This window comes from Choloepus didactylus, chromosome 11, assembly GCF_015220235.1.
Source record: "Choloepus didactylus isolate mChoDid1 chromosome 11, mChoDid1.pri, whole genome shotgun sequence".
NCBI lineage: Eukaryota > Metazoa > Chordata > Mammalia > Pilosa > Megalonychidae > Choloepus > Choloepus didactylus.
This window is the reverse complement of record NC_051317.1, coordinates 12,372,128-12,494,023: the sequence shown is the minus strand read 5'-3', so window position 1 is coordinate 12,494,023 and position 121,896 is coordinate 12,372,128. Positions and strand designations below refer to the sequence as shown.

The 121,896-nt window shown below is 42.9% G+C and overlaps 1 protein-coding gene across 3 annotated transcripts; it reads right to left on the bottom strand.

Moving 5' to 3' along the window:
* Positions 1–3,288: 3,288 nt before the first annotated feature.
* On the bottom strand, positions 3,289–76,266 carry CCNJL (cyclin J like). Of its 3 annotated transcripts, XM_037798903.1 has the most exons (6): positions 76,093–76,266; positions 75,622–75,735; positions 47,746–47,959; positions 16,417–16,719; positions 6,920–7,079; positions 3,289–5,459 (listed from the first exon to the last, which is right to left on the bottom strand). In XM_037798903.1, the coding sequence occupies exons 2-6, from the start codon at positions 75,682–75,684 to the stop codon at positions 5,042–5,044; spliced, it is 1,158 nt and encodes a 385-aa protein (XP_037654831.1). In that variant the 5' UTR covers positions 75,685–75,735; positions 76,093–76,266; the 3' UTR covers positions 3,289–5,041. The 3 variants fall into 3 exon arrangements, with proteins under 3 accessions (XP_037654831.1, XP_037654830.1, XP_037654833.1); XM_037798902.1 differs by lacking the exon at positions 76,093–76,266 and having other exon boundaries at positions 75,622–76,086; XM_037798905.1 differs by lacking the exons at positions 75,622–75,735; positions 76,093–76,266 and adding an exon at positions 64,487–66,686.
* Between the last annotated feature and the right edge of the window lie 45,630 nt (positions 76,267–121,896).

The window sequence follows — 121,896 nt, the reverse complement described above, 5'->3', positions numbered from 1 at the left end:
TCGGAGCCTCTACCTCAGGTCCGAGGTTCTTGTCTATGCACTAGAAACTGCAAGCTTCCAGCCCACTCTTCACCCACAGATGTGTTTTACAAGTTTTCTGTTGTATTGCATTTTTTAAGGTGATTTTTTAAATCACTAAAAATTAGTTGATTTTATAGAAAATGCAGACTGCCAGCTCCTCCTGGAAAAAACTGGAATGTCTGGCAACATGGAGCTTACATCTCTGCAAGGTAATAATTGACTGAAGCTGAACAGAAAGCGTGTCCTGTACAGGACATTGCTCTACAGTCCAACAGTCCCCACAGCTCACAGTCTTGCTGGATCCATCACTCATGTTACCTGCCTGGCCCTGGTGGGCCTTTGGGCTGGGGACTCCTGCCATGTGCTCTGCTGCCTTCCTGCTGAATCTCAAGTTACAGGTTCTTTCCTGAGGAACAGGCTCTGGTTAGTAAGGGCTGGCAAGATTCTTTTCTAGGCACTGGCCCAGAAACCGAAGGGTCCTGGTTACCATGAGGGAGGAAGGCAGTTTTCCAGGCTGTTAGACCAGAACCTGAACTCCCCAATGATCTGGGGAGGCTCCAGATATTCACCTTCGCAAATGGCGCTGGGGGCTCAGGGAACCCCTCCCAGATCAGGGTCCACTGGGGGCAGATGTGCAGGGCTGTGGGACCCTCAGATGGAGCAGTAAATCACATTAGTCCATGACGGATGAACAAGAAGCTTTGTATTTGTCTGCTGGTGAGCACGCTCTGAGCGAACCCACTGCCACGTGGTAGGTAAATCAGGAGTGTGAAAGCCAGGCAATTCTTTTCTTTTATGACCCCAGAGCCATTATTCTGTTATGGTGACATCTTCCCCACCCGGGTGAGTGAGGCAGCCAGCCTGGGCAGCCACAGAGCCGTTCATCCATTCATTCGAAAACCCCGATGCAGGCAGCAAAGGGAGGTGGTAAAAGTTCCGACTGCCTTCAATAGTTTTAACCATGGCGCCTTCGTTTACTCCTGTAGTACTTAGGCAGATAACCTCTCCACACCTCAGTCTTCTGATCTGTAAAACACAGCCACTAAAGTTCTACCTACCTTGTAAGGTTGTCGGGATGATGGCAAGTAGAAGTATAAGCCAAGTTCTTAGCAGATGCCTAATACCCAGTAAATGCTCAATAAATGCCAGAGGCTGTTATTACTGCTACCATCTCCAAGAGTTACACTTTAGTTGTGGGTAGTTTAGGGCACAGCCATTAAGCAAGCACAAGTAAACAAAGTAACAAGATCATTTCAGATGGTTTTAACACCTATGTAGAAAATAAAAGGGGGTAGAGAGAGTGCCTAGGGTTATCACAGAAGCCTCTTTGGGCGGTGACAAGCTGAGACAGAATGTTCTCAATGGCAACACTACTGACATTTGGGGGCAAATAATTCCTTGTTGTAGGGGACTGTCCTGTCTTGTAGGATGTTTAGCAGGATCCCTTGCCTTTTCCTGCTAGATGCCAGTGGCAACCCCTCACCATCAGTTTTGACAATGAATAATGTCTTCAGACAATCACCAAATGTTCCCTGGGGAGCAAAACTGACCTCGGTTGAGAATCACTGACTTACAGGATGAGGAGCAAGCCAGACAACGGTTCACGGAGAAGAGAATTCCAGAGAGGGAAGAAACAGCTGTGGGGAGGACTTTGAACCTGGGAGTGCATGAGGGACAAGGAACCCTGGCCCTGACTTCACAGTGTGAAGCGTGGAAGGCAAGTTCTCCGTGGGAAGTGGGTCTAAGTGTTCCAGCCCACCACACAGCTGGGAAAAGAAATACTATTAGAGCAAAGAAATTCTAAGTATAGAACCAATACTAAGACCTAGAACAAGGAGAGTTCAGAAATCAGATTGGGATGCTGTTTCCTTACTCTTTCCTTTGGAAACCAGGTACTGTACATTCAGTCTTTCACTGGATCTTCAAAGAAACTGGGCATCTGAATCACTGGGGAGCTGGTTAAAAATGTCAATTCTAGGGCCCCACCCCTCATATGGACGGCCCCGGGTCATTCAGAAACCTGTTAAGGTCTGAGAATCTCTGGGTTGTATCAGGGGATGCCAGCCTTGGAAGGGCCTTTAAGGCCATCTCTGTGCTTTTCCAAACTCTACTAATTCATCTGCCACTCTACCCCAACCTCAGGCATGGGAGCTAACAAAATCCTACATGGAACTCCCCCATGGGGAAGAAACCCAAGTGGATCCCTCTGGTTGAGGAAGGCAGGGCCCAAGGCTTCAATGGCTCAGCCTCCCCCTAGAGCTCAAAACCACCCATCAACTCAACTCTCTATGATAACAGATGGGGAAACTGAGGCCCAAAGATGGAGGGATCTACTCAATGGGAAGTGGGTGCTCTTGGCATATCCAAGACTTGCCTTGTCTTTGAATCGTCAAAACCTAAAGCCTCTGGCCAAGCTTGGTCTTACATGCAGGAAATGTCACATGCAGGAGGCAAATGCTCCTGGCTGCCAACCACTCACAGTTCCCAGACAGTCTTCTAGTTGTGGACTTCAGCTTCATGCCTTGGGCACATGTCCAGTCCTCCCCACCCTAATCGAAGGCACCCAAGCTTAGCAATGCCTCCCGGCTCCACAATGTCACCTGCTATCTGTGAGTGGTTCTGCTGCAGGAATCTGGGTAAGCAGAGGGCAGGGCTTCCCCAGGGAACCTCCCTTCAGGGGAGAGTAGGAATCTGGCACTTTTCATAATAGCTAATGCTATACTGTATCGATTCCAAGGCATGCATATTCCCACATTTGGCATTTCTGAAATAAGAATGTGATTTATAATCAATGGTATCTTAAGTACTGTGTCATGGATTAATTGACAGCTGTTTTTAAAATTGGTACATAAAATAAGACTGCATTTTAAAGCATACATAGTTTGAAAAATAATTATCTTTTTTTTTTTTCCTTTTGGAGGCACTAGCCTTAGTGTGCATTATGTTGCTTAGTCCTCATGAGAAACTTCTAAGGCAAATGCTATTATCACCCTCATTTTAACAGGTGGGAAGACGGAGGCTTAGAGAATTTGGATCAACTGCCTCCCCACAGGCAGCATACATGGTGGAGCTGGGAAGTCAACCTTTGCCCATTCCTGTTGCCCACCTTTGTCTCCAAGGAGGCCCAGCTCCAACTCAGAGGGCGGGACCCCGCTTTAAAAGGAGCCAGTCTTGCTGCTCCCCACTCTCCACCCCTCTCGGCAGATGTGAGAGAGGGAGTAAGGGGCAGGCCTGAAAGAAGCCTAGGAAGAGCTCAGAGACACAAAGAACAGGTGACGTGTTTATTGTGGATGCTGTTCTCTGGAGCCGGGCTGGCTGGAGGCTCTATTGGGGTCTGGGGAGTAGGGTTCTCCCCAGTCACCAGCCCCAGAGTAGACAGATACAGTAACTCAGAATCCAAACCAGTTGCACATAAATAGAAGGAGGTTGGCAAAAGAAACAAAACAAAACAAACGAACCGCAGTTTCCTATGCTAGTTCGACGGAGCCGCAGCACCTTATCCATGCACGGTCTCGTTTCTTATTCCGTTTGCATGTTCAGGCTTTCATCTGCTCTGAAAAACTTCATCAGGAGGCAGAGGGGACCCGCCCCACCTTTGGATCTGACTCAGCAGCACCTTACTGACAGTCCCCTTGCTATAGTCTCCTGAATAGCAAATGAGTCAAGAAAACCAAGGAAGGTTCTCCTTAAAAACAAAACAAAACAAAAAAACAACAAAAATGCTTTCACGGTCCTTTGCACCTCCCAGTTCTGACAAGTGAGCAATGTGTCCCCCAACGCCCAAGCAAACAAAAGAATATACAGAGCACAAGCCATGCATCAGAATAAAAACATATTGCACGTGATTACAAGAATCTTCCTGAGAGCCCTCGCACTGCAGACACCCAAATACTGGCTTTGATCCAACCAATCTCTTTCGTATCAAAGGTCGTTCACACACCCATGTACGCCCCCTCCCCCCAAATTCAGGTGGCATTAAGCAAATACTTCACATGATTATCCTTTGCTCTTAGTCAAACTCAAAACCGAAGCTGGGTTTTAATTTCACACACAATAAGCACATGGCAAAGGCAAGGTGAGGTTGTTTGCTTCAAACCTTTGTCTATCTTCTGACAACCTTCCTCTGGGTGGTTATCAAAATTCTACTGGTGAACACAGCATCTAAGACTTGGAATCATCTGGAACTGAGAGTCTGCAAGTGGTCCTCCCTGACCACATACTCTTGAACAGGAGCCGTTTTTAACCACAGATCAGCCACAAAGACAGTTTAAAACCTCTGACCCTTGCTTGGGACAGGCAGTGTGGCTATTGAAAAAAAATTTTTTTTTCCTAAGGAATTTTCAAGTATCATAAAAATCCCTGATACGGTATGTAAACAAGACATATTACAGAACAAAAAGGTCACTTCTGGAAGAAGCAGCATGTGAAATATCTAAAGAGCTGAGAAAGGTTTTAGGTTCAATAACAATAACAAAGGCAAGACCCTGTGCCTCGAAAGGCAAATGCGAGGGGATAAACACCCACCTACACACACACACACACACACACACACAGGAACCTCTGGAGGGAACCAAGGAAAGAAAAGCACCCAATACGGCATTTTCCAAGAATCCTGAAACCTCTTGGGCGGCTCCTGCTTTTTCAGTGGTGTAGCTGCCATCAGCAAAGAGTGATGAAGTCTTTGTTGCTAAAAACTAGACTTGCTTCTGGGCCAGGGTGCTATGTCCAGCTCCCAGTCTCCTGGCCTTGCACCAGGTCTTTCTTGATCAACTGGGCCCCCTGCTGGAGGGGATGGTCGCCAGCCATCCCCTGGCACCCCAGCTGCCCGCGGGCAGAAGCCATTTGTTTTAAGAGGAAGGCTCTCCGGTGAGGTGTGCCATCAAATGTTTTCGCTCTGGGTCAGTTTCACTTAAAAAGAGCACACACCCTCCCAGTGGCCTCGCTCTGATGAGCTCCCCTCCGCGGGATCTTCTTCCTCTGCCCGGGTCTTCAAGGACTCCTCCTGTGGCTGAAAGTTGCTCTATCTGTCGAAACAGCCAGCGGGGAACGCGTGGCTCCCGCCAAAGTAGCTGCTTCCGTAGTTGGCGGCCAGGCAGTGCCTGGGTTCGGCGGCGATGGCCATCTGCATGCTGAGGGAGGCGGGCAGGGGCACAGGACACACATCCAGGGGCTGGAGGGAGGGGTATGGGGCATGGAGGGCCGAGCCGGTGCTCCCTGAGAGCAGGGTCCCCGAGCGGTGGGCTTGCAGCGAGTCCCGGTAGGCCAAGCACAGGTCCTGCACGGGGCTCTGGAACTGCGCCAGGGCCAGCGGCTGGCTGAGGGTGGGGTAGGCGGGCATCTGGAACAGCACCTGGGTGGGGGCCGGGGGCGTGCCGGGCACCACGGCCAAGGCCTGGCTCTTGACTGCAACGGCATCCTTGAGAATGTTGTCGTAAGCTCTGAAAGGAAAGGGCTGGGGTGAGAGGTGGGGGAGTGAGCCCCCCGGGTGCCTCGCTGGGTGGGGTATGAGGAGGAGGTGCGTGTGCCTCTGTCACCTGGGACCTTGCCGGGCCTGTGCTCGCTGCCTGCAGTCTCTTCCCAGCCCTGTACCAGTTGCACTCACGCCACAGGTCTCAGTTTGAACTCTGCTTCCAACCTCCAAGTCTCTCCTGACCCCTCGTGACCAAGTGAAGTGTCCCCCCAGCTCCTGCACTTCCCATTTCAGCATTCAACACCCCAGGTGAGAACGTCCTGGTCACCACCTGAGCCCCTGGTGCCAGCTCCGCGAGGGAAGGAGCCCGGGTGCTTTTGCTCCCCGGCACAACGCCTGACACAGAGTGGGCGCTGGAGGGCTGGAACGAGCACAAACCCTGTCTTCAAGGCACTTCCAGCCAGGTTCCATCCCTCGCAGGGCCACTCCTTAGCTGTCAGAGCCCAAGCAAGCTGCCCCCGAGGCCTAGGTTTCTCACAAGTTTTTTTGTTTTCTTTTTTTCCCTCTCAGAAAAGAGGCTTGTGTAAGAAAGAAGGAAATGGTGGGCTGCAGCAGACCTGCAAAGGGGCTATCAGAGAGCTTGACCACTGTGAGGAGCCCTGCCATGGGGAAGAGGCCAGGCTGCTGGCTAGGTCTCCTGGGCACCAGGCACCTGACTTTGGGAATCTTCTAAAAAACACAAACTGAAAAAAAAAAAGGCCTAACTTGCAGGACTGACATTTCAGAGGAATGAGGCAAAGGCAGCCACTAGCAAAGGTTCCCACCTAAGGAAGCAGAGGGGGGCTCTTTGGGGCCTATGGGCCTTTGCTTCAACCAGCCTGAGCCACTGGCCACTCCGTCCAGCAGCCAGGATATGCCATGACCTGCCGGGTGGGAGTGTGGCCACCCAGGAGCTGATCTGGTCTCCCTGCTCACCTCTCTGCAGTCACTACCGAGCTCTGTGGCACCCAATATCACTCACGGTGTGAGGTCCACGATGCCTTAAAGTATCTTTCTGATGTACTTAATGTTCCCTCTCCAAGATTCCCAGAGTCCCATGCAAGGAGGCCATGGCTTCTTAGGTTAAGCCACTCTGGGCTTACCTGTCTAAAACGTTGGCTAAGCGGCCACGTCTGAGAAAAGAGATTTAGAGTGAGAGTCCTTTGACGTGATTTTAAGATTATACTGGGACTCATAACAAACCACTCAGACATTTAGAAGGATGAGTGCACAGATCTCTTCTCCCTCGCTCTTTGACCTTGAAAATGCAAACCCAACGCCATCCAAAATAGGAAGGATCCAACTCCCTATACCCAATTAGGTCAGGAGTCACCCTGCTTCATTTTACATGAGACACTTTGGCTGGGGAACCACCATAAGCCCCAGATCTCAGGAAATCACCTGTGGTCTGAGAACAAGTGGGACCTCGATGTCAGGAGAGGAACTTACGCCAGCAGGATTTCAATGCACGTGCTCAGGTGTTCCAGTGAGTAGTTTGAGATCCTCTGTAGGTCTCTGGTCCAGTAGGGAGAAAGCTGCAGGCAAATCCTAGAGGCCCCAATGCATGCTGCGGCAACCATGGAAGGCTGGAATTTGTAGAAAACATGATCTGAAAGAGAATCACAGAGGGAAGTCAGCACCAAAAAGCCTCCCTTGGTGTTCCAGGGCCTCTCCTGCCTCGCGCCCCTCTGAGAACCGGTGGACAAAAGTTAGGTTCAAGGCTGTTCATTGCTGCGCTATACATAGGATGAAATATTAGAAACAGCGTGAAGTTCCCCCCTTGAATATTAAACACTCTGACTGTTAATCTGGGATTTCTGACGTTGGCCAAGAGCAGCGGTTTTCAAAATATTGTTCAAGGCTTCCAGGGGGCTGCAAGGGGCCTGGGGATGGGCAGGAAAACATTTGTCCTTTCTTTGGTTAGGGGTGGATGACATGCCATTTCAAAGGCTCCCATTTTAGGTGTGACTATGGGCCACTTATTACTAGTAACAATGCTTGGCCCACTACCTACCAAAAAAAAAAAAAAAAAATCTGTTGAATGAATGAATGAACAGCTGTAAGAGTGTGATATTCCTAAACCAAAATTGGCAGTTTGCTGAGGTTTACTGGGGATGCTTAACATTCCACTAAGATGTCTGGCAACACAGCAATGCTGGAACTACAAATGGGCAAAGGCAAACACCTGAAATACCCACAATTTTCATGAACAGTGCTTGGTTATCAGAACATTATGTTGATTTACACTGTTGATTTTCAATTTCTTGAAGTTATGTCTCTTAAAATATCAACTGGGCAGTGTGGCATAATGGTTACCGTCACAGCCCAGGTCATAGACTCCCCAGGTTCAAGCCCTTGCAATGACCCTGCCTAAGGCACTTCACCTCTTGCACATCAACTTCCTCATCTGTGAAATGGGAATAAAAGAATTAACTTTTTCTGTAGGGTTGTCCTGAGGTTTAAATGAGATAATGTATGCAATGCATTGAAGCAAGGTGCCAGCACACAGTAAGTGCTCAATTAATGCTCAGCTTCACTATCATTGCTATTGTTATTCATGACTATTTTGGCTGATGGTGGGGTGTTGGCTGATTGTATCCACAGCATTTCTGGTCCAGTATTTCACCTAGTAACTAAATAACTAAAGTTTTAAAACACTGAGAGGAGTACGCTTCAGAGCAGAGCCCCTGAACAGGGTAACCTTCATTGCTAAAGCAAACATAAACACAATCCACCCCCTCCCCATCTTATGTGTAGGCTGACAGCTCTGTAGGACTCACCTGCCTGTGAATCTGTGCTATTTAAATCATCTGCAATGTTCCCAGTCACCGTAAGAAAAATTACCAGGTTACCTATAAGTGTGTAGGGTACTGGTTCTCTTTTTTTTTTTTTTTTTAATCATCATTTTATTGAGATATATTCACATACCACGCAGTCATACAAAACAAATTGTACTTTCGATTGTTTACGGTACCATTACATAGTTGTACATTCATCACCTAAATCAATCCCTGACACCTTCATTAGCACACACACAAAAATAACAAGAATAATAATTAGAGTGAAAAAGAGCAATTGAAGTAAAAAAGAACACTAGGTACCTTTGTCTGTTTGTTTGCTTCCCCTACTTTTCTACACATCCATCCATAAACTAGACAAAGTGGAGTTTGGTCCTTATGGCATTCCCAATCCCACTGTCACCCCTCATAAGCTACATTTTTATACAACTGTCTTCGAGATTCATGGGTTCTGGGTTGTAGTTTAATAGTTTCAGGTATCCACCACCAGCTACCCCAATTCTTTAGAACCTAAAAAAGGTTGTCTAAAGTGTGCGTAAGAGTGCCCACCAGAGTGACCTCTCGGCTCGTTTTGGAATCTCTCTGCCACTGAAGCTTATTTTATTTCCTTTCACATCCCCCTTTTGGTCAAGAAGATGTTCTCCATCCCACGATGCCGGGTCTACATTCCTCCCCGGGAGTCATATTCCACGTTGCCAGGGAGATTCACTTCCCTGGGTGTCTGATCCCACGTAGGGGGGAGGGCAGTGATTTCACCTTTCAAGTTGGCTTAGCCAGAGAGAGAGGGCCACATCTAAGCAACAAAGAGGCATTCAGGAGGAGACTCTTAGGCACAAATACAGGGAGGCCTAGCCTCTCCTTTGCAGCAACCGTCTTCCCAAGGGTAAAACTTATGGTAGAGGGCTCAACCCATCAAACCACCAGTCCCCTATGTCTGTGGTCATGTTAGCAACCATGGAGGTGGGGTAGGCGAATACCCCTGCATTCTCCACAGGCTCCTCAAGGGGGCACTACATCTTTTTTTTTTTTTTTTCCTTGTTTGTCTTTTTTCTTTTTCTTTTTTTTTTTTTTAACTTTCCCTTCTTTTTTCAAATCAACTGTATGAAAAAAAAAGTTAAAAAGAAAACAAACATACAATAAAAGAACATTTCAAAGAGACCATAGCAAGGGAGTAAGAAAAAGACAACTAACCTAAGATAACTGCTTAACTTCCAACATGTTCCTACTTTACCCCAAGAAAGTTACATAATATAGCAACATTTCAGTGAACTTGTTCCTACTACATCCATCAGAAATTAACAGACCATAGTCATTTCTGGGCATCCCCAGAACGTTAAATAGCTTATCTGTTCTTCTTGGATTATTGTTCCCCCTTCCTTAATTGCTCTCTACTGCTAGTTCCCCTACATTCTACATTATAAACCATTTGTTTTACATTTTTCAAAGTTCACATTAGTGGTAGCATATAATATTTCTCTTTTTGTGCCTGGCTTATTTCGCTCAGCATTATGTCTTCAAGGTTCATCCATGTTGTCATATGTTTCACCAGATCGTTCCTTCTTACTGCCGCGTAGTATTCCATCGTGTGTATATACCACATTTTATTTATCCACTCATCTGTTGAAGGACATTTGGGTTGTTTCCATCTCTTGGCAATTGTGAATAATGCTGCTATGAACATTGGCGTGCAGATATCTGTTCGTGTCACTGCTTTCCGATCTTCCGGGTATATACCGAGAAGTGCAATCGCTGGATCGAATGGTAGCTCTATATCTAGTTTTCTAAGGAACTGCCAGACTGACTTCCAGAGTGGCTGAACCATTATACAGTCCCACCAACAGTGAATAAGAGTTCCAATTTCTCCACATCCCCTCCAGCATTAGTAGTTTCCTGTTTGTTTAATGGCAGCCATTCTAACCGGTGTTAGATGGTATCTCATTGTGGTCTTAATTTGCATCTCTCTAATAGCTAGTGAAGCTGAACATTTTTTCATGTGTTTCTTGGCCATTTGTATTTCCTCTTCAGAGAACTGTCTTTTCATATCTTTTGCCCATTTTATAATTGGGCTGTCTGTACTATTGTCATTGAGTTGTAGGATTTCTTTGTATATGCAAGATATCAGTCTTTTGTCAGATACATGGTTTCCAAAAATTTTTTCCCATTGAGTTGGCTGCCTCTTTACCTTTTTGAGAAATTCCTTTGAGGTGCAGAAACTTCTAAGCTTGAGGAGTTCCCATTTATCTATTTCCTCTTTTGTTGCTTGTGCTTTGGGTGTAAAGTCTAGGAAGTGGCCTCCTAATACAAGGTCTTGAAGATGTTTTCCTACATTATCTTCTAGGAGTTTTATGGTACTTTCTTTTATATTGAGATCTTTGGTCCATTTTGAGTTAATTTTTGTGTAGGGGGTGAGGTAGGGGTCCTCTTTCATTCTTTTGGATATGGATATCCAACTCTCCCAGCCCCATTTGTTGAAAAGACCATTATGGCTCAGTTCGGTGACTTTGGGGGCCTTATCAAAGATCAGTCGGCCATAGATCTGAGGGTCTATCTCTGAATTCTCAATTCAATTCCATTGATCTGTATGTCTATCTTTGTGCCAGTACCATGCTGTTTTGGCAACTGTGGCTTTATAATAAGCTTCAAAGTCAGGGAGTGTAAGTCCTCCCACTTCGTTTTTCTTTTTTAGAGTGTCTTTAGCAATTCGAGGCATCTTCCCTTTCCAAATAAATTTGATAACTAGCTTTTCCAAGTCTGCAAAGTAGGTTGTTGGAATTTTGATTGGGATTGCATTGAATCTGTAGATGAGTTTGGGTAGAATTGACATCTTAATGACATTTAGCCTTCCTATCCATGAACATGGAATATTTTTCCATCTTTTAAGGTCCCCTTCTATTTCTTTTAGTAGAGTTATGTAGTTTTCTTTGTATAGGTCTTTTACATCTTTGGTTAAGTTTATTCCTAGGTACTTGATTTTTTTAGTTGCTATTGAAAATGGTATCTTTTTCTTGAGTGTCTCTTCAGTTTGTTCATTTCTAGCATATAGAAACATTACTGACTTATGTGCATTAATCTTGTATCCCGCTACTTTGCTAAATTTGTTTATTAGCTCTAGTAGCTGTATCGTTGATTTCTCAGGGTTTTCTAGATATAAGATCATATCATCTGCAAACAATGACAGTTTTACTTCTTCTTTTCCAATTTGGATGCCTTTTATTTTTTTGTCTTGCCGGATTGCCCTGGCTAGCACTTCCAGCACAATGTTGAATAACAGTGGTGACAGCGGGCATCCTTGTCTTGTTCCTGATCTTAGAGGGAAGGCTTTCAGTCTCTCACCATTGAGTACTATGCTGGCTGTGGGTTTTTCATATATGCTCTTTATCATGTTGAGGAAGTTTCCTTCAATTCCTACCTTTTGAAGTGTTTTTATCAAAAAGGGATGTTGGATTTTGTCAAATGCTTTTTCAGCATCTATTGAGATGATCAATTGATTTTTCCCTTTCGAGTTTTTAATGTGTTGTAATACATTGATTGTTTTTCTTATGTTGAACCATCCTTGCATGCCTGGAATGAACCCCACTTGGTCATGGTGTATGATTTTTTTAATGTGTCTTTGGATTCGATTTGCAAGTATTTTGTTGAGGATTTTTGCATCTATATTCATTAGGGAGATTGGCCGGTAGTTTTCCTTTTTTGTAGCATCTTTGCCTGGTTTTGGTATTAGATTGATGTTAGCTTCATAAAATGAGTTAGGTAGTGTTCCATTTTTTTCAATGTTTTGAAAGAGTTTGAGTAAGATTGGTGTCAGTTCTTTCTGGAAAGTTTGGTAGAATTCCCCTGTGAAGGCATCTGGCCCTGGGCATTTATTTGTGGGAAGATTTTTGATGACTGATTGGATCTCTTTGCTTGTGATGGGTTGGTTGAGGTCTTCTATTTCTTCTCTGGTCAGTCTAGGTTGTTCATATGTTTCCAGGAAATTGTCCATTTCTTCTACATTATCCAGTTTGTTGCCATACAGTTGTTCATAATATCCTCTTATAATTTTTTTAATTTCTTCAGGATCTGCAGTTATGTCACCTTTTTCATTCATTATTTTGTTTATATGGGTCTTCTCTCTTTTTGATTTTGTCAGTCTAGCTAGGGGCTTGTCAATCTTGTTGATCTTCTCAAAGAACCAACTTTTGGTGATATTTATCCTTTCTATTGTTTTTTTGTTCTCTATGTCATTTATTTCTGCTTTAATCCTTGTTATTTCTTTTCTTGTACTTGGTTTAGGATTGGTTTGCTGTTCATTTTCTAGCTTCTTCAGTTGATCCATTAGTTCTTTGATTTTGGCTCTTTCTTCCTTTTTAATATATGCGTTTAGTGCTATAAATTTCCCCCTTAGCACTGCTTTTGCTGCATCCCATAGGTTTTGGTATGTTGTGTTCTCATTTTCATTCGTCTCTATATATTTAGCAATTTCTCTTGCTATTTCTTCTTTAACCCACTGATTGTTTAGGAGTGTGTTGTTTAACCTCCAGGTATTTGTGAATTTTCTAAGTCTCTGATGGTTATTGACTTCTAATTGTATTCCATTGTGGTCAGAGAATGTGCTTTGAATAATTTCAATCTTTTTAAATTTATTGAGGCTTGTTTTATGTCCCAGCATATGATCTATTCTGGAGAAAGTTCCATGAGCACTAGAAAAGTATGTGTATCCTGGTGATTTGGGATGTAATGTCCTGTAGATGTCTGTTAAATCTAATTCATTTATCAGATTGTTTAGGTTTTCAATTTCCTTATTGGTCTTCTGTCTGGTTGATCTATCTATAGGAGAGAGTGATGTGTTGAAGTCTCCCACAATTATTTGGAAACATCAATTGCTTCCTTTAGTTTTGCCAGTGTTTCTCTCATGTATTTTGTGGCACCTTGATTGGGTGCATAGACATTTACGATTGTTATTTCTTCTTGCTGAATTGCCCCTTTTATTAGTATGTAGTGGCCTTCTTTGTCTCTCAAAACATCCCTGCATTTGAAGTCTATTTTATCTGAGATTAATATTGCTACACCTGCTTTCTTTTGGCTGTAGCTTGCATGAAATATTTTTTTCCATCCTTTCACTTTCAGTTTCTTTGTGTCCCTGTGTCTAAGATGAGTCTCTTGTATGCAACATATTGATGGTTCATTTTTTTTGATCCATTCTGCGAATCTATATCTTTATTTGGGGAGTTTAATCCATTTACATTCAACGTTAAAACCGTGAAGGCATTTCTTGAATCGGCCATCTTATCCTTTGGATTATGTTTGCCATATTTTTCCCTCTCTCTATTAATATCCTTTATTGTACCCATACCGAATCTCTTTAGTACTGAACCTTTCTCCAAGTCTCTCTGTCCTGTCTTTGTTTCTCTGTCTGTAGGGCTCCCTTTAGTATCTCCAGTAGGGCAGGTCTCTTGTTAGCAAATTCTCTCAGCATTTCTTTGTCTGTGAAAAATTTAAGCTCTCCCTCAAATTTGAAGGAGAGCTTTGCTGGATAAAGTATTCTTGGCTGGAAATTCCTCTCACTCAGAATTTTAAATATATCGTGCCACTGCCTTCTCGCCTCCATGGTGGCTGCTGAGTAGTCACTACTTAGTCTTATGCTGTTTCCTTTGTATGTGGTGAATTGCTTTTCTCTTGCTGCTTTCAGAACTTGCTCCTTCTCTTCTATGTTTGACAGTGTGATCAGTATATGTCTCGGAGTGGGTTTTTTTGGATTTATTCTATTTGGAGTTCGCTGAGCATTTATGATTTGTGTATTTATGTTGTTTAGAAGATTTGGGAAGTTTTCCCCAACAATTTCTTTGAATACTCTTCCTAGACCTTTACCCTTTTCTTCCCCTTCTGGGACACCAATGAGTCTTATATTCGGACGTTTCATATTATCTATCATATCCCTGAGGTCCATTTCGAGTTTTTCAATTTTTTTCCCCATTCTTTCTTTTATGCTTTCATTTTCCATTCTGTCATCTTCCAGGTCACTGATTCGTTGTTCAACTTCCTCTAGTCTTGTACTATGAGTGTCCAGAATCTTTTTAATTTGGTCAACAGTTTCTTTAATTTCCATAAGATCATCCATTTTTTTATTTAGTCTTGCAATGTCTTCTTTATGCTCTTCTAGGGTCTTCTTGATTTCCTTCATATCCCGTACTATGGTCTCATTGTTCATCTTTAGTTCTTTGAGTAGCTGCTCTAGGTGTGTCTCTTCTGGTCTTTTGATTTGGGTGCTTGGGCTTGGGTTATCCATATCGTCTGGTTTTTTCATATGCTTTATAATTTTCTGTTGTTTTTGGCCTCGTGGCATTTGCTGACCTTGATACGGTTCTTTTAGGGTTTGTAGACCAGTTGAAGTCCTTATCTCTAACTTATCAGATCTACAGCTTCGTGGAGTACACTTTCTCTAACTAACCAGCAGGTGGCGTCCACGAGCCACTTGTTCTCCACAAGCCAGATCTCCCCTGCTTAGCCTTTTTGGTGAGTGGGGGAGTGAGTCTTGTGGGGCCCAATTGGTGTACCAAGCTTGCGTGTGTAGTTGGTGTTGCCTGCACTGTATGTGGGGCGTGTTTCTGGGCAGTCGGGGAGGGGGGGTGGCCCTAACAATCAAATCTCCCTGATGATCCTAGAGTTTTAAAGCTACTGCAATAGTCTAATCCTTCAGTTCAGTCCTGCCACAGTTTGTCTCTGCCACTGACCCACAAGTCTTTGGTATTGGCGTATGGCTCCTGAGACTTGCAAGTGGGCCCCTCTTCCAGGCTGTGCACCCCGGGTCCTCTGTTGAGGGATGACTGTGCTATGTCACAGGTGAGTGCCGTCCCCCCAGGGCAGTTCTGGGCTGCTGGGCTGTGTTGGGAGGCTCCCAGTCTGCTCAAATGATGGCTGAATGGGGCTCTGTTAATTCACACTGCTCCCCCTTCCCAGCTCTGGGACATTCAGCTGAGGTTGCAGGGAAGGCTAATGTCCACGCCCAGTTTTGTGGTGTGTGCCTGTTATTTGAAGCACTTCCGTCACACTGGGTTGTCTGGGGCAGCTCTGGGCTATGGGGCTGGCGATGGGCAGGAGTGTTTCCTGTCCACCAGGATGGTGGCTGTGAGCGGACACCCCCCTTTTCTTGGGAAGTTGTGTTGTTTAGTGAATTTTCTCAGCCACTGGATTATTGCCTTTTGTCTCAGAGCTCTCTTAGTTCTGCTCTTGACTTGACGTGCCCAAATTTCAATTCTTTGAAGCTTTCTGTATTGAGCTTCTTAGAGTAATTGTTTTAGAAAAAGCAAAAAGGATTTAAAAAAAAAAAAAAAAAACGGCCCTCCTCAGAGATCTAATGGGTTATTGAAATGCTAATAGACAAAGCAACCAGGGCCATTAAGGAAAGGTGCACAGGGCAGAGAGATCAGCCTTGCTTCGGGATTTGCATATGCGCCTCAAGGCCTGATCTCTGCCCTTCCTCTTTCTGTGTTCACCAGAACTCCAAAAATCCTCTGCTTTTATTTTGGAGTTTTTCGTGTTGTTTTTTTTCTATGCCTGTCTCCTCTCTGCTGGGCTGGCTGCTCTCAGAGTCTCTGGTGTCTGGTCTCAGTCTATCTATGGTTGGAGTTTGAATCAGTAGAATGAGTTTCCGATAAGAGCAGCCACTGCAATTCTCCCTTCTCCTTCCTGGAGCTGACAGCCCCTCCTCCCCCGGGACTGAGCCTGGCAGGGAGGGGCGCGGGTCCCCTGGCCGCAAAAACTTACAGATTTCGCTGATCTCAGCAGTTCCACGTTTTCATGAGTGTTGTATGAAGTATGCCCAAAGACAGATTGCTCTGTGGTGTCCAGTCCACGCAGTTCCTGGCTTTTTATCTACTTTCCTGGAGGAGTAACTAAAACATACAGCTCACCAGTCTGCCATCTTGCCCCGCCTCTGGTTCTCTTTTAATGTTATTAGTAACACACTTGGCAATTCCTCATCACTTCTTTGCTCATCTCCTCATTCTTTATCTACTGCGAGCAAGGGACTGGGTGCACAGACCCTGGACAGTAGTGCAGCCCGTCCCTGGTCGGATGCGCCTCTGGGTGCCACCTGACCCCCGCCCCTGTGTGGGTGAGGAAGGGGTGGGTGGTTGTGACCTGGACCCCTGCCCTCCCCGCTGCCCTTACCTTGGAGGGTGACCTCTAGGAAGTAATGAGCGTATTCTTTGAGGCACTCTTTGGTTTTGTGGGGGAAGCTGGTGGGCCAGCTATGGCAGTGGTGGTCCTTCTGGCTGACGGAGGCCAAGAGGTAGTAGTCTAGGAAGTGGGCGGGCGTGGGGAGGCAGAGGTTCCAGCCGAAGGCCTCCAGCAGCAGCAGCTCTGTGCTCAGCAGCTCCTTCTTGGTGAGGGTGAAGTTCTGGCTGCTCAGGATCCTCGTGCTGTTTATCTGCTCCAACTTGGGTACATGGTCTTCCCTATCCTCGAACTTACCTGGGGGAGAGCAGAAGTTACTAGAAGAGAGCGCTTGCCTGCACCCAGGAAGCTAAAGACCCACTATGCGTGGATGGGCACTGGCAGAGGGGACTGAAAGCAGAAGGGCCAGATGGCTAAGGGTTTCAGAACAGACACTGTATGTCTGTCACACCTGGGCTTGAAGCCCCATGCCACCACTTCCAGCTGTGTGGTCAGGGACAGGTGGCGCACCCTCTCTGTGCCTCAGTTCCCTTAACTGTAAATGGATCATAATAAGCCTATATCTCATTAAGCTTTTGTTAGAGTCAAAGAGAAAATGCACACCAAATGCTCAGGCCAGCATCCAAAACACAGAAGGCACTCAATAACAGCATCAGCAGTGAGGGCTTGGGGAGTTAGGGGGGGCCCTGTCTGGACTTTACCAATCCAACCGCCAGGCCAGACTCAGAATGACCTAGCAAATCTGAGCCTGTCTCATCAGATGTGTAAAAGCCCTTCAATGGTTACTTCAGCCATCAGTACTGAGTTCAAATTCTACAAACAGAGTCTTAGTTTGGGTTCTTCCAGGAAAGGTGAGCCCAATAAACACCAGCAGGTTGGAGAAGGAGACAGGAAAAGGAAGGAGAACAATAAAAGGGCCTTATCAAGCATGTCACCAATATGGGCAACTGAAGCTTAATTTTACTGTACAAACCAGAGATCGAGGGAACAGATGTATTTATATACCAACCCCTGGCAGTCACCAGCTGTGGATTGCTCCTGGGGGCAATACTTACCTGGCACTTCTGGCCCTCCCTACACAGGCAGAAGGGGCTCCGGGGGCCAGAGAAAAGCCCTTGGGTCAAAGAGATGCAGCTGCTGGAAGTCATGCCTGCGTGCACCAAGGGTCAAGATCTGGGGACTGAGGGGGGTTGCTGGGGGCTCCTCACCCTCTGAGAGCTGACCTGCATCTGGCTGTGGACCGAGGAGCTGCAGTTCTCTAAAGGCACCTGCTCTCCTCGACCCAAGCCTTCATCCAGGAGGGCTGCCCGGGGATCCCTTCCACAGCCACGCTTCACTCAGCCCACCCAGCCTTTCAAAGTCACTGCCTTGGGAAGGCCTCCCCTGACCACAGTCCCTACAGCCTGTCTGACGCCCGTTTCCAAAGCTGAGCCCCTCAAGGGCCTGGTCTTGGTTTGGTCACCTCTGTCCTCCAAGCCTGACCTTGCTGGCGGCAGAGCAGGGGCTCAGCTGAGCTCAGAGTACACGACTGCCACAGCCAAGGAACAACAAACAAAGCTTCACACACCTGCTCGCAACTGCTGGTACCTCCTGACCCAGTTCTCATTAGACCCTGTGCTTTGTAGGACAGATAAGGAAGTAACCTCTGCAGGCTGCCCCTACAGTAGATAGACCAGAGCAAGGCCTCAGAATGTGTCACTGTGTCATGAAACACGACTGTGTGACAGCCAGGGCCACCATCTTCTCAGGCAGTCTGGCAGCAGTCCACTGAGTCAGTAAAGGCAAGGTGAAGCAAAGCACCAGTTTCTGATGGGTGGGCATTGAGTGAGGGGACGTGAACAAGATAACAGACAGTGGAACTTACAGCACCCCAACCTCACCTCCTTCTGAGCCCCATCCTGCAGGAACTCAGCTTGGGGGTGTGGTGTCGTCTCCCGAGCACACACCCTCTCTTTTCTTGCACACACCCATGTGGAACTTGGCAGGTGAACACAGGGTCCAAGCAGCCCAAGGGGGAAGAGCCTCTTCATGGCAGGAAATGCTGGGGGAGGCCTGGCTGACCCGGCCCCTGCAGCCTCAGGCCCCCCACTGTCCCCAGGATCCAGCTGCATGGGACTCTCGCCCTCTCCCCTTCCTCTCACCCACCTTATCTTCTGTCCTCCTCAGCTCAGTTCAGAGACCACCATGTGACCCTTTCATCAGGGCACTTTGCACACTTGGATTACTTGTTTAATATCTGTGGCCGGCACCTGACTCATAAGCCCCATCCGGATGGGAACTGTGTCCAACCCATTCACTGCTGTGCCCCCAACTCCTAGCGCAGTGCTTGGCACATGGTAGGTGCCTGAGAAATATTCATTGGATGAACGAATGATTCTCTTAGGATAGTGGGATTTTAGGCCATTTGAATGTTTCCTTGATGATCTCTGATTATCTGTATCTCCTACTTTTCCTCCAATTATCGTGTATTCTTTGTGCAATTTTAAAATGAAGAAGAGAAATATATATATATATTTTTTGCAAAATGGCCTATCGGGAGGATTTCCCTGAACCTGTGTGTTCCCAGGCACAACACAGATACGAGCTCTCTTTTCTTCCCCAGAGCAGAAGGCAGCACGGGGAAGGTCACAGCCCCAGCCGAGACGTGCCTTCCTTGGCACTGCTGGCAGTCAGCAATCCATTAGACCGGCAGATGTGCTAAATCAGATTAGCTTCCACCCTCCACTGGGTGCTTTTCAAACCTTTCAGAGTCCTGCCTTTTCCCCGGCTACAGGCCCAAGAGGATTACCCTCCCATGGAAGGGGCCAAGGATTACTGAGGATTCTGAATTCACCTGCTCTCTCTACTCCCCACGCTGGGGAGGCCGGGTCTCCCGGGACCCACCACACTGCAGGCCGGAGCCCAGCGGCGCTGGGTCTGAATTCTTAATGCGCTTGCTCTGGACCTAACAGCACGTCACCAAGCTGCAGAGGCTGTGCATTTGTTTACTCTTTAGAAACAAGCCCCATCTGGAGGATTAAATGATTACGCAGAATGGAAAATGTTTAGCAGGCGCCCAGCTCCTTATGCACTGAACTCTGTGCTGGACACGCACGGGGTCCTCAGGACCCCTTCCGGGGAGGTCCCGTTAGGAACCCCAGAGGCTCAGGACGAAAGCTGATGAGAGAACTCAGCTTCTGCACCCAAGAGCTGACTCTGGAGCTCTTACTTGTAACCACGGGCCAGGCCCACCTTGGCTTAGCAGCTGGAAAAGTCTTATGAGCTTTGGGTTGCCCGTGCTCGGTAGACATTTCCTCCCCACTCCTCGCATGACTGAGTGCAGGCTGGCTCTTTGTCCCCAGCACCGCTGCCACCACCACCGAACCAGTACTCGGCTGCTTCCTCCATATCGCCAAACTGCACAGACATCAGAGGCTGGGAAGTCTTTGGGCAGGTCCCCAGGAAGGGGCCAGCAACAGAACAGGGTCCTCCAAGTCAGACAAGAGCCAGGCTCTCCTTGACGACTTTGAAACACTTTTTTTTTCCCTCCCAAATTTTATTTTGAAAATTTTCAAATCCACAGAAAAGATGAAAGAACAGAACAAATGAACACATATGACCCTTCACCCAGATTCACCAAACTGTCAGCACGTAGACACCTCTGCACTGCGTGGGTGTGTATGCGTGTTCATAAATGTTGTTTCTGTCGAACCATTTTAAATTAAGTTGCGGATGTGACACATAGCCCTTAAATACGTCAGCACCCACCTCCTAAGAATAAGGTCATTTTCCTACACAATCATAATACTATTGGCAATCCTAGAACGTTAACGTAAATTCAAGAATATTTTCTAATGCAGTCCATACTTGACTTTCCCCAATGGTCCTGAAAATGCCTTTTGCAACCTTGGTTATTTTTTGTTTTTTTGTGTTTTGGATCCAAGATTCAAACAAGATTCGCACACTCTGTTTATGTCTCATTAGTCTCATTTTTTTCCCCCCGTGACACTGACTCTTTGGAAGAATCCAGGCCAGCTGTCTTCTACAATGCCCCACCTTCTGGACTTGCCTGATTATTTCCTCATGATTAGATACAGGTTGAATAGTTTGGGTAAGAAAACTAGAGGTAACAGTCTGCACTTCTTATCACGTCACCCCAGAGTGGATATGTGTACGTTCCAATAACAGTGCTGATGCCAAGTGTGATCCCTGGGTGAAGGAGGTGATCTCCACTTTTAAGGTACCACTTTCCTTTTGAAATGCATTAAGTCACCTGTGCCATAACACCTTGATACTGTGACTTTCGTTTCCCAACAACCTTTAACTCAGTGCTGATTCTCTCCTGAATAAACTATTATACTGGGGGTTGAAAAAGGATTTTTAAAAACCCTATCATTCCATCTATGTTTTTCTGTTTTGATGTTCACATCATCCCAAATTTGAACAGCAGGAGCCCCATCAGCATACCTTTAAGATTAAAGAACAATCCTAAACCAAACTGAGCACTCACCCTGAAGCCAGGTACATGCAAGGAGGGCCTTAGTGCAGATGGTGGTGATGGAATGGCTCCAGCCACTTCCTCCCACCCCCAGAGGCTGGCACACAGAGAAGCTGGGTGATCTGTCCCCGGTTGCACGGAGAGTGGGGCTGATGACTTTGAGTCCAGCCAAGTGGCCGAAACTCTTAACCACCAACCAAGCCTCGGTGGCAGGACACTGTTAACTCAGCGTGCCTCATGCCTCGGGAGGGCCACTGGCGGATGGGCTTGCTGTCTGCCAATGTGGACACTTCCAGACCACCCACCATTCTAGCGATCAAGCCTTGAGGCAGCCCCACATGATTCCTCACTTTTCTGAATTAGGGTCAAGGGATCTAATACTTTTAATTGCTTAAAAAGAAACAAAAAACAACTTTTTATCTTAGAAATTTTTAAACATACACAAAAAAATCAGAGAAAATAGTATAATGAAGCACCATGGATGCATTACCCAGCTCCAACAACCATTCACATTTATGCTGCCTTTAGAAACATTCTTAAGCAAGAAGGTAAATGCACAGAACTGTATTCTGTAAAAAGTAAGTGCTGTCCGCCCCTGCCCCCCTCAGACCCCACTGCCTCTGCCCAGGTCCCTGCAGCTGCCCGCTCTCAGCTAGACAGGCTGCTTGGTGCCATCTCCCAGTTAATCCCCCAATAGTCAGACGCACAAGGTCCATTTTATAGACTCTTAGGGTTTCCTGCTGCCTATTAAGGTGCTAAACCGAGGCTCACAGGTAAGCCAAATGACTGCCCAAAGCCTCCCAGCTAAAGAGAACCAGGTTTTAAAGCCACAGCTCGCTACTTTTCTTTCCTAAAGACATGTAATGCTTTTAAAAACAGGCAAAGCTATTTTCCCCTCACAAATAGCTCTCAGATCCTATTTTTTTTTTCTTTTAATCTGGGAAATCCAATCAGGAATTGAGACCCCTTGGAGTCCTCTGCACCTCCTCTGCACCACGCCAGCAGCCCCCTGCCCTCCCTTGTATGGTGATGGAGAGGCGGGTCAGAGGAATAAAGAGGAGCCACTCAGATGTGTCCTGGCCTGGCCTTGCCCTCCAGGTGGGGCCTGACACCTTCCCAGGCAACAGAGGTGGCAGGGACCCAAGACGAGAGAGCTCTGGTGGAAAGGGCTTTTTTCCCAGTGCTGCAGCCCTGGCTCAAGAGACGGAGATAGCACCCCAGGAGTGGACGCCCAGGCCAGGTTTCACCGGAGACTTTCAGACGCTAATTCCTTTTTCCTCAGAGTCTTCCTTCCTGGGGCGGGGGGGGGGTCACCAGAAGGGGCAGGCTGGGACCAGCTTTATTTCCAGCCTTGTCCTGAGGATAATAAATGAGAGCCCTGGAGCTCTGAAGGGGAGAGCCAGTACTCCTGGGAGGTCCTGACCGGAAACAGGAAAGAATGCCCTCCCTGAGGGCCCCAAGTTCAGGCTCAGGTGCCAGCTTCTCATCCTCTCTCCCGTTACAACTTGCACGACCTTGGGAAATCACTTGCTAGGCTGGTATCGAGGGCTGAAAGATATTTCAGAGAACGTGCAAAGTGCCAACTAAATATCAAAGCTTCTGCTTTGATATTTATTATAAATATTTAACATTTATTAAACACAGTATTCTTTGCATCCCTGACGTGGGACCTTTTTATAAAAGTCCTGCTCGTTGGGCGTCGATGAACTGTTGAGTTGGTGGGTGATGCCAGAAGACATTTTCTCACAGGTTCTGAAAAACAGGTAGACATAACCCCAACAAAAGACTCTCCCATCTCCACCCAATCCCACCAGCTGGGCACAGAGAGGATGTGCTGAACATTCAAAGTAGATGTTAAAAAATCTTTCCAGTCTCCTTCCTCAACTGTGACCCTGAACTCTGCCCTCCCACTGGTAGGATCGAGGCTCAGCCAGGGAGGGAGGCACTCTTGGCCTTTCCTAGATCATGTGGCTGGGTGGGTAGAAGCAGAGAATTCCTGCACCAGGGTGTGAGCTCCAGGAGAGGTTTCCACATTTTGTTCTCAGCTGTACCCCTTACCCACCCCCAGCATAATCTACAGGAAGCTCAAGAAATGCAGCTGCCTCCTGCTGTACTGCCCATGGAGGGGAGACATCCACCAACAAACACTCTCCCAGTTAGGTCTGGTAACAACTTTGTGAGGCCAGGGGTGTTTCACAACATACCGACCAAACTCAGAAAGGTTAAGTGATTTGTCCCAATCACTTGGGGCAAGGGATGAAGAAAGGTTAAAGCACAGCTGTCTGCTCCTTGAGGGTAGGGATCACAACTGCCTAGTAGAACATGGTAGATTCCTTTCCCCTAGCACATCTGGCATCACATTAATACTGAATAGGTTTGTTTTGTTTTAATGAATGAATAAATGCCTCCAAAGTTCAGAGCTTTTCATATCACAAGCAGGAAACCTCAGATATAGTCACAAAGACCCCGGCAGCCCCACAAAGTCTTCATAATGAGTATATGTGTCTGGGTGCAGGAATCCCCATGGATGTGGGGGTGTGAGCCACTTACAGCCCTTCCCCATCTGGCTACACTTTTCTCCACATCTGTACGTAGCACAATACCCTCGTTTTTTCCCCTCCCACCTGCTTATGCTGTATAGTAATTTAACTCCATAGCCTTTCTACCAAAGATCTGCATGATCAACAGAACTTAGCTTTTTCTTCCTATGACAGGATTCAAGTCAAAGGGTTAAATTTCTAACAGGATACTTTCCATAAGAGGAGGATGTCCCACTTAAAACACACACACACACACACACACCAAAACAAAAAAACTCTAGCTTTCTGTACTTACTGGAGGCAAGACGGGTGCCTCCTATTTTCCCCCAAAGTGGGCTCTGCTCATGCTCCAGCAGGAGGCAAGTGTTGCAAGTAATCGGGAGACATTTTTTTTTAATTAAATTCAGTTTTATTGAAATATATTCACATACCATACAATCATCCATGGTGTACAATCAGCTGTTCACAGTACCATCATATAGCTGTGCATTCATCACCCCAATCTATTTGTGAACATTTTCCTTACACCAGAAAGAATCAGAAAAAAGAATAAAAAATAAAAGTGAAAAAGAACACCCAAATCACCCCCTCATCCCACCCTATTTTTCATTTAGGTTTTGTCCCCATTTTTCTACTCATCCATCCATACACTGGATAAAGGGAGTGATCCACAGGGTTTTTACAATCACACTGTCACCCCTTGTAATCTACATTATCATATAATCATCTTCAGGAGTCCAGACTACTGGGTTGGAGTTTGGTAGTTTCAGGTATTTACTTCTAGCTATTCCAGTGCATTAAAACCTAGAAAGTGTTATCTATATAGTGCATAAGAATGTCCACCAGAGTGACCTCTCAACTCCATTTGAAATCTCTCAGCCACTGAAGCTTTATTTTGTTTCATTTTGCATCCCCCCTTTGGTCAAGAAGATGTTCGCAATCCCACGATGCCGGGTCCAGATTCAGGGGAGCCAGATTTCGAGCAATCTGGGCAGGGGTTGAGGGGATGTACCTGGAAAACTACCCTGAGGACAGCACCCTCTGAACAGGCTGTTTTACTTGGTGCTGCGGGAGGGTGGGGAAGAACGCAGGCCTGGACACGGACCACCCCAGGTCCAGCAGAGGCTGAACCACTAACTGGCTGTGTGGTCTGCACCAAGTCTCAACCCCTCCGGCCTGTGCCTCCCCGTCTTGGAAATGGGATTAACAGAAGTAGAATTGTGGTGTAGATGACATGAGGGTTTAATGCGTGTAAAACCAGAGCCCATCAAGCATCAAGACTTGCTCTTCTTTATAAACCCATGTATGATTCAGGATCGAGCCTGTGTCAGAGTCACAGAAGCAACGACAGTTTAGTTTTTGGATGGGACACATAGGGGGAGAGAGGCCTGGCGTGACTGAGGACGTGGGACCCTTCCCGCGTTGAGCCCTACTCCTCCCGGCTTCAGCTGGACAGGGCTCCTGTAACAACGGACCACAGGCCACGTGCCTCAGACAACCGTTCCAGAGGATAGGAGTCCGAATCAAGGTGCCAGCAGGGCCGGGCTTCCTCTTAAAGGGGAGACTCTGTTCCGTGCTCTCCCCTGGCATCTGGAGGTGGCCGGCGATCCACGGAGCACCTTGGCTGGGGCAGCCTAACTCAATGTCTGCCTCTGCCACATGGCCCTCTCTCTTGCTGTGTCCAAATTTACTCTGCTTATAAGGACACCAGTCACAATGGATTAAGGACCCACCCTGTTCTAGTTTGCCAATGCTGCCAGAATGCAAAACACCAGAAATTGATTGGCTTTTATAAAAGGGGTTTATTTGGTTACACAGTTACAGTCTTAAGGCTATAAAGTGTCCAAGGTAACACATCAACAACTGGGTACCTTCACTGAAGGATGGCCAATGGTTCCGGAAAACCTATGGTAGCTGGGAAGGCACGTGGCTGGCGTCTGCTCCCGAGTTCTGGTTTCAAAATGGCTTTCTCCCAGGACATTCCTCTCTAGGCCACAGCTCCTCTTCAAAATGTCACTCTCCGTTGCTCTTGGGGAGTCTGTCGTCTCTTAGCCACTCTGGAGCAAGGGTCTGCTTTCAACGGTTGTCTTCAAAATGTCTCTGTAAACTGCAGTTCCTCTCTCAGCTCCTGTGCATGATTGAAAGTGTCCCTCTTGGTTGTGGCAAGCTTGCTCCTTCTGTCTGAGCTTATATAGTGCTCTAGTAAACTAACCAATGCCCATGCTGAATGGGCGGGGCCACATCTCCATGGAAACCTTGCAATCAGAGGCATCACCCACAGTTGGGTGGGGAGCATTTCCATGGAAACAACCTAATCCAAACGTTCCAACTTAATCTCCATTAATTTGTCTGCCCCCACAAGATTGCATCAAAGATAATGGCGTTTTGGGGGACATAATACATTCAAACCGGCACACACCTTAATCCAACTTGGCCGCATCTTGACTAATAAGCTTCATGGGTCTGGGGTTTAGGACTTGAATATGTCTTTTTTGGGGAAACAATTCAATGTATAACACTCCCTTAGGAAACAAAAGGGAAATAAAGCTCATTTGACAGTGCCTCACTTCTTCTCTTGAAAGCGAGGCTGTTCTATTCACAGCTGCATCTCCAGCTGCTAGCATAGAGAAGCCCTCAGTAAATATTGAATGAAAGAATGAAAGCCAGCGCATTTCTGACAGGTTGAATCAATGCCTGAGTCCAGCTCTGGCAGCCGATATTAAGAGTGAGGTTGGGGTGGCTGTTTTCTTTGAGAGGAAATTGTAAAAATGCCTCCTGGGTCGGTGGTGGCATTCGGCCAGCTGGGTCGCACGCAGCTTCCCTTCTGGCTGCAAGGACTTCCCCATCTTAGGGGGAAGCAACCGAGGCAATGACTTCACATGGTGGCAAATCCCTGGTTCCTCTGTGTTCCACTTTACAAGAGACCCAGATAATTCCACTGCCTGTGAAAGCAAGGGCTGTGGGGTGGGGCTATTTGTCACGCACATGGCCGGCACCTGGACCAGGGCCGAGACCCACAAAAGTGCTTTCTGTGGAGGAAGGGGGTTCTCTCCTGAAATGAAAGCTCTGGCATGTCACTGCTTTGCAGAAGGCTTGTTACTACCTTGAAGAAGTTGCTGGCTGCTGGAAGAGCAGCGTGAGTCCTGGGCTGTGTTACCCAAGGAGGGCAGGGAGGAGGAGGAGTGGCCCACAGGGCCCCTCCTCAGGGTCAGGAGGAGCCCCCCCCCCCGACACTGGACCCAGCCCCGAGGCCTGAGGTTTCCATCTGGCACAAAAGGCAGAGGACACCAGGGTCTCTCAGCACCGTCTCCCCTCACTGACCAGAGTCTTCCTGGTACAACCAAGGAAGGAGGTGATCTGGCTGCAGGACAAGGCCACTGTAGTGTAGTGGCTGAGAGCCAGAGCTGGGATCCCAACCCAGCCACACTGCTAGGTAAGTTACCTAACTCACCAGGCCTCAGTTTCCTCCTCTGTCAACGGGGGATATAGTACTGCCTACCTCACACTGTCATTCTGAGGGGTAAACGAGTAAATCTGAGTAAAGGACTTAGAACATTGCCTGGCATATAAACACACAATAAACATTAGCTCTTTCATTATCACTGAGGTTAGGATGTGTCCTCCCCAAGTGTTACAGTTTGAATTGTGTCTCCTGAAAAGATACGGTGAAGTCCTAAACCTGTGAATGTGACCCTATTTGGAAGTAGAGTCTTTGTGAATGTAATAACGTTAAGATGAGGCCAAAAGGTAGAAGTAAATACCTGAAGCTGTCAAACTGCAACCCAGTGACCTTGATTCTTGAAGATGATTGTTTAACTATATAGATTGCATAGTGTGACTGTGTGACTGTGCAAATCTTGTGGTTCACACTCCCTTTATCCAGTATATGGACATATGAGTGGAAAAATGGGGACAAAAATTAGATGAAGAATAGGGTGGGATGGAGGGGATGGAAAGACTTAGGTGTTCTTTGTTGCTTTTATTTTTATTCTGGAGTAAGGAAAAAGTTCAAAAATTGATTCTGGTGATAACATACAACTGTATGATGGTGCTGTGAATGATTGTACACTGTCGATGACTGTAGGGTGTGTGAATATATCTCAATTCAACTATATTAAAAAAAGTAAATGAACAATGGCGGGAGGAGGTGAATGGGCTGTTTTGGATGTTCTTTATTATTTCAATTTTATTTTTTGGAGTAATGAAAATGTTCAGAGTTTGATGATACTGTGAGCAACTGATTGTACACTGTGAATGATTGTATGTTATGTGATTATAGCTCAATAAAATTGCATTAAAAAAAAGAATCAATGCAAGAAAAAAAAAAAGATGAGGCCAAAATGGATTCATTTGGGCCTTAATCCAGTAACAGGTGGCCTCATGGAAGGACATCTGCACAGAGAGATACAGACACATGCAGGGGAGAAGGAGATTGGAGCAGCACATCCACAAGCCACGGGATGCCAAAGATTGCCTGCTGTCACCAGAAGCTAGAACAGAAGCATAGGATGGCCCCTTCCCTAGAGCCTGCTGGCACCCTGACTTGAGACTCCCAGCCTCCAGAATTGTGAGAGAATACGCTTCTGTGGTTTTAAGCCGTCCAACCTGTAGCACTGTACTATGGCAGCCCTGGAAAACAAGCACAAAACACCTCTCATTACAGAAAAGAAACTTGGGGAGATAACATGTGATTTTTATTTTATTCTTTATATATTTTTTTTATTGTCTAGTTTCCTACAAGGAACAGCCATGCCTCTTATGCTGAGGAAAAAGGTTTCAAATTCCTCCAGAAGGAAAAAATGCCACTGTGGGAACCGAGAAGCAGAAATGGCAGAGAAACCGGCAGAGAAGATTTCGGGCTGTGGGTCTGCCATGAGTCCAAGAATATCCCGGCGTGAACCTGTGCCAAGAGTGGCCACAAGTCAGAAGGTGTCTGACTTTCCTAGGGGCTCCAGGAACCCCCACCCGTCAGTGACAAGGAACAGACTTTTCTTCTTTGTCAACAACAAGCTTGTAACTAAAACTAAGACCTGGGAGGTGGGGAAGGCAACACACGGCCCTTGAAGACAATCTTGAAAACACAAGCACACACACCAAAAAAAAAAAAAAAATCTCTAATCTTAACACCTGGGGTGTGACATGTTATCATATTTCCTTCACATTTGAAACCAACCGAAGCTGCCCTTCAACACTGAGGAAGCAACGAGAACCCACAGAAGGGCCAGGTGGCTGTGAGGTGAGCCCAAGGTGGCCTGGAATCTCCACCATGCAAGCCGGAGCCTCCAGCGTGAGGCAAGGAAAAGGCCTCCAGGTTTTCTGGGGAAATCAGGGGTCTAATGAATAAGGAGGGTGGCCCTCTTCCGTCAGGGACCTCAACATTGAAGAATGAGCAGATCGTGCTCCTGGCCCAAACAGGGGCAAATAAGGTGAGACAAGATGCAGAATTCACTACAGGGATGTTCAAGATTTAAGTAGATAAAACAAAAATAAAAGCGCAGGCCTCTCTCCCACTAGGCAGACTTCCGGTAGCATGATGAGCCGAAGATGTCCTGGTAATCTTCCCACCGTGCTGTTCTCCTCATGGAAGGGCATTATCATTTTCTAGAAGGGCAACTGGCTAGTTCTTGGCACATGCCCAGAGATGGTCAGCTCGCAGGCTGCTCCTTGAGGAGATGCCTCCAGAAGGTAAGCTCCTGGGGGTGGGGTGGGGGGTGTCGTCTGCTTTAGGACCCACATCTCCAGCCCTCAGCACAGGCCTGGTGCACAGTAGATATGCATGGTGGAATGAATCATTCCTTCCGTTCACCCCTGCCTCCCCAGGGCCAAGCATACAGCAGAGGTCATGTGAAGGTATTTTGAATGATTTAGCTGTGTGCAATCAGGGACGCCTGAACACTGCGCGTTAAATTAACTCATGCAGTTTAAGCATCTGCCCCCACCAAAAAATAAAATAATAAAAAACCACCACCTAGAGCCAAGAACTCCAGGCTCTGTGGCAGCAGGACCCGGCACGAGGATCGCTAAGCCAAACTGTAGGATTTAGGAGTTTCCGGTACAGCCAGATGCCTGACAGGCAGGCAGTTCACACAGAATCTCTTCCCTAAAACAGCTCCAAGTCTGCCCATCTGTTGAGATCGGAACAGGAAATGGAAAGTATCCATGTCCTCAGCTTACTCAGCTGTAACATCGGGATGTGCTCCCTATGGCACCCACGTGACAGACAACCTTTTCAACCCACCCTGGCTGTAGGACCACCACCTAGATACCTTATCTTCTTGTTCCTAAAATGCCACTGTCTGGAGGAAACAATAAAAATTGTCACGTTACATGCATGCTTCAAATGCAAGACCTACCCGAGTGCTGAAACGTTAAAACATCTTTAAAAGCTGGCCACAGAAGGGAGGAAATGTCTATCTCCTGCCCACTCTTGCACGAGGTGCAAGGAATTGTTAAATTATCTTCTGCACAGGGGCAGCCACATTTCCTTGCAGATTTGGGTTTAATCCTATAAATAAATCTCTCGCTTTGTCTGAAATATACCCTGGAAGAAGGCCACCTGGAAAAATCTCCCCTTTTGTATTCACCGCCTGCAATTACAGCCCTGCAGGCAGCTCACAAGGTTTCCAGCTTTGGGGAGAGCTGGTGGTGTGCATGACTTCCTCAGGCAGGAAGAAGGCAGCTCATTAGTTCATCCTTGTCTACAAGAAGGGATTAAGAATGCTTTTAAGTTTCTGAAACGTTCAACAGGGGCCAACCCCATCCCGCCCCCTACCCCGCTGTCAAAGAAGCTGCTTCTGAGAAGCAACAGTTGCCAAGTAATTTGAGCATGGGTGTGTGTGCTGTGGGGGTGGTTTGAGAGGGGGTTTATTGGGAGAGAGACAGGTTTGTCCTAGAATCCCTTGAGGCAGTGAGTGCAAGTGCGAGGCAGGCAAATAGCTTTTATTGGAATCTGCCTAAGAAATGAGGCTATTGATTTCAGGATTAAGGAGACCTAAAAGCAGTTGGTCTGGGAACTCTTTCCTTGTTTGTGCATCCTGGACAGAGCCAGATGCAAACGCGGAATGCAAACGCACTTGCTGCTGGCGACAGAAGAAAAGTCTCAAGTTGACGATGAGGGGTTAGGATAGAGTAGAGATGTGACTTCTCTTTTGATAGGTTGTTGTTTAGGGAAAGAAGAATAGTTCAAAAAAGTCCCTGCAAATTAAGTTCAATTTAAGAAAAAAAGGGATCTCCTTAGCTATCATTCAGTCAAACTACTACAATACCTATCAAAATCTCAAATATGACGATGGAGTGAGATGCTTCAGGGCTCTGCTCCCCCACAGAAGCTTTGAATAACCAGCGAGAACTGGCAGAAACATCTTTCTCAATGCTTTAGAAAACAGTTAAAGGACTGCAGTAACAGGGTGAGTGCCAGATCAAGATAAAAGGCTTCTTAAAAGCAGCAGGATCTCATGGCACCCTGATGGCCCCTCCCCCACTCCTCACTAGCTGGGTGCAGAGCTGGCCCATGTCCCCAGTGCAGATTCCTGGTCCTGGTTCTGGAGGGAGCAGAGTAACCCTCATGCATTTACTGGGAGCATAAATGTCTGGTCCAATTTTTTGGTACCTTGAGGAAATCACTGTCCCAGAACTTGCCGTGCATGTAGAAGGCAATGCTGTGGGAGAACAGTCAAACAGTGCTGGCTGAAGGACATACAGCGCAGTGCCCAGGACCATAAGGTCACTGTTTCCTAGGGAAATGGGAATATTCAGAACTCTGTGTCCCAGAATCCCTAGGGCCATCCCTAGGTCATACACAGCATGCTGGAGGGATAAGAGGTAAGCCGGAAAGGACAAGGAAGGCCCCCCTGCTTTGGCCTGGAGCTATTCTCTAACCTCATTGTATGGATAAGCCCTGAAAGACAGCACTTGCACAAGTCAATGTGCAATGATTTTTTATCCTCCTCTTCCTCCTAGCAATCAAGGAACGCTCTGTCATAATACCAGCTGTATGCAAGCTTAAGGGACAGACGCCTCAAAGTCTAAATTCCAGCAATAACCCATTAAAATACCAAAATGTCCAAGTTTTGACTAAATGTCACAAAACCTACAAAGAAACTGAACGTGATGAACCAGGCAAAGGAGAATATTAAAGCATTAGAAGCCATCAATGAGGAGGACCAGACTTGGAACATACCTGATAATGACTTTTTAAAAAATGGCCCTAAATATGCTCAGAGAGCTAAAGGAAAACGTTAATGAAGGACTAAAGGACATCAGGAAAACAACAGATGAACACAAAGAAAATATCAACAGAGAGATGGAAATTATGAAAAGGAACCAAACAGAGCAGAAGGTAACAGATATTAAAAATTCCCTAGAGGGGTTTAACAGCAATTGGAGCTGGCAGAAGAAAGAATCAGTGAACCTGAAGATAAGACAACAGAAAACATTCAGTCTGAGTGTAACAGTGACTTTTAAAATATAACCTTAAAACTGTAAGCAAGCAGGAAATTGTAAATTAACCTTGAAATGTAACCTAAAGCAGCTCGTAAATGTAATTTTAAAACAGGAAGTAGGCAGGAAGTGAAAACCTTTAGTCTCACAAACGAGGAAGATGTAAAGGTAAAGTCTGCAACAATATGTAAATGTGAAGTTTGCAGCTTTCACAGGTGTCACCTAGTTCCTAAAGGAAATAGGAAATAACTAAATTACTGAAATTCTCCAAACCTCTGTTACATGTTAACTGAGATGATTAATTCTCTTTGTCTCTAATGGGTATAAAAACCAACTGAAGAAACACTCCAAGGAGGCTGATTTGAGAAAGCATTCCCTGTCCTCCCACCAGTGTAAATAAACCCTCTTTTCCTCTTCAGTCTAGTTGGTGTGACTTCTATTGGCTGTGCTGAGCAACAAACCCAGATGTAGGAAGTGCCCCTTCTATATGAGAAGCAGACAGAAAGAGGAATGAAGAAAAGTGAACAGAGCCTGAGGAACCTGTGGGACACCATCAAGAATACCAATATATGCATTGTGGGAGTCCCAGAAGGAGAAGACAGAGAGAAAGGGGCAGAGAGAATATTCAAAGAAATAATGGCTGAAAACTTCCCATATTTAATGAAAGACACAAATATACAGATCCAAGACGCTCAACAAATTCCAAGCAGGATAAACCCAAAGAGACCCAAGCCAAAGCACATTATAATCAAACTGTCAGATGCTAAAGATAAACAGAGAATGCTGAAAGCCACAAGAGAAGCAACATGTCATGTACAAGGGAGTCTCAATAAGATTATATGCCAATTTCTTATTGGAAACTATGGAGGGAAGAAGGCAGTGGCATGACATATTTAAGTGCTCTAAGCAAAAAAATTGCCAACCAAAGGTTCTATATCTGGCAAAACTGTCTTTTGAAAATGAGGGAAAGATTAAGACACTCCCAGAAAAGCAAAAGCTGAAAGTGTTTGTCACCATTAGACCAGCATTACAAGAGATGTAAAGAGAGTTCTGCAGGTTGAAAGGAAACGTCAACAGACAATAGAGGGGAGCAGCCTCATGAAGAAATAAAGGTCTCTGGTACCTGGCAGTATTAAGTGTTCAAGGAGCATGATGTATATAACCAATATTTAAGCATTCAGAAAATGGAATGAGAGATAGAGAGAATGATAAGGCAAATGTGGCAAAACGTTAAAATTGGTGGATATGTGTATCTGGGGGGGAGGTGGAAGGGGTATGCTGAGGTGCTCTGTATGAGGTTTGTGTTATTTTTGTAACTGTCCTGTAAATTTGAAAGTATTTCAAAATTAAAAAAAAAATTGCACACATCACTTGATCAAAACAATTTCATTTCTGGGAATTTATCTTTCCTAGACATATGCAAAGATACAGAGATCATACTGTTTACAGCAATGACAAAAACTGATCATCTAAATGTCCATCAATAGAGGAATCACTGAATAAATGACAGTGTGTCTCTAAAATGGAGGGCTATGCAGTCAATAAAAAGAATAGAGTAAATGCACATGGGGTGAGGTAGAAAGATGTTGCCTAATGTACTAGGAAGACAGAAAGCTTAGCATTAACCCACTGTGTAAACAAATATGTTTATGTACACATGGAACATTTCTAGAAAATGCACTAGATCCATGTTAGAAGACACAAAAATCTGTTCTCAGAGGTTACCTCTAGAGGGTGGGATGGAAAGGGCATTTTTATTTTATATTCTTTGAATTATTCTTGGAATTCTTGGAATTCTTTTACAAGTACATTTTGGAAAAAAAAAAGACAAAAAAAAGCAAATAAAAAAAACTGTAATAAGGAGAAGGGCCTCTCTCCAGGGAAGTGCAGCACAGCATGACAAACTCACCTGGGCTAAGGGACCCTGCCCTGCGGGAGGACCAGCACCCAGGGAGGGTGCCTCTCCTTTGCATGTGACCTCCTGCTTGCTGGGTGCTTCCTTCTGCTGCAGATGGAGGCTGAGAGGAAGGCCGGCTGAGGACTTGTCCTCACCTACAAAATCCTGAAGTCAGAAAGTTTACCCCCCAAAACAGACAGACTTGTTGCCCCCTGGCTGCATTTGAGGAATCTGGTACACTGCTTTTCTTTCTTTCAAAGGTTTTTGTTTTTTTTTTATTTTTATTGTGGTAACATATATACAACCTAAAATCTCCCATTGTAATCACTTTCCAACACACAATTCAGTGGTGTTAATTACATTCCCAATGTTGTGCTACCATCACATTCATCCATTACCGAAACTTTTCCATTACTCCAAATAGAAACTGAACCAACTAATGAGCTTTAAGGCCCCATTCCCCACCCCCACCCTGGTAAACTGCATTCTAATTCCTGACTCTATAAATTTGCATATTCTAGTTATTTCATATAAGTGAGAGCATACATTATTTGTCCTTTTGCGTCTGGTTTATTTCATTCAATATGTCTTCAGGGTTCATCGATATTGTAGCATTTATCAGAACTTCATTCCTTGTTAAGGCTGAAGAGCATTCCATCGTATGAATATACCACATTTGTTCAACCAATCATCCCCAATAGGTTCATTGCTTTCACAAACCAGAAAGTCAGCTGGACAGGAAGGTGCTCATAGTCCAGAAGAAAACAACTCAGCAGTAAGAAACCTTGTTTTCCCAGGGAGGGGGTGGGGTATGGAAGTGGCAATTAATGTAAACAGAAGTTTGCAAAGAAAATGTATAATGGAACTGGGATTAGAAAAAAAGGAGGGAAAAGGGAGGGAATCTGGCAATTTTGATTACCTGGCAATTTAAATGAATCTATGATTCATTCCCTCCCTACCCCCTGGTATTGAAAATAGGTTTACTTTCCCAGTTATGAAAACACCTAAGTACATCTGGTTCTGGAAGGGTGCACTCCACACTGTGGGAATGAGACTGAGCGTTCTGGGGAGAAACTTTAAAACTTACACTGGGTACTTCTGTATCTTTCGGTTTTTTTAAAATGAAAAGGTACCTCATCCTTCTTGTATATAATAACTAAATGTACATATCCCTTGTAAAAAAATCCAAATAATGTCCCCCCAAAAAGGGAAAAAGCACTTGAAATTCCCTGACCCCTAAGTAACCATTATTAAACTTGGCTAAATGCTGCCCTGTGTGGATGGATGAGGGGAAAGAAGGGACCGGCAAAACCTCAAGTCTCCTCTGCCCCATAGTGTCAATGCCCCTTTTCAGCACAAAGAAGTTAGAATGGTCACAGCCCAGATATCCCTGAAAACTGAGAAAATGATCAAATGAGAGTGTTCCACTTTGCGAAAGCTGCTGTTATGCAAAATACCAGAAATGGACTGGCTTTTATAAAGGGGATTTATTAGGTTACAAATGTACAGTTCTAAGACTATGGAAGTGTCCAGACTAAGGTACCAACAAGAGGATACCTTCACTGAAGAAAGGCTGATGGCATCCGGAACACCGCTGTCAGTTGGGAAGGCACATGGCTGGCATCTGCTGGTCCTCTGCTCCCAGGTTCTGGTTTCAAAACGGCTTTCTCCAAAATGTCTCTGGGCTTCTGTCTCTCTCAGCTTCTCTCTCAGCTCCAGTACATCCTTGCTTGTTCTCCTAGGGTGTTTCTCTCTAAGTGTCTGGGTATGCTCTTGGTTTCTCCGGAGCAAACTCTGGGCTTCCTCTCTTAGCTTAGCATCTCCAAACATCCTTCTGTTGGCATCTCCAAGTATCTGCGTGTGTGTCAGCTCTTAGCTTCTCCTGGGGGCACACTCTGAATTACACATCTTAGCTTCTCTCCAAAATGTCTCTCTCAGCTTCTCTGAGCTCCTTCTCTCTCTTAAATGACTCCTTTGATCTAATTAAGACCACTCTGACCAGGTGGGGTCATATATCCATGGAAATATTCAATCAAAAGGTCCCACCACACGAGATTGGGTTAAAAGATCATGGCTCTTCTGGGGTCCATAACAGCTTCAAACTGGCACAGACAGGGAGGAGTTATAACTGAGAAGTTAAGATTTAACAAATGACTATGACTACTGATTCATTATAAAGATATTTCTTTTTAGTTTCTAGTGCATTAGAATAGCCAGAAGGAGATACCTAAATTGTTGAACTGTAACCCAGTAACTTTGATCTTTGACAATGATTGTTTAACTATATAGCCTTCATCTTCTGACCATGTGATTGTAAAAACCTTGTGACTGATACCTCCTCTGTCCAGTTTATGGGTAAATAAATAATAAAATAAAGGTATGCATGAAAACACACACACACACACACAATGAGATTCCACTTCACACCCAGAGGAATGGCTATAATAAAATGATAGATAATAACAAGTGTTAGTGAGGATGTGGAAAAAACTGGAACCCAAACATTGCTGACAGGAATGCAAAATGGTGTAGACACTTTGGGGAATAGTTTGGCAGCTCTTGAAATGGTTAAACACAGAGTTACCATATTACCTACTAATACCCCTCCGAGGTATTTACCCAAGAGGAATAAAAACATACACCCACACAAAAACTTGTACCCAGATATTCATAGAACATTATTCCTAAAAGCCAAAAAGTGGAAACAATCCAAATGCCCATGAACTGATGAATGTATAAAACGTGATATATCCATACAATGGAATATTATTTAGCGATAAAAAGGAATGAAGTACCGAAAAAACAAAGAAACAAAAACTTCAAGTCCCAGTCTTTTATGCAGTCCCGAACTTCAACTGTCCTTCACTAGGTCTTACATTTACACCATGCCACCCTAGCAAAAAGGCCCAGGGCTGCGGGTCACTCCCTGTTGTTTTTCTGGCTTTCTGTCCCACCGTTCCTCTTTCATCAGGCTGGTTCATGCCCTGGGGCTAAAAACTCAACATCCCAGTCATCTCTGAGTAGCAACAACTAGGCAAAAGCAAAAAAGTTAACCATAGAACTACCATATGACCCAAAATATCCACTCCTAAGTACATACCCCAAAGAACTGAGAGCAGGGAGTAAAGCATACACCTGCATACCGATATTCAAAGTAACATATTCAAAAAAGGTGGATGCAAAACAAGTGCCCACCAACAGGGGAATGGATAAACAAAATGTGCTATATCCATGCAATGGAATATTATTCAGCCAAAAAAAAAGAGTTAAGTACTGATACATGGAGGAATATAGAAACATTATGCTAAGTGAAAGAAGGCAGGCACAAAATGTCACATACTGTGTGACTTTATTTATATGGATTATCTGGAACAGGCAAATCTATACAGAAGAAGGCAGATTAGTGATTGCCAGGGGTTGGGGGAAGGGGGAATGGAGAGTGGCTGCTTCATGGATATGGGGTTTTCTTTTGGGGTGATGAAAATGTTCTGGAACTAAATCGAGGTGATGGTTGCACAATATTGTGACTATACTAAATGTCACTGAATTGTATGTTATACAATTGAGATAACTGAATTTCATCTCAATTAATAATAACAATTAAAAAAAAAGCAAAACTCCAAGCTGTGTGAGCAGCTTGGGGAAGTTACTTAGCTTCTCTGAACCTATGTATAAAATGGGAGGATCATAGTACAACCAAAGAGGATGGTCACAGAATTTGGTGTGATGTGTGCAAAGTGCTTGGCACAGGGCTGGTCAGGCAGAAAGGGTCAGAAAGTAATGAGGCTGCTGCCCCTGAGATGACAATTATTACAGCTCATGATAAAAAGGACTCACCTGGAAGTCTTGGATGGGGCTTCCATATTGTCAAATTATCCTTTTAATACAATAACAAGAGAGTTGTGTAAGAGGAGAGTTTAAAGAAGTGGTGGCTTTACTATAAATTTATTTTATGATTCTATTCTGTAAGGCAAGAAACACAAATAAATTGACTCGGTAATAGAGAGGCAAAGGGGTGGCTTCGCCACACATCACTGTGGCATGATGTAAAAGCTTTCGCTTTTTCTGCTTCCTTCTGTAGGTCTGCAGACATGGGCCCTTGACTACCCCCTTTTTTATGGGGGTTAAGAGAGGACTATAGGTAAGTGAAAAGATGTCATCTGTGCCTTTTCTGAAAGCAGTTCTAAAATCCTGAGAACTGACAAGTGGGGGCAAGAAGAACTTGGAGCTCTTCTTAATCTAGGAATAATTTGGTATTGAATAAGAAGAACTCAAAGCTTCCCAAGGAGGCATGGTGACCCCCTTGAGGCTGACAGTTAGTCTGGGGAATAGGGAGGGAAGGATGAATAGGATTTCAGGCTGTCATGGAAACTTTTCTTTCCTTGGGTCTCTGGAGCATATGGCAGGTGTTCTGAAAAGTCCACTCCCGCAGCCCCAGGCAGGCTGCTGCCCTCACACATGTGGGAGGGGGTGTCTGCCTCTCCGGCTGAACGGCCCCCTCCTTCCACCAAGGCGGCAGCAGCACAAAGGAGTCTGCAGTGTGTGCCTCACGTCCTACCTCCCCAGACAGATGCTTGGGGAGAGCCCCCGTGGCCCCATGGAAATATAACTCCCCTGCCCCAGCAGGCCTTGATGCAGCCCAGAGATCACAGAAAGCAGGAGGCCAAAGGCCACAGTGTGGGTTTCTCCTGGGCCGCCTGAAACGCGATGCCCATTTTGCCCTCAGATGGTGGGGATGTCTTGCAAGCCCTGCGTCTCTTCCCAAGAGGACAGGCTGCTGGGTGTGGATTTGGGACTTTGAAGTAGCAAGCAGTCTGGGCTGCCAGCAAGACTGGCTCCTCTGTGCAACACATGGAACCCAGCTGGCCCACGGTATAGAAAAATCACAAATTGGGAGGCTGTAAACTTCCCAGCCAAAGGGACTGTAAACAATAGCAGGTGGAAGGGGCTGAAAACAAGACAGAATTTTGCAAACACTACAGCCATGTTTTTTCGAGCTAGGTAATCACAACCCTGGGGATTCATGGCAGAGGGCCAGGAAGAGACAAAGCTGCAGGAAAAGGTGGGCACCATCTTCCCACAGCATGAGGGGGTCTCAAGGACCAGAGGGACATGTATAATGAACCACGACAAGGATGTGCTGTGGAGGAGAAGATAAAATTTTTTCAAAGAGTTTTATAGTTTCAGCTTTTATATTTAGGTCACTGATCCATTTTGAATTAATTTTTGTATATGGTGTGAGGTAGGGATCCAATTTTACTCCCTTGCTTGTGGATCCCCAGTTTTCCCAGCACCATTTGTTGAAGGAGAATGTAACATTTGATTATATTTGAAGGATAAAATGCTAGATGTCAAAGAAACATCATGATAGCAGCTGGAGCACACTGTGAATGTAATTAATACCACTGAAAACAAGACAGAATTTTGCAAACACTACAGCTGTGGTTTTCGAGCTGTTTTGAAAATGGATAAAATGGGAAATTTTAGGTGGTATATATATGTTACCAGATTAAAAATAAATAAACCCATAGAACTGTACCACCAGAGTGAAACCTAATATAATACAATATAATATAATGTAATGTAAAGCAATGTAATGTAATGTAATATAGACTACAGTTATCAATAAAATTATAATAATATTGTTTCATCAATTATAACAAAGGTACCACACTAATGCAAACTGTTAATAATAGGGAAAATTGAGTGTGGGAGGGGTATATGAGAACTTTGTACTATCTGCATGATTTTTCTGTCAACCTACAACTGCTGTTAAAAAAAAAAAATTCCCCCTAAGATCAAGAACTAGGAAAGGATGCTCACTTTTACCACTGCTATTCAATATTGTACTAGAAGTTCCTGCCAAAGCAATTAGGCAAGAAAAAGAAATAAAAGATATCTAACTTGGGAAAGAAGAAGTAACACTATCTCTAACATGATCTTATTTATACGAAATCCAAAGGAATTCACAAGAAAATTTTAGAGCTAATAAATGAATTCAGCAAAGTGGCAGGGTGTAAGAAATATCACAAAAAATCAACTGTGTTCCTATTCATTAGCAATGAATAATCCAAAGAGAAAATTAAGAAAACAGTCCCATTTACAATAGCACCTAAAAGAATAAAATATCCAGGAATAGACAACCCTTTTTAGGTTCTAAAGAATTGGGGTAGCTGGTGGTGGATACCTGAAAGTATCAAACTACAACCCAGAACCCATGAATCTCGAAGACAGTTGTATAAAAATGTAGCTTATGAGGGGTGACAAGGGGATTGGGAAAGCCATAAGGACCACACTCCACTTTGTCTAGTTTATGGATGGATGAGTAGAAAAATAGGGGAAGGAAACAAACAGACAAAGGTACCCAGTGTTCTTTTTTACTTCAATTGCTCTTTTTCACTATAATTATTATTCTTGTTATTCTTGTGTGTGTGCTAATGAAGGTGTCAGGGATTGATTTGGGTGATGAATGTACAACTATGTAATGGTACTGTGAACAATCGAAAGTACGATTTGTTTTGTATGACTGCGTGGTATATGAATATATCTCAATAAAATGAAGATTAAAAAAAAAAATATCCAGGAATAAATTTAACCAAGGATACAAAAGGCTTGTATACTGAAAACTACAAAACACTGATGAAAGAAGAAAGACTTTAATAAATGGAAAGACATCCTGTGTTCAAGGATTGCAAGAGTTTACACTTCATATGTCAATATTATCCAAAGCAATATACAAATTCAATGCAACCCCTATCAAAATTCCAGCAGGCTTTTTTTGTTGTTGTTGTTGTTAAAGAAATGGAAAAACTGATCCTCAAATTCATATGGATCTGCAAGGGGCTCTGAATAGCCAAGACAATCCTGAATAAGAAGAAAAGAGTTGGAGAACTCACCCTTCCCAATTTCAAATTGCACTACAAAGCAATAGTAATCAAAACAGTGTGGTACTGGCACAAAGACAGACAAATAGATCAGAGAAACAAAACTGAAAGTCCAGAAATAGACTCACACCTTGTTTTGATTTGGTAAAACTGACAAAATGCAATATACCAGAAATGGGTTGGCTTTTACAATGGGGATTTATTAACTTACAATTTAAAGTTCTTAAGCCATGAAACTGTCCAACTCAAGGTATCAAAAGGATGATACCCAAACCCTGAAGACAGGCTGCTGGCATTCGAGACACCTCTGTGTTATGGGAAGGCACAGGGTGATGTCTGCTGATCTCTCTCTTCTCTCCCGGGTTTTGTTGCTTTCAGCTTCTGGCTTCAGCATCTTCCTCTCTGCTTTCTGTGGGTCCTATCTTATCTCCGGAGGGCTTTTTCTGTGAGCTTCTCTTAATTTCATCCCTATGTGTTTTATCCTCTTATAGAGGACCCTAGTAAGAGGAATAAGACCCACCTTGAATGGGCTGGATCACTTCTCAATTGAAATAACCTAATCAAAAGGTCAAACCCACAATAGGTCTGCACCCACAGGAATGGATTAAAAAACATGATCCTTTCTGGGGTACATAAAGCCTACAATCTACCACACACCTCTATGGCCAACTGCTTTTTACAAAGTTAATAAGTACATGCATTGGGGTAAGCATAGTCTCTTCAACAAATGGTGTTGGGAAAACTGGATATCCACAAGCAGAAGAATGAAGTTAGATCTCTACCTCACACCAAATACAAAAATTGACTAAAAAATGGATCAAGGACCTAAACATAAGAGCTAAAACTATAAAATTCTCAGAAGATAGCAAGGGGCAAATCTTCATGACCTGGGTTTCAGCAACAAATTCTCAAATATGACATCAAAAGCATGAGCAACAAAACAAATAGATAAAATTTATTTCATCAAATTTAAAACTTTTGTGCATCTAAGGAAATTATCAAGAAAGTGAAAACACAATCTATAGAATGGGAGAAAACAGTTTCAAACTGTATACAGGATAAGAGTTTAATATCCAGAATTTATAAAGAACTTTTACAGTACAATAAAAAGATAAGAAACCTAACAATAAAAAGATAAGAAATCCAATTAAAACACTGACAAAAGACTTAAATAGACATTTTCCCCAAGAGGATATTCAAATGGCCAATAAACACATGAAAAGATGCTCAACATCATTAGCTTCTAGGGAAATGCAAATAAAAACCACACTGAGATACCATTTCATGCTCACAAGAATGGTTATTATTTAAAAACAAACAAACAAAAACAGAAAATAAGTTTTGAAAGGATGCACAGAAATCAGAACTCTAGTACATTATTTGTATAGCCAACTGTGGAAATCAGTATGGCAGTTCCTCAAAAAGTTAAATATAGCCTTACCTTATGACCCAGCAATCCCACGTCTAGGAATATACCCAAAGAGAGTGAAAACAGGGTTGCAAACAGATACTTGTACACCAATGTTTATAGCTGCATTATTCACAACAGCCAAAAGCTGGAAGCAACCCAAGTGCCCATCAACAAATTAATGAATAAACAAAATGTGGCACATAAACACTATGGAGTATTATTTGGTCACAAGAAAAAATAAAGTTACAAGACATGCTGCAGCATGGAAGACACTTGAAAACATCATGCTGAGTGAAACTAGTAAGGCATATAAGGACAAAAATTGTATGATACCGCTTATCAGAGATGACCGGAAATAGTGAATTCACAGATAAAAAAGTTATTGGGGGACAGGAGGATGGGAGGATGAGAGAGTGTTTGTAAAAATTTTAAAAAGAGAGAGAGAGATGGGACACAAGGCAGGCAACTTGATTTATCCTGTTCTAGATATTTGATGACATAGGATGGTTTCTTCAGGGCCATTTTACTCATCCAGAATCAAACCTAAAGTCACATTCTTCCTATTTGGCATACATTACGGCATAAGATAATAAGACTGATTTACTTTTTGACCAACAGGGGGATGTGAAAGGAGATGAAATAAGTTTCAGTGGCTAAGAGATTCCAAAAGGAGCCGAGAGGTCACTGGTGGGCATTCTTAACACACCATATACATAACCCTTTTTAGGTTCTAATGAATTGGAATAGCTAGCAGAAAATACCTGAAACTATCAAACTACAACCCAGAACCCATGAATCTTGAAGACGATTGTATAAAAATGTAGCTTATGAGGGGTGACAATGTGATTGAGAAAGCCATGTGGCTCACACTCCCCTTTGTCCAGTTTATGGATGGATGAGCAGAAAAATGGGGGAAGGAAAAAAAAAAATTAAAAAAACAAAAAGGCAGCCAGTGTTCTCCTTTACTTTAATTGTTCTTTTTCACTTTAATTTTTATTCTTTTGTGTGTGTGGTAATGAAAATGTCAAAAATTAATTTTGGTGATGCACAACTATATAATGGTACTATGAACAAATGAATGTACGCTTTGTATGACTGCATGGTATGTGAATATATCTCAATAGAATTGAATTAAAAAAAAATAAGATTGATTTAAAAAAATGTTCGAAGAATTTTTGCTCATATCAGTGTGTTTCTTTTAAGTGGTGGGGAGGAACGGAGGCATGATAAAGACATTAGTTCAACTTATTTTTCTAACTTTTTTGGAAATAACTTCAAACTTACAGAAAAGTTGCAAAAAATAATACAAAAACAATACACAGAACTCCAATACAACCCCTCACCCAGATAAGAAGACTTACCAACTTTTAGCATTTTGTGACATTTATTATATCATTCTTTTTTTCTCTCTCCATTATCTAAACATTTGAGAATAGGTGACTCTTCTAACACAATTTCCAGGCACATTTCCTGAGAACAAGGACATTCACTACGTAATCACTTCAAGCACAGCTATCAAGTCCAAAAAATTTAACATTGATATAAAGCATTCAGTCCATATTCCAATATTTTCAGTTGTCTCAATAATGTCCTTTTTTTCTGGTTTGGAATATTCATTTTTATTTTTAATAACATATATACAAACTACAACTTCCTGCTTTAACCACATTCAGATACATAATTCAGTGCTGTTAATCACATTCACAATGTGCTACCATCATTACCACCTGTTACCAAAACTTTTCCATCACCCTGAACAGACATTTTGTATCAACTAAGCTTTAAATCCCCATTCCCTATCCCCTCCCTGGCACCTGGTAACCCATATTCGAGTTCTCAACTCTATTTTTTGCTTATTCTACTTATTTCTTATCAGTGAGATCATACGATATGTGTCCTTTTGTGTCTGGCTTATTTCACTCAACACCATGTCTTCAAGGTTCTTCCGTGTTGTTGCATGTACCAGAACTTTGTTCCTTTTCACAGCTGAATAATATTGCATTATATGTGTACACCACATTCTGTTTATCCATTCATTGATTGATGGACACTTGCACCGCTTCCATCTTTTGGCAGCTGTGAATAATGCGGCTATGAACATCAGTGTGCAAATATCTGTTTGAGTCCCTGCTTTCAATTCTTTTGAATATATACCCAGAAGTGGGACGACCAGGTCACACAGGAACGCTATATTTAATTCTGAGGAATCGCAAAACTGTCTCCCACAGCGGCTGTGCCAATTTACATTCCCGCCAACAATGAACAGGTGGAAAGAGTGTTCCTGTTTCTCCACATCCTCTCCCACACTATAATTTTCCATTTTTTAAACAGCAGCCATTCTAAGTGGGTGTGAAATGGTATCTTGGTGGTTTTGATTTGCATTTCCCTAATGACTAATGATGCTGAGCATCTTTTCATGTGCTCTTTTGGCCACTTGTAAATTTTTTTTAGAGAAATGTCTGTCAAGTCTTTTGCTCATTTTTTAACTGAGCTGTCTTTTTATTGTAGAGTCATAGGAGTTATTTATAAATTCTGGATATTGAACCCATATCAGATTTGCGGTTTCCAAATATTTTCTCCTATTTTACTGTTATGGTAAAGTCCTTTGATGTAGAAAAGTTTCCAATTTTGATGAAGTCCCATTTATATACTTTTTCTTCTGTTGCTTGTGCATTTGGCATATAGTCTAAGAAACCACTGCCTAAAAACAAGGCTTTGAAGAAGCTTCCTTACATTTTCTTCTAGGATTTTTATAGTCCTGGTTCTTAGGACTCTGACCCATTTAGAGCTAACTTTTGTGTATAGTGTGAGATAGGGGTCCTCTTTCATTCTTTTGCATTTGAATATCCAGTTCTCCCAGCCCAATTTGTTGAAGAGACATTTTTTCCCAGTTGAGTGAACTTGGCAGCCTTGTCAAAAGTCAATTGGCCATAGATGTGAGGGTCTACTTCTGAACTCTCAGTTTGATTTCTTTGGTCTTTATAGCTGTCCTTTTGCCAGTACCATTTGTTTAAGCTTTTAAAACCATAGGCAGGTTGGTGATGCAAAATACACTATTTAAAAATGTTTCCTCCCCAGTGGTGTGTGTCTCTTATGATTCCCAATCACACTTTTGGGAATTTCCTCACTAGGGTAAATAAAAAAAGAACTACTGGTTTTGTAAAAGGCACACATAACATCAAGACTGAAAACTTAGCACAGCAATATCCCAAACGGCTACACTATGCCAAGCTCTTACCAAGAGTAGCCTGGAAATATCTAGGTCCCAACCTGCGATTCTGTAAAAGATTCACTCACTAAGTTTTATCTCTCAGGAACTTAAATCCACCTGAATGTTCCTATACCAGACAAGTCCCAAAGCCCAAAGGCAACAGCCTCTTTAAGAACAACAATCAGATGCAGCCCCCTTCCCCATATTGTTGACACCACCTTCAATATGAACAAGTTAGGGTGGTCACTGCCTAGATACACCAGTGAAGATCAAAAAAGTGATTAAATGAGAGGAAAGGGTAGCAAAGACAAGACAAGATTTAACAGAGGATTACGAATACTGAAACTTTATATAAATATATACATATAAATATTTATATATAAATATATATATTTTAGCTGCTAGGGTATTAGAATAGCTAGAAGGAAATAACTGAAATGGTGGCACTGTAACTTATGACATTCTTTGAAATTTGCTCTATAGCTACTTGCTGAATTGTGCTTTGAAAGATATCACCTTTCAGTATATATCCTATATTTCACAATAAGGAAAGAACTGAAACTGTGGAAGTGTAACCCATAACATTTTTGGAAATTACCTATATAACTGCTTGTTGAGCTGTACTCAGAAAGTTAACACCTTTCTGTATATATGTTATATTTTACAATGGAAATAACTGAAATTGTGGAACTGTAACCCATAACATTCTTTGAAATCCGCTAACTACTTGTTAAATTGTACTTTGAAAGTTATCACTGTTATGTATATATGTAAAAGTTCACAATTTAAAAGAAAGCATTAAAAAAAAAAACAACACAGTACAGCAAGAACACAACATTAAACGTGAAATTTGAAAACAACAGCCTGGAATTCTCTCTCTGGGGTCAAAAAGAATACAGTTTTTAATAGTGAATTGTCTAGGTATTTGTTAGGGGCAATTTATCAAAAAAATTTTTTTGAAAAGTTTCTGATGAATTATCTTATGAAAGTGTTTCAAGAAGTCACCAATTTGAACATATTTCTGAATTCTAACAAAAAAGTTTTTCTGTTTGTTATTGTCTGCTTTTAAGTATTTTTATATACCTATCTGGAGGTCAGAAATTCTGTTACTAGAAACAGCAACTGAACCCTGAATAGAAAGTCAAGGTGGCTTTTTGAAAAGACCTGGAATTGCAGGGCCTAGAGAGTAAGTAAACAAGACAGACCAACGCCAATACCTTGGGAGTAACTCTAGTCTTGAATACTCGTTTGTCCTTTTTTTTTTAAACTTTATAAAAATTATTTATTGGAGTTCAGTTATTTCTGAAATATAAAAATTGGCTGTTTTTTAAAATACTGCTTTAACTATTATCATTCTAATATCAACTTAAACAGAAGGAAGAATAATCCTGATAGAAGTAATAATACTTAATGCTCACATGACAATACTTACCACCTACAGCACTGATCTAAGTGTTTACTTACTTTAACTTATTTAGTTGTCACAACAGACCTGTGAGATAGATATCGATTTACAGATGAGAAAACTGAGGCACAGAGCTGTTATGACTCTGAGACACAGAGCAGTTAAGTAACTTTCTGCTTTTAAACATATGTGAGCTTACTCACCCGCAGCCACCCTCTTACATGCTTCAGCCCAGAGAGGCGGGAACCTGCATTTCAGTGCCCTGTTGAGACGAGGCCACGGCAGGTGACACTTACTGATTATCTTTCCAGAAATTGTTTTAAACCTTGCTCCTGTCCAGTGATCTCTACCCTCAATTAAAAAAAGAAAAGAAAACAAATAGGTTCAGTCTTTGTCCTAAGACCAATGGTAAACCATGTAGGCGATTTTAAGCAGCAGGGTGGCATGGCAGCCTGTGTTTTAAGCAGCTCACTTGAGCGGCCGTATATCGATCAATATGGTCATCTGTACCGAGGCAGACAGACGACCACAGCTGTGCTGTGTTTTCAGTGAGGTTTCTTTGGAAGATGCAAACCCCGAGAGGCCTGTGCCCAGGCCTGGTGACAACTAATGGATCTGCAGTCACATTTCTAAATGCATCCGACAAAAGCGGTTGCTAGCTTCCCCTCTCAGTACATGTGGAGCCCCCACACCTGGCAGCAAGGTGGCCTGGGGTTGAGAACAGGCAGTCCTGGATCAAATCTTGTCTGCTGTACATTAGCTGACCCCAGGCAGGTTTCTCAACCTCTCTGTGCCTTGGTAAAATGGGGATACTAAGAGTACCTGTCTCCCAGGGTCACTGTGTGGATTAATTAAGGTTAAGATGCCAAAAACCTTAGCACTTAGCTTGGTACATTGCAGACGCTAAAAAGAAAAAAATTAGTTATTAATGGTAGTTCACACTCAGCTAAGAATGAGCACAGAAGTTGTGCAAGCACTGGAATGTAAAATGATGTGAGAGAACAAAGGCTCGCTGCGGGTCGGGAGACAGCACAGAGAAGGAACTGGGCTTCCGCTTACTTGCAAGCAGGAGGCAGGAGACCGCCACAGTGTACAGCTGCTTGGAGGTGGTGACGTTATAGCGATCCATGAAGTGGTCCAGCAGGTAGACAGCCAGGTGCCGGGCTGCGGGGCAGAGCTGGCAGTGGCTGCTCAGCAGGGTCAAGATGTCGACAAAGAACCTGCGGCACTTGAGGAGCGGGGAGTGGGCTCGGAAGGTGGGCAGCTTCAGTTCCTGGAGGACAGACAGGGCAGAAGGGGAGTCAGGGCTGCCACCCAAAGCCTCAGATGCCCCAGGGTGGCAAATCATCAGGGCCTGCCAGCTGACTGGCTGGTGGGCAGCGAATCCCTCCATACCCTTGTCGGCTTCCCTGTCAGTCCCTGGATGGCAGTGCCTTCTATTCTAGAAACTTCTGGACCATCTCCTAAGCACAGGCTCATAAAATGGTCAGGAACCAACATGATTACAGAGACAGGTGAAGAAGAAAAGAGGCTTCAAAGGAGCCGGGCACCCAGGAGTGAGAGGCTTGCTATTTGAGATACACACGGCCCTGAAGTCGGAGACTTGTATGCAAATTCTGGTTCCATTACTCAACCAACCTGTGTTTCCTCCTCAGTAGGTGAGGATTAAATAAAAAAACGCATGCAAAGCACCCAGCACACCTTTCTCTCAGGGTCACAGCTTAATTCTCTCTGGGGGTGGGACTGGGAGAGACAGATATTTGAAGAAATTCAACCAAAGAGAATTGAAATAATAGTTCAAGGAACTCCCCAATACCCTTCACCTGGATCCCCCAGTGTTGACATCTGCCCTCTCTACAGGTACACACTTTCTTTTGAAAGTAGGTTGCAGACATCATGATACCCCTTAGTAGGAGAGGACTTTCATTTATAATTTATACACAGTCATAACATCCGAATTTATTTGTCTAACATGAGAAAAACCACACCAAGAAAATCAAACTAACAAAGATTTTTTTGATGAGAAAAATTTTCTTAAATATCTATCATATTTGACAACTTAATTAAAGTAGACTGGACACCATTTGTTTAGGAAATGACTCAGACACATTTTGCCAAGTAGGGAAACTAAAGAGAAACAAAAATGAGTGAAAATGGGAAAGCAGAAGCTGGCAGAAAAGACATGGTGAGGGCTCAATAATATAGCAGATTCCTTGGGAGGTGAGATTAAAACAAATTGGAGCCCTTTCTCTTTATAACGCCTCTCCTTTAACCCTGGACTTTACCTACCTAGCAACAGATCTGGGGCTAGACAAAGGTATCTGTTCACTCATTCATTCATTCATTGAAGAGAGAGTAATCCATGCAATTCACCCAATAAATACCAAGTATCTTCTATATGCTAGGCAAATTGTAGACACTAGGAATACATTGAATAAGAGAGGCACTCCTAAATGACCTTGGATGAGGCAACAATTTCTTAAATATGACACCAAAAGTAGATGTGACAAAAGAAAAAACTGACTTCATCAACATTTAAAACTTTTCTGCCTCAAAGGACACCATAAAGTCAAACAACAACCCACAGAATGGAAGTAAATATTTAGAAATCACATGTCTGATAAAAAAAACTTGCATCCAGAATAAACTCAATATTCTTACAACTCAACAATAGAGAAAACAACCAAATTAAAAACCGGGCAAAGGATTGAACAGACATTTCTCCGAAGATAAATAAATATATAAATGGCCAGCAGGCACATGAAAAGATGCTCAGATTCATTAGCCATTAGAGAACTGCAAATCCAAACCACCATGAGATACCACTTCACACCCACTACAATGGCCAGAATAAAAGAAAAATCAGATCTTAATCTTTAGTGTGGATGTGATGCTGGTGGGGATGTAAAAAGGCACAGCTACTATGGAAAACAGCCTGGTAGTTCCTCAAGAAGTTACAGAGTTACCAGATGACCCAGCAGTTCCACGCCTAGGTATACACCCAAGAGAAATGAAAACATTTCCACACAAAACTTGTCCACACAAAAGCCTGTACATGAATGTTTACAGCAGCCTTATTCATGAAAGACAAAAGGTGGAAACAACCCAAATGTCCCATCAACTGATGAATGGATAAACAAAACGTAGTATATCCACACATGAGAATATTATTCAGCCATAAAAAGGAATGAACTACTGATGCATGCTACAACATGGATAAACCTTGAAACCATAATGCTAAGTATAAGAAACCAGACACAAAAGGTCACATATTTCATGATTCCATTTCCATAAAATGTTCAGAACAGGCAAATCTATAGAAACAGAAAACCGACTCATGGTAACCAGGCGCTGGCAGTGGGGAGGATCAGAGAGGGCCTGCCAATGCCAACGGGTATGGGGTTCCTTTTGGGGTGATGGAAGTGTTCTGAAATTAAATAGTGGTGATGGTTGCACAACTCTTTTTGAATAAATGAAAAAATACTGAATTGTAGAATGTAAAAGGATGATTTTTACGGTATATGAATTATAGTTCAATAAAACCGTTACTAAAAAAATTAGACATATCACCTACCCTCATGGAATTAATAGTCCAGGTAGAGAAAGATGGCAATCAAATAAAAAACTGACAAACGCGACAAGGGAAAGCTTGAGCGCTGTGAAAGACCCCCACTCTCACTGAGGGAGGGGAGCCTCTCCTGTGGAAGAGAAGCTTGAGCGGGAGATTCCACTTGCGTGATCTTTTTCTCCTGGTCTGTTTCCCCAGAGAGGCCCGCGGCCAGGACGCAGTGATCGTAGTAGTCCCAGAGCCTTGCTCACAGCAGGTGCTCAAAGGATGAATAAATCATTTCATCTCCCTTATGTTTACATACGAAGAGTACAAGTTTGAACAAGTCACTTAACCCCGGGGAATTTCCTAACTAGCATCAGATCTGGGCCTAGAAGTGTTTTTAAAAAAATGATTAACACATATTTATTCAGAGTTTCCAATGTTCCAAAACCTGGATACAAAGTTGAGTGGGTCACGAGCGTCATATGGGTTGTATAAAGAGCAGGGGGCAAAATGAACAGACCCGGGGAGCAGCCTCACCAAGAAGGTAGAGTGAGATGATCCAAAGTTCCGTACACCCATAAAATCTTGAAACAACTAGCAAAAAGTGGCAGAAACATCTTTCTCAGAGCTCTTGGAAGATAAAGGGTTGCAGTAACTGTGCAAATGACCAATCAAGAAAAAAAGAAACTTAAAAATTATAGGCAACTCCCCCCTACGTGGGACTTGACTCCCAGGGGTGTAAATCTCCCTGGCAATGCAGGATATGACTCCCGGGGATGAATCTGGACCCGGCATCGTGGAATTGAGAACATCTTCTTGACCAAAAGAGGGACGTGAAATGAAATGAAATAAAGCTTCAGTGGCTGAGAGATTTCAAATGGAGTCAAGAGGTCACTTTGGTGGACATTCTTATGCACTATACAGATAACACTTTGTAGGTTTTAATGCATTGGAATAGCTAGAAGTAAATACCTGAAACTATCAAACTCCAACCCAGTAGCCTTGACTCTTGAAGATGACTGTATAAAAATGTAGTTTACAAGGGGTGACAGCATGATTCTGAAAACCCTGTGGATGGATAGTACTCCCTTTATCCAGCGTATGGATGGATGAGTAGAAAAATGGGGACAAAAACTGAATAAAAAATAGGTTGGGATGGGGGGGACGGTTTGAGTGTTCTTTTCTACTTTTATTTTTTATTCTTATTCTGATTCTTTCTGGTGTAAGGAAAATGTTCAAAAATAGATTGGGGTGATGAATGCACGACTGTATGATGGTACTGTGAACAGCTGATTGTACAACATGGATGATTGAATGGTATATGAATATATCTCAATAAAACTGAATTTAATTAAAAACAAACAAACAAAAAATTATAGGCAAATCTCTTGGTACCACCGTTGGCCCTTCCCCAAACCCCTCCCTGGCTCGATGCAGGTCCGTGGTCCTGGTTCTGGCAGGCACAGAGAAAGCCCCAGGCACATACTGGGTGCATGTACATCTGTATCAGTCTATCCAGTTGCAGTGTGAAGGACTGAACTATGACATTCATCTCTGGCTCCCCATTCCTGAACCTGCCCTGCAGAGAAATGTTTTAAAGTATCCCTTTTGTCCATTTTTTTTTTTTCAAATCATAGAGATCTTTATCTCCAGCTTAAATTCTTTAAAGAAACGTCCAACTTCTTTTCCTATTCTTCCTTTTCATTATTTGATGAATTTATGTGGTTACCACCGGATCTTAAACGCCTTGAGGATAGACTCAGGATCTGCTTCTGCTCATCACTCTTTCCCTTGCACCTGGTATGACTAGAACTTACTTAGGAGTCCAATAACCAGTTGTTGAAGGAATGAAGAAAGGAGGGAGGGAAGAAGGAATGAATTGCAGGGGTGGGTCCAGAATGCCCTAGACCAGTGGAAGGTAGTATGGCCGACTCTATACAGTAGCAGGTCAGTGGGGACTTCAAATAGGGAAAGCGGACCAAGTTTCAAAAAGACATCTAGGAACTGACCTGTTGGAAGATGCAGCAGGGGGAGGATACTCAGCAGGAGAACCAGCAAATCACACAGGTGTCTCTTCTGGGGAATCTGGAGCACTTGGGTCAGGCAGGGTGGACATAACAGGCTGGAAAAGTGGGCAGGGTCCCAGCTTTACACCCTGCTAAGATATCTGGCTTTCTCTGAGGGCAATGGGGAGCCACGGAAGGGTTTAGAGCAAGGCTTTGACCTGGTCAGGGCAGCTGTCTATGAAGATCTCCAGGCCAGCCCCCTCCTGGTCTATGGGCAGACAGTGAACAGCAGCAGCCAACATCACACTGCAGCTCCCCCAGCAGTGTCCCCTCTCTCCTGAGAGCCCCACAAGCTTGCACACTGCTTAGGTATTTCCTCTAAGCACAGAGCTCTAAGTTCAGCCTCCTAACAATAGGCCGACCACAATCACCGATCCTTGGTGTTCCGCAGCCAGCAGCCACTGGAAATTATTCAAGTGCCCTTTGGCCTGGACCACGTTGCCCTCATCAATGCAGTGCAACGTCCCAAAATACAAAGTCAGATACGCAAAGTCCTGACTTCCCTCCCTGCACAACTCAGCCAAGCTCAACTCCTGGCTTTTCCCTTGTGCCAAGTGGGAGAAGACAGCTCAAAACACCACACCAAGTGTCAGTCCTCTGCATTTTCCTGAGAAAAGACTCCATAGACTTGAACAGAGTCTCAAAGGAAGCCACAATGCATAAAAGAAAAAGCTAAGGGCTGTTGGAATGGGCAGCGATACACGTCAAGGAATAAGGCTTCCCTTCCTGCAGAAGGCTTGTCTCAAGGGCAGGCAGGATTTTGAAGGCTAGAACTGTTGCCTGGATGTTCTTCATCCCTATTTGTGTTCGTCCCCTTCTACTGGCTTCAATGTCACTTCCTAAGGGAGGCCTTCCCCAACTCCATCATTCCAAATTAGGTTCCCCTTATCCTCTCTCCTAGCACGCTATTTTCATGGCAAAATATTTACTTATTTAGGCATCTCTTCCTGCTAAACTCTAAGCTCCAGAGAGCAGCAGCCGTGGTTATTCTGTCCACACCATTTGTCCAGTGTTCATTATCATGCTTGGCACAGAGGCAGGTGCTCAAAAAACATCTGTATGAGTAAGAAAGAATCAATCCAAGGATGTCCCTTCCTAACCAACATACCCTCTACCCCCATATGGGAGAGCAGCTTGGCACTGGTGGGTGAAGCTGGCAGTTCTGGGCTAGAATCTCACCTCCACTATTTATTAACGTCAATTATTAATGCTAATTCTGAAACTCAGTGCCCTCACCTGAAAAAATGGGTGTCAAGCTGCATAAATGTAAAGTATCTGGCATGTCACAGGAGTGCAACAAGCATGAGTGTCCTTTTCTTCTAGCCGGGTAAGCAAACCTCAGAGCTACGTTGGGTTTATGTGATTCTAAGGCTCTGGGTTCCCTGGGACCCGCTTCGAACATCATGGGATAAAGCTGTCTACCTGAGGGTGTACGGCTGGGGCCGGGGCTCCTTGGCAGAAAAGGAAACCTGCCTTTCAGTGCCCTCCACAGGACCCCCCAAACCCAATGAAATGAGTAGCCCTGAGCCTCAGCCTCTTCCCGCCACCCACAGACTGGCAATTCTTTGGCAAATGAACAGCAAAGTGGGGTTTCTGCACGCCTGTCCTGATTAGTTTGAGAGCCCAATTAGGGGAGGAACTGGATTCATTACAGGGACTTTGCTCTAAGGAGCCACACTCTTTCCCAAGTGCTCTTTGCTCTAAGGAGCCACACTCTTTCCCAAGTGCTCTTTACCTAAGTCTACTTGAAGGCCACAGTGGCCCAGGAGCTTGAAGCCAGAATTCCAGAAACAAAAGAGCAGCCCATGCAGGCTGGCTTAGAAAGCTCTCCCAGATTGGGCAGGCACTCGGCAGGCCCTGGGCAGCCAGCACGGGTGGGCAGAAGGCTGGGTTGTCCTTCCCCTCATCAGGCCTGAGCGCTGGGCAGCATCAGTGGGGCAGTGGAAAGGCTGGGAGGGGGCGGGTGGTGGGTTAAGGCTTCCTGACAACCCTTCCCCCTGCCTCCCCGGCTCACCAGCTCCTGGCCCTTTCTCACCTGAGCCAGACAGGAAAGCACCTCTACCACAGGCACATCTAGAAATGAGAAGATGAGCAGCAAGGGCATGGAGACAGACGGCCACTGGAGTTCAGAAAAAATCCACCTCACGAAAACCTGCTTTTGTTATCACAGTTAATTTTATTTTTAAAAACAATAACTGTGGGCTAGAAAAAACTAGAAGATACACACCAAAATGTTATCAGTGGTTAATTCAGATGGCTGGGACATGTGATTTTTAGTTTCACACTTTCTACAGTCTGGATTTTGTTTAAACATTCAATGTAACTGCTTTAATATTTCAATTACTGTATTCCCATTTCAAAAATAAAAAAAATGGAGAAGGGCTAGATACCCATCAGTATTAAGGCCCAGATCAAAATTTTTCTGAGGGTTCCCCAACCATCCCATTTCCTCCCTTTAATGAAATTAGTCCATTAATAATAACACTAAGCTCGTCATTGCAATGAATACTCCACTTTATCCTCACAAGCCTGTAAGGCACTCCCCCCAAGATACAAGCCCCCAAGGCCCTACCTGAAAGCCATTTTTCTTTTCCTTTTTTTATTGACTGTAAATTATGTGTTAACTGACAAATTTTTTAAAGTAGAAAAGAATAACAAGTATCACTTATAATCCCTCATTCAGAGATAAGTACTATTAACCTTTAGATGGATTCTTTAGATGTGTTTCCGTGCAAATGCAAATGTTCGTAAAATGAGATCATCATCTAAAACTGCTTCCCCCTCCTCAGGGAGGCCTTCCCTGACCCTCACCCTAGAGCACCCTATGCACATCCCTTACTGGGCTTAGCACAATCCCAATTGCTGCTTATCGATGTGAACATTTGTTAATATATTAACTGTCCCCTCTCCCCCCACAGGGGAGAAGGAGCCTCATCTGCACAAGGGAAGGAGCCCCATCTGTCTCCTGGTCTTAGCTGTACCCCAGTGCCTGGAACACGGTAAGGGTTGATGAACACCTGCTGAATGAATGAATGAATGTATGAATGAATGCATGCAGTGTTTTATAATGAACACAGGTGCAATCAGAGCAAACACCAACTGGAGGACACTCCTCCACTTTTGGTATTCTATGCCCTTCTTTCCCCCATGTCTCCTCACCTTCCCCTCATCCTTCCCTGGGGTAACCAACCAGGTAACTGCCCTCCTGAGCAGGAAATCCCACTGTGATGCCCCCGGGGGAGATAGGCTGGAATCTTTGGGAAACAAACTGCTCTACTTGCTGCCCAACAGCTCTGGCTAGGGCTTCCCAAGCAGGAAGCAGATTATCTGAAAGGGAGCACACACCGAGGAAGGTCAAAGACCAGTGAATCACAAGCCACACAACACCCCTAACCCGGAGGCAGCCCTGTGGTTGTGACAGGTTTCCCAAGACTCCAGGTGGAGGGCAGGAGGAAGCCATGTCTCCCCTGCACCTAACACACAGAGGCGCTGACCCTGGAGGAGGTGGCGAGCGCTCTCCACGCCTGTGCCGGGGAGCAGGGGTGAGGCGAGCCCACAGGGCAGCCTGACAGAGCCCGAGCCCACAGAGCACAGCCAGAAGTGCTGGGCAGAGACGGCCGGAGGGACCCAGCCTACTGCTGCTGTAGGACAGGCGGGGAGAAAATTTGGCATGTTACATGCTCTGACGGTGTGTTGAGGCTAACCTCAGAGGTGTCTGAAGGTCACGTGCTCTGCAAAAGTTCTAGCTTTCAGCATGTCCTGAACTTGCTGCCAACACTGCTTTCTCACTTTAGGGCAGGAAGAAGAGTCCTCATTTTTAACTCCTGATGTCCTGCCCTGCCTTATTTTCTAATTGTCTTGCTGTTTTGCTTCTGTTGTTAACTCACTCTTCCTTCAGATCTCAGCTTAATTCCCTGGTCATGCCCCTGTCAAATATTCCAGGACTTTTCATTCATTCGTTCATTCATTCATTCACTTTTACTGTTCTTCTCCCCCACTAGGCTGTAAACGTTCATGAGGCCAGGAACTGGATTTGTTTTTGTTCAGTTCTGTGGCCCCCATCCCTGACACAAAAAGAAATTACCCGAACCTCCAAACTGGGGAGTAGCAAATATTTGAATTTAAAAGGTGAGAAAAAAATGGTTTGATCCTGATCTAAGGTTGTACAAAACTACTCAACAGAACAGGCAATTCCAAATTTACATAAAGACTGAAATTCAGTGTGGGCAGCTAATGCCAGGGCAAAGAGGAAACTCACTTCTTCCCCCAGGGTGGCAAGGGCCTCCTCAATCTACCCGATAATAAGAGGGTTTCTAAGTAGGAGCCAGGTCAGTGTTCACGGAGCACTGGGAGCTGCAAGAAGAATGATAAATTATGCAACTGTCAGTCATTTCAAGGGCAATGTTTCCCAAGGTGTGCTCCATGGCACACCAGTCCCAAGACATGATCCCTGAGGAAAAGGGTTCTGTGGGCCATTAGTTTGGGAAACACTGCATACCACACTGCCCCTTCCTAAAAGGAATTATATATTAGCCTGTTAGAGGCCCTGAAACATTTCTTCCGCAAAAACTGTATTGAGTTTGGGCAATTCCAGGTTAACTGTATTTATCCACAGAGCAGACCCCCCCTTTTGGGGGAGGGAGGCAGAATAACAACACACCACCCAGCTTGCTCTGTGAAATGCTCTGCGAAACTGTGCTTTAGGGTTGCTGGTGGTTGGACAGCACATCTGCAAGGCAAGACCCTGGGGAAAAGCCCTGGCTCAACGCCAAATAATTTGATGATTCTAAGCCTAGAGATTTACTGAAAAGCTTGCTGAGATTAAGCACCACAGCTTCCACCTGCAGATCTGTCCCGGTAAGAATTTCCACACAGCCATGGCATTAGTTGGTTAGGAGAAGCTGCCCGATGCCTGGCTCACAGAAGCTCCAGGGAGCCACGTGCTGGTGCTTGCCTTGGGAGGTCCAGGGGGACCAAGGGTAAATCCCTAACCCCTGACCCAAGCTGTAAAAAAACAAAAACAAAAACATCTTTCCCTTCCCATATGTATATGTAAGAAATACTCTGAAAGCTTATCATTTGCCAGACAGTATTTTGTCCTCTAATCCCCCTAACAGGCCCATGAGGCAAGGTTTGATTATCAGCATCCCAGTATTCTGGACAAAGATGGCTCAGAGAAGCTAAGCAACATGCTTAAGGTCACACAGTCAATAAGTGATAGATTTGTAGATTTGAAGCTGGGTTTTCTGACTCTAAATGTACGATAAGAACATGAAGCCGTCATGGGATAGCTTAGGTTTGGTTATTTTCCTTCCAAAATAATTTTATTTAGCTGGTTATAAAATCCCTTATCACTATAGAAATCTTAGAAGCTACAAACGCATATAAAGAAAATTTAAATCCCCTGCAATCCCACCCCCAGATCACTGTGGTTCTGTCAGCATGCCGGTACGTTTCCAGCCTTGCTTCTCTGCACACACCCACGCCCCCACTTCTCCCCACAATGGGGCTACCCCTTAGAACTGTGACACAATTCAGGTTCAGCACGTGCATGAGCTCCATCCCAACACCCACCCTCTTGAGGTGGGCCCAAGCCGTGGTACAACAGCACCCAGGAAACAGGCCCACATGTGCACCTGCCCAAGGCCACACATCGCAGGTAGTGGCAAACCCTGGACTCGGGCATCGGAGGAACTGGCTGGGGCCTGGGGTATGACACAATTCTCAGTGTGACAACCACTTCATCAACAGCCTGGGTGCAGTTCAGGGGCAGAGAGGCTCTCTGAACCCCAGCCACTGGGAGAAAACCACTCTGGGTCCCCCTCAGAGCTTCCCACCATGCTCATCCTCACTGCTGCCAACTGCCGCCTCCCCACAGGGGCCGAGCCAGCTGTTTGCGAAACAGCTAGAGAGGTCATGTCAGCCTGAGAACAAAGACCAGCAAGAGGTGAAGAAATACCATGTGCAACCGAGGTGACCAACAGGAAGTGGGAACTTGCAACTTGAAAGGGAAAGAGAAAGGGGTGGGGTGGGGTGCAGTTTGGTTCTTGGGAGGCCCAGCAAGGCCAAGGGGTCACCCTCCTTCCCCCCGCCACCTTGATTGCTTCATAAAGCCCAAGGAGGCATTTTCGGTAAAGAATCAACATCTCTGTGGGGATTTCAACACTACTGAGCGGGTGGCCCGCGGCACTGGAAGTCCCACTCCCACTCCTTAAGGCCAGGCCCGACTGGAGCTTCCTCCCAGCAGGGGAAAGATCACGCTGGATCTTTCCAGCAAGATCAGCAAGGGGCAGGTGGGGCAGCTCTGCACACATCAGGGCATCCAACAGTGACCACGGACAACGCATGCCACTGTGACCTCCAAGTACCCTCAAACATCAGGCACAGCCTTTTTGTAAAATGCCCCCCAAATTCTTCACTTTAGCTACTAGCTGTCTGATAGCACCTCATCCCTTATACCATTTCAATTAGGGGGTTGCCCTGCATTCTCCCATGCCCTCCATTATCTAGGGCAAGCCCCCCACTCCTTAGCAGGGGTCATGATGTGCCCCCTTTAAGTGCAGATTTTTTCACAAGCACCAGGTTGTTCTGGTTTGCTAATGCTGCCAGAATGCAAAACACCAGAAATGGAGTGGCTTTTATAAAAGAGGGTTTATTTGGTTACACAGTTACAGTCTTAAGGCCACAAAGTGTCCAAGGTAATGCATCAACAATTGGGTACCTTCACTGGAGGATGGCCAATGGTGTCTGGAAAGCCTGTTAGCTGGGAAGGCAGGTAGCTGGTGTCTGCTTGCTCCCAGGTTGCATTTCAAAATGGCATTCTCCAAAATGCCTGTATCAGCTTCCAACAGCTGTCTTCAAAGTGTCTCTCTTGGCTGTAGTAAGCTTGCTCCTCTGTCTGAGCTTATATAGTGCTCTAGTAAACTAATCAAGGCCCATGCTGAATGGGCGGGGCCACAACTCCATGGAAATTATCTAATCAGACTTATCACTCACAGTTGGATGGGATGCATCTCCAAATGTTCCAACTTAATCAACACTAATATGTCTGCCCCCACAAGACTGCATCAAAGAACATGGCTTTTTCTGGGAGACATAATATATACAAACCGGTACACAGGTCCACACTTGGATCTCCCCTCCCTTTCCCCCTGGGCTCCCACTCTATGCTGTGGCCTCCAAAGCTTTTCACTGCACACTTCCAGATACCATCCCAGATTTCCACGTCCCTTTGGTCGAGCTCCTGGGTACCTGGACCCTCATGTGCAGCCCAAAGCAGGCTGGCAGGGAAACCACCCTCCTGCCCAATCACACCCAGTGGGGACCCCCCCACACCCCTGTGGATCTATAGATGAGGGTTTCTCAAAACTGTGGTCAGCTGCCCACATGCATCAGAATTTCCTGGAGACCTGTTCTAAAAATGGATGTTTCTCGCCCTTTTAAACCTGATTACTGAATCAGAATCCCTGGGGATGGAGCCTGGACATCTACCTACGTTTAACAAGTACTTCATTTGAATCCAACGATGAACTATAAGCTCTCTCATGGTACAGAACTTTGTTTTATCTACCAGTTATATTCCACTAGGCAGCACTGTGTGTGGCACACAGTTGGTTGCCAAAAAATGTCATGAAAGAATGAATGCCCCTTGTGGTAGGGGGCAGTCCTAGTGCAGCCTAGTTCTGCCTTTCCCTGGGACCCCCAAACACATTCTGTGCTCAGGCACAGGTGTGTCCACAGGATATGAGAGGAGGATATAGGGGAGTAATATGGGATTCTTGGTAGTGGTGTTATTTGCTGTCCTTAGTAGTATATTGTATTGTATGACATGTTATTTTTCTTTTTATCATTTTTTCTTATTGCTAAAAAAAAAAAAAATTTTTTTTCTTGTAGTAATCAGTATGTTCAAGTGCTGATTGTGGTGATAAATGTACAACTTTATGATGATACCATGAACAACTGATTGTACACTGTGGATAAATGTATGGTATGTGAACATAACTCTATAAAATTGTAGGAAAATAAATATATAGGAGTAAAAGTGTTGGAGAAAACATGGTGCGAGGGATGATGCCTCACCAATATGGACTAACTACAATGTGTAAACTCAGAATTGAATCTTAGAACATAGCCTAACGTGGACACAATAACTGTAATAGTCCCTAGATTGTAAGCTCTTACAGCAGTTAACTCTATCCCTGAACTGTAAGGCCTGTCTCTAAACTTTGAGATGCTGATCCCCTAGTGTATAACCTGATTGGTCTCTGAACAATGCATATCTCTGAGACACCTGAAACTCAGAGCTAGAGCTCGGCAGATATGAATGTCAGTATTAGTGCATACAGCCACTGTCAAAAAAAAAAAAAAAAAAAAAAAGCTGAAAAAGAGCCCAGACTTCAATTAGTGATATGAATGAAGCAGGTCTGGTTAAGACCAGGGCAAGCCAGGCCAAAGGGTAAAGGTTGAAACTGATTGTGTTTTAAAACTTCAACTTTCATATGAGACCAAGGGAATAGATATCTATTTGGTACAGGATCTAAATTTTCTAAACGGTACAACTCTACAGTTGATTTGTTCAAACACAATTGCATGGAACTTTGAATAGGAAGTGAGATACGGTAGGTTAGTATAGGCTAGAGTGAAATAGTGACACATCCTAGAGTAATTTGGGCAGATAATAAAAAATATATTTACAGCCTCCCCCTCCCCAGCCCCGAGGATCTGGGGGGAAGGTGCGGATGTGTTGGACATCCTCACCTGGACTGGTGTTGATGTTGTCACAAACATTAGGACTGGCGGTTTGATGTGCTGAGCCCTCGAGCATGGGACTTGCCCTTATGAAGCTCATTACCACAAAGGAGAGTCTAACCTTGTATGTAATGGTGCCTAAGAGTCTCCCCGAGTACCTCTTTGTTGCTCAGATGTGGCCCTCTCTCTCTCTAACTGAGTCATCTCAACAGGTGAACTCGCTGCCCTCCCCATGTGGGACCCGACTCCCAGGGGTGTAAATCTCCCTGGCAACGCAGAGTATGACTTCCGGGGATGAATGTGGACCTGGCATCGTGGGACAGAGAGTATCTTCTTGATCAAAAGGGGGATGCAAAATGAGACGAAATAGTTTCAGTGGCTGAGATTCCAAATGGAGTCGAGAGGTCACTCTGGTGGACATTCTTATGCACTATATAGATAACACCTCTTAGGCTTTAATGTATTGGAATAGCTAGAAGTAAATACCTGAAACTACCAAACTCCAACCCAGCAGTCTGGACTCCTGAAGACAATTATATAATAATGTAGATTACAAGGGGTTACAGTGTGATTGTGAAGACCTTGTGGATCACACCCCCTTTATCTAGTGTATGGATGAGTGGAGGAATGGGGATAAAAACTAAAGGACAAATGGGGTGGGATGGGGGGATGATTTGGGTGTTCTTTTTTCACTTTTATTTTTTATTCTTGTTCTGGTTCTTTCTGATGTAAGGAAAATGTTCAGAGAGAGATTGTGGTGATGAACGCATAACTATGTTATCATACTGTGGACAGTGGATTGTATATCATGGATGATTGTATGGTGTGTGAATGTATTTCAATAAAACTGAATTTAATAAAAATAAAAAAAAAAACACTATCTCCTAGCAGATGAGGGGACTGTGGTGCATTCCTTCCTCTACTGTCCCAAGCATATGTAAATAGTCACTGGAGACAGTCTGATTCTGGTGGGCACGTTTCAGGACACACGGCTCACACCTCAGTGGCACATCTGTCTCTGGCAGGGAGGGAGTGGGGTTCCTCTCCTATGGCAAACACACACAAGACAGAGGTGCTGCACAGGATATCTCCGTGCGTTGGCCATGGATTGAGACCTGATGGCTATGGGGAGCCGATGCCCACTAGCCAAGGTGTCTTTCTACCAGAGCCCGTGTAAGTCATGCTTTTGCTGGTGACCCCAACACCTGTATTGGAGTGGGGTGCCATCTCTTTAGGTGTCTCTCCTGCCTGACACCCAGTGATGTTCAAGAACCATTGCCTTTGTGAGAACATTTAACTGGTCGTTTTTTAAAAAAGCAACTTTAATAATCAAATGAGACAGACAGAGTCTGAAAATTGTAGGTGCCCAACAAACACCAACTCCCTTAATTTAGTGGGCAGTGGGGAGCCCTTAAAGATTACATAGACACTAACCATCAGCAGAAGGAGCTCTTCAAGAAGAATGTTCACTGTGAAAAAGGCAGATCAGGCTCAGCAATGGAAAGTTATTTTGTTCCAACAAGCAAGAAGCTTGAAATCCTTTGCTCCTTTTTTACCTTATCTCCTTTCTGTCCTGGTTCACGTGCCATCTGCCTGGGTCACTCTTAACACCCACAAGAAGTCTCCATGGCCAGGATCCATTTCCTACCATGATCCCTCACTACCCTCAGGATGAAGCGCAAACATCTAGGGAGACCCCTGTGCTGGTTTGAAACTGTGAGGAACCCCAAAGAGCCATGATCTTTTAACCCAATCTTGCTGGGTGGAACATTTTGATTGAGTGTTCCCATGGAGATGTGACTCACCCAACTGTGGATGAGACCTTTGATTGGGTTATTTTCATGGAGGTGCGGACCCCGCCCATTCAGGATGGGTCTTGAGTAGTTCTCTGGAGTATTTAAGAGAGCTCAAGAGCCAACACTGATGCTGACACTTGGAGATTCTTGGAGATGCAGACAGAAAGACGTCTGGAGATGGTAAGCTAATAGATGGAGCCCAGAGTTTGTCCCAGAGAAGCTGAGAGAGGACTCCCAGATTCTCAGAGAGAAACACCCTGGGAGAAAGAAGCAAGGACACTCACGAGCTGGGAGAAAGAAGTGAAGACAGAAGCCCAGAGACATTTTGGAGAAAGCCATTTGAAATACAACTCGGGAGCAAAGGACCAGCAAACGCCAGCCACGTGCCTTCCCAGCTCACAAGGAGTTCCGGACACCATCAGCTGCTCTTCGGTGAAGGTATCAACTTGTTGATGCCTTAGTCTGGACACTTCTAAGGCCTTAGAACTGTAACTTTGTAACCCAATATAAATTCCCTTTATAAAAGCCAATCCATTTCTGGTATTTCGCGTAAGGGCAGCTTTAGCAAACCCGAACAACCCCCATCCCCACTGTTGACATTCCTCTCTCATCTCCCTGTTCCCCTGCTCACCAGGTCACAATGCCTGCATGACAACCACACGCAGCCCTGGGCCCTGGGAGGTCAGCTTCCTCTGCACCTTTCTCTGCCTGGCAAGCTTCTACTTATCCTTGGAACACAGCTCAAACAGCACTTCCTCTTGGAAGCTTTTCACGACTTCCCTTGGCAATGGGACCTGGCCCGTTGGTACCCTGGGTGCGAGTGTGAGCCTGGCAGCCAGGTTTCACTCCTGCCACCTACTAGCCATGTGGTCTTGGATAACCTGCTTAACATCTCTAAGTCTAGTGCAGCCCATCTGTAAAATGGGGATAATTATAGTACACAGGGGTTGCTGTGAGGACTTACATAATGCAAAGTAATGTCTGTAAAGCTCTTAGCACATATAAGCACCCCTTAAATGTGGGCTACTTTACTAACAAACCTGCTATTACGGTCACTAACATATGGCTGTAATGGATTTTATAGGACTAGGTCCTCCAAGGCTAAGAGCCCCACGGCAGGGGCTGGGTGGTGGTTGTGCTCCACACAGAGCCTTCTAAGGGACCCCATAAATGCCCCCAGAGGCTCCTGACACCTGGGGAAGTGCCCCTAGTGGTTTGAAAAAATTCCCCTAGAAACCTCTTCATGGCCAATCTTAAAAGTAACATGAGATAGAATACATAATTTTTGAAAAGCTACACAAAGAAAAACAAACAAACAAACAGAAGTAACCATGAGAAATAAATCCTGAAGTATTAGGGGACAGTGGAACAGTATGTCTGCAACTTGGTTCAGAAAAAATAAAAAATAAAAAAGTATAGAAATACAGAAAAAGAGAACGATAAGGCGCAAGTGGTAAAATGTTAACTGCGTACTATACTTGCAACTTCTCTAAATTTGAAATAATTTCAGAACTGAAAGTTAGCACAAAAGGAGAGACTAAAGAGAGATTTCAACTCAAAGCTGTCCTGGCACCGCTCTGCACCGCTCGCCCCCGCGCTCTCCTGTCGCCTGGTGCTAATCGCCGCCCTCCTCTTACCTCACTCGGTGACTGCCCGGGGTGTCTGCTCTGCTTGGGGGGAAGTTCACGTTACACCATCGCTGACTTCAAGGCTACCTGGCAATTTCTCTGCTTTGTGTATGTGTCTTGTCTTAGGTAAGACTCTGGATAGCAGATCGCGTGGTTTTAAGAACCCAACTGTCCCACTTATTGGCGGATCCTGGCCAAGTCACTAAAGCCCTAGAAGGCCACGTCTCTACCCGCATGATGGAATTATTGGTAGCTGTGCTCCCTACCCCACAAGAGTGTTTCAACAGTCAAGTCCAGGAAGGTAATTTCTGGGCTATAGCGCACAAGCCTCAGATAAGATGCCAGCGTCGTAGGCTTCTTAGGCAACAGCTACTCTGCTTACAACTGGGGAAACACAGCCCCTGTCCTCATGGGGCTACCATCCAGGGAGGGAGGCAGCCCTAAATCAAATAGTTACATAATTAAATGAATAATTGCAAACTGTGCTAAGTGCTATGAAGGGACAGCTGAGGGTGGTCTGAAAACATAAAAGGGACCCAGACCTCACCTTGCCTAGGAATAAAAGAAGACTTCTCTGAGGAAGCAACGTTTGAGCTGAAAGCCAGAGAACAAGTAGGCTGCAGTATATTTTAATCCCACAACAGAAGGGAAGTATATGAACCAAATTGTTAATAGTGTTAACTCAAGTTAAATGGCACCACAAGGAAGTAATTGGCCAAATCAAGAATATGGAATGTTAATCAGGACAAACGACCTGGTTTTCCAATAAATCAATGGCATTAAAAAAAAAATTAATGGGGACAGGGGAGGGGAGAGTATTAGAATATAAAAGACTTGAAACTTTCATTAAACATAAAGTAATGCCTAGACCTTCTCTGGATTATGATTGGAACAAACCCATTATAAAAAGCCATTTTTGAGACAAATGGGGAAAACTGAATATGGACTGGGCAAAGGAACATACTGGTGAATTACTGTTAATTTTGTTACGTGTGATAATGGTATAGTCGTTTGTTTTTTTTTAAAGCCATTATCTGTTAATGGATATTTATGGGTGAAATGACACAATGCTGGAACCAGATGAAACATGCACTGAAGCTGAGTGATGGATACATGGGACTCATTCTACTCTTCTCTCTGTGTATCTTTAAACATTTCTATAATAAAAAGTTAAGAAAAACACAGGGGTTAGCTCAAAAGACAGAAGTTCTCAAAATTGTTAGTATTTTTTTTTTCTACAATGATCAGAAACATCAATTGTCATTAGTCAACTGCCACCTATCGTGTCACATCTAACAACTCCGGGTATCGTAGAGTAAAGCTCAACCACAGTGTGGCTGGCTCCCTACTGAAGGGCATGTAGGCACGTAGATTCTTTCCAACTTTTTCTTACAGAAATTGAATCTATCAAATTCCCGACACTTCCGATTTGCATTACCTTCTCCTTCTCTCCTCATCTCCCCGTAACCCACCAGCCCGTCATAGGATAACTGCTTCAGGTCTAAAGAGCTGGAGACGTGGGTGGACGCCCCAACAGCCAAGAATGTCCGGGCTCTGGCACCATGTGCTCCAGCGACCTGCAAGAGACCCTGGGCCTCAGGGCAATTCACATTTGGCCTCGGAAGGATTTAGCTACCAAGTAACTGCAGGGATGGGCTAAGAGGGATCATGGAGAGCTTTCTAACAGGGGGCTGAGAGTCACCTTAGCCTACCCATAGCCTTGACATGGTCTCAGCCTGGCTCTGCTTGCAGATGGGCTCCACCTATCCTGGAAACTGCTGAGAGCATTCCCGACTCCTTCCACCCCTTAGTAGTTTTCCTTTCTGGTTCCTGCCCCTTTGAAACACAGCAACATTTAAAATGAGACATCATTTTGACCTATCCAAGTGGCTCTGCTTTTTTTCTGAAGGATAATAGCCAGGGTTAGAAAAACTGCTGGGAATCAGGCACTCTCCCTCACCATGGGGGAAGTGTAAATTGGTGTGACCTTTTGGGAATTTATTAACTGGCGATACACAAAGTTCATAAAATCATATCCTTTGACCAGTGATTCTATTTTAGGAGTTTATTCTTATGAACATAAACACAGATACTAGATAAGGATCATGAGCCCGGAGCTATATAAAGCAAATAGACCACTAGAAACAATCCTAAAGACCATCAACAAGGGAGGGATGAACAAATTGTGTCACACACATACAATGGAACACTACTGTTGGGGACTGAATTTTGCCCCCCACAAAAGGCACATTCAGGTCCCAACCCCTGGTCCTGTGGGTGTGAACCCATTTGGAAATAGGACCTTTGAAGATGTTACTAGCTAAGGTAAAGCCAAACTGAAGAACGGGCCTTGGTCCAATATGGCTGAAGTTCTTACAAGCAAAGGAAATTAGACACGAAAGAGAAGCCACAGGGAGCAGCCAGAAGTTGGAAGTTAATGAAACCAGGAAGAGAAAGAAGATGCCATCATTTGCATTGATATGTGACGGAAAAGCTAAGGAATCTGAAAGATTGCTGGCAAGCCAGAAGACATCACTCCAGAGGAACCAAGCCTTCTAGCCTCAAAACTGTGAGCCAATAAATTCCCAGTGTTAAGCTAACCCATGGTATGGAATTTGTTTTAGTAGCAGGGAAACAAAAACAGCTAAAGTAATAAAAAGGAAAAAACTCCCCCAAAATGCAATAATGTGGATAAATCTCAAAAGTGTTATGTTATATTTAAAAAGGCAGACACAAAAGAATACATACAACTTAATTCCATTTCTATAAAACTCCAGAAAAGAAAAATCTAATCTACAACTACAAAAAGCAGATCAGTGACTGCCTGGGGCTGAAGGTAGGGGATAGAAGTAGGTTAACTGAAACTATATCTTGATTATGGTGCTAGTTATGAATGAAGACGTTTGTCAAAACTCACTGAACTGTATGTACACTTAAGATCTGTACACTGTAATGTAAGTAAATTATACTTAAATTTAAAAATGAATACTGAATAACCAGCACCACCTAAAGATCCAACAATGGGATGAGTTAGTCAAATCAGGGCCTTATCTATATGATAAAACATTATGTATGATATTATAGAAGACTGGTGAATGACACAGAAAGTCATACGGTATATACAGTTAAGAAAAAAAATCTATGGAACTGTAATAAACTGTGATCACATTTTTGTAAAATAAAATGTAAATATTTGGATAGAAAATAACCAAAAGGTAACATTCCATTCATTTCTTTAACACCTGTATATTGAGAACTTATTATGTACCATTATTGTTGCAATGAGCAGAAAAGACAAAAACCCCTTCTATTTAAATTATTAAAAAATAAACATTAAAAAACCAAATGGTACACGTGGTGGGTAAATTATACTACCACTTGCATTAAAACACACTCACATGCATATTTATGCTTGTTTTTGCACAGAATAACTCTAGAAAGAGTATGAGAAATTGGGGTCACTGGCACTTTTTGGGGAGGGGATCTAGGAGCCTAAGGGACATGGTGGAAGGAAGCCTTCTCACTGTCTACCCTTTTATATTGCTTGACTTTCTTTTTCTTAACCATGTTCCTGTATTACCTATTCTAAATAAATTCAGTAGACTGCTTCTAATTTTTGGCCAGTATCTAATAACCAGGAATTAGGTGGAGAAGAAGGATATGGAAAGATGCACTGGTAAACTACAAAATGAACAAAGTGTTTTGAGATATTTCCTGTTTTTACTAAAATTTCAAAATAAAAAATTTATTGCGATAACAAGCATACAAAAGCACAAAAGAATGCACACTAAAATGTCAACAGAGATTATTTCCAAGTGGTGGGATCATGGTGAGGGAATTTTCTGTTTGCTCTGTTTGCTTGTATTTATTTTTGCGGTTTCCTAAACAAAAGAATAGAACTGCATGTGTGTATGTGGTAGCATTTAAAAAGAAAGAAAACAGCAGACCCACATGTCACCTCTTTCTGTCAGGGGCTCAGACACACTAGAGAACTGTTGGCTGCTCTCCCTTTACCCAAGAGGCTGTGTGATTTAGGAAGACAAAGAACAAGTCAAGGGCAAGGGCACGGGGCCAGCTCAAAGCCTTAGACATCGCTGTCTCACTTAGAGAGCCCAGCTTCCGCAGCCAACCAGGGGGCCAGCCAAGCCCCCTTTTCACCCCACGATCCAGAGGCCCCGAGGCTAACAGAGCATTCTCATACCCCTTTTCTCCCTGTGACACCTGGGAGACAGGCGGGACAGGGATCGCTGTCCCAATTTGCTTCTTCCACAAATGAGGCACCCCAAGACCATGACAGGACTGGTGTTGTGGACACACTGAGCACTTTGCTATTCTCAGACTTGAAGGACTCAAGGGAAAATGCCAAGTTCTGATTCAGTTTTGTCACCTTTCTAGAGAATACAAGTGAGGCTCCAGAGACAGGGACTCTTGAAACTAGCAGCCATCTTGAACATCATCTCCTCCAGCCCCCAGCCCCATTTACTCTTTTCAATCCTTCTCAGCCCATCTTCCACCTTCTGTCTGCACATACCTCTTGGGACAGCCCAAGCCGTCTTTGCAGAAAACTCTTCCTTGTACTAGGAGCCTCTGTACCCTCACCTCCAGGAAGGGACCATGAGGGCCATCTGCTTACGGTCTCACTTGAAGACCACAACTATAAAGCAGCCCTGTCAGTAGGTAAGTGCTTATCAAAGCCAGCATTTGGGTTTGAAAGGCCCGAATCACACATTTCTGGAACTAAGATAGGCAGACATGGCCCACTGCCAGGGTCTGGAACACTTGATTATTGGTAAATCTGGGTGAATCTTGTGATTTGGGAGAGTACCATCCCCTGGTGGTGCAGAAATCTGAAAAGTAGGGGAAGGGGGTGGAAAAACCAATTGGGAGATGGCTTTGCCAAACTGTTGAGCCATTCGTTGAGCACAGGCCTGGGTAATCATTTTCTATAAGGAGACAGAGTTTCAGTCTTGCAGCAGGGAAATTTAAGGAATTTAGGGGGAGGGGTGAGAAGTAAAAATATTGATATTGGAAGACAGAAATAACAGACATACAAGCAGTCACTAGAAATAACAGACATACAAGCGGTCACTAGAAAGTGATACAGTTTTAACACAGGGCGCCAGGATGGAACTGGGATGAGATTCTACCACCATCCAGCTATCAAAATTCAGGCACAACCTCTTTGTTGCTCAGATGTGGCCCTCTCTCTCTAACTAAGCCACCTTGGCGGGTGATTTCACTGCCCTTCCCCCCTACGTGGGACCTGACACCCAGGGATGTAAATCTCCCTGGCAACGCAGGATATGACTCCTGGGGATGAATCTGGATCCGGCATCGTGGGATTGAGAACATCTTCGTGACCAAAAGGGGGATGCGAAATGAAACGAAATAAAGCTTCAGTGGCTGAGAGATTTCAAATGGAGTCGAGAGGTCACTCTGGTGGACATTCTTATGCACTATGTAGATAACCTTTTTAAGGTTTTAATGCATTGGAATAGCTAGAAGTAAATACATGAAACCACCAAACACCAACCCAGTAGCCTTGACTCTTAAAGACGATTGTAAAACAATGTAGCTTACAAGGGGTGACAGCGTGATTGTGAAAACCTTGTGGATCACACTCCCTTTATCCAGTGTATGGATGGATGAGTAGAAAAATGGGGACAAAACCTAAACGAAAAATAGGGTGGAATGGGGGGGGGGGGTGATTTGCGTGTTCTTTTTTTATTTTTATTTTTTATTCTTATTCTGATTCTTTGTGGTATAAGGAAAATGTTCAAAAATAGATTGGGGTGATGAATGCACAACTGTATGATGGTACTGTGAACAGTTGATTGTACACCGTGGATGACTGTATGGTATGCAAATGTATCTCAATAAAACTGAATTTAAAAAATTCTTCCTTTCCCAGTCAAGTCTGAGCAGCCCACTGCATCTACCCAGGGACAGGCAACGGCAGAGGCCAAATCAATTCAAAGCACGAAGAGCCCACAGTGTTACGTATAACAGAGCCTCTAGGTTTCCCTGTCTGGTCCTTCCATTCTTTGTTAAACTGGATGTTTCTTCAAATACACAGAAGTAGGTATATAATAGTGGCTAGACTGCATGGTCTTTGAAATCTAACAGTCTGAATTTACATTCAAGCTCTGATAAATCAGCTGCTTGATCTCAAGACAGTTACTCACACTCCCTGAGCCCTGCAGGCCCCCCATCTGTAAAATCGGGTTAATCCCAGCACCAGGGCTGATGTGAGGATTAAATGAGAGAATACATAGGACGTACTTGGCACAGTGCCTGAGACACAGTAAGTGCTTGATTAATGGCAGCCACTGACATTATGGTAACTAAACAAATTTGTTGCTGCTTTTGTTGTTTTGGAAGATCTCCATATAAACACAGTCACAAATCAGTACAAACGTCCTTTATTATTAGTCCAGTGGTTCAAGAAATATGGCTGGTTGCTTGTGGATCTCAAATCTGGGGCAAATACCCCCTAGGTAGCATGTAACTCTGACCTAGGAGGAGGAGGAGGGAGCCTTTGGCACATAGGCTCCCCAGAGCCCAGGAAGATAAAACTACCAGGTAGTGTCAAGTAGGCCTTGTCAACATGGGGTTGGGAGGGAGGGACGCTGTACTTAGAAAGTCTTCCACTCAACAAGTCTTAAATCACAGCAGTGGGGGCTTCTTACATTTTCTTTGACTACTAATATAATCATTTCCTCCTAACTGAAGAGTGAAAATGATGTGTACAACAGTCATAAGTCAAAAGGAGACAAGGCTGAGTTCAATCAATTTTGCTGCTCATTAGGAGATAAAACTCAGGAAGAAAAATGGAACCTCCTAACAGAAGGATCTGTTATCTGGGCTCACCCTGTAGCTATTGCCCTAAAATCCTTAGGCTGTGCTTTGGCTCAGGCCAGTTGAATCTGCTCTTCTGGCCAATGCTCGTTTTTCGTATCCTACCCACCTGCCCAGAGCACTGTCAGAGAGAATGTGCAAGTCTTAGGCAGCGGGGGAAGCATTCTCCACGTGGTCCTGTGCCTGGCCCAGCAGTCGGCTTTGTGCCCTGCCCTGGTGGGCCAGGGGGCACCTCCTGGCAGATGCCAAAGACCCAACCTAGGTAAAAGCAACGAGGATCCCTGAGAAACATTCCTGTGTAACCATCCGAGGCATCCCGGACCATCTGTCTGCATCGGGGCCTCCTTTCCTGTGCTCTCACACCACCTGTGCCACACCATGGGGTGGGGTCGCCATGAAGCCCCTTGCCGCACCAGATGCAGGTCTAGGATGCCGAGACACAAGGCACATCTTGTGTAAGCGAGCAGCTCACATAACGGGAGGACAAGGACAACAAGAGTCACTACGCAGGGTGACAAGGGCCACAAGAGGAGTAAGCAAGAGGCTGGACCCACAACTTGTGTCACAGGTCAGAGAGGCTCAAAAAGGACTAGGAAAGCAGGCCTCAAGCTGAGTCCCATCGCATGCCCTGATTCTATCAGGTGCACCCCCAACCTGCCAAAACCCATGCGTTGTTGGATTTAAGACCTGATTAATTTCAAACTTAGGTGAACACATCTGGCAGTTAAAAAATAAATAAATAAATAAAGGACTTTCAGTTTTAATCTGAATACACGTGGTGGCACAGAACCGTTCACTAGAAAAATATCCCTCTCAGCCTCACTGTCCCCACCAGCCTGTGAGGCTGTCTCCCCCATCAAGCAGGGTGAAGAGGTCTGAGAACACAAGTGTATTAGTAAAAACCGGGTTCTTTGTGCTGACTGGCACCCTCTTGCCCCAACAGAAAGGTCAGAAGGTGGGTTCCAGCTCTGCTTGAGCAGAAGCAAGAGGCCCAGGAGGGATTTTGATCAAAGGAGGAATTTAAGGGCTGAGCACAGGATAAAGGTGTCCAGCAGACTGGAGAGGGATGAGAGGGGGAGATTTCTCCAGGGCCATTTGCACAGGGGTGGCAGCTGGCTTTATCCTGACTGGTTAGAAGGTCCTGCTAATGGGCCTTGCTCCTGGATCCCAGCCTCAGCTGGGATTTTGGCAAACTGCTGCCTCTCTCAGCCTCAACCCCATCACCCATCCAAAGGGGGTAATGATGCCTTTCTTGCAAGGATGACTTATCATATTTGTGAACCTCTTGTTTGTGTGGTCACAAACCCCAAGCCTTAACCTGAGCAGGGGCTGCCAGTCTCACATGCAGCAATCGTCAGCAGAAAGAAGTGACCCTCTCAGATACCTACCACGGGTCTCACAGTCTCTCACTTAATCCTAACATTCATATAAAACATCTCCCCCCAGTTTACAGAAGAGGAAGCTACCAGAGACTGATTTCTTCTTTCTTCTCCTTAATCCACACTTAGCAGGGAAGCTCTGTTCTAGACATGGAGACCTCAGTATCAAACAAGACAAAACACAGTTCTATTCTGGGGGAGCATTTATTCTAGTGTGGGGAGAAGGATCATAAATAAACCCACAACAATCTCAGATACCAATAGGTTCCAAAAAGAAAACAAAGCACAGTGATTTAATAGAGAGGCAACCAAGGAGAGGCAACCATGCAACAAACTGTGAAATGTAGGCTCCAGATAGAGGGGACAGCCAGTGCGAAGGCCCTGAGAGATGAACGAGCTTGACACGCTCCGGAAAAGAAAGGGAGTCAGTGTGGCTCGAGAGGTATGAGGGTCGGGGGAGGGCATAGAAATCAAGGTTGGAGAGCAGGCCAGGGCCAGATCCTGTCGGGTATTACAGACAGAGGTAAGGAACAGGATATTACTGTAAGTGCAAAGGGAAAAGATTGGAGGGTTTTAAGCAGGGAAGTGACGATCTAATTTCAGGCTGGGAAGAATGGACAAGGGGGGCCAGGTTCAGAACAGTTAAATAAGCAGCTCGAGGTTTCACCACTGCCCATAGTTTGCATCCAACACCCAAACTCCTTCTTTCCACCAAGTCACATTTTACACACTATAGTAGGATGCTATACTGGAATCTCAAATCTCACAAAATGGGGCTCTCACTATCCCCACAATCTCAGCCTAATCTCAACTTCTCAGGACCTCGCCTCCTGCATGGGTCAAATGAGGATAACTAGTTCAGGAATCTATAATGATAAATAATAGCACACATATAAACATGCCTCGTATTCTTCTGGCAACCTTCAGTGAATAGTCCATGTCTGCTGTGTGCCTGGCGCTCGTAAAGTTGTTCTATGGCGTTAGGAATTTATTATTAGAGTAGACGTTTAATTAAAATTTACTCTGTCTGACAAAAACTAAGGGCCAGCCGTCATTCCTCAAGAAAGGAGGCTAGAGTGGATTCTGGGTTCCTAGCCTTCACCTTCACTTTTCCCTGAAAACTCTCCATTAGGCCAAATATTCTGGAGAAGTATCTTCTTTGAAGAGTTGGAGGACATAAAGTGAAGGAGAAAAGAGTTAACATATATTGGGGAGGTGTGACATCGTAACCAAAGGAAGCTGGGATCTGCCCAAACCAGACAGCTTCAAGTCTCGGTTGACCCTGGGCACATCAGCACATCAGCACATCAGCACATCACCCCTGAGTGCTGTAAAACCAGGAAAAAACCCGTGTTCCCTCAGAGACGGCAGCCCAATAGTCAACTAATACGGTACAATGGCAAGGGGAAAGCTCAATTACTGGGAAACCGCCTTCCCTGTTTGTTTCAGTGTCTGTTGGAAATTTAGAGCTTCTTGCTGATATATAAAGGGTTGGAGATTCTCAGATAACTGAACTGGTTGAGTTTACACTGCTCCCAGAAATCCGTCCCACTAGAAAGGGGCAAATCAGGACAAAGTCATTCCTCCCAAGCTCTAAGCAGACATGACAACCGCTAGGGCCTACGATAAACAAGGAAGCCCAATTTCCAGTTTCCACGACAGCGCTCACTAACTCCATTCAGCCACCACTCCCAGAAATGGACCAAGAGCTCACTGCCAGGTCTATCACCCCCACCACCCCACTGCCCCTGCTTTTTAACGGAACTAAGACCTGGATTTCTTTTCCAGATACCTGGAATGGGTGTGCTGCACCTGGGCCATTTTGCTCCGGGAGAAGAAAAAGGGAAGCAGAGAAAAACTACAGCCTGGACAAGCAGAACGAGACAGAGGTAGACAGGGAAGTACAGGAAAAGAGGAAAAAAGCATTGATTTGGTTGAAAGACAGTCATTCTCGTATGAGGGAAAAATCCCCAGAAGCTGTCTACTTTTTCAGCAGAGCTCCCACAGACAACTGGTGGAAATGGGCTAGATGTGGAACCTATGTAGGGACCAACGTATCCCCATCCCTTACGTCACATCTGGTCCCCCAAGTACCCTTTTCAGCCTCAGCCCAGGGGCAGGAGGGGTGACACACAGGCGTGGCTTCCAGCCCACCTGTACTTTTCCATCTTTCCAATGCCCGTCAGCACTTTTCTCTCTTTGAGAGGAGGGGGATGCAGGGATCACATTTCAGAGGCCCCCACTTTCTGCCACAGGAGGCAAACTGGCAGGGGAGTTTTTGTTTTCTCCACTCAGCCTCCCAGTTTCGTAGCCTCTCTTTCAATTAGGCTGGTGTATATTAAATTTCAATCATTCTGTCTTACGTTGGAGAGATACATGTTTTTTAATCACAACTGTATTTCCTGTGCTATCATATACCTAATATTTCTTTATATCAAGTCATTACTTTTACTTAAATTTATTTTAAAGGGAAACACTATAGCATTAGAGTAAATGGAAAATCTGCATCATACTATGCAGGACTTGCTTGATATACTTTAATTGCACATTAAAATACATATGTATTTTTTTAAGTCCATTCATGTGCCATTTAAAATAATCTCGGGTGGCAATACTATGGGAAATACTGCCTTAGCGGTGCAGTGGCTATCTCCTTATAGCTGTCCAGGAGCTCTGGGCTCCTAAAGAGAAAAACCAACTTCAAATTCTCCGATCTCCAGTTTCTCCCCCAGCCTGGCAGCGTTCAAATTCTCTCCTACAAATACTTCGAGAGAAGCAACGGCAGGAGAAAAGAAAGCCGCCGGAGTTCCGAGTTCCCATGCCGGGCGACATGAGGATACAGAGCCGAGAGCGAACGGGACTTTAAATACCCAGTCTTGTTAATAAAATGGGCGGGGAGGCACTGACCTTCTCGCGTAGGGTGCAGTGGACGTCCGAGGCGACGCGTCCTTCCCACCACGGTTCATCCATCGCGTGGATGCAGCGCCTCGATCCGGGGCTACCGGGTACTCAGAGCGCATCCTGCGTAGACACGGGTAACTTCAGCGGCCGGAGCGCGCCCCCGGCTGGGACCCCCGAGGTCCCTATCTTCGTTCGCCCGGTGCCCGGGACCCGGACGGGCGCCCCCTCCTGCTCCGCTCGGCGGAGCTGGCAGTAGCCTCTCGTTCCGAGAACGCTGAGATGCCCCTTCCCCTCTCTCGCTGGACCCAGGGCGATCTGGAGTTGTGCAACAACTTGCAGAATTTTTATTTTCCTTTTGCAAAAGTTGCAGGGAAAGTTGCCGACTTCGCCAGCTCGCCCTAGGCTAGGGCTCCTCCCCCGCCGCCTAGCCTTTGTCCTGCTCCCACATCCTGCCCTCGAGCGGGGGACGAAACTCACACATCCCTCTCCGGGCGTGGCGGGCTGCGGGAGCCGGGCCCCTCCTAGAACTGAGCCTGCAATGCTCCCGGGTGCCAGCACGCGGCTGGGCCCCCGCCCGGGGCGCTCCACACTCTCGGCCGCCGCCTTCGCAGTACGCCTCGCCCCAGCCGCCTCCGCGCCCCTGCGTGCGCTCGAGTCCCGCCGCGGCTCGCTGCCTCCTGGCCGCCGGGGGCCTCCCTCCCTCGCCCGGGGAATTGGGGGCCGGGCTTCGCGCATGCGTCGCCGACGCCCCGCGCCCCGAGAGGCGGGGGGCTGGGAATTGGAGTCAGCCTTTCGCCTGCGCTGGCTCCGCTTCCTGTCAGTCTTCTTCCCTCGCCTCGGTGAAAAGCGTCTTCTCACCTTTGCGGAAACTCCCGGTGGCCTCCTGGGCACCCCCCGCCGGCCTCCGCGAGGGGAGCGTGGGGACCGCGGCCTCACCTGCGCGCACCACGCGAGAAACGCGCGGGCAAGATCCATCCAGAAAGTCCTGCCTCCGCGTGCAGCGCTCTAGCCAACCTTCCGTCGGTTCCACCTGTTTTTTCTTTCCTTCTTTTTTAAAAACGTACCCTTGAAAGAGAGATAGATTAACAGACGGACCATTCCCGAGAAAGCCCCAGAAAATTCACTCTTGATTATCCACAAGTCTGTGAGGGATACCCATTACTAGTTAACTGGTATTTATTGTGCTCCTGCTACACGCTGAAATTGGAGGAAAACCAGTCTTTTTGGAGGACCCAGCGGATGGAAAGCATTGTCTTTTTTTTATTCAGTTGATTGATTTCGGAAAGGCCCTCACTTCAGTCAGTCCATGTGATGGCACCGCATTGGCGGTCCTTTTGGCTGTGTGTGTGTGTGTGTGTGTGGTACTTTTGGAAATTCACAGACTTGGGATCAAATCCTATTTCTTCAGCCTACCAGTTGAGTAATTTTTGGCAAGTTCCTCAAACTCTGAGTCTGGGATTGCTCATTTGTAAAATGAGCATACAAATTGCACCAAACTGCTGGAGATATGGTAGCTTTGAGATAATATGCCTAAAGGGATAATCACCATGCCAGGTATATAGTGAGCATTCAGTAAAAGAGCTGCCAGTAGAGAGCCTTTAGTTTCTGACTGATTTCTGCAAGTAAAGACCCAACTGCAGGAAAAAAAAATCAAGTTAGCTTTGTTGAATTGAAGCTTGAAAACAAGTTGATGTAAAAAAGTTATGAACATTTGTAAAAGTGTAAAATACCTAGAAATAAACTTAATGTAGTGCGGGCTCTCAATGAAGAAATTATCAAGGTTGAATCATAATAGACTTGAAGGCCTGAAGAAGTAGAGCAGGATAAACATGACAACTTTACCCAAGTTATTCTATTTAATAAAGTTTTGTTGGTAAATGGGGTAAGGAACAGTTGACAATTATTTCTAACATTCATATGGAATAATAACTGTGAGAGACTAAGAAATTTATATTTTAAAAATGTGATAGCCCTATATTACCGAATCTTAAAACACATTGCAAAGCTGTAATAGTTAATACAGTGTGGTGTTGACACAAGAATGATGGATAAGCATCAGTGGGAGGGATTGTTGAAAGTCTAGAAACATATACAATATATTTAGAAATTGATCATATAATAAAGATGGCATTTCATTTTAGTGGAGAGAAGGATAAATTCTCCAATAAATTAGACTTGGAAATCAGCTAATTTGGGGGAAAAAGTAAAACTAGGGATTTATTTACAATTACAAAATTTATTTACAATCACAAAAAAATCTAAGTACCCAAAGAGCTACAAAAAAGATCAGAAGAGAACTATAGGAAAATATAGGTGAAATGTTTCAGAGGGAAGGCCCAAGTATTAAGGTGTAGGTAGAAACCAAAGGCAAATACTGATAGATATATTTTTGTAAGTATACAAGACTCTGATACATCAAAAGTCATCCCCCAAAAAGGTAAATGACAAATTGAAGAAAACATTTTCAACAAATGTGACAGAAGATTGCTCTTACTATGTAGACCTCTTGTATGTCAATAAGTAAAACACTAACACCCTAAATGCGGAAAAGGATAGAGAACAGGAATAGGCATGGTATGAAAGAAGAAATTCAAATGGATAAATACAAATTTTAAAATGCTCATAGTCATTTTTAATGCAAAGGCAAAAAAGTTAAAAAACTGGAATACATCTTTGTCAAAGATTTTTAAAAACATAATGTGCAGGGTTGGCAAATAGGGTGTTGGGAATGTAATTTAATGCCATTTTTCTAAAAGGCAATGTGAATCCAAAAGTTTAAAATGTATTGCTTGACCCAACTATTCCACCTCTGGAAATTTATTCTAAAGAACAAAGCAGATGATAGAGATTTATTTACAGAAGGTTTCATCACAGTGCTTCCTTATTATACAGAGCTATGAGAACAGGGGCCTGACTCCCAGGGGTGTAAGTCTCCCTGGCAACACAGGATATGACCCCTGGGGATGAATCTGGACCCGGCGTCATGGGATTGAGAACATCTTGACCAAAAGGGGGCGACGAAATGAAATGAAATAAAGCTTCAGTGGCTGAGAGACTCCAAATGGAGTCAAGAGGTCACTCTGGTGGACATTGTTAAGCACTATGTAGGTAACACTTTTTACGTCTTAATGTATTGGAATAGCTAGAAGTAAATACCTGAAACTACCAAACTCCAACCCAGTAGCCTTGACTCTTGAAGACGATTGTATAACAATGTGGCTTACAAGGGTGACAGTGTGACTGTGAAAACCTTGTGGATCACACTCCCTTTACCCAGTGTATGGATGGATGAGTAGAAAAATGGGGACAAAAACTAAATGAAAAATAGGGTGGGATGCGGGGGCGGGGGTGAGTTGGGTGTTCTTTTTTCATTTTTTTTTTTTATTCTTAGTCTGATTCTTTCTGGTGTAAGGAAAATGTTCAAAAATAGATTGTGGTGATGAATGCATAACTATATGATGGTACTATGAACAGTTGATTGTACACCATGAATGACTGTATGGTATGTGAATATGTCTCAATAAAACTGAATTTAAAAAACAAAAACAAACCAAAAAAACCTGCCTTGTTTTCATCTTGATGATGTCACTCCTCATGCATTTACTTTTATAACCAGAAAAAAAAAAGAGTGTTATTTTTAAATAATCACATGATATATTACTGATGTGGTCTTCCGCTGAACCACTCACAATGTCAGCGTAGGCAGGGCACACTGAAAGAAGAAAGGGCTGCATTATTCTCTAATTTGGAGTCCCCTTTACCTAAACTTCAGCTATCAGATATCAGGAGAAAGGTAAGCTGAACTTTGGACTTTTCTCCGGGGGGCTACTTTAAGAGCAGTCTAAACCTATGCTATTATAAATATGCATTCCTTTACATATCATTCTCAAGAGCCTGTCATATTCCCAGTATTTCTGAAGAATAAGAACATATTTCACCAATAAATTAATGGTTGTGGTTGTGAGTCTCTGTCTACAGGTAGAAATGGTGTCGGCTCCCTTAGGAGAGGGAGGCTTCCATGCTGGAGACCAGGGGGACATTGCAACTGAAGATACTATTCCCACCCACTGCATCTTCAAGAAGCGGAGGAGCCAGACAGCCTTCCTTCCTCCCTCCTGCCCTCCCTGCCTCCTTCCCTTCCTTCCTCTTTATCAAGTGCTCACTGTGAGCCAATTAACCCTTCACCCCAGCCCCACAACCTCTGAAGCTCCTAGGCTGGAAACCACAGATTGAAGCAAAATCAAGCACATTCTACTGTCTTCAGTGCTCCCTGTGTAAAATGAGGAAAAGAAATTCTCTGCCCTTTCTAATTTTCCTGAGGGCAAATCAGTCAAATATTTCCAACATTGTATTATTTCATTGACTTCTCACTTTGCGCTTAAGTTTCCTTTCTCTCTTTTTCTCTTCATATGACACAGCCTGTCACATTTCACACACAAGTCCATGTGCTCACCCCAGTTCCAGGCCTCATTCTTCCCGGAGATGGCCAACACCTCATGTTTCCTTCCAGAGGTGATCTGTGCATTTACAAATACAGACATTCATGCCTTCTCCCCTTTTACACAAATGGTAGCATACTAGGTCCATCCTTCCGCACCTTGTTTTTCCACCTGGGAGATCCCAGAGATTGTTTAATGTCAGGGCACCCAGGACTGCACAGAATCCTCTAATCTTGTGGTGTGGATCCATCAGGATATATTAAAAGAACATTTAGGTGGTTTCCAGCCTTTTGCTGCCATAACCATGCTGCAGTGAATATCCTGTAGTTGTATCAGTGTTATAAATTTCTTGATCACTCAGCATTCCAGGGGAAGTAAAGGCATCTACTTTGAGTAGTGTTTCCTTTGGGTCGTGATGGTTTACATTACGTCATTTAGGACCAAAAGCATGAAGATTGTCTAAGTTTATAGGGACAGAAGGGAGGCATCTGGGCTGTGAACTTTGAGACATAAGACTTGTCACTACTTTGGTCTTTTAATCAAAAACCACACCAATCCCTTTAAACTATCGCTAGCACTATACTCTTCATAGTCCTGAGATTCATCAAACCCTTTTTGATCCTTGACTAGAAATTCTTGTGATACAATTCTACAGATTAGGTCTGAGATCAGGCAGGAAGAATAAAAGAGCAGCATTCCATACAGAACGCAAAACCTGGACATTTGTAAAACTGGTCCATATTATTTTTTTAATTAAAAAAGGTATGAAATTAAAAAGATACAAAAGGAATAAGTGAGAAATAAATTTTCCTCCCACCCAAGGCTGGCTTCATAGGTACGTGCGTGACCTGTGAAATCACACAGGTCCCTGTGCTCAGGAGAGCTCTGTGCTTGGCTTAATGCTCTGCTGTTGCCATCCTGAAATTCTTAATCCTTTTATCTTTGAATCTGTGTTTTGTAAATGAAGTCTGATGGGACAGTGGAACATGCATGTGCATGTGAACAAAGGAGAAATGCTCGATATGTGTCCATGGTTCCTTGTTGCCCCATTTGCATATGTCTTCCATGCCACAATAGCACAGAATTCTGGTGGACCGTCTATGCATGGGGGAGTTCAGCAAGATTCAAAGAAAGCATAAGGTAAGCGTGTTACGTCAACAACTTGGGGTTGTCGACCCCAATGCTTTCCATTTGAACCAGAACTCGCTTTGAGTGCAGAAAGAAAGGCCATAGGATTTTAAGAAACACAACAACAGCCAAGGAACCCTGATCATACCCTTTCTTACTGGTGTTGTTTCCCTATATTAGGCAATCACATATTATGGCACAGAAGGAAAAGGGAAGATGGGGCAATCCATAGTTTCTTTTCCTGTCAGGCCTTCTTTACTAGCCAGTGAACCAAATGGAGAGAGTGTGGATAGAAAGTGCATGTATTAAGAAGTGAAATTTAAAAAAATAGAGTCTGTTTTGTGCATTTCCACAGTTATGGTAAGATCTAAATGTAATAGATTCTTATTTGCAGTAATGTTCTATAAAGTCATTGCAAACACTGAATTAGTAAATACTGAACCACTGCTCCAAGGGGAAATTACAGGGTTAGGTCCCTGCGAGCCTTTGGTCATAACATTTTTGTCAACTGATCAATACATACCTTTTGTAATGTGAGTTTCTGTTGAAAGTCACCTTACTTAATATGTATTGTTGATTCATTGACTCATGCCTGAGTAGAGCTTATCTAACACATGTATTTTCTCCCTTTCTCCCTAAAGCATGTCATAGCTTGGGGGCCATTTTAAATAGTGAGATAGCCAACAAAAAGCACAAAAATATGAAAAGTATACTACTGAATATACTATGAAAAGGGCACCTGTTTACAGTACAAGAGCTGAAACAAGAAGGCAGAGAGTTGCCTCAATAGACTTCAGCTGGTAACATGTGTGTTGCACAACTCAAATTTTTGCCACTCTGTGCATGTCCATGAATGACTGCCAAAGTGTCCACAAGTATTGATTTTCTTTTTGAATATTTAATCCATGTATGGGAATAGAAGGAATGCAACAATGATTAGAATTTTCTGATATACATTAGACATTTATGTAAAAGCTGGTTTATTTTTTAAAGAAGTTTCTCTTATTTTCCCCATCTTTTCTATCTTCCTCAGAGCAAGAAATAGTAATTACTACTCTCAAAGATAAGCTACTCCATTGTGTTGGAAAGTAATTATATCTTTGTGTTTCAAATCATTATCATCTCCAGAAACTCCACCCTTCATTGCACGGCACAGTTATCACTGCACTGTTTCACGGTAAAATTGTATCCATTCAAATTAGAAGAGCCCAGAGGAATTACAGCAAACAGCAGTCATATCCCTGTGAATGAATGTTAGAGGCCCAAGGATTTCTAAGTACTGATTTAGTAACAGAGATATCTACTGGCAGAAACCTATTTACTAATATTACTCAAGCTGCAATAAAAGAAGTGAAAGAGAAAAAGAAAGTCAGGGATGAGGTCATTAAATAGCACTAAATACATTTTAAATATAAATACTACGTAGTTCTTGATTAGTATCAGGTAAATATCTAAACTATCTGTCTCAAATTCTGGCCTCAGAAAAAGGTCAGAGACAATTACCAAGCAGGCACTTCATTTTATCAGGTCCGTTTTTAAAACTATGAGATCATTTGGGATAATCACTTTAGGTTTTCTTTTTATCGGAGATATCCCCTGGTCATTTTGTTGGTAATCCATTTATGTCTGTACCCTTGTGGTCTACTTTGCTTTTATTTTTATCATTGGATTCTTGTATAGCTTTTCTAGGCCATATATGACTAATAAAAGGGGAAATGAGAGGGTACATGGATGGCTCCAAGAATATTTTTAGATCCAGAGCAGAACTGGAATGATGACACAAGAATGTACAATGTTGTCCCAGGCTTGAGCTCCTAAATGTGAGGTGCAGAAGAGGACACAAATGAGGACAGAGCACTGGGAGCTAGAGGCACACCCGGAAAGTGCTGGAAAGAGCACCTGTCAGAGCCCATCCCCCACCCCAGAATCTTGTTTGCAAAATGGGGAGTGTTGGTTTTGAGGTTACAAATGAATTTTAGCAAGAGGGTGAATTTACAAATATGGAATTTGTGAATAATGAGACCAACTGTGAATGAGCTACAAAATATGAATTGTGTAATTTCAGTGATTCTGCATTTAAGTGCTCTTATTTATGCCTTTTAAACTGGTATTGCACAATATAAAGATGAATGGTTAAACTTGTGCTAGTACTTTAAAATTTTAATTTCTTTACTTAGAATATCATTGAATAGCAAATTAAAAACACCAAGACAAGTTGAAAGAGAGAAAACAGAAGAAAAGAAAAAGCTATATATTTTGGTATCTTTAATGATACTTCTCCCTGCTTGTCTGAACTAGGGGTCCTACATTTTCATTTTGCACAGGGCCTGCAAATTGTATAGCCAGCCCTGCTCCCACCCCTGTCCCCTGTGAGGAAACCCACTTATGTTTCCTTCAAAAATATTCTATGCCATGTCTCTTCTAACCTGAACTCCCAAACCCCCTCCATGGGCAATCCTTGAGGCAAAATTTTCTCCATTGCTGATGATGTATTTTTATTAATAAATATGAGAAAATTACCATTTGTTGAGTACTTCGCAAATGCCAGGCACTGTGCCAGCTGCCCAGGCAGTCACTGAGAAGAGGCTTCCCTAACCCCCAAATTGTAACCCATCCTCTCTCTTCCAGTGCCCTCCACCCAGTGTCTAATTACACATAGTTTAGGCTTTTGAAACAAGCTCTGTATCTTCATATCTTAGCACAGTGTCTGAGATATAAGAGGTGGTCAATACACATTTATTGAGCTCACAGATAATGTGGCTGATTGGATTATGTTCCCCAATTTAGATGTGTTCTTCATCTTAATCTGCATTCCCATGGGTGTGAGCCCATTGTTAATAGGATCACTTGAAGATGTTATTTTTAATTAAGGCCGGGCCCAACTGAATCACCGTGAGCCTTAATCTGGATTGCTGGAGCCCTTTAGAAGCAGAAGAAATTCATACATAATCAGAGACAAAGCTACGGGGAGAAGCCAGAAGCTGAAGTCAATGGAAACCAGAAGAGAAAGTAGATGACATCACCATGTTACGTGAGGCAGGGATATAAGCCCAGGAACCCCAAGGATCACCAGCAGCCAACACCAGAATGTTACAGACCTTGGGGAAAAATCATCACATTGCAGTCACCTCAATATTATACTTCTCCTAGCCTCAAGACTGTGAGCCAATAAATTCCAGTTGTTTAAGCCAACTCATGTGGTATTTGTCATAGCAGCCTGGGAAACTGAGACAAATAAATAAATGATGGACATATGGATAGTGGGACTAATGGAGCCAAAGGAATCACCTGACCCAGACAGACATCAGGCTGGTAAGGAGTTATTGTCCTCATTTTTCAAATGGGTCCTAGAAAGTTGTGTGACTCTGAGTAAGCTATTTATGCTCTCTGGGCCTCCTTGTCTATATTGATAAAATAGAGGAACTACTCTTTCTTTAAAGAGCTCTTGGGACTATGAAAAGAAGAAACATAAGTAGAAATATAAGCTACTCTCTAATGTTTGTCATTCATAAGAATAAAAAGCAGGCTAGAGAGGTCCTATGACATCATTATTTAGAACCCTGAAGCAGGGATCGAGCTCTGTGCAGACTCACCGTGGGGAACTGGGCAAGCAGCCTCCTTTCTGTGGGCCTCAGTTGCTCCCTCCATGAAAGGATAGAGTGGGATCAGATCCCAGGGGACACGAGCCCAGAGGCTAAGGGGATCAGGAAGAGAACTAATTGAGAGGAGCTTGCTGGGTGTAAGAGAAATCTAACCACCCTCCCAGTTCTACTCTCTCTCCCTTTTTGAAAGAGACACAGGGCTAGAGAAGGAGTTCTCTTTGTGAAAAAACAATGTGAATCTGATGATAAACAGCAACACTAGCCTCAGTGCTGGGTAAACAATACGGAGTAGTGAGGTCTGTGGGTGGACCAGAAAGCTCTTGTTGCATCCACAGTGGTGAGCCCTTTCTGCACCCTCCTGATGGTTCTGGCTGGGGAATCTGGACCCATTGTCGCCAGATTGTTAGATTTTTTCAAATGAAGGGAGAAATCAAGGTATCTCCTAATTTTAGAATACTGGCTTTTTTCTTTTCTTCTTTTTTTTTTTTTTTTTTAATTTTGTGTGGGCCAACCACAGTGCCAGCCCAGGTTTGTGTACTCTGGAATAGGTGTGCAATAGGGAGCCTCTGCCTACTGACGTTTACGTGGGAGCCATGCAGCAAGAGGCTAAGGACTCCCCAGGCTCCAGGAGGAGGACATAAACCAAGCCATTAACTTCAAAGTTGCACAGTCTGCCAGACCCCCTCCTCTGACAAACAATGAACAGAAAGGAGATTGGAGATCTGGAGACCGGATGGTAAAAAGTACCATACAACCCTGGGGGACTGCCTGCCGAACCCTCAAGCCCGAGGAGGTCCTAACAGCCAGCAGCAAGGTGCTGCTTTCCTGGGACCACCACAAGCTCACCTCCCACGAGGGGCTTCCAGAGATTGAAGATTAGGACAGCAGCCAATCAGCTAAGGGGACCAAGACTGGGGGAGGGTGGGGAGGAGGTTGCTGCAGGATCTTTCATTTTTAAATTTCTTACTTGCACAAGTATCACTCTCCTTGTATCATTGTTGAAGCGTGATTAGAATCCTATGAAGCTCTTGAACTACCCCACCTTCCTATCGTCACTAGGTAACCAATGTCATATCAATTTAATGGTGTCGTTGACTGGGCACATAGACTGAGGAGGGCAGGGGAGATAAGGAAAGAGGCTATGGAAATAATCCAGGCAAGCAAGGACAGTGCGGGGACCAGGGTGAAGGCAGTGGAGGTGGTGAGAAGGGGCCCGATGCTTGCTGTAATTTGAAGTTAGAGCTGATAGGATCTGTTGACAGACCAGACGTGAGATGTGACGGACAGAGGGGAGGGTTTAGTTTAAGCACCTAGAAGGATGGAGTTCCATGTACTGAGATGGGGCACTAAATCCTATCACCCAGGACATTTTTTTTTCAGTGTTAAATGCTTTATGTCTAACATAGGTCATTTTCATAGAACAACACAATTTTCAGATTTAAAAAAATTAACAATAAGGCCCTATCATCTAGTCCATATTCAGATTTCTTCAGATATCCCAGAAATGTCTTTTATAACTGGTTTGTTTCAACCAGGATACAATTAAAAAAAAACACCAAATGAATTTTGTTGTTCCACCTCCTAAATCTCTCTCTCTTTTTAAATGTAATTTTATTGAGATATATTCACACACCATACAACCCATCCAAAGTATACAGTTGATGGTTCACAGTATCATCACGTAGTTGCACATTCACCACCATGATCAACTTTAGAATATTTGCATTACTCCAGAAAAAGAAAGAAAAAGAAAAAGAAAAAGAAAATCCCAAACAGCTCATACCCCTTATCCACTCCCTGACCCCTTATTGACCCCTTGTATTGCACTCTACCCAATTTTAAGACTTACAATAAAGGTTAATTAAGATGGTGTAGTATTGTCAGAGATAGATATACAGATCAGTGGAACAGAATAAAACAACCAGAAGTAGATCCATACAAACACAGGCAATCGATTTTATTTTTATTATTTTATTTTTTCATTTTTTGCTATATAGCTATACAGTCATTATCAAAGATCAGGGCTACGATTACAGTGCCACAAATTCTGGTATTTCCTTCTAGCTATCCTAATACATTAGAAACTAAAAAGAAATATCTATATAATGAGTCAGTAGTCATAATCATTTGTTAAATCCTAATTTCTCAGTTACCCTCCTCTCTCTAATTTAATCATTCTCTCAATCTTCAGGGATATCTGGGCAATGACCATTTTAACTTCTTCATGCTGGAAAGGGGTGTTGACCTTTTAGGGTAGGGGAATGCAACTGGTTGATGTTCTCGGAGAGACTAGTACCTCTGGGATTCAGGGCTTATCTGGCATAGAAACAATGTGGAGTCCTTAAGTTTCTGTAAAAATAAAATTGCTAGGTAAAACATTTAGAGAGTCTTAGATAGACCCCAGGGTATTCTTCAGGGTTTTCAGGAATACTGTTGGTTGGGGCTTGGCATACTGTGACAATTTGCAGTATTTAGCTGAAGCTTGCATAAGAGTAACTTCTAGAATGACCTCGTAAGTCTATTTGAAATCTCTTAGCCACTGAAACTTAATTCTGTTCCATTTCTATCTCTTTCTTTTTTCCATTTCCTTTCCCCCTTTTGGTCAAGAAGGTATTCTCAACCCCACAATGCCAGGGCCCTAAATCTCTTTTAATCTAGGATGGTCCTCACTGTTTTTTCCCACAGCATTGACTTGTGAAGCAACTGGGCCAGCCTTATACAATGTTCTGCTCTGGGATTTGTATCCAGGATGTTTCTGATGCATTGCCCACACTCCCCCTGCCGCCCTGGCCCGCTGCACCCTGTCCACCTTTCCTCCTGCCCCCTAAGGGGCTAAAGCCAGGGCTCTGGCATGAGATACCTCAGATTTCATTCTTGGCCTTGCTTCTTTCTAGTTGACGATCTCAGCAAGTTATGTAACCCCAGATTCCTCATCTGCAAAATGTACTTTCTTTATGAGGTTGTATGAGGGTCAAGTAATATAATACCCGGTACGTACAGGGCTCTGAATAAATGTGAGCCAAAATAACTATATAATTATTAAGTTATCATTTGTATACACAGTTTTGTATTCTGGTGCTTCCAAGCCTAAGCCTAAAATTGTCTCATGAGCATTTTCCCTGGACCTGAAATATCCTTCCAAAATATTTTTAATGTCTGCATAATATTCTATCACAGAGATAAATAAATCACCATTTGGCAGACTTTTAATGTTTATATTTGTGTTACTTATATTTATATTAACCAGCTTTTATGACTAAGTTCTATTGGTAGCTGTTAGTTGCTCTAGTTTTCCCTGTGCATTATAAACAACACTGGGATGAAAATCCTTGAAACCTACTTTTGCTTCTCCAGTTATATCCTGAGAAGACACTCCTAGAAGGAAAATTGCTGGGATAAAGGGTATGAATAGTTTCAAGGCTTCTGAAACATATTATAAATTGACCTCTTGGAAGGCTATGCCTTTCATTGCACCCCCACTGACAACAAAGTTAGAAAGCACTTGCTTCTCTCCACCCTCACCATGAATAAGTTGCCACGAAAATAAATGTGTGTGTGTATGTAATATGTGTGTATACATATCCATTTTCCCCCAAATTGCTTATGAAATTGAATACATTGTTTTAGTGCACATTTCCTTGCAAGACTAGAGTTTTAAAAATGTCATTATCTGTTGTTTGTGCTTCTTCCACGAACTGTTCTTTACCCATATCTTTCGTTAGTGTATTGTTTTGCTAAAGGAACAGCTGATTATGTATTAACACTAAGAAGCCCTGGTTTGTTGAATTTGTTGCAAATGTTCTTCCTGCTATGCCTTTAAAATTTATGTTGGGTTTTTATGACCTACAGGACATACGCAGACAGATCTCTTTTTTCCTTTGGTGGAGTATATGCTTCCAAGCACTTTGCCATGCACGCCCAGGGAAACTCACATTCCAGGCCTGCTGTGTGGCCCTAGGCACGTGAAGTCAACGCTCAGGCCACAGCTCCACTCAGGCCACAGCTCCTCTTCATCAAAGCAGGGTGAAGTCAGATCTCTGAGCTTCTTCTCAGCTCTGGCATTCTAGGATTCTAGTTCTAGAGCTAGAAATCCAGCATCTTGGCTCTAAGCTCAGAGCTTGTTTCAAAACACTGTTTCTGCCTCTTTGACAGTCTGGTAACTTATCTCCCAGTTCTGGGTCACTCCACACATGCTCCAGTCCTTAACGGGCGGTGTTGGCATCAGCTGGGACCATTAAGTCTGCTCACAGCCACAGACCAGAGTCCAGTCTCCTCAGCCACCCCATCTCCCTCCCTGCTGGTCCAGCCTTATCGCCTGCTGCTCCTTGTCAAAATAAACACCTTGTGATTCCCCAAATATTTTCACACATACCACTGCCTTTGCTGGAAAAGCCCCCACACCCTAAATTTTACATGGAAAAACTTTACTCAACTTTTAAATCTCAGCTAAGCACCATTTCCTTCATAAAGCCTTTAGTAATTATTTATCAATCCAGAGGAATTTCTCTCTCTTCTGGACTGCAGTCTTCATCATGTCATGTGTATTATGGTTATTGAAGTTTGTGTTTTATTTCATGAACAGAAGTATATAAACCTTTGGGGAGATACGGCAAGCCACTTAATTAGGGAGTGCAAATTGGCAGCCTATGGACCAGATATACTGTATTTTTAGAATTGGGAAATTTCACATTAAAATCTGGATTTTCATCTTCTTTTGAAGAATTGGATGATCTGGCCCAAGGAACCCAGAAGAGAAAAGAGAAGATGCCGCCACATGCATTGCCACGCGACAGAAATCAAGCACCCAAGGATGGCTGGCAGCCAGCCCCAGAACGTCACAGTCTTCGGGGAGAAAACACTTCTTGCTGACGCCTCGATTTTGGACTTCTTCTAACGTGAAAACCATCAGCCAATAAATTCCTGTTGTTTAAACTAACTCATTGTACAGGATTTGCTTTAGGAGCCAGGAAACTAAGGCAGGAAATATGGAAGTCCTGGGGGTTTAGGTCTGGGGGAATGAGGGGAAGCCTGGGAGGCTTGAGCTTCTTAGGGTTACAAACACGAAGAAGGTTTGAGTGCCTAACAGTGGTCTTACCAACTCTCTTCTCACCTCATCCACGTTAAATCCAAAGTCGATGAATTGAATCACTCCATTGGCTCTACCCTTAACCCTCTTGTCTTTCTAATTTTTGCAATATTCACTTGGACAAACTTCAACCCAGATTAAACCCACCTGCCTGCTTTGCACAGCTCCTGGTCAGCTGAGTGTGACTCCACACAAACCCAGCCCTGCTGAGGGCCCTCCAGGAAATTCACCCTCAGTGAAGCGTGAGTGGGTTTTCAATTTCACCTGGCAAGCAATAGTATTTCCCTTTTCTGGTGGTCCTCAAAGGTGGGCCCTGGACCAGCAGTGTCAGTATCACCAAAGAACACTTTGAAAATGCACATTTTCAGGCCTTGCCGCAGACCTACTGAATCAGAAACTCTGGGTGGAGCTCAGCAGTCTGTGCTTTAACAAGTCCTTGATTGATTTGCATATATTGAACCACTCTTGCACTCTTGGGATGAATCCTATTTGGTCATGATGTGTATAATCTTTTCAATCTTTTCTTCTTTTTAATATGCCATTTGTGTGGGAGTCTGATTGCTCTTAAGTTTGAGAACCATTGCCTTAAAACGTTTACTCCCCCACCCTCCTAGATGACGATTTCAGAGTTTCTCCTCTCCGTGCAAATGTCCACTTCCTCTCCCCACCTCACATTCAGCTTGCTTCCTTCTTCACTAAGAAAAGAGAAGAAATCAGAGGAACTTACACAAGTTCCAGCACCACATTGATTCACCCCTCTTTACTGCACTTGAGCCCATGCATTTGCCCTGCACCCTGCTCTCGTGTTCTTAAGGACGCACCTAAAGTCAAGCCCTCCACTACCGCCTGGCCCAAGCTTCCACCACCTCTTGGCTGCCTTGTGGCAAAAGCTTCGGAACAAGTCTCCCTAGGTCTGTTCTCCACCCAGCAGCCAGAATGACCCTACTGAGATGCAATTAACATCCCTTCACTGCTCAGAATGCCCCAATGGCTCCCCCATCTCTCTAAGAGGAAAAGCCATGTCCTTCCCACGACCTACTTGGCCTTATGTGGTCACGCACCCCACCCTGCCCTCATTCCTTTTCTGACCTCTTCTCCTCTCATGCTCCACCGCTGTCTACCTGCTCTTGCCACAGAGGCCTCCTTGCTTTCCCGCAGATATTCTGGCACTCTCCCACCCCAGAGCCTTTGAACCTGTTATTTCCTCTCTCTCTCTCTCTCTCTCTCTCTCTCACACACACACACACACACACACACACACCCGAGAGCTGCACGGCCAGCTCTCCAGCATCCTCCAGGTCTTTACTCAATTGCCACCTTCTCAGGGACACCTCCCCAGCCACCTAGTACAATATCAACCTCCAACTACTGATGCTTCAATCTCTCTTCACTGCTTTATGTTTTCTTTTAGTACTTAGCAGTATCTAATAGACTATATATTTGATTTTTTTCATCTTTCTTTATTGCTGCCCCAACTGGAACATAAGGTCTACGAGGGCAGGAATATTTTGTTTGACTGTCTCAGTGCCCTGCTGAGTGCAAAGCATAGAATTAGATGAGTAAATTAATACTGTCAACCTCTTTGAATTTTCCCTTCCTAGTCTCCCTTTAACTGAAACGTGGCTCTTCCCTGAGAATGTTCTTCCACTGTAACCCCTTTAGTTTGGGTTGTTTTCTGTCCCACTCCCTGTTCCAATGGGAGGTGGGTGACCACCTTGCTCCTCATCACCACACCCAGACATTCTCCCACCCTCCTCCATCACTGACCACCACCACCCCCAGCCCACCCCAGTTCAGAAATTCACGTCATCAGACTAGACTTTCTCGTCAGAAGTCTCCTGTGAACCCTGAGGTCATGCTCCCTCATTCCTTTGAAGGTTTGAGCCTGTGACTCACTGTTACTATCTCCAGCACTACCTCATTAAAATTCTTGGTGACTTCACCATCTTGGTAGATGATCCATCCAAGACCTAAGTCTTTCAGTTCTTTGGTTGAAGTCGTCTCCAGCAAGCTTCCTTAGCCATTCAATCCGTGACCAAAACCCAGACTCTCTTATTAATAACGTCTGCAAGCCATTCATTTTGAGCATCACATGCTAGGACCACCACCCTTGTCTTTCCAGCTCAGTCCTTTTAGCCCCCCTAACTCTAACATCCATCCTACCTCACTGGGTCCCCAGTTCTTTGATCCTTCTACATTTTCACTGTTCCCCCTACCCACCGCCATGCCCATACTTGCTTCTTTACATAGCTCAGATTCCATGGTTTATCATTATAATCCTTTCCCTGAATATACCTTCAACTCCGTTGCCCTCTCACTTTATGACTTTCCCCTGGCAAAATCCCAACCCTTGCTAAATGCAATTCTCCATCTATATCACCCCTGCACCTGTGCAACTACATATGGCAATAAAAAATAACACAACCATCCTGATGGTCTTGCTTTAAATTTATAATAACAGTCACACACAGTCCCCTCGGTGGGCAAAGGTAGTATTATAAGTGCTTTCCAGAGAATAAGTCATTTCATCCTCACAACAACCCATGAGATACTATTGCTGTCATCTTCATTTTTAAGATGAGAAAAGTGAGACACAGAAAGATTAAGGGTCTTGCCCAAAATTGTATAACTGGTGAGTGTAGGAACTAAACAGAACTTGAAAGCTCTGCTCCAGAGTCCATATTCGGAACCACCATGCCAGCCTCTCAGGTTCTACTAAAAGGCCACTAATGCTGCCCAGCAATTAAACTGCATTCCCCTAGGCTGGCGGTTCTCAGAGGGGGCATCAGAGCCACCTGGAGACTTGTTAAACACAGATTGCTGGGCCCCACTCCCTGTGTTTCTGAATCAGTGGGTCTGGGGTGGGGCCTGGTAATTTGCATTTCTAACAAGTGCCCAGGTGCTGGTCTGGGGAATCTCACCTTAAGAACCATGGTCGGAGGCGGGGCAAGATGGCAGACTGGTGAGCTGTAAGTTTTAGTTACTCCTCCAGGAAAGTAGGTAAAAAGCCAGGAACTGCGTGGACTGGACACCACAGAGCAATCTGTCTTTGGGCATACTTCATACAACACTCATGAAAATGTCGAACTGCTGAGATCAGCGAAATCTGTAAGTTTTTTGCGGCCAGGGGACCCGCGCCCCTCCCTGCCAGGCTCAGTCCCGTGGGAGGAGGGGCTGTCAGCTCCGGGAAGGAGAAGGGAGAACTGCAGTGGTTGCTCTTCTCGGAAACTCATTCTACTGATCCATACTCCATACCATAGATAGACTGAGACCAGACACCAGAGAATCTGACAGCTGCCAGCCCAGCAGAGAGGAGACAGGCATAGAAAAAAAAAAATAACACGAAAAACTCCAAAATAAAAGCAGAGGATTTTTGGAGTTCTGGTGAACACAGAAAGGGGAAGGGCGGAGCTCAGGCCTTGAGGCGCATATGCAAATCCCGAAGAAAAGCTGATCTCTCTGCCCTGTGGACCTTTCCTTAATGGCCCTGGTTGCTTTGTCTATTAGCATTTCAATAACCCATTAGATCTCTGAGGAGGGCCCTTTTTTTTTTTTTTTTTTTTTAATCCTTTTTTTCCTTTTCTAAAACAATTACTGTAAGAAGCCCAATACAGAAAGCTTCAAAGACTTGCAATTTGGGCACGTCAAGTCAAGAGCAGAACTAAGAGAGCTCTGAGACAAAAGGCAATAATCCAGTGGCTGAGAAAATTCACTAAACACCACAACTTCCCGAGAAAAGGGGGGTGTCCGCTCACAGCCATCATCCTGGTGGACAGGAAACACTCCTGCCCATTGCCAGCCCCCATAGCCCAGAGCTGCCCCAGACAACCCAGTGTGATGGAAGTGCTTCAAATAACAGGCACACACCACAAAACTGGGTGTGGACATTAGCCTTCCCTGCAACCTCAGCTGATTGTCCCAGAGCTGGGAAGGTGGAGCAGTGTGAATTAACAAAGCCCCATTCAGCCATCATTTGAGCAGACTGGGAGCCTCCCTACACAGCCCAGCAGCCCAGAACTGCCCTGGGGGGACGGCACTCACCTGTGACATAGCACAGTCATCCCTCAACAGAGGACCCGGGGTGCACAGCCTGGAAGAGGGGCCCACTTGCAAGTCTCAGGAGCCATACGCCAATACCAAAGACTTGTGGGGTCAGTGGCAGAGACAAACTGTGGCAGGACTGAACTGAAGGATTAGACTATTGCAGCAGCTTTAAAACTCTAGGATCATCAGGGAGATTTGATTGTTAGGGCCACCCCCCCCTCCCCGACTGCCCAGAAACACGCCCCACATACAGGGCAGGCAACACCAACTACACACGCAAGCTTGGTACAACCAATTGGGCCCCACAAGACTCACTCCCCCACTCACCAAAAAGGCTAAGCAGGGGAGAACTGGCTTGTGGAGAACAGGTGGCTCGTGGACGCCACCTGCTGGTTAGTTAGAGAAAGTGTACTCCACGAAGCTGTAGATCTGATAAATTAGAGATAAGGACTTCAATAGGTCTACAAACCCTAAAAGAACCCTATCAAGTTCAGCAAATGCCACGAGGCCAAAAACAACAGAAAATTATAAAGCATATGAAAAAACCAGACGATATGGATAACCCAAGCCCAAGCACCCAAATCAAAAGACCAGAAGAGACACAGCACCTAGAGCAGCTACTCAAAGAGCTAAAGATGAACAATGAGACCCATAGTACGGGATATGAAGGAAATCAAGAAGACTCTAGAAGAGCATAAAGAAGACATTGCAAGACTAAATAAAAAAATGGATGATCTTATGGAAATTAAAGAAACTGTTGACCAAATTAAAAAGATTCTGGACACTCATAGTACAAGACTAGAGGAAGTTGAACAACGAATCAGTGACCTGGAAGATGACAGAATGGAAAATGAAAGCATAAAAGAAAGAATGGGGAAAAAAATTGAAAAAATCGAAATGGACCTCAGGGATATGATAGATAGTATGAAACGTCCAAATATAAGACTCATTGGTGTCCCAGAAGGGGAAGAAAAGGGTAAAGGTCTAGGAAGAGTATTCAAAGAAATTGTTGGGGAAAACTTCCCAAATCTTCTAAACAACATAAATACACAAATCATAAATGCTCAGCGAACTCCAAATAGAATAAATCCAAATAAACCCACTCCGAGACATATACTGATCACACTGTCAAACACAGAAGAGAAGGAGCAAGTTCTGAAAGCAGCAAGAGAAAAGCAATTCACCACATACAAAGGAAACAGCATAAGACTAAGTAGTGACTACTCAGCAGCCACCATGGAGGCAAGAAGGCAGTGGCACGATATATTTAAAAATTCTGAGTGAGAGGAATTTCCAGCCAAGAATACTTTATCCAGCAAAGCTCTCCTTCAAATTTGAGGGAGAGCTTAAATTTTTCACAGACAAAGAAATGCTGAGAGAATTTGCTAACAAGAGACCTGCCCTACTGGAGATACTAAAGGGAGCCCTACAGACAGAGAAACAAAGACAGGACAGAGAGACTTGGAGAAAGGTTCAGTACTAAAGAGATTCGGTATGGGTGCAATAAAGGATATTAATAGAGAGAGGGGAAAAATATGGCAAACATAAACCAAAGGATAAGATGGCTGATTCAAGAAATGCCTTCACGGTTTTAACGTTGAATGTAAATGGATTAAACTCCCCAATTAAAAGATATAGATTTGCAGAGTGGATCAAAAAAAATGAACCATCAATATGTTGCATACAAGAGACTCATCTTAGACACAGGGACACAAAGAAACTGAAAGTGAAAGGATGGAAAAAAATATTTCATGCAAGCTACAGCCAAAAGAAAGCAGGTGTAGCAATATTAATCTCAGATAAAATAGACTTCAAATGCAGGGATGTTTTGAGAGACAAAGAAGGCCACTACGTACTAATAAAAGGGGCAATTCAGCAAGAAGAATTAACAATCGTAAATGTCTATGCACCCAATCAAGGTGCCACAAAATACATGAGAGAAACACTGGCAAAACTAAAGGAAGCAATTGATGTTTCCACAATAATTGTGGGAGACTTCAGCACATCACTCTCTCCTATAGATAGATCAACCAGACAGAAGACCAATAAGGAAATTGAAAACCTAAACAATCTGATAAATGAATTAGATTTAACAGACATATACAGGACATTACATCCCAAATCACCAGGATACACATACTTTTCTAGTGCTCATGGAACTTTCTCCAGAATAGATCATATGCTGGGACATAAAACAAGCCTCAATAAATTTAAAAAGATTGAAATTATTCAAAGCACATTCTCTGACCACAATGGAATACAATTAGAAGTCAGTAACCATCAGAGACTTAGAAAATTCACAAATACCTGGAGGTTAAACAACACACTCCTAAACAATCAGTGGGTTAAAGAAGAAATAGCAAGAGAAATTGCTAAATATATAGAGACGAATGAAAATGAGAACACAACATACCAAAACCTATGGGATGCAGCAAAAGCAGTGCTAAGGGGGAAATTTATAGCACTAAACGCATATATTAAAAAGGAAGAAAGAGCCAAAATCAAAGAACTAATGGATCAACTGATGAAGCTAGAAAATGAACAGCAAACCAATCCTAAACCAAGTAGAAGAAAAGAAATAACAAGGATTAAAGCAGAAATAAATGACATAGAGAACAAGAAAACAATAGAGAGGATAAATATCACCAAAAGTTGGTTCTTTGAGAAGATCAACAAGATTGACAAGCCCCTAGCTAGACTGACAAAGTCAAAAAGAGAGAAGACCCATATAAACAAAATAATGAATGAAAAAGGTGGCATAACTGCAGATCCTGAAGAAATTAAAAAAATTATAAGAGGATATTATGAACAACTGTATGGCAACAAACTGGATAATGTAGAAGAAATGGACAATTTCCTGGAAACATATGAACAACCTAGACTGACCAGAGAAGAAATAGAAGACCTCAACCAACCCATCACAAGCAAGGAGATCCAATCGGTCATCAAAAAAGTTTCCCACAAATAAATGCCCAGGGCCAGATGGCTTCACAGGGGAATTCTACCAAACTTTCCAGAAAGAACTGACACCAATCTTACTCAAACTCTTTCAAAACATTGAAAAAAATGGAACACTACCTAACTCATTTTATGAAGCTAACATCAATCTAATACCAAAACCAGGCAAAGATGCTACAAAAAAGGAAAACTACCGGCCAATCTCCCTAATGAATATAGATGCAAAAATCCTCAACAAAATACTTGCAAATCGAATCCAAAGACACATTAAAAAAATCATACACCATGACCAAGTGGGGTTCATTCCAGGCATGCAAGGATGGTTCAACATAAGAAAATCAATCAATGTATTACAACACATTAACAAGTCAAAAGGGAAAAATCAATTGATCATCTCAATAGATGCTGAAAAAGCATTTGACAAAATCCAACATCCCTTTTTGATAAAAACATTTCAAAAGGTAGGAATTGAAGGAAACTTCCTCAACATGATAAAGAGCATATGTGAAAAACCCACAGCCAGCATAGTACTCAATGGTGAGAGACTGAAAGCCTTCCCTCTAAGATCAGGAACAAGACAAGGATGCCCGCTGTCACCACTGTTATTCAACATTGTGCTGGAAGTGCTAGCCAGGGCAATCTGGCAAGACAAAGAAATAAAAGGCATCCAAATTGGAAAAGAAGAAGTAAAACTGTCATTGTTTGCAGATGATATGATCTTATATCTAGAAAAACCCTGAGAAATCGACGATACAGCTACTAGAGCTAATAAACAAATTTAGCAAAGTAGCGGGATACAAGATTAATGCACATAAGTCAGTAATGTTTCTATATGCTAGAAATGAACAAACTGAAGAGACACTCAAGAAAAAGATACCATTTCCAATAGCAACTAAAAAAATCAAGTACGTAGGAATCAACTTAACCAAAGATGTAAAAGACCTATACAAAGAAAACTACATAACTCTACTAAAAGAAATAGAAGGGGACCTTAAAAGATGGAAAAATATTCCATGTTCATGGATAGGAAGGCTAAATGTCATTAAGATGTCAATTCTACCCAAACTCATCTACAGATTCAATGCAATCCCAATCAAAATTCCAACAACCTACTTTGCAGACTTGGAAAAGCTAGTTATCAAATTTATTTGGAAAGGGAAGATGCCTCGAATTGCTAAAGACACTCTAAAAAAGAAAACTGCAGTGGGAGGACTTACACTCCCTGACTTTGAAGCTTATTATAAAGCCACAGTTGCCAAAACAGCATGGTACTGGCACAAAGATAGACATATAGATCAATGGAATCGAATTGAGAATTCAGAGATAGACCCTCAGATCTATGGCCGACTGATCTTTGATAAGGCCCCCAAAGTCACTGAACTGAGCCATAATGGTCTTTTCAAGAAATGGGGCTGGGAGAGTTGGATATCCATATCCAAAAGAATGAAAGAGGACCCCTACCTCACCCCCTACACAAAAATTAACTCAAAATGGACCAAAGATCTCAATATAAAAGAAAGTACCGTTAAACTCCTAGAAGATAATGTAGGAAAACATCTTCAAGACCTTGTATTAGGCGGCCACTTCCTAGACTTTACAACCCAAATCACAAGCAACAAAAGAGAAAATAGATAAATGGGAACTCCTCAAGCTTAGAAGTTTCTGCACCTCAAAGGAATTTCTCAAAAAGGTAAAGAGGCAGCCAACTCATTGGGAAAAAATTTTTGGAAACCATGTATCTGACACAAGACTGATATCTTGCATATACAAAGAAATCCTACAACTCAATGACAATAGTACAGACAGCCCAATTATAAAATGGGCAAAAGATATGAAAAGACAGTTCTCTGAAGAGGAAATACAAATGGCCAAGAAACACATGAAAAAATGTTCAGCTTCACTAGCTATTAGAGAGATGCAAATTAAGACCACAATGAGATACCATCTAACACCGGTTAGAATGGCTGCCATTAAACAAACAGGAAACTACAAATGCTGGAGGGGATGTGGAGAAATTGGAACTCTTATTCATTGTTGGTGGGACTGTATAATGGTTCAGCCACTCTGGAAGTCAGTCTGGCAGTTCCTTAGAAAACTAGATATAGAGCTACCATTCGATCCAGCGATTGCACTTCTCGGTATATACCCGGAAGATCGGAAAGCAGTGACACGAACAGATATCTGCACGCCAATGTTCATAGCAGCATTATTCACAATTGCCAAGAGATGGAAACAACCCAAATGTCCTTCAACAGATGAGTGGATAAATAAAATGTGGTATATACACACGATGGAATACTACGCGGCAGTAAGAAGGAACGATCTGGTGAAACATATGACAACATGGATGAACCTTGAAGACATAATGCTGAGCGAAATAAGCCAGGCACAAAAAGAGAAATATTATATGCTACCACTAATGTGAACTTTGAAAAATGTAAAACAAATGGTTTATAATGTAGAATGTAGGGGAACTAGCAGTAGAGAGCAATTAAGGAAGGGGGAACAATAATCCAAGAAGAACAGATAAGCTATTTACCGTTCTGGGGATGCCCAGAAATGACTATGGTCTGTTAATTTCTGATGGATGTAGTAGGAACAAGTTCACTGAAATGTTGCTATATTATGTAACTTTCTTGGGGTAAAGTAGGAACATGTTGGAAGTTAAGCAGTTATCTTAGGTTAGTTGTCTTTTTCTTACTCCCTTGGTATGGTCTCTTTGAAATGTTCTTTTATTGTATGTTTTGTTTTCTTTTTAACTTTTTTTTTTTCTTACAGTTGATTTAAAAAAAAAGGGAAAGTTAAGAAAAAAAAAAAAAAGAAAAAAAAGGAAAAAAAAAAAGATGTAGTGCCCCCTTGAGGAGCCTGTGGAGAATGCAGTGGTATTCGCCTACCCCACCTCCATGGTTGCTAACATGACCACAGACATAGGGGACTGGTGGTTTGATGGGTTGAGCCCTCTACCATAAGTTTTACCCTTGGGAAGACGGTTGCTGCAAAGGAGAGGCTAGGCCTCCCTGTATTTGTGCCTAAGAGTCTCCTCCTGAATGCCTCTTTGTTGCTCAGATGTGGCCCTCTCTCTCTGGCTAAGCCAACTTGAAAGGTGAAATCACTGCCCTCCCCCCTATGTGGGATCAGACACCCAGGGGAGTGAATCTCCCTGGCAACGTGGGTTATGACTCCCGGGGAGGAATGTAGACCTGGCATCGTGGGATGGAGAACATCTTCTTGACCAAAAGGGGGATGTGAAAGGAAATGAAATAAGCTTCAGTGGCAGAGAGATTCCAAAAGGAGCCGAGAGGTCCCTCTGGTGGGCACTCTTACGCACACTTTAGACAACCTTTTTTAGGTTCTAAAGAATTGGGGTAGCTGGTGGTGGATACCTGAAACTATTAAACTACAACCCAGAACCCATGAATCTCGAAGACAGTTGTATAAAAATGTAGCTTATGAGGGGTGACAATGGGATTGGGAATGCCATAAGGACCAAACTCCACTTTGTCTAGTTTATGGATGGATGTGTAGAAAAGTAGGGGAAGGAAACAAACAGACAAAGGTACCCAGTGTTCTTTTTTACTTCAATTGCTCTTTTTCACTCTAATTATTATTCTTGTTATTTTTGTGTGTGTGCTAATGAAGGTGTCAGGGATTGATTTAGGTGATGAATGTACAACTATGTAATGGTACTGTAAACAATCGAAAGTGCAATTTGTTTTGTATGACTGTGTGGTATGTGAATATATCTCAATAAAATGATGATTTAAAAAAAAAAAGTAAAGGAAAAGGTTATGACAATAAGAGAGAGAGATTACTTGAATAAAGAGAGGAAGCAACTTTTGAGAGAAGAAGGAAAAATTCGGATTGTAGATGTTCCACTTTCTATCTTGTCAAAAAGGAAAAAAAGACATATTTTGTTAAAGTTACAAATAGGCTTAGATTTTTTTTCATAGAAATGCATATTTTACTTTGAGATTTTCTGTTAATTTGAAGAGTTCATTAAAATCTCTTTGGCTCACAGTCACAAAATGTTGTCTGTCTGCCAGAATTCCTAGAGTATTCCCAATCCCTTTGTTTTACCTTGAAGCGTATCATATATATTGAAATGAGACTATTTATGATGTGTAGCCTCAAAGAAATAAAGATATATTTGGAACTATAACAGTTTTGAAGCCACTCGATGATCTCTAAATCTTCTTTTATTTTTCTGTTCATAACCTTTTGGTCTAGATTTAACCAGCTTATAAGTATAATATGAGGTCCAATTTTTAACAGCACTCAAATAATGGTGACTTGGAGCTCCTACCTATTTAGTTTCAGGAATTTGAGGCCCTTATTGCCCAATCTAGTTTTCTTCTGTATATCTTCATGGGTGATCACCCTTACACATGCTTTAGAACTTTATTACACTTTGTGGAGCACCACGAAGGCATCACACAGTCAATAGGGCGGGGGGAGCTGTTAGAAACACAGTAGAGTCTCAGTCCACAGACCTATTGAATTATAATCTGCAAGATATGACAAGATACCCAAGTGTTTCCTATTAAAGTTTGAGCTGCATTCTTTAGAATGTAACTCTATGTTTTGCTACTTTTGTCCAATTGTCACAATGCCATGTCACTTTATACTTTGCCAAATAATCTATTGAGCGCACGTTGTTTGGCCAGGTGTAACTTTCTTGCCTGTGGCCTGTAGCCGGGATCAGACTCTGTCCTTATGAGATACTATAGTGGTCTATCCTTTAATACTTTCAACCATGAAGCTTTTTTGGGGGGGCTGGAGTGGGGGTGGGGTGGTCCCTTAACACCATATAAGGACACACCGAACTGTACTTTTAAACACCTTTTTCAAAGTTTTAGATGTAGTAGCTAGTAGTACATGCAAACACTAACTTACAATTTATTGTTCAATTTTGCTACTCTTATTCCACAGGCCCTGTTTTGCCTTCCAGTAGCCTTGCACTGCCTCCCCAACTAGCTCACAGCCCCATTTCCACAAGACCCTCTTTCCATAAGGGCCTGACCTAGTTCCTGATGAGTTCAGACCTAAGTTCTAGAAAATTTTGGCAGAATAAGAAGTCTCTACTCACTTCAGTCTAAGACTCACTATGTTTTGACCTAGGTTAGACATTGTAGTAATTACCTATTACTATATGACAAATTACTTTGAGAGTTAATGGTTTAAACCCTAAACTTTCATTATTGCAGTTTCTGAGGCCAGGAATCTGGAAGCAGTTCACTTGGGTGGTTCTAGCTCAAGGTCTCTCTCAAGGCTGTGTCGAAGTATCAGCAATGGAGATGGTAGTGAGTGAGGTGCTGTCACCTGGGGCCTGACAGGGTTGGCAGGATTTGTTTCTAAGCTGGAATCTTTGGTTCCTTACTATGTGGATGTCTTCCTAGGTTGTTCATGACATAGCTGGAGATAGAGGAGAGAGTTGGAGAGAGATGGATTGAGAGAATGAGAAAGAGAGTGGGAGTGAGAGAGAGAGAAAGAGAGAGGGCAACCCTTATATGACCTATTCTCCAATTGTCAGGCCATATCTTCTGCCTCACTTTATTCATTAGAATCAAGTCACTAAATCCAGTCCGCACCAGTGGGGAGGGGATTATAATGGGTGTGAATTCTTGGATAGAGGGAACTTTGGGGCCATCTTGGAGGTTGCCCACCATAATCTTTTTCTCAGGATATGGTCCTTGTCCTTTGCTCCCAACAGAGAAATCTCACCAGAACCTGTTTTGGAATAAATAACAGCACTTGCGTATTAATGGGCAGGATTTATCTGCAATGTTTTAAAGAAGCATTTTTAGTAGTAGATAACAATCTTTTCCTGAACTCCATTCTGAAGTCTTTCCATCTTATTGTCTCATCTCCTGCAAACAACTATCAAAACAAAGCAAGATAAAATGAATAAAGAGAGCATCCATCTTTTACAGAACAAGCATAGTGCCATTCAAATTCATAAAAAATAAATTAATATTTCTCCCCTAAACTTGTCCTTAACTCCCAACAGAAAAGGTAATTTGTACCATGTTAGTTATTCAGTTGTCTCTATAAAATATCTACAGCCAAGCTGAGAATGATTACATAGCTGTCCTCTAGCCACAATGGGTGGGTTTTTGCTTTGCATTTGTGAAACTAAAGAGAGATTTTTAATGGCTTGCTTAGGTAAAGGAAGAGACTGCCTCAAAATGAATTTGATAGGCTACTTTCTCCTGGACAAAGTTATAATTAAATGACATTTTCCAACCACCTACTGTTACAAAATAATGACTGAGTTTCAACTTGAATTCTCTGTTTCATGAGACTTTTCTTTGTAAGGCAGATAAAATTTAAATCTTGTTGATTGTCCCTTTAGATTAATGGAATGTACTTCAGAAGTTAATTTTGAAAGTATTACCTCATTTTTATTCTTAATGATTCCGGTGTCAAATGTGGAATATTAGACTTTGCTTGATTTTGTTCTTTTCTCTTTAACTTCAGTTTCTATAGGCTCCATAATCCAGTTGTTTCAAATGGAGTCATATTAACAGTAGTATCATACATTTCATTTTTTCTTGAAATCTTCTAGCTCATGCTTGTGTTTAGTCTCCTGGACAAGTGCGCCTCAATATTTTGCATGTATACAAAGATAAATTCACTCATATGTTACATCAGCTATCACTTAGCCTCAGCTAATGCTTTCCTCTTTTCTGATTCTAACCCCTCTGCTAACACTATGCCCACCTGACATCCCTTGGAAATCACTGAATCTCAGGTTCTGCTATCTCCTGTCAGGAAGTTACTGAGTCCAGGATTTCCATTCTCTGTCATAGTCGAGGAACTGGAGCCCTCTAGCTGTTACGTGGTAATTAAGAATTTTTGGTTTTCTCTGCTCTTTTCAGCTTTCCTTGAGATCATCGTGTTTGTGCCTCATCTGTGTTTATAGAACATTTATACCTTTTCCTTATCAATAAGGTCACCTCATTAGACTATGCAAAAGCAAGAAGAGCAGAGATCCTATCTTCATCTTTGCATTTCAATGACCTCGTTCAGTGCTGAGACATGGTATATATGAATATAGTCCTTTAGGGAGAGGTGTAAGCCAGCATGGGCTTCTCTGCTGACAAGCTAGGTGGCTGTTGAGCGTTTCCAAGTCTCACATTCCTCTTCTGAAACAATGGATGTAAGGATGGCATGTGTAACCAAGAGGTGTTGTGGAGATTAAATGCAATAATCTGAATCAGGCATTTTCCAAAAAAGCTGACAACCTCATAAGCCCTCCCCCAATATTAGCTTCTCCTCTCTTCTCTACTTCTCCTCCTCCTCCTCCTTATTATTATTATTACATTGTTATATTTAGGATATGCATGCCAACTGAATTGAATTAAAAATGTTATATATGCCAAGGATATTCAATAAACCCAAGTCAATACATCATATTTATTGAACTTCTATTAGGTCCATAGCACAAGATTACATGTTATATTAATATTTTGTTAATTAATACAGTATTCTCCTGGTTGTTTTTTGGTGAAGAACATTAATGTTTCCCACCCAGGAGAAATTTATGCCTCAGGGAGGCAAGGCTGCAGATGCCAGAGCTGCTCTTTGCAGTTTCCTCATAGCTGAGAGGAGGGGCCTTTGCTGTCAGCTGCTCTGACTTGGTTGTGCGTTATCTGTCATGACGGGTCTCGCATGCTTCTGCCATCACCGCTTTATTTTATTGATTCATTGACACCAAGTGATTTGTTATTAGTGGTAAATATCACCTTAAAATTATAACACTGATTCTGTTTATCAAATATTGTGCTCCTGGATATTGATAGGAAAAAAGCCTATCCTTAATTTCTCTCCTTAACTTCTTAGAGAAATATAGTCAAGATATTTCCATGTAAAATTCAAAGAATGGGTGAAAGGGTGTTGATTTAACATTTTATAGGATTAAAAATGTGCAAAGAAAAATCTTTGTAAGATGAGAATAGTTATGGATCTGAAAGTTTAATTATTTTGAGACCAAAGGAGGATTGGCTATAAAGTTATGTTCCTGTGTATATAGTGTGTATGTATGTAATTTGAAGAATATATATAAATATGTGTACACATGAATGATTTCAGGATTGATGTATCTTATTCTTTTCTATTAAGAGGAAATAAGGAATTCTCTGCACTTTAGTCATTGCTGCATTTTAGTTTCCAACAAAATTTTACTCCCACAAGCAAACTTGATGAGAAAGGCATGTAACAATGTAGTTCATTCTTTTTAGATTCTTACTATCATTGTGATTTGTTTCCCTTATGACTAACTGCAGTGGATGTATTCTCACATGTTACTTTATGTAGAATCACCCTGTAATTTTTATGCTACCTTTAAAAAGTGCTTTTTGATATCTTTTATGAATATGTTTATGCTCATGAATGTTCTTTTCTATGTCACTTTTTATTGAGCTTAATATAGCACTTTGAGTTTGGCATGATACCAATCTATATCTAGTAATCTTTCTTGTAAAACTCCTATCATCATCTTTGTGCAGGCTACAATGATTTAAGGTTCACCTTTTTTATTTTTCATCTTGTGCTCATTGTTCATGCCATTTAATCCTAGATAAAAATAATTGTTCATTTTTATTGTGTCTATCTCCTGTCTCTTTCATTGCAGGTTGTAGAGAGAGAGAGAGGTTTATGGTAACCAAAACCAGGAATCTCAGAGAAGCTTATGAATGCTTAAATCTTTTATAATTTACCTCTATGTAAATTTCTCTCCTGGATTGTGTTTTGAAAAGCATATCTTACCTATTTTCCTTCAAATAAATACCTCACTTTAGGTTTTATTCTTCTCATACAACATTTATAGTTACAGTTTTGCTCTCACACTGTATTGTTTTCTATTATAACTATCAAAATTTTTTGTGTGCTCCCTCAGCATCCATCTTACTTTGGCTAAGCCATTTGCCTCCACACTGACCTTTGGCCTAGTTAATAAGCCACTTTCTAATCTTGGAACAAAAACTTCCCCAGAGCCCAAACCCACATACCTGACCACCACCCTTACCACCCACACACCTCCCCAAGCCCCACAGCTGGTCCCAAATGATAGGTTAACCACTTCCACCAACCTTGGACCCCTAGTCCTGACCCCTAGTCCTTTTCCAGTTTTAAACCTAACCAATCCTTGACTCCTGCTGGAAATCTCTTAATCTCAACCCTGGACCACTATAAAGGCACACACCCATGGGTCCCTCTCACCCTGCCTTTGGGCTCCCACCTGCTGCGTGAGCCACCTGGGCCGATGGCGTTTCCTGTGGACCCCTCATGCCATCCCCTCTCTCTCTGAGGCCTGTGAGTAAAGTTTCTCATATGTTATGGCCTCAGTGTACCATTCGGCCACACCTGACCTCCACCCAGACCCAAATGTAAAATGCAACTTAACTAATTAGGAACTCTCTCCATTTGATGCTTTGAATTTCAGGTTCATCTTGCTAATCAAGTTACATTACAGAAGAGAATTGATTTACATAGAACTTTTAACCTGTGTGGTGTTTGTTAGTTTGTGAAATAAGTTACTTTTGTTATCTAAGCTATTTAAAACTATAAAAAATTGAAGAGTCAACAGTTATCCTTAAAAGTCACACATAGATTGTGAAGACCTTGTGTATCACCCCCCCTTTATCTAGTGTATAGATGAGTAGAAAAATGGAGATAAAAACTAAAGGACAAATGGGGTGGGATAGGGGGATGATTTGGGTGTTCTTTTTTCACTTTTATTTTTTATTCTTGCTCTGGTTCTTTCTGATGTAAGGAAAATGTTCAGGGATAGATTGTGGTGATGAACGCATAACTATGTTATCATACTGTGGACAGTGGATTGTATACCATGAATGATTGTATGGTGTGTGAATGTATTTCAATAAAACTGAATTTAATAATAATAAAAAAAAAGTCACACATATCTTAGTAGGTGCCCTTTCCCCAACACACCTGTGTGTGAGTGTGGGTGGGTGGATCGGTGAATAGAAATGAACAGCAAACCAATCCTAAACCAAGTATAAGAAAAGAAATAACAAGGATTAAAGCAGAAATAAATGACATAGAGAACAAAAAAACAATAGGATAAATAACACCAAAAGTTGCTTCTTTGAGAAGATCAACAAGATTGAGAAGCCCCTGGCTAGACTGACAGAATCAAAAAGAGAGAAGACCCATATAAACAAAATAATGATTGAGAAAGGTGACATTACTGCAGATCCCAAAGAAATTAAAAAAATTATAAGAGGATACTATGAACAACTGTATGGCAACAAACTTGATAATATAGAGGAAACGGACAATTTCCTGGAAACATATGAACAACCTAGACTGACGAGATAAGAAACAGAAGACCTCAATGAACCAATCACAAGCAAAGAGATCCAATCAGTCATCAAAAACCTTCCCACAAATAAATGCCCAGGGCTAGATGGCTTCATGGGGGAATTCTATCAAACTTTCCAAAAAGAACTGACACCAATCTTACTCAAACTCTTTCAAAACATTGAAGAAAATGGAACACTACCTAACTCATTTTATGAAGCTAACATCGATCTAATACCAAAACCAGGCAAAGATGCTACAGAAAAGGAAAACTACCGGCCAATCTCCCTAATGAATATAGATGCAAAAAACCTCAACAAAATACTTGAAAATCGAATCCAAAGATACCTCAAAAAAATCATACACCATGACCAAGTGGGGTTCATTCCAGGCATGCAAGGATGGTTCAACATAAGAAAATCAATGTATTACAACACATTAACAAGTCAAACGGGAAAAATCAAATGATCATCTCAATAGATACTGAAAAAGCATTTGACAAAATCCAACATCCTTTTTGATAAAAACACTTCAAAAGGTAGGAATTGAAGGAAACTTCCTTAATATGATAAAGAGCATATATGATGGAGAAACTAAGATGGTGGCTAGGTGAGACAGGGCAAAAATACACCTCCATGAAAAACACTAGATAAAAACCAGAAAGTGACCCAGAATACCGGTTATAGCGATGCGCCAGCTGGACGAGTTCTCCTATTACCACAGGGGCCGTACACTTGGTGAAACTGGGTGTCTGCATTCTGAAACGAGTGAGTAAGCTGGCTGGAAGACGCGTAGCCTTGTGGTGGTCTGGGAAAGGCAGGGTTTGGCATTTGGAGACTGACAGGCTCTTTAAAAAAAAAAACAAAAGGGAAAAAGCCAGGAGCGGCTGCAGCTGCGATAGTGGGAACCATGCAGTAAACCCCAGCAAGAGGGGGCTGGGGTGTCTGGCCTGGAAGATAGCCTGCTGGAGATACCCTTGGGGCTGGGGGAATGGAGGGGAGAGCTGGAAGCAGAAAGAAACCCCGTGGCTAGCAGCTGGCTCCCTGGAGGGCTGGATAAACTCCTTTCTGGGGCCATGCTCACAGCCCAGAGCCCCGCCAGTTGTCCTGGAGCTGGGAAGGAGGAACTGTGCAAGGAGGTGTGTGTGGAGATGCCCTGTTTGGCCATCTTTGCATCAGGCTGTAAGCGAGCCGGCATGGCCCGGCAGCTCAGGGCTTCCCTTGAGGGAAGGCGCGCACTAGTGATGTAGCATGGCATTCCCTCAGCAGAGGTCCTGGAGGATCGTGGCTGGGATGGGGGACCCGCTTGGAGAACCCAGGGACACTACACCAAGTCTGGTGGTTTGTGGGACAGCAAGAGAGAGGGTCTGGGGCTGAACTGAAATGAAGGCTTAGACTCTTGCGGTGGCCTTGATTCCCCAGGAACCTGGGGGATTTGAATATTAAAACTGTTCTTCCTCCCTGGCCACCCATACACATGCCCCACATTCAGGGCAGACGGCTCCAGCAACACACCCAAACTGAGTTCTCCAACTGAACTCCACAAGAATCATTTCCCCACACACCATGGGGACAAGGTGAAGAACTGACTTGAGGGATATAGGTGACTCACAGATGCCATCTGCTGGGTAGTTAAAGTGTACACCACCAAACTGTGTTTTTGAAAAATTAGATAGGTATTTTTTTTTTTTTTTTACAACTTGAAAGAACCCTATCAAGCAAAGCAAATGCCAAGAGGCCAAAAACAACAGAAAATCTTAATGCATATGATAAAACCAGACGATATGGAGAATCCAACTCCAAACACACAAATCAAGATATCAGAAGAGACAAAGTACCTCGCACAATTAATCAAAGAACTACAATCAAGGAACAAAAACATGGCAAAGGATTTAAAGGACATCAAGAAGACCATGGCCCAGGTTATAAGCAATGTAAAGAAGACCCTAGAATAGCGTAAAGAAGACATTGCAAGAATAAATAAAAAAACGGAAGATCTTAAGGAAATAAAAGAAACTGTTGGCCAAATTAAAAAGAATCTGGATATTCACAATACAAGACTAGAGGAAGCTGAACAATGTCTCAGTGTCCTAGAAGTCCACAGAACAGAAAATGAAAGAACAAAGGAAAGAATGGAGAAAAAAATAGAAACAATGAAAATGGATCTCAGGGATATTATAGATAAAATAAAACATCCAAACTTAAGACTCATTGGTGTCCCAGAAGGGGAAGAGAAGGGTAAAGGTCTAGAAAGAGTATTCAAAGAAATTGTTGGGGAAAACTTCCCCAACCTTCTACACAATATAAATACACAAAGCATAAATGCCCAGCAAACTCCAAAGAGAATAAATCCAAATAAAGCCACTCCAAGACATATGCTGATCAGACTGTCAAATACTGAAGAGAAGGAGCAAGTTCTGAAAGCAGCAAGAGAAAAGCAATTTACCACATACAAAGAAAACAACATAAGACTAAGTTGTGACTACTCGGCAGCCACCATGGAGGTGAGAAGGCAGTGGCATGACATATTTAAAATTCTGAGAGAGAAAAATTTCCAACCAAGAATACTTTATCCAGCAAAACTCTCCTTCAAATTCGAGGGAGAGCTTAATTTTTTCACAGACAAACAAATGCTGAGAGACTTTGCCCATAAAAGACCTGCCCTACTTCAGATTCTAAAGGGAGCCCTAACAACAGAGAAACAAAGAAAGGAGAAAGAGATATAGAGAATTTTAACAGACATATATAGTACCTTACATCCCAAATCACCAGGATACTCATTTTTCTTCAGTGATCACAGATCTTTCTCCAGAAGGGACCATAAGCTGGGACACAAAACAAGCCTCAAGAAATTAAAAAAAAAAAAAAGAAAAAAATTGAATATACTCAAAGCACATTCTCCAACCACAATGGAATACAAATACAAATCAATAATTTTTGAACTGTAACTACACTATTTACTTCCTACATGACATAAAATACACAAACTCTAAGGACAAATCAGTGGTTTTGAACTCAATGTAAAATATGTAATTTTAGACAACTATATAAAGGTGGGGGAATGAAGGAGTATGGGAACATAGTTTATGTGCCCTATTGAAGTGAAGGTGGTATCAAAGAAAAACAAGATTGATATGGATTTAAGAGGTTAATTTTAAGCCCCATAGTAAACACAAAGAAATTATCAGAGAATATGACCATAGAGATGAAAAGTAGAGTATGGGTTAAGAGAAATGGGGGAAGGGGCAATGGGGAGTTAAGAAATGAGTGTAGGGTTGCTGTTTGAGGTGAAGAGAAATTTCTAGTAATGGATGATGGGAACTAGCATTACAACATTCTAAATGTGATTAATCTCACTAATGGAAGGCTAGGGAGGGGTGGAATGGGAAGATTTAGGCTGCATATATGTCTCCACAATTGAAAAAAAAAGACAATCTAAATAGATGACAATTGAATGCTAAGGATGAACTTGGATGGGATTGGAGGATAGAGGACAGGTGGCTCAAAGGGACACAGCTGAGACATAAGGAAAAGGAAATACAGAATGTAAGCTTTGTATCATTGTTGAATCTCTTGTACTTCTTAGCTGCACTTAATGGGATTGCATAAAAGAATGTTCTTGTTCATGGGAAGTGTATACGTGAATTATAGTGTATGTTCAAGGATGTGTGCCGCTAGCTCTCATATGTTCAGAAGACAGAGCAATAGATGATGGATGATAGGGAGGGAGGGAAAGAAATAGCGATGTGACAGCATGTTAAAGTTGGTGGATTGGGCTATCGGGGGAGGGGGTCAGGGTATGATGGAATTCTGTGTCTGGGGTTAGTATTGTTTTTGCAACTGTTCCTATAACTTTGAATTTATTAAAAAAAAAAAAAGAGCATATATGAAAAACCCACAGCCAGCATAGTACTCAATGGTGAGAGACTGAAAGCCTTCCCTCTAAGATCAGGAACAAGACAAGGATGCCCGCTATCACCACTGTTATTCAACATTGTGCTGGAAATGCTAGCCAGGGCAATCCAGCAAGACAAAGAAATAAAAGGCATCCAAATTGGAAAGGAAGAAGTAAAACTGTCATTGTTTGCAGATGATATGATCTTATGTCTGGAAAACCCCGAGAAATTGACGATATAGCTACTAGAGCTAATAAACAAATTTAGCAAAGTAGCGGGATACAAGATTAATGCACACAAGTCAGTAATGTTTCCATATGCTAGAAATGAACAAACTGAAGAGACACTCAAGAGAAAGATACCATTTTCAATAGCAACTAAAAAAATCAAGTACCTAGGAATAAACTTAACCAAAGATGTAAAAGACCTATACAAAGAAAACTACATAACTCTACTAAAAGAAATAGAAGGGGACCTTAAAAGATGGAAAAATATTCCATGTTCATGGATAGGAAGGCTAAATGTCATTAAGATGTCAATTCTACCCAAACTCATCTACAGATTCAATGCAATCCCAATCAAAATTCCAACAACCTACTTTGCAGACTTGGAAAAGCTAGTTATCAAATTTATTTGGAAAGGGAAGATGCCTCGAATTGCTAAAGACACTCTAAAAAAGAAAACTGCAGTGGGAGGACTTACACTCCCTGACTTTGAAGCTTATTATAAAGCCACAGTTGCCAAAACAGCATGGTACTGGCACAAAGATAGACATATAGATCAATGGAATCGAATTGAGAATTCGGAGATAGATCCCCAGATCTATGGCCGACTGATCTTTGATAAGGCCCCCAAAGTCACTGAACTGGGTCATAATGGTCTTTTCAACAAATGGGGCTGGGAGAGTTGGATATCCATATGCAAAAAAATGAAAGAGGACCCCTACCTCACACCCTACACAAAAATTAACTCAAAATGGACCAAAGATCTCAGTATAAAAGAAAGTACCATAAAACTCCTAGAAGATAATGTAGGAAAACATCTTCAAGACCTTGTATTAGGCGGCCACTTCTTAGACTTTACATCCAAAGCACAAGCAACAAAAGAGAAAATAGATAAATGGGAACTCCTCAAGCTTAGATGTTTCTGTACCTCAAAGGCATTTCTCAAAAAGATAAAGAGGCAGCCAACTCAATGGGAAAAAATTTTTGGAAACCATGTATCTGACAAAAGACTGATATCTTGCATATATAAAGAAATCCTACAACTCAATGACAATAGTACAGACAGCCCAATTATAAAATGGGCAAAAGATATGAAAAGACAGTTCTCTGAAGAGGAAATACAAATGGCCAAGAAACACATGAAAAAATGTTCAGCTTCACTAGCTGTTAGAGAAATGCAAATCAAGACCACAATGAGATAACATCTAACACCGATTAGAATGGCTGCCATTAAACAAACAGGAAACTACAAATGCTGGAGGGGATGTGGAGAAATTGGAACTCTTATTCATTGTTGGTAGGACTGTATAATGGTTCAGCCACTCTGGAAGTCAGTCTGGCAGTTCCTTAGAAAACTAGATATAGAGTTACTGTTCGATCCAGCAATTGTAGAAGATCAGAAAGCAGTGACGTGAACAGATATCTGCACGCCAATGTTCATAGCAGCATTATTCACAATTGCCAAGAGATGGAAACAACCCAAATGTCCTTCAACAGATGAGTGGATAAATAAAATGTGGTATATACACACGATGGAATACTACATGGCAGTAAGAAGGAACGATCTGGTGAAACATATGACAACATGGATGAACCTTGAAGACATAATGCTGAGCGAAATAAGCCAGGCACAAAAAGAGAAATATTGTATGCTACCACTAATGTGAAGTTTCAAAAATGTAAAACAAATGGTTTATAATGTAGAATGTAGGGGAACTAGCGATAGAGAGCAATTAAGGAAGGGGGAACAATAATCCAAGAAGAACAGATAAGCTATCGTGGGTAAATTTAATGTTCTGGGAATGCCCAGGAATGACTATGGTCTGTTAATTTCTGATGGGTATAGTAGGAACAAGTTCAAAGAAATGTTGCTATATTAGGTTACTTTCTTGGGGTAGAGTAGGAACATGATGGAAGTAAAGTAGTTATCTTAGGTTAGTTGTCTTTTTTTTACTCCCTTGTTATGGTCTCTTTGAAATGTTCTTTTATTGTATGTTTGTTTTCTTTTTAACTTTTTTTTCACACAGTTGATTTAAAAAAGAAGGGAAAGTTAAAAAAAAAAAAAAGAAAAACAAGGAAAAAAAGATGTAGTGCCCCTTGAGGAGCCTGTGGAGAATGCAGGGGTATTCGCCTACCCCACCTCCATGGTTGCTAACATGACCACAGACATAGGGGACTGGTGGTTTGATGGGTTGAGCCCTCTACCACAGGTTTTACCCTTGGGAAGACGGTTGCTGCAAAGGAGAGGCTAGGCCTCCCTATGGTTGTGCCTAAGAACCTCCTCCCGAATGCCTCTTTGTTGCTCAGATGTGGCCCTCTCTCTCTGGCTATGCCAACTTGAAAGGTGAAATCACTGCCCTCCCCCCTACGTGGGATCAGACACCCAGGGGAGTGAATCTCCCTGGCAACATGGAATATGACTCCCGGGGAGGAATGTAGACCCGGCATCGTGGGACGGAGAACATCTTCTTGACCAAAAGGGAGATGTGAAAGGAAATGAAATAAGCTTCAGTGGCAGAGAGATTCCAAAAGGAGCCGAGAGGTCACTGTGGTGGGCACTCTTACGCACACTTTAGACAACCCTTTTTAGGTTCTAAAGAATTGGGGTAGCTGGTGGTGGATACCTGAAACTATCAAACTACAACCCAGAACCCATGAATCTCAAAGACAGTTGTATAAAAATGTAGCTTATGAGGGGTGACAATGGGATTGGGAAAGACATAAGGACCACACTCCACTTTGTCTAGTTTATGGATGGATGAGTAGAAAAATAGGGGAAGGGAACAAACAGACAAAGGTACCCAGTGTTCTTTTTTACTTCAATTGCTCTTTTTCACTCTAATTATTATTCTTGTTATTTTTGTGTGTGTGCTAATGAAGGTGTCAGGGATTGATTTAGGTGATGAATGTACAACTATGTAATGGTACTGTGGGCAATCAAAAGTACGATTTGTTTTGTATGACTGCGTGGTATGTGAATATATCTCAGTAAAATGAAGATAAAAAAAAAAAAAAGAGGATACTATGAACAACTGTATGCCGGTAAACTGTATAAAGTAGAGGAGATGGGCAATTTCCTGGAAACATATGAACAACCTGGACTGACCAGAGGGGAGGCGGAGGACCTCGGCCAGCCAGTCGTGGGCGGGGGGATCCAATCAGTCATCAAAAAGCTTCCTGCAAATAGATGCCCAGGGCCAGATGGCTTCACAGGGAAATTCTACCAAACTTCCCAAAAAGAACTTAAACTCTTTCAAAACATTGAAGAAAATGGAACACTACCTAACTCATTTTATGAAGCTAACATCAATCTAATACCAAAACCAGGCAAAGATGCTACAAAAAAGGAAAACTACTGGCCAATCTCCCTAATGAATATAGATGCAAAAATTCTCAACAAAATACTTTTTTACTTTAATTGTTCTTTTTTACTTTAATTTTAATTTTTATTATTTTTGTGTGTGTGGTAATGAAAATGTCAAAAATTAATTTTGGTGATGAATGCACAACTATATAATGGTAGTATAAACAATTGAATGTATGCTTTGTTTTGTATGACTGCATGGTATGTGAATATATCTCACTAAAAATGAATTAAAAAAAAATGTAGCTTTTGAGGGGTGACAATGGGATTGGGAAAGCCATAAGGATCACACTCCCCTTTGTCTAGTTTATGGATGGATGAGTAGAAAAATAGGGGAAGGAAACAAACAAACAAACAGACAAAGGTACCCAGTGTTCTTTTTCACTTTAATTGCTGTTTTTCACTTTAATTATTATTCTTGTTATTTTTGTGTGTGTGGTAATGAAGATGTCAGGGATTGATTTTGGTGATCAATATACAACTATGTAATGGTACTGCGAACAATCAAATGAACAATTTGTTTTGTGTGACTGCGTGGTATGTGAATATATCTCAATAAAATGAATACTAAAAAAAAAAAAAAGAAGGAATCCAAGTACAAACAGATAATATCCAACTCACACTCAATGGAAAAAAAAGAATTTTCCAATAGTAGCATCTTCACACTGCCTCAAAATTCATTAACCAAGGAAGCTCCTGTTAGGCTGGCTGGGCCTGGGAATTTTACTGCTGTGCCCTGTATTACCTCATGTTTTCAGTGTGAAGAAAGTTAGACATTACCTCAAGCAATCTTCACTAAGACATCTAGACCCCACCCAAGCAGATCATTGGCTCAGTGCTGAAGTTTTATTTAAAGTTCTTCAGACAGCTGTCCTTCCAAAGAACACAGCTGTCAATACCTTTGATCCAAATAGAACATCTGGCTCCCAACCATAACTACAGGACTTCCCTTCTCGTTTGCAGCTGAAGAGCTCATGGGCCTCCAGGAGACTTTTGTAGCTAAATCCACCCTGCCTCCTGTCTTTTTCTACTTTGGTTTGTACACAAAAATGAATATCATCCTAAACTCAGACCTTTATCCTCTTCTAAAATGTCAACCATGTCCTCTGCTTCTTGTTGCTGACCCAACTCTCTGTGGACTTCTGTTCTCCAAAATCATTTCACAGGACTGTTTGAAACTTCCACTTTATAATATTAAACAGACAGGTAAACAAAATAAACTAATAAAAAAAGCCAATTCTGCTACATCATCAAATTCTTCTCCTCCTTGTCTTATCTGAATCCCAGCTTTCCCCTAAGGTACCCACTTACGTTGCAGTCCTCTGGAGTGACAGTTATTCATTGTTTCATATCCCATGTACTTCAGATTCAAGAGGTAGGTACCTGTGCCTTTCTTGATTTTCAGTGCTAAGCCTAATAAATAATAACCACCTTAAAGACTTTTCTGAGGCTTTTGTCATCCAGCCATATAACCTTTCCTGTCTACTTGTCCTCTCACTGCACTCCTGGACAATTCTGCTCATTCACTGTAGACTCTGATTAATGGTTTTCTCTCTTTATCTCCACTTTACCTTGTCTATCATGCTAAGTGACATCCGTGTCAACCCAGATGACTTATCTAACACCTAACCTCTCAGATCCTTGAATCTCTCATTGTCTGAGACCTTCTCTTCCACTTAATCTCTGCCATCCGTCTTGCTGTTACACTAAACTGCTACACTTGAAAGCAATATTTCAAACAATTCAGTCTCCAACATAAGCTTGCTTTCTTAACTTCCCCAATCATATCTGTTCACCATGTCCATTGGTACTTCTAGTCCATCCATCCGTCTGCCGTCTTCCAGTCTTCATTTTCAATCTATACTGCCCTGATTCTGTGGCCCACGATTTTGACACTTTCTTGGTGATACCCTGCATGACACCGTTTTTATCACTTTTTTTATACTGCACGTGCCCAGACTTTAATGCCCATAGATTATACTTATCCAACGAGGCGAATCACAGATTAACAGAAATATTAGTTCATTTTCTTCCCTCTGCTAAAAAAATCTCTTATCTTTTGCCTCTCTTTGCCCTATCCTATTAAACTTTTATTCTTCCCTCACGTTAGCCAAAATGCTACTTCCTGTTAAGTAAACCTTCCTCGCCACTGCAAAGTCAGGTTTCTCCAGAAATGACTTTCACAGAAGCTTTGAATTACTTCTTCACATCATTTATCCAAAATGCAATTTTTTGTATAGTGTTATAAATTCGTCTGCTAGAATATAAGTCCATTTCAGTAGGCTTGCATTCTGCCTTGCATATACAGTATCCAGAGTATAGAGAACACTTAATGAATGTATGTTAGATGGGTGGATAGACACTGGATCTGTATTAAGATGGAAATATTGAAGACTAAATGGGTAGTAGTACCAGAGATGTTGTTAAGGAGATTTCTAGGGTCTCTTCAAATTCTGAGTCTGTGCTTTATCTAGATGAAAAGGAAAAATCCGAAGTAGAAACATAAGCAAACAAAACCAATAAACCTGTAAGTAATGTGAATTTGAGAGGAACTAATGTTAATTATAAGTTCATATTAGTGTAGCAACAATTTGATGTTTTGTTTAAACCATGCATTTTGGAGTGGGACAGAATACCAAACACTATTAGAGCTAATAGAGAAAGGGAAAATTAGAGAAGGGAATGTATGAACAATTCAAATCCAGTGAAGAAACTGGAGGAAAATGGATAATGGCTCCTGCTGTTTCTAAGTAACTAATAGTTTTGTCCTTATTTTCATTAATCTGGGAGCATCTTGCGCTACATTCTGATACTAACGTATGGTTAGATCCTGCATGGCATAGCCTAATATCTGTGAGAAATAAAGGGCAAAGCTGCCAGAAATCACCTGCCTGAATCTCTAGGACAAAACTATGTTTAATTTTTCACTTTTGTCCAAAGACTACCTTGCTATTCCAAACATTGCCAACTCAAGAATTCAGGCATCCTTGAGTGGTGGGGGGAGCTTTTAAATACTAGGCTGTTGATCTGAATTTGTTATTTGTGGCAATGCTTGAGGATCCCACATTATTATCAGTGATGTAGCTTAAGGGTGATTACCATATGAAAAATATTTAAATAATACATGTGCTGGTTTGAGTGTATTGTGTCCCCCAAATGCCATTATCTTTGTGGTCTTGTGTGGGGCAGGCGTTTTGGTGATGGTTGGATTTGCTTGGAATGTGCCCCACCCAGCTGTGGGCAATGATTCTGATGAGATGTTCTCATGGAGGCGTGGCCCCGCCCATTCAGGGTGGGCCCTTATCGGTGGAGCTATATAAATGAGCTGACTGGGGGGGAAGAAAGAGAGTGCAGCTGGGAGTGATATTCTGAAGAGGAGCAAGCTTGCTAGAGAGGAACGTCCTGGGAGAAAGCCGTTTTGAGGCCGGAGCTTTGGAGCAGACGCCAGCTGCCTTCCTAGCTAGCAGAGGTTTTCCGGATGCCATTGGCCATCCTCCGGTGAAGGTGCCCGGTTGCTGATGTGTTGCCTTGGACGTTTTGTGGCCTTAAGACTGTAACTGTGTAGTGAAATAAACCCCCGTTTTATAAAAGCCTATCCATCTCTGGTGTTTTGCATTCTCCAGCATTAGCAAACTAGGACAATATAATAACCTGTATTTCAAGTATCTGTCTATTGGGCACTTCACTTCACTTTTTAAAAAACTCAATTTACCTTCTTCTTAATACTCTGATACCCTCAGAAATGACCTAAACTGCTGAGGCAAAACGGAGGTATAGCAAAATAAAAAAAGTGATTTACCCAATTAACACAGCAAGTAAGTTGTCTCACTGCAGCATGTAGTGGCTAATTGTACTCAGAATGTACAACCCCTGCTACATGCACTGGTGTTGATTTGATTCCTGGTTACTATCACTGAGAATAGCAGTCCTAAGTTAGCAGAAATTATGAACACTTCTGCTGGCTCAGTCATTGAATATCACCTCAAGAACTCATTATAATGTTGAAGGAAAAGTTTTAAACTGTTTGGTCAAGGCTGTGAATAAACAGCAATCTCTAACCTTGTCAATCACCTCTCAGGAATGGAGCAGGTATAGGACGACTATCTTGTCCTGCATTTCTTATGTATTTCTTTCTTCAGAATTTGGAATAAAATTAAAATTTACTGGTTCATTATAAGATTGCACAGTTGTTCTTAGGCCTAATATTTGTTCCCCATTTGTAAACGTTGCTTAATATACCCAGGTAATCTTCGAAGCACTTAACAAATGTAATTATTAATCCTAATGAGGTAAGGATGATTTCTATCTTCATTTTAGAGAAGAGGAAATTAAAGCACAGAGATGGCATGTAACATGTGTAAGTTCACACAGCTGAAAAGTGGTAGAATCAAGATGAGAGCTGGGGTAGTCGGGCCCCTTGGTCTGCACTCTTCGCTTCTGTGCTGTACTGCCTCTCATTGTAAGGGCAATATTTCTCTAACAAATATTTCTAATATTTGAGTAAAATCAGTGAACTATATGGTTCTTGTTATACATGCCTGTTAATGCTATATTAAGGTCGATGAGTGTCTAATGGTACCTTAAATTTAGCAGATAAAATGATCTGGTGGAAAGAAAATGGATTTAAGCATCAGATACTCCTGGGTGTGAATCTAGATACATCAACCTTATGATGGAGTGCAAACTACTTCATGTCCCTAAGACCTAGATATTTACAGAGTTTTGTATATGGTTTCACTGAAATAAGAACACAGAATGTAATATTTCATTTAAAAAATGTCATACTCATACCAAAATTATTTACAAATTCTAGCTAAAATATGCTGAAAGGCCTATAGTCATGCCAATGTTTAGCCCTTTGAAAGATTGTTTAATCTTATATGAATAAGAAGTTTTGATAGAATATGATAGTGATAGAATGTGTTTGATTGGAAATGAGTTCTAGGGAAACTAGTTTCTCCTGTGTTTAATAAAAAACACAATTTCAATACTTTATTGCTATCATTTATGCTTCATTATGCTAGATCAACAGAGTTAAATATCTGATTCCAGGTCTCTGTTGATCTTAAAAGTGAATAAAAAACTAATACAAACAAATGAACAATGCAGTAGTCTGATATTGGCAGTAGTCTGATACTGATTCACACTATGTATCTGGATACGTAGTAATCTTGATTAATTGTTTGCTTCCACAGTGGAAGAATGAGGTTCTGAACTTCCAGTTATTGATCAGCTGCTTTCTTTGTAAAAATATAGAGGATTCATATGGCAACAGGATGAGGACTATATAATCAACAAGTCCTATTGGGTACCATTTCTTTTTGGAACAGCATATTCACAAATAGAATTTCTGTCTCTGGGAACTTGCACATCTGTAGAAAACAAATGAAAAATTGGTAAGAAACCATAAAATAAAATAAATACCCTTAATGCTAATTATATCATTCAGATATAATATATAATTGCATTAAGTATGAGTTTGCACTGGTTCTCTATATGTGGTAAAGTAATATATGTTACAATATATTTATAAACCCAAATTGTTTTCATCTGGTACATAATTGTGTTTAGATTAGAAATTTCAGGTGGTATAAAAAATACTCATTAAAATATCTTGAGAATGAACTGTAATATTTAATTCAACATACTCCTGGTCCTAGATTGTAAACATGAAATATATTCTTTGAAGAAGTGGATTTTTTTTTTGCACTTTGAGGACAGAAAGCATTTTAGTTATGATACAGTTATCCTATATATGTCACTTTGATTGTTATAATTAATAAAGTATCTGAATTTCTTTGCTTCTAATTTATGTAGTGCTTAAGCGTCTAGTCTGGTAAATCATATTTAATGAGTTTATTAGTTTCATAAGTCTGAAATGGGCCCCAATGGGCAAAAATCAGGTTTTTACTGGGCTACATTCCTTTTCGAGGCTCTAGAGGAGAATATGTTTCCTTGACTTTTGCAGCTTCTAGAGGTTGCCTGAATTCCTTGGCTTGTGGCCCCCTTCTCATCTTCAAAGTCAACGATTGAAAACAAAAACTACTTCTGCTTTTGTTATCATCATTCTCTTGCTCCAATTATCCTGCCTCCCTCTTTCACTTATATGAAGGCTTTGCTATTAGAATATTGGGCCCACTGGGATAATCCAGGTTAATCTTCCCATCTCAAAATCTTTAACCTAATGACCCATGAAAATCCCCTTTACCATGTAAAATAACCACCGGTTCTAGTGATTAGACATGTCTGGGTGGGCAGGACGGCATTATTTTGCACACCACAATGAATGTAATAAACATTGTAAGGTGGGGTGGATAGGTAGCTGCCTAAACTGAGGCCATTGCTTTCCTGGAAAACTGTCCATCTATCCAGAGTGGTAGACTGCTACTTTTTAAAACAATTCAATTTGCCCTGTAGACCTAGCTTTTATAACACACACACACACACACACACACACACACACACACACACACACACACACACACACACAGTATATTCTCTAACACCACCACCATAATACAGGAATGGTTATTAGCTTCAAGTTGGGGAAATCAGTTGTCCTTACAGGATATTCATAAACTCAGTATTAAGAATGCTATTTAATATCTTCTGGAGCTTGAATGGGAATATGATAGAAAACAAGTGTGAGGAGGACTTTTGGGTGAAATGTGTGGCAGTTGAGTAAGGAGAGAGTGCTGGTTTACCTACAGAAGCAAGAAAGAAACATGTAGAAAGATGAGAAACATAATTAATGTTACCAATCTCCTTTGATAACAAGATGTAGAAAAATGAAAAACATAATTCACGTTACCAATCGTTTTTGGGGTCTGCCTGGACATCCTGCTGTTGAGTGCTCTGACAAACCAATAATGTGCTGGAGCCAGCTTTTCTAGCCAAATGTGAGCATCTCTTCCTAACTCTGCATTCAGTGTTAGTGTTAGAGTTAAAGAAAAAGAGGGTTAGGGTTAGGGTTAGGGTTAGGGTTAGGGTTAGGGTTAAATCTTCCCATTCCACCCCCCCCCTCAGCCTTTCATTAGTGGGATTAATCACATTTAGAATGTTGTAATGCTCTTTCCCACCATCCATTACTAGAAATTTCCCTTCACCTCAAACAGCAACCCTACACTCATTTCTTAACTCCCCATTGCCCCTTCCCCCATTTCTCTTAACCCAAACTCTACTTTTCATCTCTATGGTTATATTCTCTGATAATTTCTT

Coding starts and splice junctions, on each gene's coding strand:
- CCNJL (XM_037798903.1), bottom strand. CDS start 75,684: ATGGATGAACCGTGGTGGGAAGGACGCGTCGCCTCGGACGTCCACTGC. Junction 47,960..75,621: donor ACTGCACCCTACGCGAGAAG/GTCAGTGCCTCC, acceptor TCTGTCCTCCAG/GAACTGAAGCTGCCCACCTT. Junction 16,720..47,745: donor CTCCTGCCTCCTGCTTGCAA/GTAAGCGGAAGC, acceptor GCTCTCCCCCAG/GTAAGTTCGAGGATAGGGAA.